We start from the raw sequence: 144179 nt of genomic DNA on the forward strand, positions 1-144179 counted from the left end.
ATGGTTTGGAAAGAAATTGCTAAATTTTATGTTTTTTGGGTCAAAAATGGGAAAAACCTATTTTTACCCCATAAAACCCCCCGTAAACCCCCGTTCCCATGGTCCGATCATGCTGGATCGCGAACTCGTTCAAATAAACGTACGTTTACACGTTTGTACCAAATTTCATCAAAATCGGATCATTTCTGTTCGAGTTATCGTGCTGACGGACACATATATATATATACTAGTGAACCCGTGCTGCTCATCGCGCCGCAAAACAACATATCAATTTAGAAAACAAATCCATCGTGTTATATATTGATTCTAAGTCGAAAATAAAATACAGTAATGAATGAAGCCTTAGATGGAAAGTAGAGAATCCATTTTCTATCCTATTTTATTTACAAAAGTACTTCCTTGAATAACTTACTAAGTTTTTAGTTGTGAAATCAATCACCTTCAGGAAAATTACCCTGGTCAGAATTTTCCGCGATGAATATGGGTACACCATCAAAATATATAGCCCTACTTAAAGCAACATAAAGCCCATGACTGAAAACAGGTCTGGGTAAGAGCAGTGCTACTCTTTTAAGTGATTGCCCTTGTGCTTTATTGATTATCATTGCAAATGATAAAGCTAACAGAAATTGGCAGCTTTCCATTTTAAATGGTAAGTTTGTTTCCAACGGGCACATTTTTATCCTCGGAATCAAAATATGTCCCCTCTCACTTGTTCCAGTTAGGACTTTTACATTCTGTTAAATTGTCACCATTTTGGCCACTTGGAGTCTTGTTCCATTAATGAGGCCCTTCTTGGTGTATTGATATTCCTCATCAATAAAACCATTGCCCCGTTTTTTAAATCAAACTGTGTCTTGGCAATCCACCGACCTCCATATTGTTTAAAAACTCTGCTGGGCATTCTAGATGGGCGTTTAAATTATCTCCAAGCAAACTATAAATGATTTCGAACACCTTGGGCTCAGCTGGCAATTTTTTCAAGACTTTGTTGTTGATCAAATCACAGTCACTGTTTTTGGAGCTATGGCTTTGTCTTTCATTTTGACCATTTTGTATACTTTCAACGTCGTTTGGTTGGATGAAATCATCAGCGCATCCAACTCCAAGCATTTTTGCTGGACAAATGGGGAATCCATCAGCTTCCTATCAGCTTTAGCCTATTTGAACTCTTTAATTTCCTGCCCGTGTACGTATTGCGTCATGAAGTTTTATATATAGCTCTGCTCGAAGTTTTGACTGTTCCCTATGAATGAACCCGAGACGTTCACCTTCAATTCTGGTAAAAATTTCAACTATATATTGCAGTTTAACCTTACCACCACAGCAGAATACTGAAGCCTAACAGATAGCCTGTGGGCCTCCGGTGTGTAGTTGTCGAGTCGATCCCTCCATAAGGGAAAAGCAAGGGATAGGCTGTTGTATCAAGACCTGAACAATGTGCAGCCAAATCTTCTGGGGTCCCATTTTTAGGATAAGTACACAACAAATAATTAAAAAAATTTGTATAGCAACAAACATGAATTAGTAGTATAGGATTTGTTTTGTTTTGATTTATAAATAAATTGTCTGGTAGATCAGCTGTTTCGTGTCAAATTAATGAATGTGAAAGATTTGTGATTTTAAATAGGTATTACAGTAGCCTACGGTTTTGTAAATCATGGTAACTTTTTCTCAACTAAATTTTACTATTCCCAGCTTTAAAATAAAGTTTAGTATGATCCATTATTAGTATACTTTAATATAAATTGGTTACCAAACGTGATAACATTCAATATACATTAACAGTCATAATAAACACTAATTTTTTATGTAGTAGACTTTGACTATTTTCAACTAAAAACATATGTTTTTATAAATTAAAAATATCTCCCATGTTATCCTTATGGAGAAAAAACTGACTTTAAGGGCCTCTGACGCCCTTACCAACGACTTTATCAAAAATCTAATACCGTTGGGCACAACTACACGTTTTAACCTTTATTTTGAGACCTCTAACGTCAAAATTGGGCAAATAATAACGGAGGAGTTCGATTAACAAAAAACGGCTTAGCCTATTATATATATATATATATATATATATATATATATATGAATTTGAACGGATGGTGTTTTTGGCCTCTAGGGACCTCAAGACGAAAAAAAAATCGGTCCCGCGTCCAGGTCTTACCATGAGTACTACGGTAATAGCTTATTCCCTATATGGGAAATTCGCTAACAAAACAATCAAGATGGCTCTGGCAACTAAAATATCTAAAACTCTAAACCAAAGTACTCTTCATGTTTATACAGGCAAGCCTGGGTTAGAGTAGTTTTTATAGCATGTTTGAATTTTAAAACACACAGGTTTTTGATGGATGCAGGCAAGAAATTGTACATTTTAACACCTTGGTACTCAAAACTATTTTGAGTGGCTGTTATGCCTTAGTGTAGACACTAGACAGATTATCTTTTGATCTAGTACAGTAGTTGTGCACATCAGATATCTTTTCAAAGTGAGAAATGTTTTCTTTTACATATAACAAACTTGCCAAAACATACAAAGATGGAAATGTGAGAATGTTAAGACCCACAAAAAGGGGCTTACAATGTGTTCTTCTATTCACACTACAAATTAACCTCACCGCCTTCTTTTGTAAAGTAAAGAGCAACCTGTTAGCATAAAAACTGTTGGCCCACAGTGAGGTACCATAGGACAAATAGCTATGAATGTGGCCATAATATATACAAATAAGGACATCAACTGAAACAGTGGATCTAAGTGCTCTTATCATAAATATGCCTTTTACAATCTTAGAAGCTACAAAATCTACATGTGAAAACCACTTCAAGTTTGACTGCAAGTGAAAACCCAAAAACTTCAGAGTGTTTACATCATTACCATTACTGCTAAGACTAATAGTTAGGTCTTGAGTCTTATCAGCATTAAGACATAACTTGTTTGCATTACACCAGTCATTAATAACAGCAGATTTTGTATCCAATGTATCTGTAACGTCATTCAAAGAGTTACCCCGTACACACAAGGCCAAGTCATCAGCAAAAAGAAAGCTTTTTACAGATAAGTCATTAATATTACAAGGTAAGTCATTTATATACAGTATAAACAGGGTAGGGCCCAATATAGAGCCTTGGGGCACTCCGTGGGGCACTCGAACAGGGCTAGAATAAGTGCCGTTTAGATAGACTTTTTGCCATCTGTCACTTAGATAAGATTGAAAGAACTTAACCAAAACTACATCAAGGTTATAGCAAGAAAGCTTATCCACAAGGAGATCATGAGCCACTGTGTCAAAGGCCTTAGACATGTCGTACGATCTAAACACTATGCCACTTTTGGCCTCTAAACTTTGAAAGCAATTTGATATCAGTGCCTGGGTTGCTTGGACAGTGCTGTGTTTGGGCCTAAAGCCAAACTGACTACTTGCTAAAAGGTTACTATCCTCAAGATACTGAGAAAATCTACGATGTACGAGATGTTCCAAGACCTTCGACACTGCAGGGATAATAGATATAGGCCTATAGTTAGCAATAACATTTTTAGGCCCCTTTTTATGGACTGGTATAACCTTAGAAATCTTGAACTTGTTTGGGTAGCAACCTTGTGTTATACAGAGATTAAATAGGTATGTCAAAACTTCACTTATGTAACTAGAAGCTAACTTCAAGATGGGGACATTAATTCCGTAAATATCTAAACAAGAGCTATTGTTAAGACTGTTGATGGCTGCATACACCTCTTCTACAGTAAATAGTTCAAGCCTAAAAGCATTGTTGTCCTCAATAGTCGGAAGAACGTTGCAAGATGTCAAATTACTTAGATATTGCTCAGGACCATTAGAAGAGGCGGGAACATTACTTCTCAGGTTTTCAACACAGTCGACAAAGTAAGAGTTCAGTCCATCGGCAGTTAGGCAGTCAGGAATAGACAAAGGCTTACTGTTACAGTTGCTTAATTCATTAATGATTGACCAGGATGTTTTAGAAATATTACTAGAGTTTTGCAATAAACTGTTGTTATGGTCAAGTTTGGCTTTCTTGATTTCTTTGCGGTACTGCAACTTTAATGAGTTGTACTTAGTTTTAATTTCAGCAGTCCCTGCATTACAAAACAAAAAATATAGCCGGTCCAGCTCATTTTTCATTTTTACAAGTCCTTGATGATACCACCTTTTGTTAGGTTTGTTGTTAGAACCGACAGTTTTCAAAGGAATCGAACTATTTAAGGCCCACAACAGTTTGTCAAAAAACACTTTGAATTTAGCATTTAAGTCTAGGCTATGGTCATACAGTTCAAACCAATTCAACTGGCCAAGGTTAGATAAAAATGTTAAAGAATTCTGAGGATTTAATTTCCTAGTAACTTTTCTCGGTAAAGAAATTGGATTAGATTTAGAATATGACTCAATGTTCATTGACAGAAAGGCCGCATTATGATCTGAGACAGGAGTGTGTATAACTGAGGCTTCCCATCTATCTGGGTGTACTGAGGTCACAATATTGTCCAAGCAGGTACCTTTGTTTACACTTCCAGCTGCAACATTAGGCCTAGTGACGATTGGCCTAATTAAACGGTTGTGTCTCAGACTTAGATGCGGAAGGGACGGATTTAATTCCCAGCAAAATCACAAAAACGTTGCACAAAAACTTTATTCCCACGTTGACCCCTTGTAAAATGCCACTGGCACTGGCGTAGAAAAAATGAGAACACTGAGAACCAATTCTTCAGGCGGTAGCAGTGACGGGACGCCGCGCTGAGCCGTGACTATTTCCACCGGGCGAATGTCACGACTCATATTCAATGGTTCAAGTGTTTTTTTTATAGTAGGCTAGTTTAGTGTGTCGTTTTGTTACTTCCACGACCCCGAACAAGGCTGTGGGGTTTTGTTCTTTTTACTCTTTCCGCCAGCAACTCATAGGTTCAGCGACGTCAGAGCCGTTTGCCTCGCAGAGGATTTTCTGAACAAAGTATTCTTTTACATCTGTCCCTATGCTTTACCTTTTGCAAAGCAGTTTTGTTAATTATTCATTCCTCTTGTTCTGCTACGCAATGGAGTAAATTTTAGTACGCCCTGCGCGCCTTTTGGGGCCCGTGAGGAGGACATCAGATGGACCCGAGCTATTTTGGCGGAGCTATATCGTTGGGATGCCTGACTACCTCGTGGATTATGGTCTCCCTCTCCGTCCTACTGGTTTTCCCCTCCGGTGCTGCTCGCCTGGGAGATGGACCTTCAACCGGTAGCAGAGAAACTTGTCCAACTTGGGGCCAATCCCTTGGACCCTGGGATGCCCCCTCTCTGCTCAGTGTCATAGCCCTTCCACCTAGTGACTGAGATGCCCTAGACAGTTACCGCAAGTTACCACTGTTATTTATTGTCATTATTGTTAATTAATGTTTAGATTTTTATGTGACTGTTAAAGATTTAAAGCCTATTTATTGTTATTCCTTTTAAATTTTAAATTTCTTTAGCCTACTTGTTGATATTTTAAAATTTTATTACTTTTTTATTAAATTCAATTTTTTGGGGCCCCTAATTTATACAAGATACCAAACACTAGATGAAAAGATTATATATTTATTGTTACTATTTTATTACTCAATATTTATCCTATATTTTTCTGAAGGATGAAAATTAAATTAACTTTGACTGAAATTAGACTATTTTGAATTTTTCTAAATTAATGTTTGTAAGTTGGTAGGTCAGAGTGGTATCTAAATTTATTTAAAGTTTAATTGAGAGTATTTAATTCATGTATTGTTGTTGATTTTTGTTGTTGTGTTCATTTAAATGATTAATTACAGCTCGTTTCTCTCAAATGGCGTGTTGTTCTTGAACCTCCATCCATGGTTCTCATTTTGTTAAGTAAAGTTTTGTGGGCCGCTCCTCGGGCCTGCGCATGGATCACGCTTCCATTTCGTTAGTCTGGGTGCAGGCACGAGGGCATGGTTCAGCGCCGACGCCAATGTAGTTTGGTAGTGTACTTTGTGTAGGTTAACTGTTGCTTACTGGGCAGGTATAATACAGTCGTGTTGGGTGCAAGTTCTTAAACACTTCTTAGATAAAATAAGTTCTCTGGTTCGAAATCTTGGTCTAAGTTTGGACATTTTCTGTTTAGCATGCACATCGGCACCAGTTGAAAGGGGGTTTTCGTAAATCAATAATGCTTGAATGTGTTGTAATGTTGCGGTATTCCTTTGATATTAAAACCACAAGTCTCAATAATGCAAAAACATGACATTATACAAGTTTATTTTTAGAAATTTTTTTTTTCCTTAAATAAACTGGGAAGCTTGAACGCTTGAACACATTAAACTAGGTCCTCAAAATAGCTTAAAACCCACTCATTTTAGCACGTTATTTCAAAATGTTATTTATCCCGGACCCCCCTCCTTTGCTGGGGGTTATTCCATACCCCCCAGCCCCCCCCCAAAATATATGTCTAGGACCGCCCTTGTGTTCAACTAATGGCAGAGAACACTAAAAAATAAGGCCAGCTTCTGATGAATGAAAAAATATTAAATCCTATGAAACCTTAATATCAAAATTTTGTTATAGATTGAGTGTTTCCTTTAGTTAAAAATATTTGAATGTGGTATAATAAGCTCATCGGTATAACAAGGTACAGTATATGACACAATAAGCTCATTTTAGTTTGGTTTATTAGAACACAAAATATACAGATCTATGAAGTAATACAGATACATGATACAGTAAAAAGAGCCTGTCAGTATAAAATATCTGAATGCTTCAGAGATTTTTTTTTATTGCAATTTTATTTACAATCTGTTAAGTTTTTTGAACATTCAGCAAATACAATAACAACTATTAATAAAACGTTAGTTAGTCTCTGTCCATCGACAGATCTAACTTAAAAATATTTCAATGAAAAAATAAATAAGTATGGTAAAACTAAGATAGGCACATAACCTTACGTCAACAGTTCAACAAGTATATACAGTACGGTAATCGTTTGCGGTAAAATAATCTACGATTTTGAACAATCGTAGCTATCCCGTTGCTCAGTAAAACACCCCAAGTGTATTAAATAATCAATACTTATAGGAATGTACTCTATTCTTCTGTAATGTAATGTTGTGTTTTGTGGTTCTTTTGTACTGAATTTAGGAATTTCCTACTGCACTGGAGATGCTTTGTTATAAGCATGTGTTACAATAATTAATCTATTTACATTTTCGTTAAAATTTCTTGGATACCTGGCTTTACATTAGACCAACGTTAAAAATATTAAGATTGCATTTTAAGCTTTTTTTAGTGAATAGGTGTTTTTCCCTAAATAATTTTCTTAGATCAGTGACAAGTAACCTATGGATATTGTTTTTAGCTTTGCTGGTAAAGTTGCACTTTCATCAGACGATTTCTGCCAGACACTCCAAGCTGTCCCTTATTTAGGACGTTCATTACAGTCCTGACCTAAACTACATAATAAAATGTGGCTTCTAATAACAATAATTTAACTGAATAGAAACATAGTAAATAATGGTGATGATGAATTTGAAAAATAACATTTTGAACGTAGGAAATGGATAACTACCTACAGCACTGAATGGCTAATTCATTAATGAAAATACCCCCGCCGCAGCAAACCTGCAACTAAGCGAATTTCAACTTGTCTGATTACATTTTTACTAAAATATTTCTATAAATAAGATATACAGGGTTAGTAAAAAGTGTGGAGACCCCCTGTTATTTTTTTAACGGCCCATACTAGAAAAACTAAACTCGGCACACCATTGTGGCATGTTATGAAGTACTTTTTGGGCATAACCGCCACTTGGTGTTCATCCCCAAAATGGGGGATTTTGGGGAAAACTAAAAAATTTCAAATACAAAGACCCATCGAGTGACCCCTCATTTTGAAGGTCCTGGTAAAAGAAAACCAACAACGCAAACTAGAGGTCTCTATCTCAGTTCAGTACAAAATGGCAGCCAATTGAAATTCTCATAAGTTCCCAAACCCAAAATGGGGGATTTTGGGGGAAACTCAAAATTTTTTAATGATAAGCCCCATTGAGTGACCCCTCATTTTGAAGGTCATAATAAAAGAAAACTAACAACACAAATTATAGGTCTCTATCTTAACACAGTAAAATATGGCAGCCAGTTCAATATGAAATTGCAAGTTATTTCCGATTTTAAAGATTTCAATCACCTTCCATTTTTTACTGAATTGAGATAGAAACCTCTAGTTTGCGTTGTTAGTTTTCTTTTACCAGGACCTTCAAAATGAGGGGTCACTTGATGGGGCTTATCATTAAAAACTTTTGAGTTTCCCCCAAAATCCCCCATTTTGGGTTTGGTAAGCAAGTGGCTATTAGGCTTAAAAAGTACTTCATAACATGCCAAAAAGGTGTGTAGAGTTTAGTTTTCCTAGTGTGAGCCGCTACAAAATTTACAGGGGGTCTCCAGACTTGGAAAGCTGCAAGTTAAATTAAACTTCTGAGAATTTCAATTGGCTGCCATTTTTTACTGGATTGAGATAAAGACCTCTAGTTTGCGTTTTTGGTTTTCTTTTACCTGAACCTTCACTCGATAGGTCTTTGTATTTGAAATTTTTTAGTTTCCCCCAAAATCCCCCATTTTGGGGATGTACACCAAGTGACGGTTATGCCCAAAAAGTATTTCATAACATGCCATAAAGGTGTGCCGAGTTTAGTTTTTCTAGTATGGGCCGTTAAAAAAATAACAGGGGGTCTCCACACTTTTTACTAACCCTGTATTTATTCCCAATTTAAATAACATTTGATTTAACAAGTGCTTAGGTTTGCTGCTACGGGGAAGGTAAAAAGTGTTTTTTGACCATATGTCAATAGTATAAGATGAAATAAATAAATTTGCCAAATTTTATCAATATATATCCATAAACAAGTAAACTACAACGGTTTTCATTTTCTCCATAAGAATAACATGGGAATTTTAAATTACACTTTTTTTTAATTTTCTCCGTGACCGTTAGGCATACAACAGCGCTTCAATATACTAAATTATTTCTTTTTTTAAGCTCTATAAAATGGTTAGGAAAGAAATTGCAAAATGTTTTGTTTTTAGGGTAAAAAATGGGAAAAACCCATTTTTACCCCATAAAACCCCCCATAAACCACTGTTCCCATGGTCCGATTATGCTGGTTCGCGAACTCGTTCGAATAAACGTAAGTTTACACGTTTGTACCAAATTTCATCGAAATCGGATCATTTTTGCTCAAGTTATCGCGCTAACGGACACATATATAAATATATATATATATATCCTACTAATATTATAAATGAGAAAGTTTGGATGTATGAATGTATGTATGGATGTATGTTTGTGACAGGTGAACGCATTAACCACTGGACGGATTTTGCTGAAATTTGGCATGATGATAGCTCACATTCCCGATTAACATATAGGCATATTCTTATCCCAAAAATCCTTTCGGGCTCCGCCCCAGTGGCTCTATAGTTCCCCATGTTAACCTTATGAGTATTCATATTAAAAGGGAATTAAATAATTTAGTTAGCTGTTTCAACTAAAAAGTTGATTCTATGATATGCAAAAGCATTAAAAACTTACAAGGATTACCAACAGGGTGCAGCACTATTATTTTTTTTTATCTATGACAACAGCTAATTTGCAACCAAAAGGTGAGTGAGCGTAGCGAACGAACTTCATCCTGGAGGCGAGTTAGCGTAGCGAACGAGCTAACCTGAAGGCAAGTGAGCGCAGCGAAAGAGCTCCAACCTTAAGGTGAGTGAGCGTAGCGAACGAACTTCAACCAGGACGTGATTGAGCCATGCAAACGAGCTCACTTATGAAGTAAAACGGGGCAAAGCCCGCGGGTACAGCTGAGTGAGCGTAGCGAACAAACTTCAACCTGGAGGCGAGTTAGCGTAGCGAACGAGCTAACCTGAAGGCAAGTGAGCACAGCGAACGAGCTCCATTCCAAAGGCGAGTGAGCGTAGCGAACGAACTTCAACCAGGACGTGATTGAGCCATGCGAACGAGCTCACTTATGAAGTAAAACGGGGCAAAGCCCGCGGGTACAGCTAGTAAATATATATATATATATATATATATATATATATATATATATATAAATATATATGAATATATATATATAAATATATATATATATATATGAATTCGAACGGATGGTCTTTTTGGTTTCTGGGGACCTCAAAACAAAAAAGTAAATCGGTCCCGGATCTAGGTCTTACCATGAGACCTACAGTAATAGCTTATTCCCTATATGGGAAATTCGCTAAAAAGACAGATTTAGGCTCATGTATGGATTTTTTCACCCTGATATTAAAGATAGCATTGACCATGAGCAAATAAGATATGAGGTGATTTTAGGGTCAAAAACTAGACTGTGACGTAATTAGGCAGTGCGTTTTGCCTGGACTCCTAGGAGATGAAATATAGTTATATTAAATCATTGATACATAGATTACATTTATTCATTGTCAATATCGTTTCACATCTATATCTTACTTTAGAATATTTTAACAATATAGAAATAACTGGTTTTCCAAAAAACAAACCCTCTTTAAAAGAAGTATCAATAGTTCTTTTGATGAGGACTCTGTAACACGGGGAAAGGTCTAGTAAAATGAACAATATTACAAGCAACAAGATTGACATGATTACATATTAACCACAAAGCACTTACATAAAGTAGCAAAATATAAAGTGTTTTAATAGCGGCGCTAAGCTTATACCCACAGAAACTACACTTCATTTCAAAATGAAAAGAATGCAATTCTTAATAACATCATCCTTTGCAATGGCAATTATTAACAAAGGCACAGGACAGTCCCTTTCAAAAGTTGCAATTAATCAAATAGCTGATAATAATGTAAAAAAATAATACCCCCGCCGCAGCAAACCTGCAGACTAAGCGAATTTCAACTAGTCTGATTATATTTTTACTAAAATATTTCCATAAATAAGACATATTTATTCCCAACTAGCTGTTGTACTCGTGCTTTGCAACGGGAAGAGGACACAAAATAGAAACATTTTAATCTTTACATCTGTTGCATGTAATAGTTACACATCCGCCAACGCTTTTAGAAACAAAATTCAACTTTTATAGCCTTAATAGAAACGTTTAAGTTATATGACTTTTAAATCTGGTAAGTAGGGGATACCACTATTTTGGTTTTGATTAATTTTAAATCTCGTGTAGGCTGATATGAGAAAAAATTACCAAATAATCTTCGAATAAAACATTGACATAGGCCTACATGATTTACCTTCATCTTACATATCTTTTGATTTATTATTGCCATTTTAAATTTCAATTTTGAAGTTGCAAAAATAAAAATACTAATTATTAAATTTAAATGAACATTTTTTTTTTAATTTCACTCTTCTTTAAATTAAATCACAAATCCTTCCATCTTCAGTTTCTTCACTCACAATATAAATCATTAGCAAAACTAAAGGTGCATTGTCCCTGAGCGACTCTTGCGATAGTAGTTGAGCGACAGTAGCTCAGCGATAGTAGCTCGGCGATAGTAGATAACCATGTCATTGTCCCTGAAGCGATTGTTCTAGAGCGATTTTGTTCATTTTGCTGACTTTTCGAGTGAATTGGTGCCATGAGTGCCATGACACCAGCTAATTTTAAAATGTTTTTATTAGCTCACTTTCTTGCCCGGTACAAACTTTGCAATCAATAACTAACTTCCCGACGAGCTAGAGAATTGAAACTTGAAACATAGCTCAAAAATGGATGATAATACAATATTATATAATTTAATTTTCATATTTCCCTTGGGCTAAGCCCCATGGGCTTCCAAATTTTTCATGTTTACATTTTGGAAGAATGTAGGCCTAAATATATCAATTGAAGTCAGCTGTTAATACTAAAATTATTTATAAAATTAGTAGAAAATAAAAATAAATAAAAATTAATTTTTAAAAATTATTTAAAACGTTTTTAAACACACTCAAAAGTAAAAATAATTTATAAATATGTGGAGAGGATAAATACTTGTAAGATTTAAAACGAAAAACGTGGGGAGCATGCAATGGATAGTAATAGTTCAATAGGTGAAGATAATTCTAAATTAGCATGCGCCCCACGTTTTAAATCTTCAAGTATTTATTCAATACTTATTCTGTACTAACAGCTTTTCATCTTATTCAAGGGTAGAAAGCAGTTTTGTATTCTTTGAAGACATTACGACCAAAAAAAGTCTACACACAACACAAATCGCTCAGCGACTGCGACTCTGACTCCCCTCAGAGCAGACCCGCTACAGTCGCTGTGTTCAGCCGCTAGCCGCTCCAGTCGCAGTCGCGTCAAGGACAATGGTCCCATTTGAAACAACGCTAACCAGTGCTCAGCTACTATCGCTGAGCTACTATCGCAAGAGTCGCTTCAGGGACAATGCACCTTAAAGGTGCATTGTCCCTGAAGCGACTCTTGCGATAGTAGCTGAGCGACAGTAGCTCAGCGATAGTAGCTCAGCGATAGTAGCTAACCATGTCATTGTCCCTGAAGCGATTGTTCTAGAGCGATTCTGTATATTAGTTTGCTGACTTTCGAGTGAATTGGTGTTATAAGTGCAATGACACCTCCTAATTTTAAAACGTTTTTATTAGCTCGCTTTCTTGTCTGGTACAAACTTTGCAATAAATTTTAAACTAACTTCCCGTCGAGCTAGAGAAATGAAACTAGAGAACACAGCTCACAAATGGATGACAATGTAATACGATATCATTTAATTTTCATAGCTATTTTCCTTGGGCTTAGCCCCATGGGCTTCCAAATTTTCCATGTTTACATTTTGAAGTCAGCCGTAAATACCTAAATTTGACAGGTCGAAAAGCTTGGGTAGAGGTACAGGTTCTGCTCCCGAGAGATTCTAAATATAAAATAAGCAGTTCAAAGGAAATATAAAACATATGACTACAGATAATAAGGGTTTGGTATGTATTAACAGGCCATATAAAATAGATTTAACATATTTATACATTAAAGACTAAGAAGTGGAAAATAAATTATAAATAAAAAAAATTTTATAACACGTTTTTAAACGCACTAAAAATTAAAAATAATTTATAAATATGTGGAGGGAATAAATACTTAAAAGATGTAAAACGAAAAACGTGGGGTGCATGCAATAGATAATAATAGTTCAATAGGTAAAGATAATTGTAAATCAGCATGCACCCCACGGTTTTTTTAATCCTTCAAGTATCTATCTTCCCCACATATTTATAATTTTTTTTTACTTTATAGTGCGTTTAAAAACGTTGCATTTTTAAAAAGTATTTTCATTTATAATTTATAATACGACCAAAACAAGTCTATACACAACACAAATCGCTCAGCGACTGCGACTCTGACTCCTCTCAGAGCAGACCCGCTACAGTCGCTGTGTTCAGCCGCTAGCCGCTCCAGTCGCAGTCGCGTCAAGGACAATGGTCCCATTTGAAACAACGCTAACCAGTGCTCAGCTACTATCGCTAAGCTACTATCGCTCAGCTACTATCGCAAGAGTCGCTTCAGGGACAATGCACCTTTAGTCCGCTGTTATAAACTTTAGAAATATTGCTGTGCCTTATCAATACTGTTTTTAGCGAATTTCCCATATAGGGAATAAGCTATTACCGTAGTACTCATGGTAAGACCTGGACGCGGGACCGATTTTTTTTTTTGTTTTGAGGTCCCTAGAGGCCAAAAACACCATTTGTTAAAATTCATATATATATATTTATATATTTATATATATATATATGTGTCCGTTAGCACGATAACTCGAGCAAAAATGATCCGATTTTGATGAAATTTGGTACAAACGTGTAAACCTACGTTTATTTGAACGAGTTCGCGATCCAGCATGATCGGACCATGGGAACGGGGGTTTATGGGGGGTTTTATGGGGTAAAAATAGGTTTTTCCCATTTTAGACTCAAAAAACATAAAATTTTGCAATTTCTTTCTAAACCATTTTGTAGAGCTTAAAAAAACAAATTATTTAGTATATTGAAGCGTTATTATGCGCCTAATTGTTACGGAGAAAATTTCAAAAAATTGTAAATTTAAAATTCCCATGTTATTCTTATGGAGAATAAATAAACTGTTGTAGTTTGCTTGTTTATGAACATATTTTGATCAAATTTGGAATTTTTTTATTTCTTACTAACTATTAACATTTTACAAAAAAAAAAACAGTTTTACCCTCCCTGATGCAGCAAACCTAACCTATACCTATACTTTTTAAACTAATTCTATTTAAATCGGGAATAAATGTTATATTTTTAAGTAGACATTTCAGTGTAAATCCAATCAGTCAAATGGAAATTCGCTTAGTCTGCAGGTTTGCTGCGGCGGGGGTATTTTGAAATATTAAAGAGACTATATCTATAGGTACTATAAAAAAATTTAAACAAATAATTTAGCATTAAAGACAGCAGACAAAACTAATATGATTATCAAAGCATCAATGACTAAAAAATGTAATAGCAAATACAGTATATATGTTTCATTGCATCTCCTGATTCTACTCTACAAAAATATCAACAAACAACTAAATACAAAAAATTCGTTCTTTTAATCAGTTCCATGTCCATTGCCCTTACATTTTCACAATTACCATTAAGTAAACATAGTATCAGATATTTCATTGATTTTAGAAACAAAAGAACACTGTGTACTGATTAGTTTTATGATATTTTCCTTGGTTTAATTTAATCAGTGGTTTGGCAAAACACAAATAATAAATGTATCAAATAAAGTAAATGTGAACTGAAAGCTGTGTTAAGATAAAATAAGAGTATTTTTCCTACAGTTACCTAACAATGTACATGTTCTCTCACTGATTTGAGAAAGCAAAGTGGCCAATTCGCTCATCAGTGAGACAATGTTAACATTGTCTCATTCTAATTACTTTGCCTCACTCCAGATTTGCAACGTGAAGGCACGAAATAGTGAGCGCGTAACATGCAGGCAACGTCGTATGCGCGCGAAATACGTTGGCAGCACTGGCTGTAAATCAGCTGGTCAGCTGTTGTACTGTTGTATTTGTTACTTCACGTTAAATGTTATATTAAAAGTTCACTTCTGCGTAAAAATAGGTTATGTTTCTTCACCAATTTATTTGTTTTATGGTAACTGTAGGAAAAGTATAATGTGCAACTCGAGTTCAAAGTACAATTGCCTCACTCGAGAAACCATTCCTCACTCGCCTACGGCTCGTGAGTAAGGATTTCTCTCGAGTGAGTCAATTGCTCACTTTTCTCACTAGTTGCACAAATAACTATTGTATTAGCATTTGATAATTAAATATAGTTACATATATACAGTAGATTTTAGAAAAAAAAAATCAACGTACAATTTAGTTATTGATGATAATAGGTTTAGCAAAACACAATAACTTAATTTACCTAAATATACATATAAAAAACAATGTGATGTGCAAGTTATGTTAAGTTAATCTAACACATGTTAAGCAGTTTCAATTTATTTAAAGTAGCCTCCAAATTCATACAAACCATCTATACATTGTAATTTTCATACTGTTTCCATGAAAACATATCAATAACATTATTTTCATAACTTAGACACTTTGAGTGGGGCCTTGAGTTGATACAGCAACGGTTATAGAATCTTTTTTTTCTATAATCATTGACATAGTTTTAGAATAAATAATCCATGATAAAAAGTTAGATTAAAATAAACCTACCTCATAGTTATGGAAAATATTATATTTAATTTCTTTGTATCAGCTGTCTAAAATTGTGAAATATGCAGTTTAGCAGTTCTTCTTGTTTACATTTAAATGTCAAAGCAAAAACAAACATTGTTAGTGTTCTCATCACAGCCATGGAGACCAATCAATATTTACTTTTAAAATGTTCACCTCAGAATTTTTAAAGCCAAAGGGGCAAAGCCTACGGTCAGTATCGAAATGTGAATAGTCCTATAATGGCCCTTGGTATGGTAGCTATATTTTTGTATAATTTAAGCCCAGTTGGTTCAGTAGTTTTTGCACCTATTAGTAATACACATACAGACAGACACCATTAGATTTTTATATAATAGTATAGATTAACATTAGATTTAACGAGTGCTTAGGTTTGCTACTACGGGGAAGGTAAAACATGTTTTTGACCATAGGTCAATCAATGGACGTCATCAAGATGGCGGATAGCTAAAATAATCTTTAGAAGTGCTCTCCTTTATCTTTTAAAATAGTTATTTTTAGCCTACAAAATCTATTTTTAATCAGTTAAAAGTGAATTATTAACATACCTCTTTTCGTTCAGAAAAACGTAGAGTGAAATAGTTGGTGATAGTGAAAATCCAGGACGTTATCTGTCCAGCACAGTTGGAATGTGATAGATAACTAGTTGCACAAATATCCTGATAAGACCTGGTTGAGCAAATCTCATGATAAGACTGGACAAGGTCAGGTTCTCCAAGTAACTCAGGTGGACTAGTGTCGTCTGTTTGTTTACATTTTTTTCTGGACTTTTATTAGGTAATTTAACCCATTATTATTATTATTTATTTTACTACATTATTACTACAAGGATTTTTATTGTTGTTGTTTACATTTTGAGAACTAAAAATACGTTGTTGTTTTTTAATTTGATTTAATTTACGGTTGTTTAATTTGATTTGGTTGATATATATATCCTTCATAAAAAGCTAACTATCCTTCATAAAAAGATGTTTTATCGTCAGGTGAACTGAGTAGCCTGATAAAATATAGCCTTTAAACGTTTTAGCTAATTAAAATATATGTCTTAAAATTACAAATATTTAAGCCTAAAATGGTTCTTGTAAATAAAAGTACTAATGTTCTAAACAAATCAAAGGAAAGTCCTCTAATTAGAACAAGATCAATTACCAGGAAAAAAGCTGACCTCTCTAAGATTAATGTCACAAAAAATAACTCAAAAACTGACATTAAAGAAGTAATTAGTGAACCTGTGACTGAGGTAAATGAAACCACAGCAAACTTAACTTCTACTATACATGACAAGGAAATAGAGGAGATAAAAATTAAACACCATGAACTGCAGGCTAAATTATTGGAAGCAAATGAACAAATTAAATTGCTTTCAGTTTCATTACAGAATTTGAGTAGCAAGTTGCAAAATAATTTGATCCAACCTGTATGGCTCACTGATGAACATTTAAACAAGTATTTTGATAAATTAAATAATCATATATCAGGGTCGAATGCAAATGCTTATATACTGAACCCACTTATCAGTCATGCATTGAAATCCTTGATAAATACAGATCACCTTTTACAGCCACTGAATTTGCCAAGTAAAAATATTCTCATTATCCCAGTAAATGACTCAATTAACTTTGAGAGTGAAGGTGGTTCTCATTGGAGTCTGCTAGTATTTAAGCATGACATAAATACCTTTTATTACTATGATTCTATACCATCAAAAAACATTGAACAAAGTAAGCTCATTGCTAACAAAGTAATCAATTTCTTTTCAAAAGATAGATATGATTTCAATGTTGTTCAAGGTCCAATTCAAAACAATGCATATGACTGTGGTATTTTTATGATACTAGCCATTGAACACATTCTACAGATGGACCTAGATAACTGTGATTTTGCCAACTTTTCAATTCCACACTTTGATGAACTGGATTGCATAAAAAAAAGATGTTCATTAACTTACATCCTGAGTAATACAACTGACGCAAAAACTGTAAAAGCCTTGATGGTTCAGAAGACTGCTCCCATTTCAGAGTATCCTTTTGTACAGCCCAAAAAAAGTTGTAAACCATCTGGACCTGAGTTAGAAAATCCCCCAGGACCTACATTATCTAACAGATATAGTGCACTGTCTAACGATCTACAGAACAGCTCATCTTATGCAACTGCTAACTCCTTAGTTACTGATCTAAAATGTAAACAACAGCCAAAAAAACAACAGAAACAATATATCAGGACTATATCACCATTGAAAGCTCATCATAATAAAGGACGACCAGTCCATTTAAAACCAAACAAAAACTGTGCCGCAAATATAAACAAATCAGAAGCTATCCCTGTACTAAAGCGCAGAAAAAAGGTTTACATATTTTCTGATAGCCATGGAAAGGACCTTGGGAACCTCTTATTGCCAATACTACCGAATGACTATGAATCATTTGCGTGTGCTAACTCGGGTGCTTCTGTTGATTATATATTGAACAACATTTCCAACATGACACAAGAATTCTCAAATGAGGACACGGTTATAGTCATTGCTGGTGCTAACAATATTTGTGATGTCACCTACTCCAACCGGGAACCGGCAAGGTGTATATTGAGAAAATTCAAGGAATTTGTCGCAGCAAATCAGCACACCAACTTAGTCTTCGTGACACAATTTCAAAGACATGACTTGACATCGGACTGTGTGATTAATAAAGAAATTTACAAAATAAACTGTGAACTCAAACAACTAGATAGCTTGCATCTGATCAATGTAAGTGATTTCAATAGGCACCTTTTCACTCGTCACGGCCAGCATCTAAACAAATTTGGCAAACGAGTTCTCTCCAGGAGAATCGCTGACTTTGTTTTAAACAAAAACCACTACTCAAGTCATCCACCTCAGATATTATCTAGCTCTGTCAGAATAATGGAAGTTGACATGGGATCTGCAATAGACACATATAACAACTCAGATGTGGCTTTTGCTCATTGCATCTCAGCAGATTTTGGACATGCAAAAAACATGAGTGAAGGAGTTGCTACGATTTTTAAAGAAAAGTTTGGCAAGCCCTGTGCAACTGACCTGTGTGACAAAAATTTAACTTTTCAAAAATCAAAGAGTGGAGCTGGCGTATATGGACTTGTCACTAAACCACAGTATTTTATGAACTCTAATAACTTTTATAATTATGACAGAATTTATGACGCAGCTTTTAATCAAATGACCCGTCACTTTAAACAAGGCAAATTCAAGACCCTCATATGCTCCCCCATGGGCTGTGTGCGTGATTGTATTCGGCCTTCACACTTTATCTCTAACATCACAAACTTTGTCAACAGTACTGGAGCCTCAGTGGTTATAGTGACTTCTAATGACACCTCTAGAAGTAGGCTACGGAATGGAATGTCACCTGCAAAATTTGTTGAAAGGATGAAACAGCTGATTGGACTGGACAACAAAGCAACCTCACAGCCCTCCTCCCCACATCCAGAAAGCAGCACAATTGATCTCTGCTCTACAATGTTTGACCCGGAGACACAATCAGCAGCGGACACTCCTCATGAGCTCCCACTTCACCTGACACCGGACATAAACTTGTCTGTTATCTCTGACACATCACCATGGCGAGGATGGTCGACACCAGAGCAACGTCCTGTCACTTACACATTGCACGGACAACCACAGAAAGATGAGATATGCCTGACTTCTACTAGTCCAGTATCTTCGCAATCAAATCAGCAGCCCGTCCTAGCCTCTGGCCATCTCCAATACAGCGAGGCGGTGAAGTGTGTGTCAAGTGAAGTGGAAAAGCAGAGTAACCGTGCCAGTGAAAAAAGTAGTCTAAATAATGTAAATAGTTCTCGTGTAAATAGTAGCTTTGATGTAAATAGTATAATTTCCAATACTATCCTAATGAACGATCAAATCTGTAATTCTGATGTTGCACAGCTTCTCTCAAATGGCTTAAATAGTTTAAACTGCAATCTTTCCAAAAAACTTCCAAACACATAAAACAACAAAATCCTACTACCGCATCAATGTTCCGTCAAAACAATAAAAGTAAAACAAACTGCAATCAAAATAGTAATAACGAAATTAGTATCCTACACCAAAATATCCAGCACCTACCCTCCAGACTAGACATGTTGTCTATCTTACTAGATGAAATTTCAGTAGATTTATTAGTACTGACAGAACATAAAATGAAAGAAAATGAAATAAATCGTTTGAATATAAAAAATATGACAGTTAAATCTTTTTATACTCGAAAATTGACATGTGGAGGTGGTGTATTAATTTTGGCCAGATCAGCACTCAAAGTAGAACCTCTTGAATTAACAGAAATAACGAGTTTGGTTCAAGACAAAGAATTTGAGTGTTGTGTGGTTAAAGTACGAGCAGGAAAATATTCTTTTATTTTAGCTGGTATTTACAGAACTCCTAAATTGTGTTATGACCAAATATTTTTAGAAAAATTTGATTTACTATTGGAAATTTTAAATAGAAATTATAAAAACATAGTGGTTGTCGGAGATGTGAATATTAAGATGTGTTGGAGGAATCAAAAAATAAAAAATTGTTGTTTAATGTTTTAAACTCTAACCATATAAAAGCATTGGTGAATTTCCCAACTAGAATTTGCAAAACAAAGAAGAGTGCAATTGATCATGTTTTTACTAATATAGCCAAGAGCAAAATAAAAGTCTCAGGAATAATTACTGAATTGTCTGACCATGATGCTCAGCTGTGTGTAATTACTGATAACAGTATAGAAATTTCAAAAATCCAAAAAACAATTGTAACATACCGTAGGAAATTTACTGATGATAGCATTGCTCAGTTTTGTAAACTATTAGAAAGTGAAAACTGGATTAATGTGTTTAATGCACCTGTTAATAATAAGTTTGACATTTTCTTTGATATAATTAAGTATGATTTTGATGTTTGTTTTCCTAAGGTTAAAAGTAGATTAACCAGAGGAAATAGTAATTGGATTACAGATGATATTATAAATAAAAGAATAGATATTTTAGATTTGAGTAATACTGCTAGAAATGTTAAAGATAAATCATTTCAAAATATTCTGATAAAAAAAAAGAAAGAACTAAAAAAAGAAGTCATTGAAACTAAATGTAATTATTATCATAGCTTATTGGAAAAATCACGAAATGTTAGTAAAACTACATGGGATATTGTAAATAGGGAAGTTGGAGCAAATCATAAACCAAGCCATGGTGAAAGTTTAAGTTTACCATATATTAAAGCCAATAACTGCACGGACGTTGAAGAAGTCTGTCATCTCTTTAATCTATATTATATACAGCCGCTTGTGTAACTGACTGACTCACTGATTCATCAGGTATACAAATGTTTGGGCACTTCTAGAATAGCTAGGAAGCTGAAATTTTTTGTGGAGGTCCTTCTAGGTCCCAAAGCACCAGCAAAATCCCAAAAAGTTACATTTTCAAAATGGAACCCCCCCAAAAAAATTCCATTAAAAACGCCCTTTTTTGGGAAAAACATGTTTTCTTAAAACAGCTGTAGCTTGAAAACGGTAAGAGCTAGATTCGATTTGAGGAAAAATTGTGAGTTTGGAATTAAATTTTCTACAAGACACTATTAAGCGTTTTTCGAAAATCACACTCCTTCACCTTCAAAAAACGCTCTACTTCCAAAAATTTTAAAAATTCTTTATTTCTTTAAGCGTTTTTAATTTTTAAAACAACTTTTCGCACATATATTTCTACTTTTAATGCTCCCAACGTTGAAAGGAAAGTCCCTAGAGTGACCTTCTATAACTTAAACCTACTAAAAAAAATTCAAAATGGCGGATTTTCGATTAAAAAGATCGTTTTTTAACGTATTTCTTATGGAAAATTAACATGTAACGACAAGCAAACTAGAAGTAAACGTCAGTAGGTGAAATATGGGCGTTTGGCGACAGAAAAAGCATTTTTGTCACTTCTAGAGTAGCTACGGAGCTGAGATTTTGTGTAAAGGTTTGTCTGGGTACCAAACCACCCAGAAAGTCCCAAAATTTAGTTTTTCCAACCGAAATCCACCAAAATAAATCCCTTTAAACCCTAGTTTTTTTGGGAAAAACACGTTTTTTTAAAACTGCTGTAGCTTGAAAACGGTAAGAGCTAGAAAGGATTTGAGGGAAAATCGTAGGTTCAGAATTAAATTTTCTACAAGACACTTTTCTCAAAGACCTTCACCTTCAAAAAACGCCTTACTTCCAAAAATTTTAAAAACTCTTGATTTTTTAAATGTTTTTAATTTTTTAAATGACTTTTCGTACATATATTTGTACTTTTTATGGACCCAACGTTGAAAACAAAGTCCCTTGAGTGACCTTCTATAATTTGAACGTACAAAAAAAATTAAAAATGGTGGGTTTTCAATCAAAAAGGTAGTTTTTAACGATTTTTAACGTATTCCAATCCCATTCCAACCCCCTCTCTTTCATCCCCATTAATTTTTTTTTAATTCATGACAATAGCCAATTTGCAGCCAAAAGGTGAGTGAGCGTAGCGAACGAGCTAACCTGAAGGCAAGTGAGCGCAGCGAACGAGCTCCAACCTAAAGGTGAGTGAGCGTAGCGAACGAGCTAACCTGAAGGCAAGTGAGCGCAGCGAACGAGCTCCAACCTAAAAGTGAGTGAGCGTAGTGAACGAGCTAACCTGAAGGCAAGTGAGCGCAGCGAACGAGCTGCAACCTAAAGGTGAGTGAGCGTAGCGAACGAACTTCAACCAGGATATAATTGAGCCATGCGTTTAGTTTAATTTTTTTCCCATCTCCACCCCAAATTCGTGTTAAAACCTGAAATTTTACCTTTTCCCCTATTTTTTGTGATTTTTACTGCGCAAGGGGTCCATTTTTCATGTCGATAATTTTACCAACCCCCCGCCCCCGAAGGGGGCCTAAGATTATTTTAAAATATTATTTTACCTCACTCTTACTCCTAAGACTTTATATCGATGCTTGTTGATGTGAAGAAAGTTTTAGAGGTTGTGACTTAGCAAATTTAATTCATCATAGCACCGGCCCTACATCGAGACTCTAACATGCCAAGACTGGTTTGGTTTGCACTAAACAACCCCCCTATGGAATACTTCGCAACTGCCTAGTTATCACTACGTCTTTTACGCAAAAAGCAAAAATGTTTCCGGAAAACATCCTGTCCCCCGTGAACATTTATCATCACGGCTACTATTAAAAGGGGGCCTGGGGGCGGAGCCCCCAGCGAGCACAAGGCGAGTCTATAATCTATACAGCCCGATGTGTAACTGATAAGGTATACAAATTCTAGACCACTTCTAGACGTGCTAGAGACTTGAAATTTTCGGCGTTTTGTAGGTCTAGTGCCCAAACCCCCGGGAAAATCCCGAAAAGTCGCATTTTCCCCTTCCAACCCCCCCTAAATTAACAATTTCCCCCCCATGTTATTCTTATGGAAAATAACGTTGAAAAACACCGATTTTCTTACGCTCATCTGAAACGTTTAGAAACGTGCTAGAGACTTGGAATTTGCGTAGGATTGTACTATGGGATCCTACATTACCATTAAAATTCGTAAAAACCCCGTTTTCAAAATTCTACCCCCCCAAAAAAATTCCATAAAAATTTCGGTTTTCGGAAAAACATGTTTTTTTAAAACGGCTCTAGCTCGAAAACCGTAAGAGCTAGAATCGATTTGAGGGAAAATCGTGAGTTCGAAATTAAATTTTCTACAAGACAGTTTTGTCAGAGAAGGCGTCATATCGAAATTCGCACTCCTTCACCTTCAAAAAACGCTCAAACTCCAAAAATTGTAAAAATCCTCTATTTTTTTACGTGTTTTTAATTTTTAAAACGACTTTTCGTATATATATTTCTATTTTTTATGCTCCCAACATTAAGAGAAAAGTTACGTAAGTGACCTTCTATAATTTTAATTTACGAAAAAAAATTTAAAATTGCGAATTTTCAATCAAAAAGGTAATTTTTTACGCATTTTCTTATGGAGAATTAGCATGTTTTGACAGGCATTTTCGAGCACTTCTAGACGTGCCAGGGAGATGAAATTTGGCACGCACGTGGGTCTTGGGCCCACCCGCTCGGTAAAATTCCGAATAGTCGCATTTTCCTCTTTCAACCCCCTCTAAATTAACAATTCCCTCCCCATGTTATTCTTTTGGGAAATAACATTGAAAAATACCGACATTCGGACGCTCATCTGAACCGTTAAGAAACGTGCTAGAGACTTGAGATTTTGTAGTTTTGTAGTAAGGGATCTTACATTACCGGTGAAATTAGTAAAAGCCCCATTTTCAAGATTCAACCCCACCAAAAAAATCTATTAAAAACCCCTATTTTTGGAAAAAACGTTTTTTTTTAACAGCTGTAGCTCGAAATCGGTATCCAGACGCGATTTGAGGAAAAATCGTAGGTTCGCAATGAAATTTTCTACAATACGGTTTTGTCCGAGAAGGCGTCATATCGAAATTTGCACTCCTTCACCTTCAAAAAACGCTCTAACTCCAAAAATTGTAAAAATCCTCTATTTTTTTACGTGTTTTTAATTTTTAAAACCACTTTTCGTATATATATTTCTACTTTTTATGCTCCCAACGTTGAAAGGAAAGTCCCTAGAGTGACCCTCAGTAATTTAAACCCACAAAAAAATTCAAAAAGGCGGATTTCCAATTTAAAAGATGATTTTTTAAGCATTTTCTTATGGAGAATTAGCATGCGTCGACAGGCAAACTAGACGTAAACGTCAGTAGGTGAAATATGGGCGTTTGGTGACAGAAAAAACACTTTTGTCACTTCTAGAGTAGCTACGGAGCTGAAACTTTTTGTAAAGGTTTGTCTGGGTACCAAACCACCCACAAAGTCCCGAAATGTAGTTTTTGTTACTATTATGACAATAGCTAATTTGCAACCAAAAGGTGAGTGAGCGTAGCGAACGAGCTAACCTGAAGGCAAGTGAGCGCAGCGAACGAGCTCCAACCTAAAGGTGAGTGAGCGTAGCGAACGAGCTGACCTGAAGGCAAGTGAGCGCAGCGAACGAGCTCCAACCTAAAGGTGAGTGAGCGTAGCGAACGAACTTCAACCAGGATTTGATTGAGCCATGACCTAAAGGTGAGTGAGCGTAGCGAACGAGCTAACCTGAAGGCAAGTGAGCGCAGCGAACGAGCTCCAAACTAAAGGTGAGTGAGCGTAGCGAACGAACTTCAACCAGGATATGATTGAGCCATGCGTTTAGTTTAATTTTTTCCCATCTCCACCCCAAATTCGTGTTTAAACCTGAAATTTTACTTTATTTTCCCTATTTATGGTGATTTTTACTGCGCAAAGGGTCCATTCTTCATGCCGATAATTTTTACCAACCCTTCGCCCACGAAGGGGGCCTAAGATTATTTTAAAATATTATTTTACCTCACTCTAACTCCTAAGACTTTATATCGATGCTTATTGATGTGTAGAAAGTTTTAGAGGTTGTGACTTAGCAAACTTAATTTATCATGGCACCGGCCCTACATCGAGACTGTAACATGTCAAGACTGGTTTGGTTTGCACTAAACAACCCCCCTATGGAATACTTCGCAACTGCCAAGTTATCACTACATCTTTTACGCAAAAATGTTTCCGAACAACATCCTGTCCCCCGTGACAACTTCTCATCATGGATACTATTAAAAGGGGGCCTGGGGGCAACTATCCCCCAACCAAAAAAGGGGGCCTGGGGGCGGAGCCCCCAGCGAGCACAAGGCGAGTCTATAATCTATACAGCCCGATGTGTAACTGATAAGGTATACAAATTCTAGACCACTTCTAGACGTGCTAGAGACTTGAAATTTTCGGCGTTTTGTAGGTCTAGTGCCCAAACCCCCGGGAAAATCCCGAAAAGTCGCAATTTCCCCTTCCAACCCCCCCTAAATTAACAATTTCCCCCCCATGTTATTCTTATGGGAAATAACGTTGAAAAACACCGATTTTCGTACGCTCATCTGAAACGTTTAGAAACGTTCTAGAGACTTGGAATTTGCGTAGGATTGTACTTTGGGATCTTACATTACCGGTGAAGTTCGTAAAAACCCCGTTTTCAAAATTCTACCCCCCCAAAAAAATTCCATAAAAATTTCGGTTTTCGGAAAAACATGTTTTTTTAAAACGGCTCTAGCTCGAAAACCGTAAGAGCTAGAATCGATTTGAGGAAAAATCGTGAGTTCGAAATTAAATTTTCTACAAGACAGTTTTGTCAGTGAAGGCGTCATATCGAAATTCGCACTCCTTCAGCTTCAAAAAACGCTCTAACTCCAAAAATTGTAAAAATCCTCTATTTTTTTACGTGTTTTTAATTTTTAAAACGACTTTTCGTATATATATTTCTATTTTTTATGCTCCCAACATTAAGGGAAAAGTTACTTAAGTGACCTTCCATAATTTTAATTTACGAAAAAAAATTTTAAATGGTGGATTTTCAATCAAAAAGGTAATTTTTTACGCATTTTCTTATGGAAAATTAGCATGTTTTGACAGGCATGTTTGGGCACTTCTAGACGTGCCAGGGAGATGAAATTTGGCACGCACGTGGGTCTTGGGCCCAACCGCTCGGGAAAATTCCGAAAAGTCGCATTTTTCCCTTTCAACCCCCTCTAAATTGACAATTCCCTCCACATGTTATTCTTTCGGGAAATAAAATTGAAAAATACCGACATTCGTACGCTCATCTGAACCGTTAAGAAACGAGCTAGAGACTTGAAATTTTGTAGTTTTTTAGTACGGGATCTTACATTACCAGCAAAATTCGTAAAAACCCCATTTTCAAAATTCAACCCCACCAAAAAAATCAATTAAAAAACCCTATTTTTGGAAAACACGTTTTTTTTAACAGCTGTAGCTCGAAATCGGTAAGATCCAGACGCGATTTGAGGAAAAATCGTAGGTTCGCAATGAAATTGTCTACAAGACAGTTTTTCGGAGAAGGCGTCATATCGAAATTCGCACTCCTTCACCTTCAAAAAACGTTCTAGCTCCAAAAATTGTGAAAATCCTCTATTTTTTACGTGGTTTTAATTTTTAAAACGACTTTTCGTATATAAATTTCTACTTTTTATGCTCCCAACATTGAAAGGAAAGTCCCTAGAGTGACCCTCAATAATTTAAACCCACAAAAAATTCAAAATGGCGGATTTCCAATTGACAAGATGATTTTTAAAGCATTTTCTTATGGAGAATTAGCATGCGTCGACAGGCAAACTAGACGTAAACGTCAGTAGGTGAAATATGGGCGTTTGGTGACAGAAAAAAACACTTTTGTCACTTCTAGAGTAGCTACGGAGCTGAAACTTTTTGTAAAGGTTTGTCTTAATTTGCAACCAAAAGGTGAGTGAGCGTAGCGAACGAGCTCCAACCTAAAGGTGAGTGAGCGTAGCGAACGAGCTAACCTGAAGGCAAGTGAGCGCAGCAAACGAGCTCCAACTCAAAAGTGAGTGAGCGTAGCGAACGAGCTAACCTGAAGGCAAGTGAGCGCAGCGAACGAGCTCCAACCCAAAAGTGAGTGAGCGTAGCGAACGAGCTAACCTGATGGCAAGAGAGCGCAGCGAACGAGCTCACACCTAAAGGTGAGTGAGCGTAGCGAACGAACTTTAACCAGGATATGATTGAGCCATGCGTTTAGTTTAATTTTTTTCCCATCTCCACCCCAAATTCGTGTTTAAACCTGAAATTTTACCTTTTTTCCCTATTTTTGGTGATTTTTACTGCGCAAGGGGTCCATTCTTCATGTCGATAATTTTTACCAACCCCCCGCCCCCGAAGGGGGCCTAAGATTATTTAAAAATATTATTTTACCTCACTCTTACTCCTAAGACTTTATATCGATGCTTATTGATGTGAAGAAAGTTTTAGAGGTTGTGACTTAGCAAATTTAATTCATCATAGCACCGGCCCTACTAACTCTAACATGCCAAGACTGGTTTGGTTTGCACTTAACAACCCCTCTATGGAATACCTCGCAACCGCCAAGTTATCACTACGTCTTTTACGCAAAAATGTTTTCGGACAACATCCTGTCCCCCGTGAACATTTCTCATCACGGCTACTATTAAAAGGGGGCCTGGGGGCGGAGCCCCCAGCGAGCACAAGGCGAGTCTAAATACTATACAATCCGATGTGTAACTGACTGGGGATACAAATTCTAGACCACTTCTAGATGAGCTAGAGACTTGAAATTTTCGGTGGTTGTAGGTCTAGTGCCCAAACCACCCATAAAATTCCAAAAAGTCGCATTTTCAAATTTTAACCCCCCCGAAAATTCGAATTCCCCCCCCATGTTATTCTTATGGGGAATAACATTAAAAATGGCCGACTTTCGTGTTCCCATCTGAACCACTTAGAAACGTGCTAGAGACTTCAAATTTGCGTAGTATTGTAGTAAAAGATCTTACATTACCGGTGGAATATGCAAAAGTCCCATTTTCAAATTTTAACCCACCCAAAAATCCAAAACGGCGGACCTCTGAAAACGAAAAAACACTTTTTTTTCAACCGGATGTAGCTCGAAAACGGTAAGAGCTAGAAAAGATTTGACAGTATATCCAGGAACAGGAATTAAATTTTCTACAAAACCCTCTTAGGCGTTTTCAGAAAATCGCACTCCTTAAGCTTCAAAAAACGCCCTACTTTTAAAATTTTGTAAATTTTTTTCAAATTTTTATCGGTTTTTGCTATGTTTTCGTACCTAAATAATAATTTTTTGCAAATATTATTAATGTTTCGTATTCTCCTTAGTTTACTTTACATTTCACCCTTCACATGTTTTTTCGTAACTTTACTCCTTGACCCCCAAAACGCGTAGGTCAGTAACGCTGTATAGTCATTTGGTTCTCGCTCTAATTTTTGCTAATGGATTTGGCTACCCATGATTAAGTTTCACTGTCACTTCTTCCTATTTATTGGACTTGTTATTTTGGCGATTTTGCTGCAATTTTCTGTAAGCATGGAATTCTCTTGCGTTGCTGCTGGGTCGTTCCACCAGGGAGATCCCAGATTTACCGAGAGCAACAACGCTCAATGCATGGCAAATGCAACCTGTGCCCTCGCATGGCAAGCATTCTGCGGCGGATTCAGTACCAACGCTATTGACGCTATACTCATGGCGGGCGATAGCTTGTATACACTATCTCGCCGTGAGCATAGCATCACTAACCGGTATCTGTTCCCTGAGGACCTCGCCAGGCACTTCGTGGTTGCACACCATCGTGTTACCATCGAAGAAATTTCTTGTGTTTGGGACGGGTTGTATCCGTTACGAAACGATGGCCTAGATGAGGTGACCTCTTCCTTGTCTTCGGTTTTGGAAGCAGCTATGCCCGGTGACTCCGTTGATAGCGGTTTTTTGTTTACGGGACAGTTGGTGACAGTCGCTTTTTGGCGTTTCCAAGGGCGGCTGTACCTCTTTGATTCCCACGCGGTAAACGAAAACCGTCGTCGAGACATTGATGAGGCGAGAAATAAGGCTAGGGTGTTCGTCTGTAATAGTTTTCGTTCTCTAGCTTCCCTCATTTTGGTGAATTCTGCGTTCGTCGGTGGGCAGTACTCCGTCACAAAAATAAAGTTTTCCGTCAACGAAACTCAAACTGTCCACACGGTCGACTGTTCGGACAATGACTTAACTCAGTTATCAGAATCTGCCTCTGAGACAGTTGTTCAGAAAACCAAATGTCCTGGTAGACCAAAAACAATAAAGCGTGGTCGTCCAAAGCTTTTAGACACGACCCGAGAAGAGCAAGTGGATGCGGCGAAGAAGAAGTATAGGGAGACGCACGCTGACAAACTCCGGGATGACAGTCAACGTTACACTCAAACCCACCCTGAGGTGCACCGAAAGGCTGTTCAGCAATACGACCTGCGTAATCCCGGTGCTTCTGCTGAGAGAGTTCAGATTTTTCGCCTGAAAAATCCGAAAATGTCTGAACTTCGCTATGCCCGCATCACTTGCTCGGTCCGTAGTCAAAAATGGCCCCATGTCTGTTTGGAATGGGGAGCCACTCAATGAAATACAACCATACAAATTAAAAAAAGTCAGTCTCTGGGTTGACGACGTTTACAGATGTCGTCATTGCCAAGGACGGCTCTTCGAGGAGGAGAAGAATAGAAAGCAATGGTGCTGCGGGGAAGGAGCGTTCAATGTTCTCGACATTCCTCCGTTGCAAGAACGCTTTTATTCCGACCGTCTCTTCCTGGAAAGAGCCCGTGCGTACAACGACCTGTTTGCTTTCTGCGCGCTCGAAGTGTCAGGCGGGTATCGTCATCCCAGTGGTCTTTCTTTTTTCAAGATCGAGGGAAGAATGTACCACCAGGTCTACAATCTTGACGCCCCAGGACAAAAGTTCACCACTCGTTCTGGGAACGTTCAGTTTGTGAATCGGTCCCGCCTGTATATTGACGATGGCGAAGAGCGCCGTAACATTGCGATGGGTAGATCGCTTGATGCCGAGATCATCGACGGTATTGCTGATTTCCTGTCTAGGGAAAATCCTTACATTGAGCATTACCGTCGATTGAGCAACGAGCCTTCCGTAACAGCTCACTTGGCTTTTGAAGTAACAAGCAGGTCTACCCATGGCCCTGTTCTCGGTGATCGGCAAACAGGCGTCGAAGTGCACGCCGTGCTCAGCAATGATGAAAACGACACTGAGCCCCGGAGACTGACTATATGGAAATCCGGTTCCGATAGACCTACATTTATTGATCTTTTACACCCCCTAATGGAACCTTTCCAATATCCCCTACTTTACCCGCAAGGCACTGTGGGATGGCACGTTGGCCGCCTTGATAACAAGGGTGCCAAACTGACTCAATTTAAGTACTCGCGGTGCCTCCTACTTTCTGAACCTCGCTTCTCTCACCTAGGCCGTCTCTCACAAGCTTGGCAGGTTGAGATGTTCGCGAGGTACGAGGAGGAGAAACTGCGTTACATTAAGTTTACGCAGCTGAAGAACACCGATAGTGCCTTGCGGGTGGGGCCGGTTGACGAGATTCGGAATGCACAGCAGGTCTTGAACGACATCGCTCGTGATGAAACCGTCCAAGGCGAGGGTGGGGTGCAGGCAGGAAAAGTCTACCTCCCAAGTTCGTTCACCGGGGGGCCCAGGTACATGAAAGTAAAATACGAAGACGCTATGGCAATCGTATCGCGCCTGGGTTCCCCCACTTTCTTTTTGACGTTTACTTACAACGCGACTTGGGAGGAAAACAAGAAAGCTTGCCCTCGTGGAGGTACTCGCAGTGACCCTAGCACTGCTTGCAGAGTTTTTAGGATCAAACTTCTGGAACTTCTCCGAGACCTGCGCAGCGGAGCAATGTTTGGACGCTCTGTCTATATCGTCTACGTCATCGAGATGCAAATGAGGGGCCTTCCTCACGCCCACATTGTATTCAAGATTGACGGCGACGGACCAGTTCAGGCGTCCGAAATTGACTCCATCATCCGCGCGGATATTCCCTCGGAAGAAGAGGCCGGAGGCCGACTGAGAAAGTTGGTCCTCAAACACATGATCCACGGTCCATGTGGTAATGATCATAGGACTGACTTTCTCTGTTGGGACTCTGCAAAGGGTTACTGCACCAAATACTTCCCCAAGCCCTGCTGTGAAACCACCCACGTCGACGAGAGGGGATTCGTCCAGTACAAGCGAGATTATACCAATCGGGGGACAATTGTATCACGCAATAAGAACATTATCGTACATGACGGTTGGGTTGTGCCTTATAATCCCGCACTGATGTTGAAATACGAGGCTCACATCAATTTGGAGCTGGCGTCTACTCGCCGCGTGATTAAGTACCTCTTCAAATATCTTATGAAGGGAGGATCTCTCCAGAACGTCACAGTTACTCCCTTCAGTAAGCAAGATGATGAGGTACAGCATTACGTGACGAAGAGAATGGTGGGTGCCAGTGACGCGTGCTGGCGTTTATTAAACTTTCCAGTATCAGAATCTGAGCCGGCTGTTGAATGTCTTCCCGTCCATCTGGAGGGCAAGCAGTCCGTCCTGTTTAGACCTGGCCAACTGGCAGAGGCAGCCGCCAGGAACAGCTCCAAACTCACCATCTACTTTGACCGGCCTCGTATTTCACTGTTTGACGACCTGACTTATCAGGGGTTCTATGAAACGTTTGTGGTTCATGTCAAGCGCCCAAAAACTGCGGAGATATACGAGCACCCCGATGGCGTCCATTTTATCACTGCCCGACAGCGTGGCGAGAAGGTGTGCAGACTGTTTTGGGTCTCACCGAGCAGGACAGAACAGTATTACCTGCGTATCCTGCTTATGACTGTATCTTGCCGTGGTTATGCCGACCTCCTGTCCCGCGGTGGACCAAACTGCCGCACTTTTCAAGGGGTCGCGCGGCATCTTGGCTTGGTGCAAGACGAACAGGAGTACCACTACGCACTGCGCGAGGCCGCCACTTTCATGACTGGCCCGAGACTTCGTTCTTTCTTTGTGATCCTCTGCAACATGGGGGCTCCTGCAGCTCTCCTGTGGGATGCTTTCCGTGATTCCATCTGCGAGGACCACATAGAGCGTAATCCTCTCGATGTTGAACTGGCCTACAAGCTAGGTCTCATCGATATTGATCGGAGTCTTCGTCGGCAGGGTTCTTGCGTCGCAGATCATGGCCTCCCCGATGTACACGATGACACGACGGAGTTGGGCAGAGAACTGCTCTTACATGGTGAAAATCAACAGAGAGTGTTTGTGGAGGAGTGGGTGCCAAAGCTCTCTGAAGATCAAAACCGCGTATTTGAGTACGTTACCTCCGTTCTCAATGCCCCTGCCAGCGGAACGTCGTCGAAAATCATTTTTCTTGACGGCCCGGGAGGCTATGGGAAGACCACTCTGATTCGTGTCATTCTCGCATACGTGAGAGGTTGTCGTCAGGTTGCACTGGCAGTCGCTAGCTCTGGGATCGCCGCGGGTAACATGCCTGGTGGAACTACAGCTCACAGCATGTTCCGGTTGCCACTCGACTTCGGTGACGGCACCGGCTTTTGGAACATCACCAACGGCTCCCAGCGAGCAGAGCTCATCAGGGCCGCAAGGCTCATTGTCTTTGATGAGGCCCCGATGGCACATCGGTTCGTTTTCGAGGTTCTTGACAGATCCCTGCGAGACCTCATGCGTTCCAGTGAGCTATTCGGTGGTAAAATATTCCTCTGTTGTGGCGACTTTCGCCAGATCGCGCCTGTCGTTGTAAACGCTCGTACTCCAACTGACATTGTTTGTGTCTCACTTCGGGCTTCCCATCTGTGGCAGCATTTCAAAATTTTTGCCCTGACAACAGCTCATCGGACTAGTAGTTCCACAGCCTATTCCGAATTCCTTCTTAGGGTAGGCAACGGAACTGTCAGTTCGACCACTTTCTTGGAGGGACGGAACGAACAAAGTCTAATTCCGCTGCTCGGGATTAGACAAGTGACGTCTTTGACTGATTTGGTCGATTCCGTCTTTCCCGCAAACGTCCTACTCGACTCTGATATGTGTTCGCGACGCGCAATCCTCTCGACTCTGATAGTGAACGTCAAGGAGATCAACGACCACATCTTGAACTCCCTCGACGGTCATCTGTACGAGCTGAGGAGCGCCGACACAGTCGACAGAGAGAACGACGATGGCCTGGATGTCGACGTTCAACTCCTGAACACGGCTACTGGCAAGGGCGTACCAGACCATGTTCTGCGGCTGAAGATCGGTTCTGTTTGCCTCATTATGAGGAACCTCAACATCGCTGAAGGACTCGTCAACGGCACTAAAGTCATCGTAATCGGCATCACCAACCGCCTGATTACAGTGAGACTTCCCGGACAGACGCAACCTATCGGAATTCCCCGGATTACCTTTACTTTTGCGTTTGTCGAGGGTTCGCCGTTACGTGTTCGTCGACGTCAGTTCCCACTGATGTTGGCCTATTGCATGACCGGACACAAGAGCCAAGGTCAGACAATAGATTCAGTCGGTGTTGATTTACGGACCGATTGCTTCACGCACGGGCAACTATACGTCTTGCTCAGTAGGGTCAGACATCCAGACCATATTGTTGTTCTCGTACACCCCGAACGTGTCCGAGATGGAATCGCATACGCAAAGAACATCGTGTATGGCGATCTCCTTCTCTAAACCTGATTTGACATTAGCAGTAGGCTAGGGGATCTGCTTAATCAAAACTCCCCGTTGTGACTTGACAACATCGGCAGTACGATAGGGGGCATGCCTTATCAAAAGTCCCCGTTGTTGTATAAAGTAGTTAGTAAAGTTTACTAACTTGTACATTTGTAAATAATTGTAAATATGGTTCCGACGTTTCCTGGCCTCCCCGTGGCGGAACTGGATATGCCATAAATTGTATGGCTAACCGACAGGGAAACAAACATTACTTGATCTATTTTCATAAATATATACATGAATATCTACTATAATCTATTTAATTCATATGATACTTTACTATTATCAACTTATTCACTTATCAATCGACATACTAATCAATCTACTCATCTTATACAACAGTTCTCTAATTTGTACATTTGTAAGTAATTGTAAATATGGTTCCAACGTTTCCTGGCCTCCTCGTGGCGGAACTGGATATGCCATACAGTTTGTGGCTAACTGACAGGGAAACAAACATTACTTAATCTATTTTCATAAATATATACGTCATGAATATCTACTATAATCTATTTTCTATTTACATCATATATACATGAATATCTAATATAATCTATTCACATCATATAATACTTTACTATTATCAACTTATTAACCTATCAATGAACATCAATATAAATTTACTTATCTTGTACAAAAGTTTACTAACTTGTACATATTCAAATAATTGCAAATATGGTTCCGACGTTTCCTGGCCTCCTCGTGGCGGAACTGGATATGCCATAAAGTTTATGGCTAACCGACAGGGAAACAAACCTTACTTAATCTATTTTCGTAATTATATACTTGAATATCTACTATAATCTATTTACTTCATATAATACTTTACTATTATCAACTTATTAACTTATCAATCTCCTCTAATAAATTCATGAAATCGTTATTACTTTAATGTCGATTTTTACTATAACGAACCCTTCTCTCCTCATATTATTACTTCCTTTGACCAAAAACTCAATTGTAAAAATACTTGACTAACATACTCACTTACCGCAACTTAAAAAATGATTTTTTTATGAGGTGTTCCTTAAGCTAGAAGTTATCTTACTCAAAGTTAACTTATATAACTTAATATTGACGGTTTCACTTCTTGCTTTGTTACAACTTAACTCTAATCTACTAATGACGACTAACAGCTAGGGGGCCTGGGGGCGGAGCCCCCAGCGAGCCAAAGGCGAGTGATTACTATACAATGATGGTTGAAAATGACATATTGCCCAAACTAATATCTTCTACTGGTTCGAAAAATATTATTTCACCCTCCCAAAAATTGATATCAAAATTCAGTCTTTCACCAATTACTTATGAAGAGCTGGATAATATTATAACTTCTTTTGACAATAAATTTTCCACTGGCTGGGATGAAATACCAATGCCAATAATTAAACAGGCTCGTCTATATATATTATTACCATTACTACATGTTATAAACTCTTCTTTTATCTCTGGAATTTTCCCCGAAAAATTAAAAAAATCAAAAATTAAACCTTGTTATAAAAATGGTAACCCAGAAGAAGTGTGTAATTACAGACCTATCTCATTGTTATGCTCATTTTCAAAAATTTTTGAGCGAGTTGTGCATATACAACTTTCAAAATACTTAGAGGAAAATAATTTATTAGATAAGGAACAATATGGTTTTAGAGAAGGAAGGTCCGCAGGGCCGGATTTCCCAATAGGCCCGGTAGGCCCGGGCCTATGGGCGCAAGGTCCCAGAGGGCGCACGGCCAAGAGGAATTTTTTTATAGGCTATCTAAAAATAAAAATAAATAGTCATAGTTGATCAAAAAACTTCCGAAGTTCATAAGAAGAAATTATTGTTATGAAATTTAAAATATTTTTCAGAATTACGCATCAATTTCGTTACAAAATTGCTAACGAACATTGGTTATACGGGAGTAGGCTGTAGGGATGTTGACGTTGACGAGCGCCCAAGGGTTAACGCATCGTATTGCCACTGCACTGGGCCACTATGCTGGCTCGGCTTGCTCAGGCTCGGGCTCGGCACTACAGATCATAGTGATTAGGGGCGCAAGCGTGCTAGACATTGTTACCACCCTCACTTCACAAAACAAAAGTTATTAACTAATCTTTTGATTAGTTTACAACAATCTGCAGGATCAAGTTAAAATATATAATACGTTGTGTTGAATATTAAAACGATTAATTTACGTTTAAATTTAACTAAAAAATATTAATCTCAGTTTGCATTAGATTTCAAAAACATTCAATACCCTCCAAAGCACCATTAATGCTGTCATTTTCTCCTCAGACCTAAGGATCGGTATGGTTGGCAGGAGTATTGCTCTGTTTTGCTTTGGAAATATAACCTAGATACAGTACGACCATAGATTATATATAACTCAAGTCGACTTCTTATGACATTGTTAATTCAAAATTTGTTCATGTCTAGTTCATGTTGGTGATACTGGACGTTAGTTTTGATGTAATTTTCTTTCTATTTTTTTTAGGGTTAGTTCTATGATGTGTGTTTTAATTTCTTGTAATATAAACAGGAGACGATTGTTGATGATTAGATCGTTTTATTTTGGATAAACTAGGTTTAAACATACTCCTTAAATAACAAGAATTGTTTTCAGCTAATCCAAAATTATGACAAATCTACTAAAGGAGTAGCCTATGTTTAATCGGTATCACATACTGTATGGAGTTCAGGTTTTTGGGCCTGGAATTGGAATCAATGGCCATGTTTTTTTTTTTTTTTTTTTTTTTTTTTCAGGAATTCTCGGTGGTTTGAGTTGTTTTGTTTCAGTTCCACGGCCACAAACGTGAGCATTTATTAAAAGCATAAAATTGCCAACAGTGTTTAAGACGGCATTTTGTTAAGGCTAAACAATCAATAAAAAAAACTTGCAATGATTCCGGCGAGGAGTGGTATTCAAGCAATTAACTTAGGCCTATGGGCGTGATATAGTTTTTAATAAAGGTTTAAAGGAAAGTAACTGTGACCAGACTAGGGGGCGGAAAATTATTTGGGCCTAGGGGCGCAAAAATGCTAAATCCGGCCCTGAAGGTCCGTGATTGACGCAGGAGTCGATTTCTGTGAATCTATAATTAATTCAATTGATTCAAAGGAAAAAGTAGTGGGAATATTCTTAGACTTAACAAAAGCCTTTGATAGTGTCTCACATGATTTACTTCTTGAAAAACTTAAATATAACGGTGTAAAAGGGAGAGCTTGGCGTTGGTTTGAATCTTATCTTACAGGCAGGCAGCAGTATGTCACAATTGATCACGTAAATAGCCATAATCAATTGATTACTTACACTTCCTCAACGAAAATTGTTAAGTATGGTGTCCCTCAAGGATCAATATTGGGGCCCTTATTATTCTTAATTTACTTAACTGACTTCCCTTCATTGATAGAATCTCCCAATCGTGTTTGTTTATTTGCTGATGACATCAATATAAAAATATCCGGAAATTCAAATGCTGATGTGGAAGTCTCTTCTTTTGTTGAGCTTACCAAATGTAACCAATATTTAAATGAAATCAATTTATTACCGAATACAATAAAAACTAATTATATAAACTTTTCTTCAACGAGCAAAAATTCACCTGAATTTAATATTTTTATGGATACAATTTTACTAAATGAAGTTAAAACAATAAAATTTCTTGGATTGCATATAGATGATAAATTCAACTGGGACAGTCATGTTGAAAACGTTTGTAATAAAGTCAACTCAGGCATACATGCATTAAGACAGATGTCAAAATTTAGTAGTTTAAAAACCTTAAAAATAGTATATCATTCCTTAATTGAATCACATATTTCTTTTGGGTTGTGTCTTTATGGGGGCACATCAAATTTTAACCTAAATAGCATTCTGGAACTTCAAAAAAAAGCAATTCGCATTATGTTAAAACTAAAGTCAAAAACATCCGCAAAAGAGCAGTTTAAAGAAATAGGAATTATGACTGTTTTTAGCTTATACATTTATCAAATAGCCCTTTATATTAAATCAAACCATGAAAGATTGCCAAAATTGAACTCTTTTCATACATATTCAACCAGAAAAGGTAATGAATTGGCGTTCAACAGACATAATTTATCGGTTTATGAAAAAATTCCATCTTATAGTGGTGTTAAATATTTAAATAGCTTACCTGACAATATAAAAAATATAAGTAATTTTAATTCATTTAAAAAACGTTTGAAATTATTTCTCACCAACAGACCCTTGTATAAATTAGAAGATTTTTTCCAACTTCCTGAAATTTGATTTTTTTATAATAATAATATTCTTTGTAAGTAGTCTTAAGTTTAATATTGTGTTTTTATAACTGACTCCATTCTGTACAAAATGTACAATATGAATAAAGTTATTTTGATTGATTGATTGATTGAGTATAGAATGAAATAAATAAATTTGCCAAATTTTATCAACACATATCCATAGACAAGTAAACTACAAGAAATTGAATTTTAACAGCTCTTCAATATACTAAATTATTTCTTCTTTTAAGCTCTACAAAATGGTTTAGAAAGAAATTGATGTTGAATTGAATTGATGTTGACAATCGCATGGACTATATATGCATGCAAGTTGATATTGGTAACAGAAAGATTTGTGTTTGCTTTTTATATAGACCACCCATATAGTTACCTGAAATCTGTTTTATACTCACTTTTTATTGACACTCTCCCACTTGTAGACTCTGTAATATTATTAGGGGACTTGAACATAAATCTATTCGGAGAAAAATAGAGTGATGGCAAGTTCTTAAGTAATCTGTTGGAATCCTTAAGCTTATCACGGTTGGTAATGGAGCCAACTGGTCACAGAAATGTCATTGACTTCTATAGACCATTACTGAAAGTGTTATGGAGGTGAGCAAGGTGGGAGTGATTGACACTTCCCTAATTTTAACTAGCTATGGTAATTAAAAAACTAACTGATCACAAACTGGTTTTTTGCGACTTTCCGTGTAGCAGACAAAAACGGAATGCAGAATATATTGCATATCGAGATTTCACAAAGTTTGACATGCCTCACTTTCTTTCATTAGCTTCAAAAACCAACTGGGCAGCGATAGCCAGGATTAATATTTTAGAGGAAGTCTGTAGCTAACTTACATCTTCAATCATTCAGATTTATGATGAGTGCGCACCTGTAGTTAGGAAAAGAGTCACAAAACGAAAAGCTGCGTGGAGGAATGACAAAATAAAATTTCTCACAAAAATCTATATATATCTATATCTATAAAATCCAATGTATGTTTGTTTGTATGTTTGTCCTTTATGGACTCCAAAACCGCTCGACAGATTGTAATGAAGATTTCAGGCATTATTAAGCATTATTCAAGGATGGTTTGTGTGAAGTTTGGTGCAGATCCGTCAAAAGGGCTCCACCCCTGTGGCTCTGGAGTTTCCCATGTTAACCTTATGAGTACTCATATTTAAATGGAATTAAAGAATCTTAACAGCTGGTTCAACTAAACTATCTGATTCTGTGATGTTCAATAACATTAAAAAGTTAATAGGTTTACCAACAGGGTGCAGCACTATATTTGTTTGAGTTATGAGAATAGCTCATTTGCAACCAAAAGGTGAGTGAGCGTAGCGAACGAACTTCAACCTGGAGGCGAGTTAGCGTAGCGAACGAGCTAACCTGAAGGCAAGTGAGCGCAGCGAACGAGCTTCAACCTAAAGATGAGTGAGCGTAGCGAACGAACTTCAACCAGGACGTGATTGAGCCATGCGAACGAGCTCATCTTGAAAATGAACGAGCATGTGACATAAAACCACAATAGGACAGGACGACGTCTGTCGGGCCAGCTAGTATATTATAAGGTTTGTTTGTTTGTTTGTTTGTCCTTTATGGACTCCGAAACTGCTTGACAGATTGTAATGAAAATTTCAGGCATAATTAAGAATTAATGAAAATTTCAGGCATAATTAAGAATTATTCAAGGATGGTTTGTGTGAAGTTTGGTGCAGATCCGTCAAAAGGGCTCCGCCCCAGTAGCTCTGGACTTTCCCATGTTAACCTTATGAGTACTCATATTTAAATGGAATTATAGCTATTTACATTACAAGTATAGTAAGAGCGTTTTTACATCACGCAGGTGAATGTTGTGCAACGAGCGGAAGCGAGTTGCATAATTCACTTAAGTGACGTAAACACGCTCTTACGTAACGTGTAATGTACAAGATTTTACCATAGATAAAACATACTCCCTTAGTAGATCAGTCACCCTAATGGAACAGCTGAAGCCAATTTTATTGTTAGTTCTGTACGTCCAACTATAGAGGTTATGTTTTGTTTACAATTTGTTTCTTGTTATTGCAGTAATTTAAAACCTCGTTTAACCTAATAAAACGATATAATCATAAACAACAACTGGTCTCCTAGTTATGTAACCAAATAGAAAAGCACAAATCATGAAAATAACCCTAAAATAATAGAAACAAAATGTTGTCTACACTAGCGATCAGTGTGGACATACATGAACTAGACGCAAAAAACAAGCTTCAAAATTTACAATGGGATGAGAAGTCTACTTGTGTTGCTTAGTCTATGATTTTACCTGACCCGACAATATATAGAGGGTTACGTACAATATTTTTCATTATCCATTTCACTCATTTTCTAACAGTAACGTTCTTTTACAAACAAAAGCTAGGTTAGGAAAATACTTTAAAGCGTAACAATAACATTCAAGTGCATAGCTGATTCCTAGCGTTGAACGTCGTTGGCTCTATTGAGGTATATTTTTTAATTTAAGCACTTAATGTTATTTAAATGGGTTTCATTGCCTCACCAAGGGAGTTTTTTCAACTTCACATCACTCGAGAAGTATAGGAGTTGGAAACATCCCGCTTGGGATAGGGAAGTTTAACATGGCGGGTCAGGTAAAAGAATCTTAACAGCTGGTTCAACTAAACAATTTGATTCTGTGATGTTCAATAGCATTAATAAGTTAATAGGTTTACCAACAGGGAGCAGCACTATTATTTTTTAAATTTATGACAACAGCTAATTTGCAACTAAAATGTGAGTTAGCGTAGCGAACGAGCTAACCTGAAGGCAAGTGAGTGCAGCGAACGAGCTCCAACCTAAAGGTAAGTGAGCATAGCGAATGAATTTTAACCAGGGCGTGATTGAGCCATGCGAACGAGCTCACCTTGAAAATGAACGAGCATTTGACATAAAATCACATTAGGACAGGACGACGTCTGTCGGGCCGGCTAGTAAAAAATAAATATAAGAAGGAGCATGCAAATTCCCCTGAGTCTAGGCAGCAGTACTGTGGAGCAGGAAGTAGGTTAAATGGTGCAATCAGGCGGGCAAAGCAGAAACATTTCAGCAATATTATTGAAATGAAGACTAATACTACATCGGCCAAGCAGCACGTTCCTTTACAAAACAATTCAAAGAGCATCTTCCAAAAGCGTCAACAGCCCACCAAACATAAACTTTTGCCGAACATTTAATATCCCAAGGCCACAATTATACCAACATTAGCAGCAATATGGATATTTTACATTTTTATAAAGACAGATATAAACTTAACACATTGGAAGAGTTTGAGATATATAAGGCAGTAAAATCCGACCACCAAAATGTACTAAATGACCAAACATTTTTATCGTCTAATTTTATGTATGACACTGCCATCGGTTTACTGGAGAGGGGAAGTGTGATTGACAGGACACGACCTAATATGATAAGATAACAGACTTACACCATTGCACTGACCACCTGCAGTCTGGACTCAAACACCGCCGGGTTAGCGTTGTCTGTTTTCTTAACTGATCAGTTACCATAAATGTCTCGTATTCGTGTTTGTGTTGTGGTTAAACCTTTATTTATTATTTTCGTGTAAACTATATGACGCTCTTCCTATGAAGAAAGAAATCCTACCTTGTACGTACAGCCTGATGATGGTGCCACACAGGCACCGAAACTAGTTGTTTTAACAACAATGTTGGATTGGTTAATAGCAGGTGTTTGCACCTTTTCTAATATTATTTGGCAATCCGGAGGCTAACACCTGCAATCAGTACAATGCACTTCCTTGCACGCTAAAAGCACTGTCTTACAACAATTTTAAGAATCGCCTAAAGAGTTTGTAACTAATCTTATTTTGTTTTGTAGTTATAAGAGGTTTTATTTAGTCCTGACTTGAGTCAATTTGTAAAACAGTTTTGTAACTGAAATTCACTGATGAATAAAGACCTTATTTATTTTTTTATTATTTTAAATTGCAAAATATTTTGTCTTTAGGGTCAAAAATGGGAAAAACCCACTTTTACCCCATAAAACCCCCCTAAACCCCTGTTGGACCGATTATGCTGGTTCGCAAACTCGTTCAAATAAACGTAGGTTTACATATATGTACCAAATTTCATTGAAATCAGATCATTTTTGCTCGAGTTATCGCGCTATCGAACACACACACACATATATATATATACAAGTCCGTGAGCGCGATACTTGAGTAATTTTTATCCAATTTTGATTAAATTTGGCTTGAAGGTGTAGGGCGGGATAAAATTGAACCAACATGATTGGACTATGGGACCGGGGTGTTATTAGGGGTTTTATGGGGTAAAAGTAGGGTTTTCTTATTATTGACCCTCAAAACATAAAATTTCCCAATTTCTCTTTACACCATTTTAAGGAGAATAAAAAAAAAAACAATAATTTAGTATATTGGAGTGTTTTTGTGTGGTTTTCGGTTACAGAGAAAATTTATAAAAAAATTATTATTCAAAAAATTTTAAATTTAAAATTCCCATATGCTATTTTTATAGAGAATAAGTAAACTGTTGTAGTTTGCTTGTTTATGGATATATTTTTATCAAACTTAGTAAATGTATTTTATACTAAGCTATTTATTTTTACTAAAAAACACTTTTTTACCCTCCTGTAGCAGCAAACCTAGGTACTTGTTAAATCTATAATGTTATTTAAATAGATTTAATTTGAAATCCAATATGGATAAATTGGAATTCGCTTAGTCTGCAGGTTTGCTGCGGCGGAGGTATTATACTAAACCATTGATATTTCACAAAAAAAAAAAAAAAAAATGCTTTATTATCCTCCCAGAAGGAGCAAATCTAAGTACAGTACTCATAAACAAAACCAAATGCCATTTTAATAGGAAATTAACCCAACATTTTTAAGGAGGTATTTTAGTGGTACTGGCAATACAATCAGGAAAGTGATCTGTAATTGGTAACTGATCTGTTATTGTTTCTTTACATATTGTTCTTTGCTTTTGCTTATGAAATTTGTTGCACAGTTATCATGTCTATTTTGAATTGTCCATGTATAAATTGGCAATTTTGCCGTTGAAATAAAGAAATGAAAGTGTAAATTTTCTTAGTCTGCAGTGACGACGGGGTTTATTAAACTTTATCATGTGATAATCAGTGAACCAGTATAAGAGCTCAGCTATTTTGGTACTGGATATGTTGAAATATAACCTATACCAGAGGCTAGACTAGTTTGGAAGCCAGGTTTTTCTCAGTTGGCACTTGGCAGAGCAAAAAACCGCACAAAACTGCTTATAGAATAAATACTTTTATCATTATTTACATTTTATACATGGGTAGGCTACAATATACTTTTGTTGATAAACAAACTATTAAATAAATATGTAACAAACAATAACAACAATTAATTAACAACCTAATTTTTACTAATACTAGAGCAACAATTAGTGTATACTTTCTGAGAGGGTTACTTCTTCTGGTATTCTCTGTATGCTTGATAAGCATGATCCTGGGCGTCATCTCTGAAAGCTACAGGCGCAGGGGATGGAGCTGCAGCGTGGTTTTCGAATTGATAGTTTTCCCTTACCTAAAAAAATACCAATGTATTTAGCCTATAAGTGGATTTTATCTTTGATTATTGATATAACTATACATACCACTCCCATAATAATGTTTTTGCCAGCTACTGAATCAATTGTGCGACCAGCACAGTGCACTGTTGTGTGATGTAGATTATGGTGATTTCTGCCGAATACTTTTAACCTAGTAAAACTATTCTATCAAACTTATAGTTTTTGGGTGGAAAATATTTCAACATAATTTATTGTGACATCGAATAAAAATATAGTAGCCTAGGTGTAACCATAGGATATAACATAGTCCCTTGGTAGGTTTCCCATCCTTATGGAACAGCTGAAGCCAATTTTATTGTTAGTTCTGTGCGGTTTTCTGTAGATGTTGTGTTTTGTTTACAATTTGTTTCTTGTTATTTCAGTAATTTAAAACATTGTTTAGCAAAATAAAACTATCTATTCATAAACAATAACTCGTCCACTAGCTATATAACCAAACAGTGAGACACAAACAATGAGAAACTAACCCTAAACTAATAGAAACAAATTGTAAACAAAACACGACATCTACAGAAAACCGGACAGAACTAACAATAAAATTGGCTCCAGCTGTTCCATTAGGATGGGAAATCATGGTGTAACTCCCGAGGCGTAAAGGATATAAAGATACTTCTAGCGGAATACCCATGCTTCGCTACGGAAACATTCAAATTGGTTTAAGTTTTAAATGAATTAGTGTTTAAGTGCCAACAACCTTCAGTCAACAATTTAGCTACAACCTGTTTTGCTAATTATGTCATCTAATAGCAGCTATTATAATGTCTTTTCACCCGGTCCATAAAGTGTGTCTGCTCAGGGTGGTTGCCCATGACCATACTGCATAAAGGTTCAGGTAGGTGCTGCAAAGGTTGTAGCTGGACTTTACCACCATTGCAGCACATGTCCGGTGTTTCTTCTTTCCATTTTAAGGCCTCGCAGTACTTATATTTGAACGTCATGGTACCTATCGCCACCGAGCTTTCTCCTTCATAGTCTATTTCCGCATTATATGCCATTGCTGATAGAATTTTGACCGTCCATTGAACCCTTGGCGAATGTCTTTCAGGATGAGTTTGTTCATACTTTTTGCTTGCGTTCTTCACCAGATTTTTTCTTGGTTTGTCTGTGCACCTGCTACGCCGTTTACGCCTTGATGTATTTTGTTGAAACTCCGGGATCGACTGACAATTGGGGGAAACGGGCTTGTTTTGTAATTCTAAAACATCGAAGTCCCGCTAGACAGGGATTGTGTACATCTGAGTCTTTTCACGGGATTACGTTCATCACCAAACTTGACATATAATTCACCATTCCGATAAACTTCGAAAACAAATGTGAATAGTTGTGAAGCCGCAACCAGCCCACACAACCCATCAAAGGTAAACGGCTTAGACATTCCATAGAAGTATTCCCTGAAATTAGGGTAATTATTCCTGTCACTGTCATAGGATAAGATTGAAAAGTAGTCCCAGTTCCTCATAACATGTTGAACAATTTCTTCGCGCACAGTTAGTGTGTGTGTGTGTGTGTGAGTGTATGCGTGTGTGGGTGTATGTGTGTAAGGTGAATTAAGAATGAGAGTGAAGTAAATAAACATGCACCATCTTCTCTGATGTGAATGATATTGTGTGGAATGAACTCGCCATTAACATTTAAAACCTCAGTGTTGATACTATAAAACGGTTTTTAAAAACAACTACAAAAATATTAACAGAACTGAATGATAAGTTAGTTCTTAAAAATAAAAATGCAATAAAAACTAAGTTTAACTCTACTTTACGCAACACTAATCACACATATTAGAAGTTGATACAATTAAAATATCACAATAAATTAGGTTAATTTCACTGACACACAACTATGATGTTTATTTGGTCCGAAATAACCTTAGTAAACTTAATTTTTATTTTAACAGCTGATGATTAAATAAATTGCAGACAAATGTAAACAAAACCCAAAACAAATTATTCTTTCTATACGAACTCCATGCAAAACTTTGACCTTCTGTGGGGCGCAGCCCATTGGGAATTTTGTAAAATCGCTTCTTATTGCCTGCCTACGATATGAGAGGAGTTTGTATGCAAAATCTCATGCTTCTAGGTGCTATGGTTTGGCCTGTGTGTTGATCGGAATTTCGCATTTATGTATAGAGATAAAGGATCTTTTATAGGCCTTATTTATTTATTGACCAACGGCTGACGCCAATACATAGGAGATTTAGATTGATACAATTTGAAGAAAAATAAAAGCTGCAAAATGAGAAACAATTCAGAACAGTATAACAAGCAATAACATTTGACAACAATAATTGAACAATATAACAAATAACAATAAAGAGCAACAATAAAAACAAGTTAACAAACAGGAGGAATAAGTTTCAATAACAATCTCAAATTCAAGAAATTTTGATAACTAATTTGGGTGCAAAAACAAAAATAACAATATTGCATGGACCAAAACAAGCAAATCACAACCAAACATAGCAGAAAAAGCGAAAAATCTGCCGTGATGTTTACAAAACAAGAAAGGGCAGTTTTGAAATTAACGTATACACGAGGCGCAGGCACAAAACACAGAGAGATCACCACTTCGAAGACACCACACTTTTCTTGAAGGAAGCAAGCGACATACTAAAAAGGTCAATGTCATCAGGTAGAGCATTGACGAGACGTTGGGCTCTGGGCAATGGGCTGTAGAGATGATAGTTGGTGCTGAGGTGCTCACGAGAGAAGAGGTCCCTGGATCTTGAAGATCTACCTGCCCTAAAGTTCAGAAGTTTGAGAAGTCCGGGACAGTCGATGAAGCCATTGACCAGTTTGTAGATGAACAAGATATCCTGGATCTCACGTCTGGACTCCAAAGGAAGGATTTGAAGGGCCACGGAGATGTCTTGGATGGGTACCTCTCTGCAGTTGTAGCCCAACCTCACACCGACCACTCTCAAGAAGTGATTAAAAACCATTTGAAGTTTGGTCTTGAGATAGTCTTGGTGAGGTGACCAAACACAACAGCCAAACTCAAGGTGTGGCAATACGAAGGCCAGGAACAGGTTTTGAGTAGAGTAACGTCTTGAAAATGTTTGGAACTACGAAGAACAAAACCCAGGGCTTGAAGGGCTTTTCTGCAACTAGTAGTAATGTGACGCTCCCATGACAGGGCAGAGGTTAAGGTCACGCCTAAATCCCTCACTTCGTTAACCCTTGCAAGATTATATTGACCCAGGCTATAGACAAACTGAAGCTGAGACTTCTTCTTGCTAAACGATATGGCTACACACTTTTTGATGTTTAGGTCCATGAGGTTTGAGACACACCATTTCTGTACGGCATCGAGACTATGTTGGAGGAGAAGGCAGTCTTTGTGGGTTCTAATGGTACGGTACATCTTCAGGTCGTCAGCAAATAGAAGGCAAGGGCTACCAACGTGGGACACCAGGTCATTAATGAAGATGTTGAAAAGTGGTGGACCAAGGTGTGAGCCCTGGGGAACACCAGATGTGGGTAAAAATTCATGGGATAACAAACCAAGAAACTTAACTTGAACGGGGCGGTTTGCAAGGTAAGACTGGAACCAAGATAGCATATTCCCAGTTACACCAGAAGCTTGGAGCTTAATGAGGAGGAGCGGATGGTTTACCCTGTCGAACGCCTTAGCAAAGTCCAGATAAATGGCGTCCACTTGCAAGCGATCTTGAAAGGCATCAAGGATGTCAGCTTGCATTACCAAAAGATTGGTGGTAATTGAGCGTCCAGTAGAAAATCCATGCTGCATAGAGAGATATATGGCTTGATGGCAAAGTTCAGTCTTTTGAGGATCAACTTTTCGAAGATTTTGGAGAGTGTATTCAAGATAGCTATAGGTCTGTAGTTGCGGACATCTAGAGTAGAACCAGATTTGTGGATGGGCAAGATGTAGGCACTCTTAAAAGCATCAGGAAACACACCCGAGGCTAAGGAGTGGTTAAACAGAAATAAAATAACAGGAGCTAGAAAATCAGCACTTGATTTGAGAACATTAGGCGGTATGTTGTCAGGGCCGCAACCCTTAGAGCCATCCAGGTTCCTAAGGCAGTCAACAACTTCCCCAAGCTGAAGCGAGCAGGAAGAGAGAACATCCGAAACTCCCACAACAGGTGAAGGATTATGGACATGATTGTTGGTGTAGACCGACGAGAAGAAGTTAGCGAAGAAGTTGGAAATGATATCAGGATGCTCCGAGGAATGATCATCATACTTGAAGGTTCTAGGCTGCTCATCAGAAGATTTGAAAAGAAGATTGAGAAGATTTGAAAAGAAGATTTGATTTGATCAGAAGATCATCAGGCCTTGGGTAGTTCCTAAGTAGTTTTATTTGTCTTTGAATTTCTATATTATTTTGTTGGTTCAAACTAGTTTGTATTCATTCTTTTATGTTTTGTGATGATTGCGTGCTCTGTGTATAGTCAATGGTGGTAAATAATTTTGGTACCTATGAAATAATGTACTATAATAATCAGTAAGTTAGTTTCTCATTTTTTCAGTATTTTGTATTTTACTATGCAATGTATAAAATAAAATAATCAATTTCCTACAGTTGTTATTATAATACCTACATCATTTGGTTTGTTCTTAGTTTTTCTATTGTTTGTTGTTTATACAACCATTATTTATGTACCGTACCAAAAACTTGAAATATATATCAAATCATGACATTTTCGGGGTTTTAAAACTACCGTAGCTTATTTATTAAATCCCTCAGTCAAAAACTCTGCGACCATCAAACCATCCTTATTACTCAGCCTCTAGATTGCCTAAAACACGCTTATGGTTTAATTTTTCAATAATTTCCTAGGGCCCAGACCTAGGCCCGAATAATCCGCTAGGCCTTTGCCTTGAAGGGCGCAAGCCACGGAGGCTCAAAACAAAAGTTTTGGTATTATTAGCAAAAATACCGGTTTTGAATTTTCCATCCCGAATTTATGGATTATTTTCTCAATCAACTTCAACTGATGTAGTTTGAGACCCTCGCTCATGACATTTCTCAATAGAAATACCAAGGAACTCTAGGTGATTTTCATTAGTTAAATCCTTCATTCCAAAAGTGGAGATCAGCTTAGATTTGACACTTAATAAATCTTTCTTTTCTTTAGAAAAAATTATCATCAACATATATTACAATTTATACATTTTTTGTTAAATAAAAACATGGAGCAGATTTAGATCGTTCAAAACCAATACCAATTAGGAATTTGTTCACCCGAGAATACCAACATTTAGGAGCTTCTTTTAAACCATACAAAGATTTCTTAAGTTTACAAACATAAGTCCATTTCTAGTTTCTACTCCTTTAGGGGGTTTCATATATACTGGACTGCTTAGTAAAAAAAAACACATTTAACATCTAACAAAATAATAAGTTATGTACAACCAAAATTGACAATAAAGTTCTTATAGTTACCATCCTTGCGACAGGTGTAAAAATTTCTCCCCGTGAAGAAATCCACGAGCAAAACTAGATTTTTTACAATTAAAATTTGTTTTACTACGATGACATTGCTTTAAAGAACCACACACACACACACACTGTAGTACTCTTAATCAATCCGCGTTCACACGAGGCTTGATAGCGGGCAGGTTACTTGCCTCAGGTAACTTGAAATACATTAGAAGCAAGTAACCTGCATGCTCCACTGGCCTCGTGTAAACGCGGCTTTAGAAAATATAAGTGTGCATGTCACAAAGATTTTTTTGTGTCAAAGACTTTAAAAGGCCACAAAAATAGTGCAGTACTCATGGTATGGCCGTGTGTGTGACGTGTTGCCTTTAAAGGGTATATATTGACTTTTCGCAGAATGGAACCAACATCCTTGTGGTCAATAGCCAAGTACTATTATCGCCCGGCTACCCAGCTATGATAATAGTTAATCACAGTTAAAATAGCTGTCAATATTCTTACTACTAAAAATAAACGGTATATTAGCAATCTGACCCATACTTTCTCCCATAAGCTTGTCAACGTCAACAAACTTTATCATGGGTAAGAGGTGGGAGTGAAACTATTATATTTTAAAGGGAAAATCACAACAATTGCAATAACTTTTTAACCGTAATTGTTACAGCAATGGGGGGTTGCACTATTTTGTTTAGAATTATAAGGACCGTAACACATTAATTTTAATCAAATCCGATTTTTGTTTTTTATGGGTTATTATGTGAGAAAATAATATAAGTTACAATAACTTTTGGACCATATTTTCTACGGAAATGGGATTTGTACCATTTTGTTAAAAGTTTAAAGGACCATGACATACTAATTTTAATTGAAACCGTCTTTTTTCTAAAATACGATTTTTTGTTATTTTTATGGGAAAATAACAAAAGTTACTTTGGAACCGTAATTCTTACGGAAATGTGATTTGTACCGTTTTGTTAAGAATTTAAAGGATTATAACATACTAACATACTACTTTTTATCAAAATTGTTCGGGACATTTTTAAGAAAATCAGATTTGTCTGTTATTTAATGGGTTTTTATGGAGAAATTACCATTGAAAATCTAAATTTTGAAAAAAATGAAAAAAAACGCCTGGAGATACCATGGATTAGTACCTACATACCAAATTTAATCAAAATTGGACAACACACACACACACACACACACACAGGTTTGTAAGCAGTACTTTCTGAGGACCCTAGCAGCAACCGTACGTTCTGAGGACATCACGAAATATTGATGTTTTTGTATCAAAATGCTTCACAATTTGCTGTAAATATCAATATTATACTGCATTTAAAACCTTATTTCCGTTCGTTGAATTTGAGTTTTTTTGTTACGGACCATACTTTGTGAGGACCATGAAAATAGTCCAACGCACTGAGGACACATGCAAAATGACCGTTAGTTGAATAATTGCAGACTATCTGAGGACTATTGTTTTTGATCATCTAAGTGAGTACACACCCAAACTATGTGAGGACTTTTATGTATCATGTGAGTCTTTCTCGTTTGAGTTAAACAGTTGGGCATCGTGTAGTGGAGCACGGCAATTTGGTCTAAAGCGAGAACGTTGCTTAGTTCACACATGAAATACATTTTACTAACAACATTTTTCAAGGGACCCAAGAGAGTAGGGTTAAGAAAATTGATAGTAAATTTAACAACCCCGCCGCATCAATCCTGCACACTAAGCAAATTTCAGTTTGCCTAATTGGCATATGCTAACTAAAGTTTTAGTGATAGACATATTGATGGAATGCGGCGAACGAAGGCATGCTTAAAGTCCTCGGAGACTACTTTGCAGACTGAGCATTTGAAGAATTTAAAAGACATTGTTTCTAGAATTTGGAACTTAACAGGTTAACACAAGTTTGAATGTTAGACATATTGATGGGGTACGATGAAGGAAGTCATTATGGAAACCTCGTAGACAATTAGCAGAGCCTATGACGAACTCAGTACATCATTTCTATTCTTTGTAACATAAAATGTTAAGAAAAGCTGGGATATGGACAAAGTAATGGGGTTTAACATAAGAAGCCGTGATGGAGGTCATGCAGACTACTGTGTAGAGCTTCTGAAAAGATTATGACATTGTGTCTATTCTTTGTAACCTAAAATATAAATAAAGGTTAAAAAATACATAATTATTGGTTTTGACAAAGGAACTTAAAATGAAGTTTTTGGAGACTTCTGTAACTGTGCCTGAGCATGGGAAGAGTTCAAGACATGACATCTAGACTTAGTTAATGGAATTGGCACTTAAGGTAAATCGAGTTATTTATAAGTTTTTTTCATAGTTCGTAACCAAGCCCTACCCCATTTTTCAAGTTGTTTTGATTATCTCTTTTTGAAGGTGAGGTGAAATAATTGTTACCATTATTGTAATTTATATTCTTAGCCAATAATTTCGTAGCGATAATAAGCGTTCAACATAACATACTCATTTACGAGCCCTGCACTATCTCGTTGTAGGATAGGTTATCTGCGCATATATACGATTACCTTATTTTAAACAAAATTGTGATAACATGCTACCTGCGAAATTATAAGGACTAACCGACCTACCTGTGCGGCCGGTCAACTTTGGTTAGAACAGCCCTGTTTATTAAAATTGGTCAATGTTTCTTTTTGTACTTGATCGTACAGTAGTTTTTTTATTCATGTCGTACTGTGGTTATCTTTTACAATGTTTACAACTGATCAACTTTACAAATACCTAAAGTTGACGATGGTGTTATAACACCGATACATTTTCTAATTTGACACAATTTAGTCTTAGATTAAAGATGTAGCCTGGGTGAAAACTTGAACTTGGTTTTTGTTCTAGAGCTCAGAAGTCAAAATTTTGAACATAGATGTGATAACATCTTAAACTCTATTTTTATTCTATTATTTTCTCTTTTAATTTAGTTCAGTTATAACAAGTCTGACATTTTTTAAATTCGAAATGACAACGATCATGCTCTTATTTTATACACCATAGCCTTGGACACAGTTGACGTAGAACCCAGTGTTATTGTGTGGAGGAAATTATCAGAGGTGTAGATAAGAAACAGACAGAACGCATCTGTTGGTTAACAGATTGTAGGGTTAGCGCAACGAACTGAGTAGAAGCTGTAAAAGAGACAGAGATGGTCCCATCTCTTGTCAAACTAGTAACTAGATATGTCCGCCTCACACGGGTATTGGCAAATAACGGTGTCATAATCTGTAGGTAGAGAACTTGTAAAATATCGAACTATCCATATATTTAATACAATCTTCTTATATTTACATCAGTTCTGAAAATCTAAGATTTATGTTGAAAATAAAAAAAAACATTTTTCATAAGAAATACTTTGAAAACTTCACATTTTCTTTTTTGACGCATGCTGCGCCATTATTTTAAAACTTTGTGTCAACCTTTACCATATCAATTTGCCAAACTTAGCCTAGTTTGAAAACGTATAAACTATTTGAGTAGGACTATATCATAAAAACTGTACATAGCTGAGTGTAGAGCCTGAGCTTAGCCTCGAGAATACTAGGCTAGGTCTAGCTCAACTAAGGGGTAAATGTTTGCCGGGTTGATCCTTGTTGGTGTATGCAAAATCTGAAATAATTCAATGTATATAATTCAATGTATGTATAGATTTATTTAATTATTAGTTTTATCAATAAACTTTTAATTCCAAAGAATCTTTGATTGATTTTATAATGTCAATTAACTACTTTTGTATGGTTTGTTTGTCAATAAAATCATTACACAGCTTGAATAGCCTGAGCTTTTTATTAATGTTTAATTAAATTGAGAAGTTAAATAAGTACAGTACCACTAAAATACGTCAGATTATGACAAATTTTTTTTTTACCACCGGGCGAACTCTATGTTTAAATAGCCTAGGTGGCTAGGCTTATTGGACATAATAACTGTTACTACATTGAAATCGAACGAATAACTTTGAAACGAGTAACTTCGTAAAACATTATGATTTTGTTCAAAGCATTGTAGAAAGCCAGTTTATTTTTTTAATGAAGAATTCTCCCTTGGTTTTACTTTAATAGTACTATATGTCTAATAAATATACTTTTTGGGCCAAAGAATGGAAATGTCTAGAGCGAAAAAATGGTTTGGATAAGGTTTTGTTTTCGGGACAGCAGATGTTTTTGGGCGATTACTGGAGATAACCAAGGCTCAAAGAGGTTGATAAAGAACTCATGCGGGTGGGCGCGTACATTGGATATCACCAACAACTGCTTGGCGACGACCTTCAACTGGTGCCGAGGATTAAATGTATCTATTTCGCATCCTCTTCCCGTTGCAAAGCACGAGTACAATAACTAGTATAAAATATAAACAGAATTATTTAAAGTATATTTTAAACTCGCAATTTCACGCCGCCTGGTATAGCTGTAATATTACCTGTAATATTGGTGATATTTGATTTAATTTAACGTTGAACCTAACCATACCAAGCATTTTACAACCCTGTTTTTTGTAAAAAGAATATGCTAATAGTAATAATTCTTACTATTTTTGTAGCATTACAAAGTCTAAAGTTTCCTATTTTATAACAAGAGTCAAATTATCACGTGAACAACCAAACAAAATGTACTATCTTAAATCCAAATAAGATTTCAAGACCTCTGACTCAATTTTACTCAATTTTAAGGTACACCAAGTCATTAAAATAGATAATTACAAAGGACTCGGTATATTCGCCAAAAGGCTCGTTCGATATGGCAGCAATGAGCTTAACATGACAACACTGTAATAGGAAGAGAAGGAGGAAGTAAGGAATGCACTTGTGTCCTCGGTAAGACAGCGTAATTTACAGTGGCGTGTGATATAAAAAATTCAAAATGAGTCCTCTCTTGTGCAAGACAGAACTGGTGAGAGTGTATAGCGTGTGTGTCGCTCAACGTGCTAGCGCTACGTGGGAGACACAACTGGAACTAACGTGTCTGACTGACCATACCACGGGGGGACATTTTTAAATCCGTGCAAATCCGGTATTTTATGGTTCCTCGAGACCTCAAGAATGCGATTCTGGAGCTAAAACGTACCGAGGACCACGAGTGTGTCCTCGGTACGTTTTTCGTCCTCAGATGGATGGTCAAAATACACGTCAATGTCCCCCAAACGTACTATTTACAAACACACACACACACACATCACTTTTTTGGGTTCAGGGGGGCCCGAAACAGATATATCCACTCAAAACTTAAATTTAAAAATTTTTACGAAAACAATAGGCCTACTTTCTTCATAAACTATAAATAGGGGGAGAAAGTAAAATGTTAGGGATGAAGATAAGACTTTAATTGTTGCCAACAATAGTACCATGAACCTGGAAATAGAACGTATTCATAAAAAATTTGTGAATTTAATACTGCATATTGGTCAATCAATCTTCTTCTGTTAACTACACTATAGTTAATTCATGAACGTTTTTACTATTTCACCTTTTGTACTGCTACTAAACAATATGGGTACTGTACATATATTTTTCTTCATTTTATTACAATCAGATTTTTATTTGATTTATTGATTTATTTTATATTAGATTTTTTATTTGACCAAATAAAAAAAAGTGATATTATAATTATTTTACATAGTACAATTTAATTAGAGTGAATCTACAAAAATGTTTAAAACTAAGTATAGAACCAACCGGGTATCTATCAGATGAAGCTTGATCCTGTTCCCGGGTATATAGTGATGAAGCGTAGCCTGGTCCTTCTACTAAGTAGCTCGGAGGCCTGTGACCAAACTGAGGCTTGCGGTAGAAGCTGCTGTGACCATAACTTCCATAACTCTGGTGAAGGTCAGGCTTGCACAGCTTAAAGAAGCCGATGAGACCTGGAATTGCAATGGCAAGGAAGCCAAGGAGTTTCTTGAAAGATGCCAATCCCAGAATCAGAGGAAGGAACAACAACAGTTTCAGCTTGAAAAGCTTTAGGATGATCAGCATCGGGATGAAGAGCTTCTTTAGTTTGTGACGAGCTGCAACAAAGTTTAGGCCACTTTATCATTATGCTATCTTTAAGGTTTTAATGTAATTGGTTGATGCAATGGATAGATATTCTAAAATAAATATTTCTAAGTTGATCAAAATTATTTTTGACACACGAACTTCAAATCAAGATCAGATCATGGGCACAAGTTGTTGTTAGGTTTACAAATTTTGCAAAAGTCATACTTTTTCCTTTTTTGTAGCAGCAAACCTAAGGACCCCATTACAACATAGTCCTAATGTTATTTTAATAGGGAATAAATTTAACATGTTTAATGGAAATTCGCTAAGCCTGCAGGTTTGCTGGAGCAGGGGTATTTGTCTATTTAACTTGATTATGTCAGGTGCTTCTGTGACTTCCTCTATCAATTGCATCAAGATTAAAATGTTCTTTCTTTAACAAGTTTTTTTTTGTGTGAATATACTACAGTACCTATTTTGTGTTACAGTATTTGGTGTTATTTAGTACCAATCTTAAAAAAAATTAGTACCTCCCCCGTTATTACTAAAGGTTATTTACTAAAGATTCCAAGCCAATGACATGCTAGCCAGGCCATACTTGAAATTAACCCTCATATACCATAAATTGGAGCCAATTTTGTCCTGATTTGTACCTCCATTAAAAAGATTTGTACCTCAAATAGGGTTCAATGACCCTTGACCCCTCAGTCTTGGTCATGATCAAATTCAATCAAACAAACTATGCCACTATTTAGTACCTACTATTGTACCTGTTTCTCGAATTCGAGCAATTGCTAAGTTTTACAGGCGTTATTTTAAAATGAATAACAGTCATAATTTCTGATGACTTTAAACGATACGACTCGAAGATTATGGAAATACTCAAGATGTACATAACAGATTGCTATAATAAACATTTCTTGTAAATAGTGTTTTCTACAAATAGCCTTACTCATAGCCGCATTAGGTTTTACATAATAACACGATTATAAATATAAAAAAACACATTACTTCTATTTCTTCTCCTTGGTGGTATTCTATGACAATTTCTATGTTTCCAGTTTACAAATCGGCTCTTTGAATGATTACTAAGAAATGCAGCACGGTGTTAATTCAGTTTTCTTTTTAGTATATCAACTTATCCAGGCTCTCTCGCTTTTTTCCATTGTAATATTTCCGCGAACTCAAATTCAAATAGTAAATACTGTATTCCATTTCAACCAAGTCAGTAAATGTTTGTAGCAAACTCCTCGTTCCCACCACCACCCCTGGCTTAAGTCTGGGACTTATTTGCCAGGCCAATTCTCCGTGAAAATCTTCTTTCTTTTTAGCCTTCAGCCACTTTCAATCCTGTGAACTCACCTTATAATATTCATTTAGGCTAGGCCTATTCTATAAATGTTTAAAGTTAATAAGTTGACAAAGATATATGAATTACAAAAGGTGTTTCATTTAAACAAATGAACAAACATGCAATGAGAAAAGGCTTGACGTTACAATGAAAGGACTGACAATGGTGTGTGGGGTTGAAATTAAAATTAAATAAAAGATAAATTTGAATAATAACTTAAAGGTTCAAATAATTTAGATGTGATATATCTCAGGGTAGGGTGTCGTGCTGGCTTGAAGGCTAATAATTATTAATAAATTTAATAGTGTCCAAATATGCCTAATTAAGGTGTTAAACTTACAAATCCCAACAATGAAAAATCTAATTTTGATGTTGTCCAAAGGGAGGTCCAATTAGCACTGAATTAAAAGAGTTTAAAGGAAAGTTTATGAGTGAAAATTTAAAAACGTACGTTTTCATGTCCCTGGCCTTTTACTTCGTAGATACTGGATTTGTAGTTTATTATTATGTGTTTTAATATTTTTTGGGACGGGAGCAAAATGTTACACATATTTATTTGGTTTTAAATAGGTTCTAGGTATTTTTTATGTAATTTTAAAGTCTCGAAATTCACGACCATGACGTGTCCCTAGGGTACATTTTCCAACTTTCACGCTGTTTTTAGACTAATTAACAATTAACTAGCCGAAATATATAAAGCCATATTTTTATGTCATCAATGGTTATTAAACTTACAAAAAAGGAGCATATTATAATTTTATTGTCATTGCAAACTGACTACCATGACAAAATAAGTCTGTCCCTCGATTTGGCATCACGACCATTTGGGAAAAATTTTCAACTTTGGAGCACGACAGTGGCAAGCCTGGCGTCGATGGAGTCAGTTGGTTTTAGAGACTAGTTCGGGGTGTACGTCAGGATTGTAGTGCTGGTCGTTTCGAGTTGAAAGGAGGAATTACAAGATTAATAAAGGAAAGATTGTGTTTTTTGTAATTTTGGTGTGTCCATGACCGTACGTAGTCATTCGATGAAGTAGACATGGTGTTAATTTTTGTTTATAAGATATTTCAATTGCTAGATTAACCTAGAAGTCCACTTTGTATCCTCAAACATGAGGTGCAGGGCTACCGCCAGAACAGAGCCAAATAACACGTAATTTCACGACCAAAGTTTCACGACCATCGCGGGTTTTTTCACGACCAATCCAGCCTTATGGATTATAGTGTGTTTGGTCGTGACAATAACTTTAATATAATTGTAATTTGAACAGTTTAGTTCAATTTAAACACTTATTTTTATTATAACTAACAGTATAGTTGAAGGATTGTTTAGAAAGATTTAGATTATTTCAGAAAATTCACGACCGTACCGCTTGTCCCTGACCATCACGTTTATGATTTCTATCATAAAAATTTCAAAAATTAAAATATCGTCATATTTCAATGTTTTATACACAATAGAAGCACACCTCTATACAAACATAATGATTTTTCGGGTCTCAGGTAAGTTTTTTCGGAGTTATTAAAACTTAAAAAGATTTTATTGGCTTTTTTTCAATTTTTTGAGTTTTTTAATTTTTTTCTAGAAAGACCAAATATACCAAAAGCTCAGTGACCTTTTTATTGTATAATGGTCATAAAAGTAAATTAGTTTATAGCAAAACATAGTTATAAAAATAATATTAACTATTTTTAATATTCATTTAAACGTCTGTTATGGTCGTGACAGGATTTTGTGTTTTTCCACTAAAGATGCTCTTTTTTAAAAAAATACCAAAGATATTGCGTTACCATGGACATTTTATGAAACTTCAAATGTTAATAAAATAAAAATAATAATAAAAGTTTTGAAAAAAGGGGGAAAAAATTTGCAAAGTGCTTTTCCTGAAAACGTACGTTTTTAAATTTTCACTCTTATACTTAATTTTGAAGATAACAATGATGGAGTTGAGTCCTCTTGAGGTTTAGGCTACTGTGATATAACTTTATATAAAATGGTCTTCTTGATGGATGAATTTGATTTAGATAAAATTTTGACTCCTTCTTCTAACAATTTCAACTTCTCAATGGCTTCCTTCTCTTTACATTTCAATGTTCACATCATTCATTGTTGAACACATGGATCACTTTCACTGCTTCTTAAATTTTGATTCCTTAAGGACTAGTTTTGAGATGATATTATACAAAATTTTGATGTATTGCAATTTTCTTACGCATTTAATAAATAATTAGGTTGTGGGCTTTGTAAAAAAAATATAGGCTATGGAATGAATATTATTAATGATTAATTGAACATATCAATGAAATTATATAAATTAGGAAAATGAATATTAGGGCAGCCTTTCTGAGGAGTGATTATTAACAAAGGTGTATGAACAAAAGTTAACATTTAAAAAAACATAATACTAAATAATGAATGAAATGACATGACATATTACAATCCTCGTCCAGACACATTATGTGCCCAAAAGCATAACAGCACGACTCCCTTCCCCATTCCGTCCTGAGAGATAGGGATCATTGAAATTCACTCTAACCATACCTCTGCTCTTCATAATCAGGTTTTCATTCCTTTTCTTTCTTAGTTTTTTATATATTTTTTATTTTTATTTAAAAGCCTGTGTGTATCCCTGGTTTTTCCTATTTCCCTAGCTACTTTTCTAAACGTGTCAATTGTTTCCTTGTCAGTCATCATGTTTTATTTTCTCATCTCTAGACCTCTTATCCAAGACTTATTCCTGTTCTCTCCTCTCCTATTTATCTCTTGAAGTGAACAATTTATAAATACATGACTTGTGGTTTTTATTTCTCCACATCTACATATTTCCTCTTCCACCAGGTTAAATCTCCACAAATTCGCCTTGAAATTTTCCATGTCCTGTGACAAACTGCGTTTCATAATGGCCCATCTCCCAATCTTGTTCCAGTCTCTTTCTGATGTTAGGTATATATCCTAACGTTTATTTTTAAAACGTTAACATAAAACATTCTGCTCCCAACCCATTTGCCACTCATCTAATATCTCATCTCTTCTGTTTCCGATGTAATCCTACCCGCCTCCTTGTCTTCCAAAATCAACAGCTTATGCAGCGATTATCCAACAGTCCTAAATTGAATGTGAAATCTTTAGGCGGCTGTTGGAGAGCACACTAAAACCCAACACGGAAGGGTGCTTGCTGTATTCGGCTATCAACGACAATAGTATTATTTGTATTTAGTTCACGTCTACCAGTTTAAGTTCGTCGGCCTCCTCCTATTGGCCGTCCTAGTCAACGTCTTAGGCTTCATTATGTCGAACGTTTTTTTGGTTATTTTTTGATTTTGTGCAAATAAAAACTGGTTTAAAACACTAAAACATCAATCTTTTCAAGTAATTTTAGTATTTATAACCAGCTGTTTCAAATATTAGTGTCAATTTCAAAGTATTCATCTGTTCAAATGTAAACAAACATTATTTTCTCCCTAAGAATAACATGGGAACTTTGAAGGCCACTGGGGTAGAGCCCTGATGGAATTCCAAAGTTTTTTTGTTTGATGGCAAAACTACATGCTAAGACCTTTATTACGACACCTTGGACATGGTGATCGGTAGCACCACCGCTCCAAAATAATTATGACAAAAATATGCCTAGCGTATTAAATATATAGATTTTGTATTATTTAGTAATGGTACCTGCAAATAAAAAATGTGTACAACCATGTAACCCAATAAATAAAGGTTTTTAAAGTTTTTCAACTACAACCTAGAATGTCACTGGCCCGGCCATGACTGAATTTGATCAAACAAACTATGCCACTATTTCGTAATTAGTAGGTTTACCCATTCCGTACTACAGTAATACCACCATTTAAATAATGTATACCACACATCTATGACCCAAGAAATAATATTAACACGTTCGCTGCTACGGACATTCCGGAACGTCAGCCGGGCCACGGCGCCAGGAGCTAGGAACGTTCCGGAACTTCACCGTTCATTGTTGTTTAACGTTTCCATGGATCAGCCAGCTCGTCACGAGTGTATTATATTTCTTTGCAGCTGGTGGGGACGTACTTTTCTTCCAATAAAATATAGTTTCCCAAAATCACCACCAGGGTCGTTTAGAACAGGGCTTTGTCCCACCTCTTTCCTGCTAGATAGTGACACTACTTTACCGACTGCAACCTGGCTAGTGCTGCTATCTATCAGAATCACTTAGTACTATGTCCAAAACCAGTCTTATTGCACAACAATGCCATCCAGTATAACTACTGTTCATTTATTCATTTATTCATGTAAATTGTCACAAATTACACCATATACAGAGGAGTTTCCTCAATGGTAGATGACATGTCAAAAATATGATACAAAAATGTTAAAAACTAAATTAATGTAACTTAAACATAATGAGAAAACAAACTCTCCACATGAACCATTTTACAAACCACTATTACTATATAAAATGAAATCCTCTACTGAATAAAACATATGGCTCTTTAGATAGTTAACAAGTTTTCTTTTAAATGCTTTGGCAGAAGATTCATTGCGAATATGAGAAGGTAGTTTATTAAATAATCGGCTGCCTGTATAGAATGGTGTCTTTTCAAAAGCTGCTGTTCGATGTATCGGCAAAGAAAGATTACAATTACGTGTAGGATAGTTATGTGTAGATTTTAAAAGAGTGAATTTGTGAAAATTTTCTTTGACAAATAGAAGGGTATGTAGAATGAAAATGCAAGGTAAAGGCAGAATATCTAGTTTCCTGAAAATTGGTTTGGCTGATGCAGTATAGGGGGAATTTGTCATAGCACGGACAATGCTTTTCTGAATCTTAAATATTGCTAGAGAAGACTGTGAGTTGCCCCAAAATATCACTCCATATGTTAAGTTTGAATAGATATATGCATAGTAAACCATTTTCAAAATGTTTATCTCCAGGATTTTTGATAAGTTTAGAATTAGAAAATGACCTTTATGGAGAATTTTTGATAAAAAATTTACATGCTCATCCCACTTCAAAGAAGGATCAACGTGTAACCCTAAGAATTTATAACTGAGTGAAAATTTAAAAACGTACGTTTTCAGAAAAAGCACTTTGCAAATTTTTTTCCCCTTTTTTCAAAACTTTTATTATTTTTTTTATTTCATTAACATTTGAAGTTTCATAAAATGTCCATGATAATGCAATATCTTTGGTAGTTATTTTTTAAAAGAGCATCTTTAGTGGAAAAACACAAAAGCCTGTCACGACCATAACGGACGTTTAAATGAATATTAAAAATGGTTAATATTATTTTTATAACTATGTTTTGCTATAAACTAATTTACTTTTATCCTATACTCTAATACGAGCAATGTTTGCTTGTATGTATGTATGTATGTATGCTTGCTTGCTTGCTTGCTTGCTTGCACCAAGATCTCGAAAACGGCTCCGACGATTTTCTTCAAATGTTGTAAATAGATTATTTTTGGCCTAAAAACGAGTTTACTACAGTTACAACTGCCAACAAAAATCTAATTACGTAGAAAAATGAAACTGAAAGTCACATTTTTTTAACATTAGTCTTATGGGTTGCTAAGTAACCATGTTGGAAGAATTAAATAACAAGGAAAAAGTAAACAAAAGACTTGTAAGTTAAAACATGTGTTCATAAAGGCATCTACCCACAGTATACTAGAAATTACAAAATACAGTACAAAAGCAAAAACATCAGTTGTTACTATTAAGCAAAGATTATGCTGAAGATTACTGGATACAATGTTTGTAGTAAAGGCTAGCAGTGCGGAGTGTAGGAAGCGTCTGCGGCAGTTGGATTAATGTATCTAAAATACTCAAATGCTACGGTTAGATTCCCCATCCTTATGGAACAGCTGAAGCCAATTTTATTGGTAGTTCTGTCCGGTTTTCTGTAGATGTCGTTTTTGTCTACAATCTGTTTCTATTATTTTAGGGTTAGTTTCTCATTATTTGTGTCTCACTGTTTGGTTATATAGCTAATGGACGAGTTATTGTTTATGATTAGATAGTTTTATTTGGTTAAACTAGGGTTTAAATTACTGAAATAACAAGAAACAAATTGTAAACCAAACACGACATCTACAGAAAACCGGGCGGAACTAACAATAAAATTGGCTTCAGCTGTTCCATAAGGATGGGAAATCTACTAAGGGACTATGTTTTATCATGTTCTATCCATGCTTAAATCCTAAGAAAAGGGTAAAATATTTATGTAGTATGAAATTATGGAAAAGTGGTAGGCCTATGTCAATTATTGTATGAGCTTTATGCAAGCACATACTTTGGTAACTATATATCTCAACTCTAGAAGGGTAAAAAGTGTATTACTACATCACTAGCTCGAAAAAAAGTCGAATATATTTTATTCTTATTGTGGCCAACTTTGTTTAAAATCTAGAGTCGACTCAATCCGATTGGATTGTATTATGTCATTATGCATTATGGCAAAACTTATACTGAAATAAATAATTACAAAACTAATACTGAAATAAAAATTTTGCATTATGCACATGTGGTTAAAAGTCACATGTTTGTGATTAACGTATCAACAATAGAGTTTTGTTTGTAAACATCTTGCCTCAAAAAATTCGTTACTAGATGGAAATGTACTCAACAAAAAATCTGAAATCATGAAAAGAGGACGACCACCAAATAGAAGTTTGAAGAAGTTGGGGAATTTCTTTAAAAGTCACAAAGCTGATGAAGACCAGGTAAGTTATAAAATATATACCTTTACTAATTTAATTACATACATTAAATCCGTGTGATATGTCATTACTAGCTTACACCACGAATACAGAAATTGGAATAGAGTTGCTTATTTTATATTTCTCTATAGCTCATTGTGTGAGGTACATTAAAAAGTTAGATGACAATTTACAATTTTGTGAACATCATTACATTGAAATAGTTATATTTTGTTTAGGATGGAACAATTCTATAAAGGTAGGATAACTAAGGAATAAACTTATTTGTTTAATTAAAAAATTTGAATTCTTAACTTTTGTCCAATTTACTGGTCATTATGGTTAAATAAATATAATGATGTCAGTTTCTCTAATAAATTTTAGTAGTTAGGCAAGCTCATGAGGAGTTTAAGGTAAGTTTTCAATACTTCAAAACCTGTAGATAAGAATGGTTTTGTATGAGCTAGCATCCAATTATAAATTTGTAAAATCTAATATCATTCAGGAATTTGTTCTATTGAAATAGCAAGAGTGTTTCAAGCAGAAAGTTTGTGCCTTTTTCACCCAAACAATAGAGAAGCAGGCTGTAAGTTGAATGTGACATGGTGGGGAGACCGTCTTGAGCATTGTCCTACACACAAATATCTTAGTGTAGTGTAGTCTTACTTCGGTCCAAAAAGAGCTTCATATCACGGACACGAGTTCTGGATGGATCACTCTCAGAGCAATCGGATGGAAAGGTGGGAGGCCAACCCTCCCATACCAGCCAGGGAGGAACTGGCTCCTGGTGGATGCCTTCATTACACGGTGTGGAAGACTCAAGACCGAATCAGGGTCGAGGTACCAAAATGCAAGACAAACATGCAGAAATGGGTCTCTTACAAGACGAAGAAAACGTCTTGTGTGCGTGTGGTGTTGTTCAGGATCCCGGCCATGTACTGATGTCCATGCCTAGACCACATTAGATTACCTTTTACAAGCGAATGACAAAGCCATATTGGTAGCTAATTTCTGGAAAAGCGAAGTCTGATTTCCGGACACGGAAAGTAAGTAAGTAGCATTGTGGAGGAAGAGGTAGGCTATAGGGTTAGTTACCATTTTTTACGACCTTTAGAAAGGAGCTTAAATTTTCTTTCTTTGATCAAACATTTTTTTTTTATTTCAGGCTGCAAAAGAACCTGATCCTGAAGGACCTGAGGGGTCTGGTGTATGTGTCTTAGAAGTTCAATCTGAACAAAATGTGAGTCTTTATTATCATCTCAACCGTATTATTAATGTAAAATTATTCAAAAGTATTAATTTATTTAGTTTATAAATATTATTTTGTGATAAATTAATAATACCAATAACTAATAAAGTAGGTAAGTAATCAGTCACCAATTTTACGATCTTTGAAAAATAGCTTACACTTAGATACAATTAAAATTACCTTTCAACAAGCATAAAAGACAAATATTTAAATTTCAGGTCACAAATGGACTGCGCATGTTACCAGATCAATCAGATGAAAATGTGAGTATGAGTAACTATACCTAAACCGCATTGCCACAGTAGGCTAAATAATTTTAAAAAGTTGAACCATTCTTTTTGTGGTTAATTCATATTTGAAATTACATTTAATGTACTGTAGAAAAGTATGAGTTTGGTTCAAACAGAAAATTTAAAAAAATATTCTAATCACGCAAAAAAATCTGTCATTATTGTTATTGTATGCGGTTAAAAATTGCATTACTCGATTTTTGGACAGTGTAAATGCCTTATGTACCTAAAGACCGGAATAGAAAAGATAACTTTTGCAAAAAGTAACCATTAATGGTGGATATAGGTTAGAGGATCATCATATATTTTCATGAGTCTTTACTGTTGCTAGTAAACAAATAGACCTACTGGTATTGTTTGTTGAAGTTGTTATACATTTATTTTTATTTTCCATTATGATAAATTATTATTCTTATTCTGGTATTGGAGTATGCCAAGAGTAAGTATAACGCAACAAGTGTAGATAGGAATATATTCTAAAATTGGCCAGGTGATGCTTCAATTTTTACTCTCAGTAGACTAGGATACAAATGTTGCAGTATTACAAATTAACACAACCTTAATACAGATTTTTTATTTGTACAGCTGATGACTTCCAACAAACCCATTAGATGTGCAAAGATAAGGGCTCTGGAGATAATTTCTGATGTAAGTGCTCAAATAAGTCAATCTATGGTGGAAGAAAAGGTAAATTATTTTGAGCAAAGAAGAATGTCAGAAGACAGCCAGGCTCGTGCCACTCGCCTTGAGGAACAGCGACAAAGAGACGCCAACCGCAGGGCTGCCGAGGAGGAGGACAAGCGAGCACGACGCCTCGAAGAACAGCGGCAAAGAGACGTCAACCGCAGGGCTGCCGAGGAGGAGGACAAGCGAGCACGACGTCTCGAAGAACAGCGGCAAAGAGACGTCAACCGCAGGGCTGCTGAGGAGGAGGAGAATCGAGCACGACGCCTCGAAGAACAGCGGCAAAGAGACGTCAACCGCAGGGCTGCCGAGGAGGAGGACAAGCAAGCACGACGCCTTGAAGAACAGCGGCAAAGAGACGTCAACCGCAGGGCTGCCGAGGAGGAGGACATGCGAGCACGACGCCTCGAAGAACAGCGGCAAAGAGACGTCAACCGCAGGGCTGCCGAGGAGAAGGACAAGCGAGCACGACGCCTTGAAGAACTCCGACAAGCAGCCACTATCCGCAGAGCCGCCGAAGAAGAAGACGAGCGTGTTCGACGGCTTGAAGAACTGCGGCAAGCAGCCGCTATCCGCAGAGCCGCCGAGGACGAAGACGAGCATGTTCGACGTCTTGAAGAACTGCGGCAAGCAGCCGCTATCCGCAGAGCCGCCGAAGAAGAAGACGAGCGTGTTCGACGGCTTGAAGAACTGCGGCAAGCAGCCGCTATCCGCAGAGCCGCCGAAGAAGAAGACGAGCGTGTTCGACGGCTTGAAGAACTGCGGCAAGCAGCCGCTATCCGCAGAGCCGCCGAGGACGATGACGAGCGTGTTCGACGTCTTGAAGAACAGAGGCAAAGAGATGCCAACCGCAGGGATGCTGAAGTGGTAGACGAGCGTGCTCAACGCCTGCGAGAACAGCGTCGTCGTACAGCTGAAATACGACAGAATTCTGAGCGTAACCAACTTCAATCCTATAAAGCCGCTGCCTCAAGCCTCGTAGAGTACAGCAATTTGGGAATGTTTGACATCGCATGTGTTCATTGTGGTGCTGTTCATTTTTTAAAAGAGAGAGTGCAGAACAGAATTCACCCTAATTCATTTGGTGACTGTTGCCTTCATGGTCGCATTGAACAACCCGCGCCAGAGTTTCCCAATGAATTGGCATTGCTGTACACAAAACAACACAGACTAGCCAAACAGTTCCACGATAAAATTCGAAATATCTCTGCCTGTTTTGCTTTTTCTTCATTCAATGTTGCTGATGACAGGACTTTCAATAGTAAAGGTATTTATACATTTACTGCTGGTGGACAAGTGTATCACAAGTTAAATTTGGCGGCTCAGCCAGTCAGCAACAGTGAGGGTGATTTGGAAAGACCTAGATATGGCCAAATGTACTTCATTGATCCGGAAACAGCCGTTGCAGAACGTATGAATGAACCAATGAATCAAGGCATCAATCAAGAACTAATACAGATTTTAGAGGAGATAATGAGAAGTCAAAACCCATTTTCACAGGCTTTTACGATGATGAGGGAGATAGTTGAGGAAAACAATCAACGTGCTGAAGCTCTTGGTGTCCAACCACCCCATGTCCACCTCCTGTTTGCTGAACGTGCAGGTAAAATAATACTGTTTTCTCTAATCACAATTATTTTGTATGTTATTTGTAGTTGCTGCAAAAATATAAAATCAGAAATATAAAATAAACAGTAACTAAACATAAAACTTATGCAAACTTATCAAGTAAGTTGTCTTGTGTTTGTTACTCCTCGATAAATATGATGACTCTGAAGGGAAATTTAATTGAAGGGTCGCCACAACTAACGTTTTGCTGCAATCTCAGTACTAAACTCTGAAAACTTCCATATAAGCATAAGTAAGTGCGCCGTAGCCTTTTTTATTTCCTTTCTCTTCTCTTCTCCGTAGCTTTCTATATTGCATGTAAGAATAACTACAACAGCCTGTTAAAATAATAATACCCCCGCCGCAGCAAACCTGCAGACTAAGTGAATTTCCATTTGCCTGATTGGATTTACACTAAAATGTCTCCTGAAAAGTATCACATTTATTCCCTATTTTAATAGATTAGTTTAACGTACTTAGGTTTGCTGCAAAAAGATGTTTTGTGGTAAAATGTTAATAGTTTAGTAAAAAATGAATGTATTTTACAAATTTTATCAAAATATGTTCATAAACAAGCAAACTAAAACAGTTGACTTATTCTCCATAAGAATAACATAGGAATTTTAAATTTACAATTTTTTGGAATTTTCTCCGTAACCATTAGGCGCACAATAACGCTTCAATATATTAAATTATTTGTTTTTTAAGCTCTACAAAATGGTTTGGAAAGAAATTATGAAATTTTTTGTTTTTAGGGTAAAAAACATATTTTTATTTGTGTCATTTTTCTCTTAGAACTAAATAACGATTAAAGTTAAGATTTTTTTGTTTTTCATATCATTAATTTACGATGTTTACTTTTAGGCGATGATCCCAGGCGATTCAACTCACCAACTTATAATGAAGTTGCTGCTGTAATTACATTAAATGCAGACCAAAGTATCCCGGAAAATGAGATGGTTATTAAGGAGCGAGGAAAACAGTTAATAACGCTCAAGAACATTGACAGCCGAGTAGAACCATTCACCTACCCTCTCCTCTACCCAAAAGGAACTTTTGGGTTTACTGTAGGGCTTCCTCTTAAAACGCCTTATGCAAGCCGTGCACACATGACGAGGATGGAGTTGGCTCAATACAGGTTAGCCTTTCGTCCAGAACAAGCCAAGGCTCTTCCTCCTGAACCATTGCTAGAGGGATTAGATCTAAGGTCGATTGGATTTAATGCTCTCCACTTTGGTGGTAGACTGTTTCAACAGTACGTCGTGGACACATACATCCGTGTTGAACGTGATCGTATTCAGTGGATCAAAAATAACCAAAAGAAACTTCAAGCTGATCAGTATGCAGGAGTAACACATTTTCTAAATGAATTGGCTGAAAAGAAAAATGCTACAGTTGCTGAAAAACTGATTTTACCATCATCTTTTCCCGGATCAACGAGATATTTCACTGAACACTTTGAAGACGCTATGGCAATTGTCCGAAGGTTTGGCTCTCCAGACTTTTTTATCACAATAACGTGCAGTCCAACATGGCCAGAATTAAAAGAAGCTGCATGTATTGAGCTCTCTGATGGTTCTAAACTACAACAGTTCGCCCAAGAAAGACCTGACATTGTGGCTAGGGTAGCCAAATTGAAATTTGACAGCATAGTTGAAGATATCAGTAAGAAACAGATTTTTGGGAAGTCTTCTGCTTTTGTTTACACTATAGAATTCCAAAAACGAGGATTACCCCACCTACATCTTCTTGTCATCATGGCAAATGAAGACAAACTCCGGTCTCCAGAGGAAGTAGACACTTTCATTTCGGCAGAAATTCCTAATGATGACCCAGTTCTAAGGGAGTTGGTCCTCAAATGGATGATTCACAATCCATGTGGCGAACTTAATCCGTCTGCGTCATGTATGGAGAATAAGGGTGGATCAGCTAAATGCCGCTTTGGATTCCCCAAAGCTCATCAAGAGTTTACGTCAATTGTTGACAACAAAAAACCGAATTACAAAAGACGGTATGACCCACAACTGGATCCAAATAACCCAGAATTTTCTCACGTCCATGCGGTGTACCGCAAAAACAGTGATGGACAAAAAGTTACACGGGACAATAGACATGTTGCTCCATACAATGGCTATTTACTGAAGAAATACATGTGCCACATAAATATCGAGTATGTTGGTAGTGTTAGAGCCGTTAAGTACCTCTATAAATACATTTATAAAGGGCATGACTGCGCAAATGTAAAAATTGTTGAAAATGTGGCCCGAATAATGTATAATGAAGCAGAAACATTTGTTGAGGCACGTTATATTTCGCCCCCTGAAGCATGTTGGAGGCTGGCTGGAAATGAAATCCAAAGGAAAAGCCATTCGGTGCAACGTTTGGACATCCATCTAGAAGGTCAGTACCGTATGGGAAACATTGAACAGACACAAGAAGATGTCGCGGACACTGGCCTGAAAGGGTCCACCTTAGAGGCGTACTTTAAACACAACTCTAAACTTCACATAGAAGAAGAGAATGGGAATGAAGTAATCTACTACTTCTACTGGCAGATGCCAGAAAAGTACAAATGGTTAGGCAAAACAAGTGAATGGGTGGTACGACAGCGAAGCTCAAAAACGATTGGAAGGATCCACACTGTGAACTTGGTGGCCCAACCTGAACTTTATCACTTAAGAATGCTCCTCTTCCATACCAAAGATGCCAAAAGTTTTGAAGACCTTAAATTTGTAAATGGGACTGCCTATTCCACTTATAAACAAGCATGCCTAGCAAAAGGCCTTACATATGATGACCAGCAATGGATTGATGGGCTGCGGGAATCCGCTTTGTCAAAGATGCCCAGTGTCATGAGGACACTCTTTTGTCAAATCTTGATTCTCGGATCACCAGAAAACCCTAAACGTCTCTGGGATATGTTTAAGGACGAGTTGGCAGAAGATTTTCTTAGAGAAGCAGAGATTTCTGGAACCCCTCTAGAAGATTCTTACAACAGAGCATATAGAATCATAGCTTACAAGCTAAATACTGAAGCTACAGAAGGTAATAATCAACTTATAAATATTACTTATTACAAAACTTAAATTAAGTTTATTTTGAGTGGATACCCCTTCAAAATGTATAATATATTTATTTATATTTTATTTTAAATGATAATATCTTTCTCTTAAACTGACAGCGAGTAGGTTAGCCATGCCGATGGTCAATGAATGTTGTCTATTGGTCTACCAAAGTTAAATATCAATCTTTAGTGAATTACTTCAACATATCATACATAATACCATATCAATATTCAATTATTTTAATGTCTTTAAAAGTCATTTCAAAATAATGATCAAAGATGATCTAATACAGTCCTTACTATCCTATATATAATACGAGTAAAGTTTGAATACTTGTCCACTCGATCTGGGAATCGGCCCTAACAAAATCGTTTATATTTACGGAATAACTAAGTTCTGTGCCAAAAATAAGTTCTAGACCAGTGGTATAGCCAGGAAAAATCTATTTTCGCCATAATATGAGTGCAAACTTTTGAAAATTTAACATGGGCCTTATGAGAAAACATTCCGCCATTGTTGTCATTTTGTTTACATTTTAAGACATAACATGACGTTCTGTACCCACGGGCACCTCAGCTTGCCCATGCTATTTGTAGCATATGTTTACACAGACCAAAAGGAAATAACAATGTGTGTATACAGAGCAAAGGAAATTAACATTCAGATTATACCATTGAGCATATTATACTATAACTGAAAAACCAATTTCTGTCAATGTCGAGTGCGGTAGTTAAATTAATGAGAGGATGGAATAATCTTTAATTAGCTTTAACTTATACACCTCCTTTTATATTTATTGGGTAGTAGATTTCTGCTAAATTTATTTCAACTTAACTATTATTTCACGTGCAATTTCACTACATTCCCTATTGTAATGAATCTTCTAATATAAGTCATGCAGTAAATGATCACAACACTCATGAAGGCTTACCGTATTATTGCCCATAAGCTGAATACTGAAGGTAATTCTTTCTCATAGTATCAATAACAATAACATACAATTACTTTTGATCAACTGATTCTATGGCTTAAATTTCAATTCTAACATTGGAAGCGCACTTGACTTAGGCTTCACATAAGTTCTAAAATATGATAAACTAACCCATACTAATTATGTACAGAATTGAAAATGCTAACTTATTATTAAATTAAATATTTAGCATTTGTTACTGTAACTCATTAGTAGATTACTTGACCATAAACTTTATTAACATTGTGAAACGTTTATATTTTTTAATGTCATTTATGATAATTGTAAAATTAGAGTGTATAATTGTTCAAATTTTATTAAATATAAGTGTGAAGCAAAATAAAAATAAAAAATATGCAATGAATATTATAACAAATTAAAATAAGAGAAAGCATTAGACTAAAATAAATTATACTACATGTTTTAATACTTATGATTTTGTAAAAAGTGAACTCAAAATAATTATTTATTTCAGGCCGAAACTTCCAATTTTGGGTGGAAAACTATGGTATGGATGACATTCAGAATTTTCAAGACGAGGGAAATGAAGAAACCCACAATGTCAGCGAATTAGAAGCCATTGGTCGCAGACAATATAGCAATTTGAATAACGAACAAAAAGACTTTGTTGATGCTGTTATGGAAGCAATAGAAGACCCGATGAGTTGCATCCCCAAGTGTTTTTTCCTCGATGGACCAGGAGGTACAGGGAAGACATACGTGTACAATACCCTCTACCATCTAATTCTTGGAAAAAATCTTAATGTAAAATGCATGGCATATACCGGCATTGCATCAATCTTGCTACCTGAAGGACGTACTACCCATAGGACTTTTGGTCTAAAAGTTCCATTGACTAGCGATTCTAAATCATCAATTCAGCCAGGCACTCAGAAGGCCCAAGAACTGGCAGAAGTAGACGTATTTATGATGGACGAAGCACCAATGCTACCAAAATATGGCCTAAGTTGTATTGACGGACTCCTGCGAAGCTTAGGAAACAGAAACTTGCCTTTTGGAGGAAAAACTATGATCCTAGGAGGAGACTTCCGCCAATGCCTTCCAGTCCAGCCTAGAGCAAATCGATCTGAGCTGATCGACCTTTCTGTAAAACGTTGCAGTATTTGGAAGTTTTTCAAGCTCTTCTCTCTTCATCAAAACATGAGAGTCAATCTCGATGAAAGTGCATTTGCTGGATATCTCCTTCAACTTGGAAATGGAGATTTGCCCACCAACAATGACTGTGAAATAAATATTCCCGATGACATTATTTCAAATGGAAATATTGTTGAACAAATATATGGCGATTGCCTAGCCAACAGAGATTACAATGCTATGAGAGATAGAGCCATCCTTGCACCTTTAAATAGAGATGTTGATAATATCAATAACGAGATCATCCAAATTATCCCTGGACAAGAAACAATTTATAAAAGTTTTGATTCAGTAAAAGATGAACCTGATGGAGCTCTCAAATTCCCAACTGAGTTTTTAAACTCAATTGAAATATCAGATTTACCACCTCATGAACTCCGACTAAAAAACAACGTCGTTATAATGTTACTCAGAAACCTAGACGTGACGGAGGGTTTATGCAATGGCACAAGACTGATTGTCACGGAGTTGTGTCCGAACATTATTAAGGCTAAAATAATTACTGGCAGTCATTCTGGTCGAGATGTCCACATTCCAAGAGTCACTCTGGATTCGAGCAAGTGTCAACTCGGATGTTCGCTGCAAAGACATCAGTTTCCAGTTCGACCAGCTTTTGCTATGACCATCCATAAGTCTCAAGGCCAAACCTTTCAGTCTGTTGGTGTTGTGTTAAACAACCCCGTATTCATGCATGGGATGCTCTATGTAGCTTTCTCCAGAGTACGAACAAGAAACTCTTTAAAAGTTGTTTTGCCATCTAGAGACAGAAAATTAACTAAAAACGTTGTTTGGATGGAAATATTCAGATGAACAATATTGAAAATGTTAGTTCATTTTGGTCTATGTAATTAATATTTAAATTTGTACCATAATAACTAGCTTACCTTACTTGAAATTATTTAGCTTGGATTAATAGTTTGTTGACTTAATTGTCGATAATCTGAAGAATATAGTCAAATTAGAATCTAGAGCAGAGGTAAAATATGTAATTGTATTATATCCTATTTTACCACAGTTGAATGCTTATCACCATTACATTTTTATAGTTTAAAATTGGTTTAAAACTGACTAATTTGAATTCTTATGTGTTTGTTATGTTATTTGTTTCAGTCTATAAAAAACAATCGTATAAACAATTTGTAGTTTTCATGTTTTTACAATAAATGCAGCCTCAGTCTGTAATATTAATTGTAACTACTGTGATATTTTTCTTTGTTTGTTTAAGAAAACTATTTGGAAAAGTGAATTGAGATGCTTACAGTTCTTGTGTGGAAATCCTTAGAACTTAAATTGCAATATTATAGCATGCCATGTTGTCTATACTCAACTACAATGTAGCCAAATTAGGATGTTTTTATTTTTTTGAAAAATAAATCACAATATTTTATTGTTTAAAGATGGAATAAATTACTATATTAATTTACATGAGAATCATCAATTTTGCTTAAAAAACAAAGTCAACTACAATATTACTATTATAACAGACTGATAAACAATTATGTTTTTGATAGATGACATTGAACAAATATTTTCTCAGAGTAAATACTAATGATTTCCCGAGCAAAGCTCGGTCCCCAGGTACTGACCATTATACAATAAAAAGGTCACTAAGCTTTTAGTATATTTGGTCTTTCCAGAAAAAAATAAAAAAACTCAAAAAATTGAAATAAAGCCAATAAAATCTTTTTAAGTTTGTATAACTACGAAACAACTTACCTGAGACCCGAAAAATCGTTATGTTTGTATAGAGGTGTGCTTCTTTTGTGTATAAAACATTGAAATATGACGATATTTTAATTTTTGAAATTGTTATGATAGAAATCATAAACGTGATGGTCAGGGACAAGCGGTACGGTCGTGAATTGTCTGGGATAATTTAAATCTTTCTAGGCAATCCTTCAATTATACTGTTAGTTATAATAAAAATATGTGTTTCAATTGAACTAAACTGTTCAATTCACAATTATATTAAAGTTATTGTCACGACCAAACACACTATAATCCATAAGGCTGGATTGGTCGTGAAAAAACCCGCGATGGTCGTGAAACTTTGGTCGTGAAATTACGTGTTATTTGGCTCTGTTCTGGCGGTAGCCCTGCACCTCATGTTCGAGGATACAAAGTGGACTTCTAGGTTAATCTAGCAATTGAAATATCTTATAAACAAAAATTAACACCATGTCTACTTCATCGAATGACTACGTACGGTCATGGACACACCAAAATTACAAAAAACACAATCTTTCCTTTATTAATCTTGTAATTCCTCCTTTCAACTCGAAACGACCGGCACTACAATCCTGACGTACACCCCGAACTAGTCTCTCAAACCAACTGACTCCATCGACGCCAGGCTTGCCACTGTCGGGCTCCAAAGTTGAAAATTTTTCCCAAATGGTCGTGACGCCAAATCAAGGGACAGACTTATTTTGTCATGGTAGTCAGTTTGCAATGACAATAAAATTATAATATGCTCCTTTTTTGTAAGTTTAATAACCATTGATGACATAAAAATATGGCTTTATATATTTCGGCATGAATAATTAGTCTAAAAACAGCGTGAAAGTTGGAAAATGTACCCTAGGGACACGTCATGGTCGTGAATTTTGAGACTTTAAAAATACGAAAAAAATACCTAGAACCTATTTAAAACCAAATAAATGTGTGTAACGTGTTGCCCCCGTCCCAAAAAATATTAAAACACATAATAATAAACTACAAATCCAGTATCTACGAAGTAAAAGGCCAGGGACATGAAAACGTACGTTTTTAAATTTTCACTCAACTATCTGTTCAGAGCCTTCTTTATAAAATGCGAGGCCTGGGGCAATAAATAATTGCGAGGACCTGTTTAATAATTCCAACCGGGGGATCTGGCGGGGTCCCCCCCAGTGGAAAGGGGGGTCCTCCCCTGGAAATTTTTGTAAAATTATTCTTGCAAAGTTGTCATTTTAAGCACTTTGACGAAAAAATGAATCTTTTACACTCTGAAAATGGGTGTGAATATTATTGCTAATTGCACATATCATTGTTCCAATTCCAAAGTAGATATCATAAATATTGCCCACAAAGTTCTTTACAATCATTTATAAAAAAATGAACACTTCACTGTGGATTGTCGTCCCGTCAATTTGTAAATGCTCATAGGCTAACTTATCTTGCTTATTTACTTTTTGTCAATTTAGGTTTATTGTGTTTTCGGCAGTTGGTCTGTGAAGGGCGTTACAAAGGTATAAAAAATATTACCTATAATTGTCAATGAGTTTTTAACAGACAGAAAGACACTAACACATAAATAAAACTCGGAACTCACAATTATTATTAATATAAGAAATATGCCACTAAACTAATGACACTAAAATAGGTTTGGTTCAGGTGCGTTTGTTTACACTGGCTGTCAGGTGGGAGGAGGTAGGAAGGCGATCACGTGACATAATCACCCCCCTACCTTCCCACAACATATGCCAGGTTCGTCAGTGGTCATGGGCGCCCACCGGGGGGTGCTTGGGGGCGCATTTGCCCCCCCTGGCTAAAAAAAAGAAATAAATTTAATACCCATAATGTTCTGTAATCACTTGGGTTTTAAGGAATTTATAAAAGTACGTTCATAATGGTCATGTCTAAAAAAAGTTTTAAATTGATGTTAATTAAATAACTAGTTGACTCACAGATGTACCAATCTTTTATACTTTCTTTAATTGTTTGGTTCATTTTTAATGTTGGCATAAAAAACTATGACTTACCCTCCTTAATGCACAATATACTATTTTGTTTTGGTTGGTTCTATGTATTACAAAATAGTGTAAAAATACATTTTAAAACACTATATTTTCAGAAATTTTACCGGGGAAGGCCCTAGACCCCCCTGATGTTCGTTCGACCTATATATTGCACCCCCCTGTTCCAAATCCTGCGGGCGCCCATGTACGGTGGTGCCATGGTGCTGCGTGGTGTTGGCCCGCCAGAGTAAGCATATTAAAGTACGATTTACTCACTCACACTCACCGGGGCGGTTGCCGCGAGACTCAGCTTCTCCCATCCCGCCGCCGACGCTGTTAAACGATGTTTCGTATACTTTTGTGTTTTAAATTTTGTTCATAGGTTTTTATTAAATCAATACAATAACTGAAATAATTCATAATAAATCAGATATATTTTAGGCAAAAGTATCTGTCTGCCCTTATTTTATTATTTTTTATTCCAAACTTTAACTTATTTTAGCGATAGTAAGGCCTCGCCCGCCTAACCAAATACTTTCCAGGCCTGGGGCGGCCGCTCCATTGGCTCCACCCTAAGGACGGTGCTGCTACTGTTGTTTTTACTGTAATTCAGTGTATCAGCAGCAATGTTACGCAGCGGCAAGCGTTAATTCAGCTTCTGGCGCAGTCCCGGTATTTAGTGGTCAGCAGCGAACGTGTTAAGTTTAACCATAGTTATTAACCTCTTGATGATTCAAATTGATTTGCTTGACCCACCAATTTAGAATTACCAAGAGACTACTGTACTTTTTTTTTGCTTGAGCTCCCAAAAAGTACGAAAGAGGTAACTTTTTGAAATCTTGATTGAGTAGCATTGTATAGTTTATAAATAGTTCACTTACACAGAATATTGTCACTTTTGTTCTCCAATATGTTGATTTCCTCAGATATTTCATCAATGAATCTTGGAGCATACCTGCCTTCAGCTAAAATCTCATCAGGAATGCTCACTTCAATAGCTGAAGATTTGATGAACCGTTCTACCTGTACATTGTATCATAAGGTTATTGTTTAAGTTAAATGTTCATTTGGTCATCGACTTTCTTGCCTATTGACACCAAATATGTATCTTATTTTAAACTAGTTTTTTACTGAATAGTTTGTGATCATATATAAAAGTTAATATTGATCCCCATAAATTTTAGCCTTTTTTTTAGAAAAGAGAGGATAATATTCTACAACATTGTTATACTACACTGCATCATAGTATCTATTAGTAGTTGACTTTATTCACACAACAGTAAATACTAAAATTAATATTCTTCAATTATAGTTTTATATTTCATGTTATTAAAATCAAATTATCAAGACTAGTAGATAATTGATTAGATCATATCGTTGCTCCCAATACAAAATATATCTCAATTTTTGGCCATTTTGAGTTTGACCACTACCATATGGAGTTTTGTGTATATTTTCTTGTCTCATCACAACGTATCCCTACGACAAAACGTTCCCAAGTTATAAAGGAAAGTTATAAAGTTCTCCATCAATATTGTATGAACAATTTCCATTGCAAGTTTTTAGTTGCAGAATAAGAGTAGATGTTTCATTGTTTTGGTTCTTACCTTCCTCATTATAAATTTGGCGAATTGGTCCCATTCAGAGTCAGTTTCTCGTGCCTCATTCGAGTACTCAAATGGCTCCTGGACCAAACGTCGCAGTTGAGTGCCAGGCATGCGAACCACTCGACTGTGCTCACTAAGTTCATATGAGTCTCGTGTGAAGAAATCGTCTAGGCTTGATAGTGCACGTGACTTGAAACATTCTGCTAAATCTCCCTGAAAAGAATACCGTAGTTAAAATAGGTCCTGGACCCAAGTAAAAAAAAGAATTGCTGGACCAACGTTTCTGTCCATGGCTGGCCAGAACCATGTTTTGTGATGTGGTTGGTATGTTTTGGCACTAATTCTTACGGTTGGTCAACCAACAAATTTTTAACGAAGGCCAACCATCCCATGGGACCTAAACATAAAACACAAAATAGTAAAGATTTTGTATGAAAAGCATAATTATTAGTTGAGTAAATTGATTAAATAGTTCATAAAAACAAATTTTGAAAAAAAAAACTAGAACAACAATTTTTTGACCAGACCTTGATCCTGATACGATACTTTCGCCTTATGAGTCTCTGACCTTACCTCTGAGCTATATGTGATTGTTGATACAAATAGTTTTCAAGTGGTCAAAGAGTACTTAAAATATACAGTGTGTAACTTAAGTCTTGAAACAAATCTGTATTTTTAAAACCGAAGTACATAGAAATATTCTGTTTGTGGCAATAATTGTTTACAAAGATTCCGCAATTTTGTACATCAAAAATATTTTTTTAACCCTCCTAACAGGGTAGGTGGTAGGGAAGGACTTATTTTTTCAAATAGCAACCCCTATTGAGTTTGAAAAGGGTTTGTCAAAAAAAAAACAACAATGACGCAAACCCGAGGTAGATATCTCACCCCTAGCCAAAATGGGTGCTTTTTCACAATCAAATCAAATTTTGGAATACCTCCCTGCCATTTAGGCTGGAGGTGAAATATCTACCTCGGGTTTACGTCATTGTTTTTCTTTTGACAAGCCCTTCAAAATGAGGGGTCACTCAATAGGGGTTGCTGTTTGAAAAAAATAAGTCACCCCTTACCCCCTACCCTGTTATGAGGGTTAAAAAATATTTTTGATCTAAAAAATTACGGAATAATTACAATCAACGCCACAAACAGAATATTTCTATCTATATCCGTTTAAAAAATACAGATTTGTTTCAAGACTTAATTTACACACTGTATATGATAGTACAGTATATAATATGATTCTGTTTAGGCATCAAAGTGGTTGAATTGTTTTTCTGGGGGTTTGAAAGGATACTGGTATTTGAATATAGATTTTTTAGTTACCATTAGGTTAGTAATGTAATTATAATTAATTGTTTTATATATATGATTAACTAGCTGTGTGCCCGTTCTACATACGGGAATCTTGGACAGGAGTTGGTTTGCATATTTAATATGCATTTTTCCAGATAGTCTGGCAAAACTATTACTGTAAACTTATAGGAATGCATTTAACCAGTGTGAAAAGTAACTTTCAATTACAGGCCTACCCTAGGGCTATGCCTCTTAGATCTGTAAAGCAATTCCTTTTATCATTAGATATAAAATATGGACTAACACGATCGGATGACATTTAATTGCGAAGCATTCATTTTGGCTTGAAACTGTCAGATATTGTATTTGCGAAGGATTATAGGTACGTGAACAACTTAAAGCTTTAAAAATTCATGATGGTTTGCTAAACAAATCTTTCATTAATGTTTTATCATTTTCATAGCATAAACTAACATTTTGGAGTCCAGACAGAAAATGCAAAAATTATACAGTAAGACATCAATTAAATTTAATAAGAAATGAGGTGCAGCACTAATGATAACAAAGTTGTAAATAGTGATGTGTTTGTACGTAATAATTATTCTTACTGCTACCACGGGTTCTAAGGAAAAGTACCAGCACCAAAAACCAATGTTTACACTTACAGTTAAGAAAAGATATATAGTACTTACGACCAATTCAAACTGTCCTAATCAAACTGTATTATAGGTGTTAATCCGTTGGCAAATATATAAATAAATAAATACACAGGCCACAAAATATTGATACGTTGACAACGTAAAGCTTTAAAATTCATCATGGTTTGCTCAAAAAATCTTTCACTTGATTTGGCATCAGTACCTACCAAAGTTTTTAATCTCCCTCTTGGTTTTGGATTTTTTTAAGTTTTTGAAAATCAAAGTTATTTCCCATTAATAGGATTATTTGTAAGCAACGTTTAATATTAACATATTAATGACAGTTTGAAAAAACCACCTTTATCCAAACAAAGGTTTCTTATTTAAAAGATTGGGTAATCTCTAAACTAGCAAACATTCGCAGGAAATGTGACAAAAACGCGCAAATCTGGGATTTTTGACGTTTGTAGTTTTACTTCCTAAGTAGGAAAAGTACCGATATAGTTGTGGAAATGTAAGTAAGTAGAAACCACAAGTGACACATTTGAAAAGCGAGTTTAGCTACATCTGTAAGTTAAACCTCTGTTACAATCACAGCGAAATCATAAAGATCTTCCAAGATCACAGCTACATCCACGATCACCCACTGCAGTTGTGATTTTACTTTGCACTTTACACAACTGTTCTTGAAGTGCCGTCAATGAGTGGAAACCTTTTTTGTAAGCTATTGGTGACAATGATAAAAATAATTTAAGTTTCCCAGCACTATACAACACGGTCTTTCCCCGGTTATCAAAACTCAAGAACAATCGTTGCACTTGCGATTAATTAAACCGGTTAAGTAAGGCACAACATTTTTAATCTCACTTGGTTTGGATGTGCTTACTAAACTTGATCGGAAATGGTTGCGGTATTTGTAAACAGTATTTAGTGTAAACATATCAGTGACAGCTAGATGTGAGAACTATTTCAATCAGCTGATCATTATTTCATCAAATGTAATAGTAAATATTGAGAGAAAATTTGATAAAAATCAAACGAAATTGTGTTTTTGATGGTTCGTTACTTTGTTTTCAAAGAAGCGAGGCCATGTTTTTATAGCCAAAGACACTCTCACCAACCCAGTAAATACAGAAAATGATTTGAACCTTGATCGGCCGGTAATCTAGTCTTCTAGGAGTACGCGGCGTAAAATGACATTTTGGCAAAGACAAACAGACAGACAGACTTCTATTAGGTCATTGTTTTCCTCGACACTACCTAACGCCTTCTTTGATATAATTGTATGCTGGACCGATGAAACAATCAAATGGCCAGGGATAGCTCTGCTTGAAACAGTTTTCCAGCAAGCAAATGCTTAACAGCATTTACTGAGTATATAACCTCTAATATTTCATCCAGTCCTGTACCACTCATTACAAATCCAATACATCCAAGGAAACTCATTATTGTATGGAGCCCACCTAACCTTAAGACAGTTTTCCTCAAAATACTTGTCTCTGTTTCATTACAAATAATACTCAAAGCCTTATGTGGAACAAGGTTGATCGAAAGTCAGAACAGATGTTTGGTTGTATTTTTTAGCATGATCAGCAACAAACAGTAGGGTTGAGAGGATACAAGTTTCATTTGTTGGACTCACGTCTATCATTGGCAGAAATACTACTGATGGTACACCTAGTGTTCGCCTTAGTGGAGAAGTTGACAATATCTGCCATGCTGGTACTGTCGGTTTTTAAAAGTCGTGACATGTTCCACAATATATCCAGATTTTTGGTGAGGTAATAATAGTGGATTTCTTTTATAGTACCTTGGGACCGAGCTTTGCTAGGAGGAAATCATTAGTTTACTATGAAAGCAGTCTTAGTACTGCAGATACATTAAACCATTCCCAAACTCCACACTGCTCGCCTTTAATACTTCCTTCACCACTCCCTACGTCATGGACCTGTTTCCCTCCCTTCCAATAGCATTTTAGGATTGCAGATACATTAATGTAATAGTCATAGACAATTCTCTCACTATGCACTGCTAGCCTTACTACTTCCTTCACCATTTCTACGTCATGGACCTGTTTCCTTCCCTTCTCATAGCATTTAAGTATTACAGATACATTAATCTAACTGCCACAAACGGTTCTCCACTCTGCGATGCCAGCCTTTACTACTTCCTTCACCACTTCCTACGTCGTGGACCCCTTTTCCTTCCCTTCTCATAGCATTTTAGAATTGAAGATACATTAATCTAACTGACACAGACGGTTCCCAGACTCTGCGATTCTAAACTTTACTACTTCCTACGCCACTTCCTACCTCGTGGACCTGTTTTCATCTCTTTCCACAGCATTTTAGTATTTTATAGATACATTAATCTAATTGCCACAAACATTCCCCACACTCCATTCCATTCCCAAACTCCACACTACTCGCCTTTACTACTTCCTTTACCACTCCCTACGTCGTGGACCTGTTTCCCTCCCTTTCCATAGCATTTTAGGATTGCAGATACATTAATGTAATTGCCATAGACAGTTCCCTCACTCTGCACTGCTAGCCTTTACTACTTCTTTCACCATTTCCTATGTCGTGGACATGTTTCCATCCCTTCTCATAGCATTTCAATATCGCAGATACATTAATCTAACTGCTACAATCGGTTTCCAGTTCCCACACTCCACACTGCTCGCCTTTACTACTTCCTTCACCTCTTCCTACGTCGCAGGCTTGTTTCCCTCCCTTCCTACGGCATTTTAGGATTGCAGATTCCTTAATCTATTCGTCATTAACAGTTCCCACACTCCGGACTGCTCGCCTTTACTACTTCCTTCACCACTTCCTACATCGCAGACCTGTTTCCCTCCCTTCCCATAGCATTTTAGCACTGCAAATACCTTAATATAATGGTCATAAACAGTTTGCACACTTCGGACTACTTGCCTTTAATACTTTACTTCACCACATCCTACGTTGCGGGCCTGTTTCCCTCCCTTCCCATAGCATTTTAGGATTGCAGATACCTTAATCTAATCGTCATAAATAGTTCGCACACTCCAGATTGCTCGCCTTTACTACTTCTTTCACCACTTCCTACATCGCAGACGTAGTAGTCAAGGACCTGTTTCCTTCCCTTCCCATAGCATTTTATGATTGCAGATACCTTAATGTAATCGTCATAAACAGATCCCACACTCCGCACGGCTAGCCTTTACTACAATGTATCGAGTAATCTTCAGTATAAGTAATCTTCAGTATAATCTTTGCTCAATAGTAGCAAGTGATTTTTTCCTTTTGCACTGTATTTTGTAATGTGCTAGTATGCTGTGGGTAGATGGCTTATTATGAACACATGTTACAGCTTACAATTTTTTTTTTCAGCATTTATTTCTGGTTCAATGTAGACATTATACACAGAAGTGTTAACCAAATTAATAAGAAATTAACTATAATAACATTGTGGGTTCGCTCAAACCTGAGACACCCTGTAACATAATTAATTTAGAGAATAATTTAATCGTCTTTAGGCTTCATTCATCCAATAGATCTTGAGGGAGCCTTCGACGCAGCCTCCTGTTCTCAGTTGCTTCACCAAGATGAAAAGTGAATGCACCAGGAACATTGTTTAAAGATTTTAGAAATTTTGAGGTGGTTTTTTCAATAAAGGCCGAGATAGATGTTTTAAAATACGGCAACTCTTGAAAATATAAACTGATTTAAAAGTGTAAACCTATTTACTTTCAAACCCCTACTTTTTATGTTAATAGATCCAAAAGAATATGACAGCATACCTTTAGTGTAGCAATAGCATCAATTGCTTCATATTGATGCTTCACGAATGACATGTTTTACCATAATTTTTCAACTTTAGTCAAGCCTCTTTACATGTAGCTTACTATATAAATTACAAAATGAAACTTTGAGCAATACTTTACAAAACGTATACAACCTTTCTATAAAACCAAACAATAAACATAACCCTCCTAAATCTACATAAAGCGTCACAAACATCTTTTTCAAATAAATAAACAAACACCAGTTCATTGTACTGATCAGCTGTTTCATTAACTAAATCCTATACTCTAATACGAGCAATGTTTGCTTATATGTATGTATGAATGTATGCTTGCACCAAGATCTCGAAAACTAAAATACTAAAATGCTATGGAAAGAGATGAAAACAGGTCCACAACGTAGGAAAGTAGTAAAGTTTAGCATCGCAGAGTGTGGGAACCATGTGTGGCAGTTAGATTATTGTATCTTCCATCCTAAAATGCTATGAGAAGGGAAGGAAACAGGTCCATGACGTAGGAAATGGTGAAAGAAGTAGTAAAGGCTAGCAGTGCGGAGTCCGGGGGATATTTGTGGCAATTATATAAATTTATCTAAAATACTAAAATGCTATGGAAAGAGATGAAAACAGGTCCACGACGTAGGAAAGTAGTAAGGTTTAGCATCGCAGAGTGTGGGAACCATGTGTGGCAGTTAGATTATTGTATCTTCCATCCTAAAATGCTATGAGAAGGGAAGGAAACAGGTCCATGACGTAGGAAATGGTGAAAATAGTAGTAAGGCCAGCAGTGCAGAGTGTGGGAACTGTCTGTGGCAATTATGTGTCTGCAATTCTAAAATGGTATAGGGAAGGAGGGCAAACAGATCCACGACGTATGGAGTGGTGAAGGAAGTAGTAAAGGGGAGCAGTGTGGAGTTTGGGAATGGATTAATCTATCTGCAATACTAAACTGCTTTCAGAGTAAACTAATGATTTTCCCCGAGCAAAGCTCGGTCCCCAGGTACTTAAATTAAATCAAGTAAACTTTGGAAGCATGCCAGGCGTAGCCCTTTGGAAATCAACCTGTGGGGCAGAGGCCTTAGGAAATTCGTCCATATCAATACTTTTCGTCAAATCTACACACTCTAAGCTTCATTTTGATGTGCCATATGCCTATTTTTTTATTTGGTAAATAGCCTTAACCGTTTACATAAAATTTGATTGTATCACTTTAATAATATAATAGATGTGACTTTCAGTTTCATTTCTCTACGTAATTAGATTTTTGTTGGCAGATCTAACTGCAGTAAATACGTTTTTAGGCCAGAAATAAACAATTTACAACATTTGAAGAAAATCTACTTTGAAGCCGATTTTGGGACTTTTGTACAAGCAAGCATACATACATATATACATACATTACATACAAGCAAACATTGCTCATATTAGAGTATAGGATTATTAAACTTCAAAAACTGCATTCCACTAGCCTGAGAAGGATACACTGTAATTTGAATTTTCCCCACCTCCTTAAGCTCTTCAAAAGAAACATTACGTTTCTTGATAAACTCAGAAAATGTCCCTGATACACTAGCTATAATACCCATGCTATATAAAGTTCCACTTCCATCTAATGTAGTTATATTGTGGTCAATATTGTCAGCAGAATATTGAATGAAACGCTCAGGAGATGTGGATTGTGACGTGAAGAATCAGGCATACTTGTACCCCTTTGTGCAGCAGCGAAACGTTCAAATTTCTGCACCTCTGCATATGAACTACAAAAGCCCATGTGGTTGACAGACTCTACTATGAATTTTGAGCTTGTGTTGTCGTGAAGTTGGTCCCCAAGTCCTAACCGTAAAGGTGTAACCAACCCTAGAGGGTGCATAGCTTGCATAATTGCTTGTCCGATAGCAGATATCTTTCTGTTATTATTTGTCTTACTAGTGACGAGGATTGACAGTAATAACTGCTTCAGGAACATATTTACAATTGGACTCTAAACTAGCTATGACCTCATTAGAGGGATAGTTGTCTGGATCAATATAGGAATGTCTTTAATCTCATTGCAGATTAATGTGGCTGCAGCTGAAATGATGTTTATTTTGTCTTTTTCAGTGTCATCTTTAGTTTCTGATTTATGATACTCCTGCAACACATAAGAATCTATACTTTTGAAAGTAACAATGTCCTTAGTTCCAGCAATGGTGCCAATAAAGATTTCATTCTCAAAATGGTATAAGGTTCTGAATATTCTGAATAAGGTTCATAATACTCACAGGTTGTAGGAAGAAATTATTTCATCTTATATATTTAAAAAATTTGGATGTTCTTTTCCGAGTTTGTTTGGCTCAGATACCTGACTGATTTTCATGATCAGCATATATTTATCTATAATTCCACTCGGCTTATAGGTATATAAAATTTTCCCTCCATGTATTTCTAATCGGAGTTAAATTTGGTTTCTCTTTTCCGAGTTCGTTTGGCTCTTCTTACCGACCGATTTTCATGATTGAGGTCTCAAATTTAAGGTATGCACATACAGATGTGCCATAAAGCATCGACATATATTTATCTATAATACCACTCGGTTTTTTTTTTTAAGAGAGGGCCAGGCTTACAAGCGACCATGGAATTGCATCGCAGCTAGAACAGCTTATTGTGCACCCTCATTCACAGGTCCTCCTTCTGCATCAAATCCCAGGTCCTTAGTGAGAACCTTTTGACTATGGTAACCTGTTCTTCCCTTTCATCTCCCGTCAATAGGCCAAGGGATCTCATACGCAGACCTTGTAGGGCTGGGCACATAAATATTACAAAACGCTGATATCTTCACAGCTTTCACAAGGACTCTGGCTGGGGCAAGCTGTAGTGAGATTTCCCTGAAGGGACTCAGCTCCTGAACTTGCTTAACCAGTCAATCCTTTGTGGCTGCGTTAGCACACCCAACTACCAAGGCTCCGCCTTCAAGATGGCAGCTGCTTATCCTGACGTCTTTGCCACGAAAGACCCACCTGGACAGCTCCCCCTTGATTTTATTACCTTAAGCCTCCATCTGTTTCCTGTCCTGGTGTTCAGATTTGGCGAGAGCCATCTTGCTCCACAGACAGTGTCTCCGAATAGGCGGGTTCTGGTGCTCTGTGAAACACCCGAGCCCTCTCCCTCTTCCGTTCTCGTCTTCTTTTTCTCGCCCCAGACATCCTCATGTGTCAGGTACTCTCGCCCCCTCTTTCCACCTTTCTTCCTGGAGGCTTCATTAGAGTCAGGTTTGGGGGTTCCGCCCTCGCCCTGCTTTTTTCCCCCAGCATTCTGGTTCTCAGAGGAACTAGCTTTGCAGGGAGAAGAGTTAGGGTGCTTGGCAGCCCACACCAGCCTCCTCTCACTTCTGGATGGCACATTTTTGCCTTTATCTAAAGCATCCGCTATCCTCCGTCTTCGCAACTCGCCCCTGGAAAGTTGTTTTTTTTTCCTTTCCGGTTTCTGCGAGCTTATTGTGATCGTCAGATTTCAGTAGACCTTCCTCCTCCATTGGGGTCAGTTTGTCTACGTTGTTCCCACAAATACCGGGTATCTAAGGTCGACCTCCCCAGTGACCCGATTAGAGGGGTAAGGGGTGCATACGACTGGGTTCACCCTGATTCCCAAAAAGCTCCGTTAAGACACTGAATATTAGGCCCCCAGTGCCACAAGACTCTCGGCACGGATCACATTACACCTTAGTCTAGGGCCCCCCTCACTTGGTTATGTAGGTGGACCTACACCCAGTGGCAGAAGGTAGCTCTCCGCAGCTAACAAGTGAGAGTTGGGGATTAGGTGTTGCCAATCTGCCAAACCAACCCCGCATGCGAGGTTTGGCCGGAACGGTACGAAAGGTTGTCACTCAGCTTGTTGGTGAACAAAATTTGCTCCCCATATATTTCTTATAGGAGTTAAATTTGGTTTCTCTTTTCCGAGTTTGTTTGCCTCTTCTACCCGACTGATTTTCGTGATTGAGGTCTCAAACTGAAGGTATGCATGCACAGATTTGCCGACAAGCATTGGCATATATTTACCTACTGTACTCAACCAAAAACATAATTTGACTCATTTTTGAATTCTTACTTCAATTTAAGATGCATTTCACCAGTTATAATGATATAATCCTATATATTTTGGTCTAAGGACCTTCAGTGAAATACAGGCTTTCATTAAGCTATTAGTTATTCAAATCAGACAAGTGTCACGCAAACAAAAGGTGAACAACCAACATACAAGTTATTTTTCATAAGGATTTTCTATGATTAAAAATGAATAGCTCCAGTATCATTCATTTTTTTTATATGTTTTAGACTCAATATATTCAGTAAACTATAGGCTTTAATTTGAGCTATTGATCGTTTGAATCAGTTAATATCAAACTGTATTACTCAATCAAAAATCATAAGTTATCTCTTGGATATTATTTATTTTATCCATCCCATTCGCCTATTGGGTCTGATGATGATTGGAGTGTCAAATCGAAATCGATCACCACTTACCATCTTTTGTATATTTACCATCTTGTGAGTAACAGTATAAGCGTAAATATATGTTTTAAGTGTTATAAGACGTATCTTTATTTACTTTCCATAAATTTAATAACATGTACAATGCTGATCAAGAAGTTATTTATTTATTTTAACGCTGCGGAGCAGCATGGGTCCTCTAGTTTTATTAGTTAAGTCACTGATGGTTAATTGTTCTTCATTGTTTTCTCTTGTGTATATTGCAACTTTAAAAAATGCTTCATGGCATACTTAATCTTCTGGGCGCCCTGGCGGAGCTTTAGGGACGTCTCTAAATTGCTGTGGTACAGATTTTCCATTTCTAAAGTTTACTAAGCTTTGTCATAATAAGCTTTGTTAAGCTGTTTACTAAGCTTCTAATAACAAGCTTCACAGCAGGCAAATCATACACAACCATCATAACAAGGCATATTTTTCCTTTTTCAGCTCATTCAACATTACGTTCGATGCACTTTTCTAGCACTGATATTCTTAAGTTTAGCGTCTGAGCTTCGAACCATTCTTTTTTCATCTCTTTATATGTTAAGCTTAATTCAGCTGTGCACAAAAAAAAAACAATTACTTTTGAAATCAAAATAGGATTCACTAAACGAGAACAACTGGTTTCATTCTCATGCTTTTTGATTGGAGACTTTAAGTTAATAAACTGTGCTCTACATTTTTATGAACTTTTTGTCTAACAGTTACATAGAATTCAGATATTTTTCTTGCCTTGCAGGTTTGGTGTATTCCTTCAATTCCTTTTACTTTCTCCCCCTATACCATAGTATATGGAGAAAGTATTGTTTTCGTCAAAATTTTCGAGTTTGAGTTTTGAGTGGATATATTTGTTTTGGGTCCCCCTGGACCCAAAAAAGTGGTTTTCGAAGTGATGTCTGTGTGTGTGTGTGTGTGTGTGTGTGTGTGTGTGTGTGTGTCTGTGTGTCTGGATGTGTACAGAGCTAGAGACTACACCTGTGGTCCGATTTCGATTAAATTTGGTATGTAGGTTCTAATCCATGGTATCTCCAGGCGTTTTTTTCATTTTTTTGAAATTTTGATTTTTAATGGGGATTTTCCCATAAAAACCCATAAAAAACCGGAAAAATCGGATTTTCTCAAAAATGGCCCGAACGATTTTGATTAAAATTTAGTATGTTGTAGCCCTTAAAATTTTGAACAAAATGGTACAAATCCCATTTCTGTAAAAATTACGGTTCAAAAGTTATGGTAAATTATGTTTTTTTCCCATAAAAACCCCATAAAATAACGAAAAATAGGATTTTAGACAAAAATCCAGTTTTTATTTAACATAGTAGGTTATGGTCCTTACAATTTTGATAGTTTTTTCATTTTTTTAGAAATTTTGATTTTAGATGGGGATTTTCCCATAAAACCCCATAAAATAACGGAAAAATAGGATTTTCCCAAAAATGGCCTGAACAATTTTGATAAACATTTAGTATGTTTATAGTCCGTTATATTCTGAACGAAATGGTACAAATCCCATTTCTGTATAAATTACAGTTCAAAAGTTATTGCAATGTTATTTTCCCATAAAAACCCCATAACATAACGGAAAAATCACATTTCCCCAAAAATGGCCTGAACGATTTTGATAAAAATTTTGCATGTCCTTTAAATTCTGGACTAAATTGTACAAATCCCATTTCCGTGTATTTACTCTCACCGGTTAAACATGATAAAGGTTGTTGACAAACTTATGGGAGAAAGTATGTGTCAGAATGCTGATAACGTTTATTCAGTAAGAGATGACACCTCACAACTACTGTCTCTGGAGGGATTGTTACAATAAGGTTTACTAATCTATCTGATTAAGAGAGGTCAGCAAGAAGCACAAACACAAACAGAATTCTTTATTATCCTCCAAAGAAAAACTACTGTACACAGTGTTAGATCAGGTGAATACGAAGGGTGTACAAAACAATATCTGTGGATTAGATAATTAGGTACCGTACAATGACAATCATTTGTCATCAAAACTGATGCTTAACCACAGTGTATTTTAGACATTTGCAACCGTAAGTTTTATGTGATGAATATTATAAAGAGTAAAAACACCAATATTTATTTTGAAAGCTAAATATTTGGAGTAGACATCCCATTTACCAACTGAAGCAATTTTTTTACGGAAAAAGAAATAACATTGATGAATGGCCAACTAGCAGAGTATACAACAGTCCCTATCTTTTTGATTCTGTGATAGTTGCTGTGATGTAACACCTGCGTAATTTAAAATAGAAATTGTACTTGAAGATTGACTTGGTTAAAAAAATTGGCGTTATTCAATAGAAGTCAATCAATTCACATCAGCATACTATGACAGTGTTATCAATTAGGTTTATTTTGAAGTGGCTTAAGGTTTAACATGGGAATAATGTCAAATTTTTTGATAGCCAAAGGCTAAATATAAAGATTCACTCTACAGAGATTATTAGATACACTATGGTATAGTGTACCATAGACTAGTTACAGTTATGGCAACTAATAGCTACTAATAGCAACTAATACATTATATAACTAATACTAATATATAGATTACCTCGAGACAGGCACTGTTGGCCCGGGCCAGGTAGGGATCTGTGTCTGTACCGATGCCTAAGCCGAGCCAGTCCAGCAGATGTTTGCCTCCACGACGGCCCTCTCCATCCTGGACCTCCTCTACCTTGACATTGCTGCTGTTGGTCCTAGCTTGTGATATGTTTGGCGGATGATCTGTAGGAAAACTCACTTTGTCGTCCGCATTCATCACATAGATAGCTGCCAGAACACCCACCAGTACAGTCCAGATTCTTCCTTCCATTATCACCTGCAATAATAAGTTTGGGCTACTTTTTGTTTTTATGACCTCAGAGTCCAAAAACACAATTTGTGTATTTTTTATAGTAGTGTAGCTGTTGCTCAAAATCGAGGAATTTCCGAGTATACCTGTGTTACAGGATTAATTTTAAAACAAAACTAATGTCAGTCATAATTTTTAATGAGATTAAAAGACTCAACTGAAAGATTATGCAACTAATGGAAATACTCACGCTGTTCATAACAGTTCTATATAATCAAAATTTCTCGTAAATATTGGATTATTTTTCAGAAGTTGAGCTTGTTTCTTTTGTATTTTGTGAAATGCATCAAATTGCCCAGGCTTTCTCGATTTTTCCATTATAATATGTACGCAAACTCAGATTCAAATTAGTAAATATTTCATTTAATCCGAGTCCGTAAATATGTGTGACACGGGCGTGTTTCCTTGAATTGCAACTCAAAATGTTAACAGCAATTAAATTATCCAGCTGATCATAATGTAAACAAACAATGATAACATTAGAGCTTTAAAAGCCACTGGAGCAGAGTCCAGGGGACTTTTTTTAATATGTAAGACCATAGACTAACGAACACAAGTAGACTTCTCATCCCATTGTAAATTTTGAAGCTCGTTTTTCATATCTAGTTCATGTACGCCACACTGGGCGCTAGTGTCGACGAAATTTTGTTTATATTATTTTAGGATTAATTTCTTGATTTGTGCTTTACTGTTTGGTTAAATAACTAGGGGACAATTTATTGTTTATGATTAGATCGTATTATTTGGTTAAACGAGGTTTTAAATGACTGTATTAACGGGAAACAAATTGTAAACAAAACACGACCTCTAACATAAACCGTACAGAACTAACAATAAAATTGTCTTCAGCTGTTCCATTAGGATGAGAAATCTACTAAGGGAGTATGTTTTATCTATGGTAAGACCTTATATATGACATCTACTCAATGAGATCTTTCCAGTGAGCCGGAGGAGTTCTGCCGACAAAAATCGTGTCTATGCCTATTTCATATATACATATTTGTGTATATATATATACCTATATATTGTTGAATGTAATTTAATTTTATATAATATGTTTGCTGTTACTTGTTCTGTATTTTAATTTATGTTGGTAACAGCTGATCATGTGTAAATAGTTAGGATTGTTTTTATTGTAATGAGAATTGTTGAATAAGTTATGTTTGAGTAAAAAATGTTGTGTGTGTACTTCAGTAAAATAAAAGATAATTATTGTAACAGTAAAACCTTAGGTGTTAGTAATTTACTTTCACTTAAGTCAACAGGTTATGGGCCCAGAAAAATTCATTAATTCAACCATAACTGTAAAACCAAGAAGTAATCTTCTAGTAAAACCCCAAGAGTTAAAGTGTAGTGAAGGTGAGTGAAATAAAAGTAAGACTAACAATGGCATCAGTAAAAGAAGATGATTTTGTAGAAAAACTCAAAGGAGTTGAAACTTTTCCATTGTGGAAATTTCAGATTAAAATAATATTTCAATCCAGTGAATTGATGAGTATTGTTGATGGTTCTGAGAAACTTGAAGATATGGGCGATGGAAAGAAGAAGGCTGATTGGATTAAAAGAGATGCCAAGGCTCAGAAGTGTATAGTTAGTTCTATTGAGAAGGGACCGATGTTACATATCATTAACTGTGAAAACTCAAGAGAAATGTTTTTGAAGCTGTGTAATATTTATGAAAGAGACTCAGAGCAGCAGAAGTACTCGTTATTACAAGAATTCTTTAACCTCAGGTATGAGCCTAATTCTGATATAAGTTCTCACATAAGTAGAATTGAAAACATAGCACACAGACTAAAAACTTTAAAACAAGATATTGATGACAAAATGATAATATCAAAAATTCTTGTCAGTCTGCCAGATAGATTTAAGTATTTTGTAACTGCCTGGGAATCAATGCCCAATGAAGAAAAGACATTGGCAAATCTAACAGCGAGACTGTTAGCAGAAGAGTCAAGAAGTGAGTTAAAGGAGGTAAGCCTAGAGAAAAATCTTGCGTTCCAAGTTGTTTGTCACAACTGTAAAATTCCAGGCCATAAAGCAAAGTACTGCAAGAAGCCTACATACAATAGGGCTAACTCTGATAATGAAAGGCGATGTTTTAAATGCAATGCTGTTGGTCATTTAGCAAACACCTGTGGAAATGTAAAAAATTTTGTTAACAAGTTTGAAAAAAGAAATGTAAAGCCAAATTTATTTTGTAATATATGTAAAAAGTCAAATCATAATGAAAAAGATTGTTACTTTAGAAAAAGCCAGAACCTAAATGTCGCTAGTAAAACTGTGTCTTTTTTGTCGTATGATGATGGACAAAATGTTCGGGGTAATAGTGGGACTGTAAACTTTGTATCTGAATGGGTTGTTGATTCAGGCACATCTTCACATATAACAAATTGTGAAGATTTGTTAAGTAATAAACCAAATATTTCTTCTGAAATATATGTTGCTAAGAAAAATCAAACCATGTTAGCTTCAACGAGTGGAACTGTAAAATCCAAAGAATGTATCCTGAATAATGTGCTATATGTTCCTGATCTCAGTGAAAACTTGTTGTCTGTTTCTGCAATAACTAATAATGGTGGTGAGGTTACTTTCTCTGAAAATACAACAGAGAATGACCAGAAAGGAGACAAAAATGAAAATGACAAGATACCCCCGCCGCAGCAAACCTGCCGTCTAAGCGAATTTCCATTTGGCTGAATTGATTTTCAATTGGTCTATTTAAATAACATTAGGTTTAACGAGTACCTAGGTTTGCTGCTACAAGGAAACTAATAAATAGTGTGTTTTAAGTAAAATAATTATTGCTTAGTATAAAATGAATATATTTGCCAAGTTTGATCAAAAGATATCCATAAACAAGCAAACTACAACATTTTACAATATTCTCCATAAGAATAACATGGGAATTTTAAATTTAAATTTTTTTTTGTTTTCTCCGTAACCAATAACCGTACAAAAACACTTTGATATACTGAATTGTTTGTTTTTTTAAGCTCTTTAAGAAGGTTTAGAGAAAAATTGGAAAATTTTGTGTTTTGAGGGTCAAAAGTGAGAAAAACCAATTTTTACCCCATAAAACCCCCCATAAAATCCTGTTCCCATGGTCCGATCATGCTGGATCGCGAACTCATTCAAGTTTATCCCGCCTTACACCTTCAAACCAAATTTCATCAAAATCGGATAAAAATTACTCAAGTTATCGTGTTCACGGACACATATATATATAAATCTATATATATATCTATATATATATATATACATATATACAAATTTGAACGAATGGTGTTTTTGGCCTCTGGGGACATCAAAATGAAAAAGTAAATCGGTCCCGGGCCTAAGTCTTACCATGAGACCTACGGTAATAGCTACTTCCCTATAGGGAAATTCGCTAAAAGAAGACAAAAATGAAAATGACCAGAAAGAAGACGAAAATGAAAATGAATATATTGAGAGTGCAGATAATCTAAGTCTGATAAGTAATAATGAAGTAGAGTTTGAGTTGGTTTCAGACAAAAATTAAATTAATGAAGAACAGCCAAGTTCAAGTAATACTGATTCCACACAAAACATCAAACTAAGAAGAAAAACTAAACTACCTGAAAGATATAAAGATTTTGTGATGTTGACATATGAAGAAGCAATCAAAGGACCAGATAAAAAGAATTGGCTACAAGCAATTGAGGATGAGAAAAACTCCCTTATTGAGAATGAAACGTGGGAAGTGGTTGACAAAAAGCAAGCACTAAACAAGAAGATCCTAAGTAACAAGTGGGTATTAACAAGAAAGGATAACAGAAAATACAAAGCGAGACTAGTTGTAAAAGGTTTTGCCCAAGAAAAAGGTATAGACTATGAAGAAACCTACAGCCCAGTTGTAAGTAATTCAACTTTACGTTTGTTATTTTCATTAGCTGCCAAACAAAATCTCAAATTAATGCAATTTGACGTTAAAACTGCTTTTCTCTATGGAAATTTAGATGAAGAAATTTATATGTGTGTACCTGAAGGGTTTGATCATAAAGATAAAGTTTTGAAATTAAGAAAGACTTTATATGGACTTAAACAAGCTCCATTTAAATGGAACCAGTTGTTTACAAACTGCTTACTAAAATATGGCTTAAAACAAACTCAGTCTGACCGTTGTGTTTTTACAAATGGCAGTATTCATCTTGCTATATTTGTTGATGATGGAATTCTTGCTGGTTCAGATGAAAGAGAGATGAAGAAACTTTTGAACGAGCTGTCTAGAGATTTTAAAATAAAAACAGATGAAAACCCATCAAACTTTCTTGGAATGGAAATTTTATATTCAAGGGAAGGGATATTGTTAACACAAAAGAACTATTCAAACAGTATTCTCGAAAAATATGGAATGATAGATTGTAAACCTGTAGACACTCCCATTTGTCCAGTGAAAACGAGCAAACCTGATGAAGAAGTAAGCTGCCTGACAAAAGATTATCCTTACAGAGACGTTGTAGGAAGTTTGCTGTACTTATCCAATAAAACCAGATCTGATCTTACACTTGCTGTGGGATGGGATTAGAAAGTAGATGTGTTGAGAATCCAAGCAATGAAGATGTTGTAAATGTCAAACGAACCTTAAGATATATTAAAGGTACTCAAGATGCAGGAATATTATTTTCAGCATCAGGAGAAAATTGCCTAAATGTATATTGTGACGCAGACTATGCAAATTGCAAGCATACAAGAAGAAGTACTACTGGATTTGTCATAATGTATGGAGAAGACCCAATAAGCTGGTGTACAAGAAGACAACCGATTGTAGCTTTGTCCAGCACTGAAGCAGAATACATTGCAGCGGCGGAATGTGTCAAAGAAGTGTTATATTTAAAAACTTTCTTGCAAGAGTTGAGTGGAACTAATGTTGAAACAAACCTAAACATGGACAATCAAAGTGCTATTAAGCTTTGTAAAAATGGAATTTTTAATAAGCGAAGCAAACACATTGATGTTCGCTACCATTTTTTTACTGAAAATGTAAGGCAAGGTAAAATAAACATTTCTTTTGTTTCTACATCCGAGAATGTTGCGGATATGTTTACAAAACCCTTGAACAATGTCAAGTTTCATAAATTTAGCAAAGCTTTGATCAACTATCCAAAATCTTGAACAGAAGACGATAATCGAGATATTTATTTTTTGTTTCTTGTATAAAATTAAAATTAAGGGAAGGTTTTGAATGTAATTTAATTTTATATAATATGTTTGCTGTTACTTTTTCTGTATTTTAATTTATGTTGGTAACAGCTGATCATGTGTAAATAGTTAGGATTGTTTTTATTGTAATGAGAATTGTTGAATAAGTTATGTTTGAGTAAAAAATGTTGTGTGTGTGTACTTCAGTAAAAAAATAGTATATTTCGTACCTAGGGCCGAAAATGAGGTTTTGCCGGCTCGAGATAGTTTTTAAGTTTGAGACGAAGTCGAGAACTTAAATCGATCGAGAGCTGCAAAACCATTTCGGTCCGTGGTACGAACGCTATTTTTCACCGCACTATACCCTATTACCACTATTCACCACTATAATAATGTACACTGATAGTCAACACAACTACAACTTTAAGGTTATGTGAAGAAATAATTTGAGGAATCAGCAAAAATAAAAATAAATAGTTGCTAGGCAACGGTGACAATAACACAATTCTATTGCAATGCTATGGATGTTGATTGTGTATTTAAAATGCATTCATGTTTTAAGTAAGTAAGCGGACAGCTGATTTTGCGGCCCCGGCCTGTAAAAACCTGCTCGGTCCCCAAATTACGATGACAGCTGGAGCTGGCATGGCCAGCAAAACGTAACTTTCAGCCACCAATTAACGTATGTAATACAGCCAAAAACATCATAGTGTGGTGAAAAAGATAATTATTGTAACAGTAAAACCTTAGGTGTTAGTAATTTACTTTCACTTAAGTCAACATAACTGTTGTTATATATAACTGTAAACAAGATCTAATTTTTATTAAGTTTGGTACATGTGTAAACCTAGTACATTTATTGAAATGAGTTTGTGAACTAAATAATTGGACAATGGAAACGGGGTTTTTTGGGGAGAAATTGTTTCCTCATATTTTTTACTCTCAAAAACCATAATAATTTTCCCAAATTTCTTTTGAAACCATTTTTTAGGGCGTACAAAACCAATTCTTATTCTATTGAATCATTTGTGTATGTTTTTTTTTTGTGGTTATAGTTAAAATTTACAAAAACACTCTCATTTTAAATTTCTATACAGTACTAAAATTTCTCTATAAAATACATTATATTACCTTCCCTGTAGTAGCTAATCTAAGTAACATGTTAAAACCTTATTTAGGTTTATTGTGATTAATTCTGAAATTTTTAGAAGATATTTTAGTAAAAATCCAATTAGGCAACTGAAAATTCACTTATAGGCTGCAAGTTTGTTGTACCATGGGACTGCTTTTGTTTTTTACCATAAAAGGTAAATCGTAAATACATTGTGGGCCTTATATTTTAGTGTATCCATGTAAATACACTTAAAATATTTTAGTGGAGCCGTAGCTTGGGGGAGTATGTTTTATCTATGGCCGTAGCCTACAAAATATATTTTTTAAGTTGCCTATTTAAGCGAATACAGTTTTTATTAGTTAAAAAAAAATACCCTTTAGGGTAGGCCCTAATAATTACAGTACCTATTGCATTTCATGATACCATAACCTAATATTGAAAAAGTAAACATTAAGTGGAAAATAAACATCATTAATTCCCAGACAGCACACTTTATCCCAGGGACATCCCATAGTAGTCCCATATGTCCTGAGAATGTCTCGGGATATGTGCGCTATCCTCAGGATATCCCGCAAAATCCCCGGACGAGTACGAAATCCACAGGATATCCTACAATATACCGTAATGTCCCGGGATTTGTAAGTTAACCTCAGGATATCCTGTAAAGTCCCGGGATATGTACGAATGCCTTAGGATATCCCAGAATGTCCCATGACATCCCGGGACATGTAAAAAATCCACTGGATATCCTGTAATGTCCCGTAATGTCCCGGTAACAAACTGAAGAAAAAATACTACCACTGATGAAATATCTAAATTTAAATGATCAACAAGGCCAATATATAATAATTTGTTTTTTTTCACTAGTGCTTTCAGAAACTTGGTTTCCATCTTCAGGCTGTGTTTACACTAGTACAGAAAGTAAATATTTACTTAATAAATTAATTTTAAACAAAGTTAAAACAGATGATTTAAAGGATATTGGAAAAATAAAAAATAATATTAGAAAAATTAATCTTTTGAATTTTGGATATGTTACAGTGTTGTTCTTGATGTAATTATTTTCAGTAATTCCGAATTTATAATTGGGCCGTCTTCATTATTTAACAAATAATTTTGGTCTGTTTTTTTTTCTAAAAATAAGATTCCCACGCATTAAGATGTTGAGGTTTTATAATTTATTTTAAAAGTTTAAGGTTTCCCAGATTGAAAATATGTCTTGTTAATACTATGGCTAGCAAGGGTTGACTTTACTTTACTGACATATTACTACCACTGAGTTCAGGAAAACTAGAGTTCTATCATAGTTGTGTGAAATGTGAATTTAATTCTAACTTTAAATTAATAAAACAACAAAAAACTAATTTTAATCATATAACAATCAATTATTACAGTGCTAATCTAATGGTGATTAAATAATCTATATTCAAATACCAGTATCCTCTCCAACTACCAGAAAAACAATTCAACTACTTGAGGCCTAAACAGATTAACAGAATCATATATAGCCTATACTGTAGTATCAAAAATGTTAAGTATTGCGACCATTGCAACTGTCGGCTACTCTTTAACCACTTGAAAACACCCATAATCAACAAGCGCAGATAGCTCAGGAGGTAAGGTAAGAGGCTCACAAGGCGAAGGTACCAGGTTCGAAACCCGTCTGGGCCAAAAACTTTTTTCTCGTTTTTTTCTTCAAAATTTGTGTTTATTAACTATTTAATCAATTTACTAAACTTATAATTAAGCTTTTCATACTAAATCTATATTATTTGTGTTTTTTATGTTCAGGCCCAGACCACACTTTATCCCAGGGACATCCCATAGTAGTCCCATATGTCCTGAGAATGTCCTGAGGACTACCCTGGGATGACCTCGGATGTCCCACGGATATGCGTGTGAGCTTATCCGTAGGACATCCCCGGGCGGGGACATTACGCATTCCTGTGGATATCCTGTGATATCCCAAGTTGACCATAGGACCACTATGGGATATCTTGCATATCCCGTCGCAATATCCGTGGGATGTCCTGAGGAGAAAGTGTGCTGTCTGGGTTGTGACAGCAAAATACATTGCAATTAATCAGACAAGTAATACGGTAATACTCACATAATACCACATGAACGATACTTATCATGGCACAGTACGTGATACAACAAAAATAAAATACAGACAGGAGGAGGAGGCAGTGGCTTAGACGTATACAGACAAGAACGTCAACGTCTGTCTGTGGCCAGGGTACCGTTACATACAGGGAGTGGGCTAACAGCTGACAGCCTGGCGAGTGGGGAGTGATCAGTGATGGCGCACACGCATTACAGACATGGTCAGTAGGTAGGTGGGTAGGTATAGCCACCAGGGGCCCATTTCATAATAAAGTACAAACTAATATTATTAGTAAATCAGCTGATCGCCCAATGCAAATCTAATGGAAATTACATTTGCCCTAGCATGTCAACAGCTGACTGCTGTACAAATTGGATGATACGTACAACTTTCCATAGCGTTAATATTGTTTTATTCGTTGTGCTACTGTCCACAAAGTGTATCTATGTGGAACTTAATACTGCCCCTGCCATCGCTTATTAAGTTTAATAAAAACTACATTGATGTCTGTTTTATGGACGAATTTGTTTTAAGGACGAAATGTACATTTAAATTTATTTTTCCAGGGTCCAAGGGGGGGGGCTTTAGCCCCTGTAGCCCCCCCTTGGAACCGCCACTGACGTTAACGAAGGCTGGGATGATATAGCTCCACCTGGGCGTCTGCAGGATTTCCTGAGCGCTTCTAGAGCTCTGAGCCTTCGATTAAATTTAAATAAATTGATCAGTCAAAGCCGTGACAACTTCGTATCGACCCCTGGATTTTTCTCGGCTCCTTCTGAGCACTCCGGGAAAGAAATTTGAGTGTGGCCAGTTCAAGGGGTAGGCCTAGCCTGACTTAGGTGAATACTAGTTTATTCCCCCCCCCCTAGAATTTGGTACCTCACAAGGGTACTTTGTTGTATATGTTTTGATTTTATTATATTAGTAGCCCTAAAAATGCAAGAAAATAATATATATATATAAATTTGAACGGATGCTATTTTTGGCTTCTAGGGACCTCAAAACGAAAAAAAATCGGTCCCGGGTCCAGGTCTTACCATGAGTACTACGGTAATAGCTTATTCCCTATATGGGAAATTCGCTAAAATGGACGAAATCTGGCTTAAGGTTATACTAAACATACCAAACTGACAATTTATAGTTAAAAATAAATTAAAACAGCATTGTATGATCTCGATTGATGTATAGTTACTCATAATTAGACTAAAAAATTGATTACCTACACAAAAATATTAATCAGAAAGCATTGCTAGACCTGTCTGCCACGTCGCGCCATAAACATCTCCGCACGTTTCACTTTTACCCAGTTGTCCAAATGTTTAGTTGTACTTCCGTCCGTGTTCGTGTTCTCCTGCTTCATGAAAATCTTCCATGTTTTAAAGTAACGAAATTGGTACCTTGAGGCCTGAAAGGTTTGGCCTGAGAGTCGAAACCGATATCTTAGATAGAACTACAAGAATATATCGCACGACAGTACTCTATTGTTTTGTAAAAGGTACCTAAACCACTAATCATTATCTTCTAGGCTATATAAAATCTAATGATTGTAGTATTCGTATGTTTGTCCTTTATGCGTTACCAAACAGGCCATCCGATCGTTATGAAACTTTGGAAAGTTTGGAAGGAAATACAAAGAAATGCATATTCCCGTTTACATGTAACTTTTATAAAATTAGAAATCGATTATTTTTTATACTTAAACTGCTCCTTACAAAATAGTAGAAGCCAGTAACTGAACGAGTTGTAGCGGGCTTGAGAATATCTCTTATATTAATACGTGAGGGCTGTTTTTGTGAACTAAACTCCTCCGTTATTTCTGGACCGATTCTAACGTTTGAGGTGTCAAATAAGTCGTCTCAATTTGTAGTTTTGCATACAGGTTTTAGAATGTAAAAACTCTTACCCTTAAGGGCACGAGGACGCTCTCAAAGGTCGCATTTACCCCATAAGAATTACACTGAAAACAAATTTAAAAACAAAAACAGCTGTATATAAAAAGAAACTCACCAGCTTTTTGGGAGTAAATATAGATTTTTGTAATATTTAGGAGGTTATAGACAAATCTAAACAGTCAATCAGTTTTGTTGGAAGAACTTATTTTGGAAGTAAAAAAAAAAACCATGAAGAATATACACATCATGTTGTCACAGTGGTAAAGTAAACCTACCTAAAGTCAGATCAAATAAATACATGCAAGAAATGTTTACTGGTAACAGCTTTAGGTCGGGAAACATTTGAAGAAAACACTAAAAAATAAGGCCGGGTCCAAAAAATGCTAAAATACTTTTACAAGAAGCTTTTACTATTTCAAAGTGCTATTAAATATTGTGAGTATTAATTCAATTAGTTACATAAGAATTTAGTCGGGTCTTTTAAACTTATCGAAAATTATGACTGTTATTACTGTAGTTTTAAAATAACTTCTTTATAATACCGGTACTTGACAATTGCTCGATTTTGAGCAAAAGGTACACTAGTATAAACTTATTAACATGTACATGTGCCAGTTGCTCTGTAACAGTAATCACTCAAGTAACACCGGTGTAAAAAGATAACTCACCTAGAGTGTGAAGTGTGAAGGTAGAATGACAACAGCAGCAGCAATAGCAGCAGCGCCGGCGCAGTGAGGGAGTGTGCTGCCCGAGCAGAGAAACCGAGATGAAATCATCAGTGAAAGTGATTATCTACTGTTGTATAACCTAGGATGTGAGGATGGTGACCGGCCGCAGACAGAGTGCAGTACATCCGGAACAATATAAGCCTACTCAGACCAAGGAAAGGCCCCTGACTGAATGCGCCCTCTTTCTTCTCTTGAGTATCCTCTTTCTTACACTTTAATTTGGAATGCCTTGAAATAGGTATGCCTATATTATGTTACCAATTGAGGTGGGAAACGCATTTAACTCCACAATGAGTGAGAGTGACGGATGATTGTACCATGTTGCATAGGTACCCTTGTTGATGACCAAGATCGGCTGTTTCTTAGCCAGCATCCAATGATCAGTGGCATCTGGGCCCAGTTTCGAAATTGAAGATTTCTGAAATTTGTAAGGATCAAACCGACAACCCATTGATTGCTAGGCAAACACAGTGGCCACTCTGCTACTCAGCTATAAGAGATGGTTTGCAAGTTTACAGATAAAGTCATAACTCAGGAGAAAAACTCAGATTTATGGATAATTCACCATCGAATTTTTTATTCATTGATTGATCACACTACTTTGGATGGTTCAACACTCCACCCAGCTATCGTTCAAACAATATCGTAATAGTATACTACGTTACTCGTCTCGCACGGGAACGACCACACTCGTCTGGTAAACACGTTTTAGACGAGTGACGTACGATAGTTTGTGTCATATTACTAAATCTGTACAAATCCTTATATATTAACACCAAACCGACTAAAGGACTAACAATCACTTGTCATAACCTCTAACAATGTTATGTTTTAGCGAATTTCACTATAGGGAAGTAGCTATTACCGTAGGTGGCACGGTAAGACCTAGACCAGGTTTGATGAAATTTGGTTTAAAGGTGTAAAGCGGGATAAACTTGAATGAGTTCGCGAACCAGCATGATCGGACCATTGGAACGGGGCTTTACGGGGGGTTTTATGGGGTAAAAAATTGGGTTTTCTCACATTTGACCCTCAAAACACAAAATTTCCCAATATCTCTTTAGACCTTTCTAAAGAGCTTAAAAACAAATAATTTAGTATTTAAAAGTATTTTTGTTCGGTTAATAGTAACGGAGAAAATTAAAAAAATTGTAAATTTAAAATTCCCATGTTATTCTTATGGAGAATATTGTCAAATGTTGTAGTTTGCTTGTTTATGGATATATTTTGATCAAACTTGGCAAATTTATTTATTTTGTACTAAGCTATCAATATTTTACTCAAAAACCCACTTTATTAGTTTCCTTGTAGCAGCAAACCTAGGTACTCGTTAAACCTAAAAAAAAATATATTTAACCGAAAATCAATTCAGACAAATGGAAATTTGCTTAGTCGACAGGTTTGCTGCGGCGGGGGTATTTATGTCATGTATTTGTTTATAACCACTCATTGCCAAATACAGTATAATCAGCTGGTTGGTGTCCGGTAAAAATCATTACAATACAGTATTACGTAATGAACCCCCTTTTGATTAAGCTGGCGGCAAACAGCTGTTGGACTGTTCCTTGCGTGGAAGTTCGTCAAAATAGTGTAGTGTGGCGTAAACAAATTTTAGCGAATTTACCTATAGGGAAGTAGCTATTACCGTAGGTGGCATGGTAAGACTTGGAGCATATACTTTTTCATGTTGATGTCCCTAGAGGCCAAAAACACGATTCGTTCAAATATATCTTACTAATATTATAAATGTGAAAGTTTGTGTGTTTGTTTGTTTGTTTGAAGTTCAATCACGCATAACCCACTGGACGGATTGGGCTGAAATTTGGCATGATGATAGCTTACATTCCCGATTAACATATAGGCATATTCTTATCTCAAAAATCCTTTCGGGCTCCTCCCCAGTGGCTCTGTAGTTCCCTATGTTGACCTTATGAGTATTTATATTTAAAGGGAATTAAAGAATTTAGTCAGCTGTTTCAACTTAAAAGGTTGGTTCTATGATATGGAAAAGCATTAAAAAGTTAAAAGATTTACCAACAGGGTGCAGCACTATATTTTTTTGCATTTATGAAAACAGCTAATTTGAACCAAGCAGCAATAAAAAACTGTGATACGTAATGAGAACTAACTGTCAAAGTAGGATCTTTTTCAGTTATGGTTATGTTTTTAATTTCATGAATAATTTGTGATATTTTGCGAATTTTTGATAATTTATTTTTCTCTATTGTTTAGGTGAAGTGGTAGAACATTATGGTTATGGTAGATGTGTAATACTATATAGAATACTGTAAATTTAAAGAAGTAAATTTTATCAAACTGTGTCCTCCCCCATTGCAAACGCAAAGCTCGAGTATAACCGCAATAAGCCGTTTATACTTATATGCCAACCCCGTACGAAGGACGGGTACTCTGCTAGTATATATATAATAAATGAAAATAAAACAACCCTTGAGCCAACCTATGTTACAAGACAAAATTCCAAAATCAGATGATAATTTACTTATTTATTACTAGCTGTGTGGGTGTTCTACGTACGGGTCGTAAAAGAAATAATACTATTTTGAAATCATGACAGTTACACTATTAAACATAACTAGGTGAAACCCGACGAAATCGACGGTTACTTTCGAGGCTTACGCTAATTCATCTAACTGTGATAAATTGAGTGAAATTATACATCTTTTGAGCATTTAACATTGTTTAAAGATTAATAAGTTACAAAACAATAATGATATTAATCGCGTTAGTTACCAAATATGGCCGATCATTCAATGAATAAAATATTTCCCCTACTGTACGTCATCGGAGTTATTATTAGTATGTTATCTGGTTTCTCTTCCTTTGGAAGAACCTTTAAATAGTAGTAAAATCGTATTGGTGGATCTTTTGTAGTTAAACACTTCCGTGATTTCATCAGTGTAATGCAGATTATTCTATGATTTTATTTGAAAAAAATATATCTTTGTTGGGAAGACACGTTCTAATTTCAAAGGGAGGTATATCCGTTACACTGTAAGATTGATTTTTCCTTCGTCATGTCGCGTCAGTTCATATCGTACTTCTGTTCCAAGGAACAGAAACCCTCTAGCACAGTTTTGAGAAATTGTTTAGGGGGTTACTGTTAAAGATGGAATTCCTTGACATGGGTGATGTCAGTTAGTTGTCTCAGCCTTATCAATTACATAAAGTTGTCAATATAATGTCTCTACGGAATGTTAGGTGTAGTGGAATTTACTTGAAATGAAGTTGGCTTTTATTCTTGAACTGTCAGGGGCCTCATTTATATGGTTGTGCGGCTTCATTGGCAACAAATAATGCAAATGACATAGCAATGTGCATTTCCAAAAAGCCCAAAATAATGTAAATTGGCTGTTACGTAAATATTGACGTTTACATGCATTGTTAATCAACGTATCTTATAATGAATTATGAGATCTAGTTTTAAAGGAATATGACCTTTCTGTCATGACAGTAGCTGCTTAAATAGTATTTACTCATTGGGCCATTTTTTAAAGCCAAAATATCGTGTTATTTTCAATAATATTACCAACCCAGTGGACCACGGTCCGTAATATAGGCCTCTGCAAATAATTTGTCAAGATAGGTGCCATTTTAGGCAATGTTTATGTGTTTGGATGTTATTAGACACGGTAAGAGCACAATAAAATTCTTTTAGAGATGAATTATCTGTTGGAGAAATACAAGCCGAATTATAAATGTCACAATGCGAGTTTGAGCATTTTGTAACTATATGGGTAAGTTACATAGATTTTTTAGGCTGCTGCTCAGTTCACTTTAAGAATATATATTTTAGAGATAAATTAAATGGTTTTTGTTGCTGAGTAGCGCTTAACATACACAACCCTTTTCATTAGTCTAATAACATTCAAAGGCTCTCCAAGAGTTCAAGTTCTTATTTGTTTACATATCTATATTATGTTTTCACCAAGCTGAATGAATACATCGAAGTAAGCTCTCTGAAAAGTCTGCAGTTTATTGCAGTTTTCCAGCTTGGACTTTCTAAATCATGCACATATTTCTTCATAAATATTGTAAAATGTTTTATCCAGTTGCTGTAAACTACTATTAATTTAACAAAAATATGGACACAGCTCAAATGGGTACCGTACCCTTCTGCACTTGTATTATTTTGTATTGTATTCCACAATCGAAGATTTTTCCAATTATTGAAAACATGTATGACAATAATCTCATGAACCTATGATGATCTGTCAAGAATTATATGATAAAATATAGGGAAAATGCGTGAAAAAGGCAGAAACTAACCGGTAAAATAGATATAAGATAATTCAATAAGAAATAGTTGTAAGAGTTACTGTGATAATAGTATATTTCGTACATAGGGCCGAAAATGAGGTTTTGCTGGCTCCAGATAGTTTTTGAGTTCGAGACGAAGTCGAGAACTTAAAACGATCGAGAATGCAAAACCATTTTGGTCCGTGATACGAACGCTATTTTTCACCACACTATACCCTATTACCAGTATCCACCACAATAATAATGCACATTTATAGTTAACACAACTACAACTTTAAGGTTATGTGAAGAAATAATTAGAGGAATCAGCAAAAAGAAAAATAAATAGTTGCTAGGCAACGGTGACAATAACACAATTCTATTGCAATGCTATGGATACTGATTAGGCATTTAATATGCCATAATGTTTTAAGTAAGTAAGCGGTCAGCTGATTTTGCGGCCCTAGGGAGGTAAAAACCTCCTCGGTCCCCAAATGACGATGACAGCAGGCATAACGTAACTTTCAGCCACCAATTGACGTATGTAAAACAGCTAACAACATCATAGTGTGGTGAAAAAGAATTTTCCACTGATTTCGTAATGGAACGTTATATTGCAAAACATGACATGATACAGAAGAAAATCAGAAAATAACATTGCAAATGACTTCTTTTGGACAATTCAGTAACTCCCAATAAATGTGTGTTGTTTAAAATAAAATTTTAAAATTAACAGCTGTTTCATTAAAAAGTATTATCCACCTGTCCAAAATGTAAATAAATATGTGGAGGGATCTTTAAAAGATTCTGGGGCAGAGCCATGAGCGAATTTACTTGGTTTTTCTTTTGATAACTCATCTACATACCAAGACCTTTCTTTGGACACCTCTACCAAGTTTCTACGCCCAGCCGTTCTCTCAAATTAGTGGAGACAAAGTTTCCAATTAAATATTTAGATTCCCCCATGTTAATCTTATGGGAGGAAACCCAACTTTGATGGAAGATCCTGCCAAAACTAATAAAGATATCAAAAAACGAAAACACTTTGCAAAACTACAGATCAGGGCCATTTTTTTGACACTTAAATCATAAAAATCGGTTCAAAAATGAGGGAGGAGTTATGTTCACAAAAATCGGTTTAGCGTATTATATATATAGATATAGACTAGTGTCCCTGTTGCTCGAATTCGAGCAATTACTAAGTATTACAGGCGTTATTTTAAAACAAATAACAGTCATAATTTCTGATGACTTTAAAAGATTATGGAAATACTTAAGCTCGTATATAACAGATCGATATAATCAAAATTTCTTTTAAATATCTTATCATTTTTTAAAAGCTGATCTTGTTTTTCGTGTTTTCTACCAATATCTTTACTCATAGCCACATTAGGTTGTCCATAATAACGAATATAAATAAAAAAAAAAAACAATTTTATTTATTCTTGTTGGTGGTGTTATATTATATGGCTTTCCTATGTTTCCATTGTTTGCAAATCGGCTCTTTCAATGATTACTTAGAAATGCAACACCATGTGAATTCAGTTTTCTTTTTAGTACCTACTAGCTGTTTGCCCGTTCTACGTACGGGAATCTTGTAGTAAGTTAAAACCTTATATTCAGAACAGGAGTTGGTTTGCATATTTAGTGTGCATTTTTCCAGATATGCTTGCAAAACTATTACTGTAGAGGAATACATATAAACCTTCGCAAATACACTATCTGGCGGTTTCAAAGCCAAAACGAATGTTTCGCAATTAAATGTCACCCGATCATGTTAGTCCATATTTTATATCTAATGATAAAAGGAATTTGATTTATAGATCTATGAGGCATAGCCCTAAGGTAGGCCTGTAATTGAAAGTTACTTTTCACACTGGTTAAAAGTAACATACTACCTCAACCTCACTACCTACTGCACACTTTATTCGGGTTGAAATTTTCATTAACAAAAGTGCTCTTGTCTTTTCCAAGAAACACTGAGAAATAAGGACATTAATGCGTTACCAACAGACATACACACACAATAACAGAATTGAATTATGGGATTTGCTACGCTTTAACCAAAGCAAATTACAAACAAAATAATTATTTGAAAGTTTTGATAGTGTCATCAAATGTTATGATAATCGTTTTTAGGCCTAATCAAACTGAAAAATTTGTGTAAATCCGTTGGCAAATATATAAATAAGTAAATAAATACACAGTCCACGAAAAAAATATTCGTTAACAACGCCAAGCTTTAAAAATTCATGATGGTTTGCTAAAAAATCTTTCAATAATGTTTTATCATTTCATAGCATAAACTAACATTTTGGAGTCCAGACAGAAAACGCAAAAAATATACAGTAGGACATCAATTAAATTTAATAAGAAATAAGGTGCAGCACTAACAATACTTATAGTTGTAAATAGTGATGTGTTTGTACGTAAAAATGATTCTTACTGCTACCACCGGTTCTAAGGAAAAGTAGCAGTACCATAAACAAACGTTTACATTTAAGAAAAGAACTATAGTACTTTCAACCAATTTAAACTGTCCTTCTAATCAAACTGTTTTATTGGTGTTAATCCGTTGGCAAATATATAAATAAATAATACACAGGCCCCAAAACATGTAACATGTAACGTTAACAACGTAAAGCTTTAAAACTCACTATGGTTTGCTAAAAAAAAATTCACTTGATGTGGTGCAGTACCGAAGTTATTAATCTCCCTTGGATTTCGAGAATCAAAGTTATTTCCCATTAATAGCATTATTTGTAAGCAACTTTCAATGTTAACATATTAATGACAGTTTGAAGAAACCACCTTTATCCAAACAAAGGTGTCTTATGTTAAAGATCACGTAATCTCTAAACGATAATTCGTACATATATCTAGCAAACATTCGGAGGAAATGTGACAAAAAACGCACAAATCTGGGGTTTTGGACGTTTGTAGTTTTACTTCCTAAGTAGGAAAAGTACCGATATCGTTGTCGAAATGTAAGTGGTAAAAACCAAAAGTGACACATTGGAAAAGCGAGTTTAGCTACATCTGTAAGTTAAACCTCTGTTACGATCACAGCAAAATCAGAAAGATCTTCCAAGATCGCAGCAACATCCACGATCACCCACTGCAGTTGTGATTTTTTACTTTGCACTTTACACAACTGTCCTTGAAGCGCCGTCAATGAGTGGAAACCTTTTTTGTAAGTTACTTGCGATTAATTAAACCGGTTAGGTAAGGCACAACGTTTTTAATCTCACTTGGTTTGGATGTGCTAACAAAACTCGATCGGAAATGGTTGCGGTATTTGTAAACAACTTTTACTGTATGTATACAGTAAAAGCTGTATGTATACTGATATGTATATCAGTGACAGCTAGAAGTGAGAACTAATCCAAACAGCTGATCGTTATTTCATCAAATATGTAATAGTAAACATTAGGAGAAAATTTGACAAAAATCGAACAAAAACGGGTTTTTGATGGTACATTATTTTGTTTTCAAAGAAGCGAGGCCATGTTTTTATAACCAAAGACACTCTCACCAATCCAGTAAATACAGACAAATGATTAGAACCTTGATCGGTACTCTAGTTTTCTAGGAGTAGGCCGCGTAAAATGACATTTTGGCGTTACAGACGCAACCACAGAATGGACAAACAGACAGACATACAGACAGAAATTGAGATAAGACTCGTTTCGGCTTTCTTAGGCTATGACACGTAAAAATAACCAAAAACTGCATGATTCTAAGCAATGTACAGACAAAACTGTAATTTTATTTATATAGATATCAATGTATACAGGCTCTCTCGTTTTTTTCCATTTATGCCAACCCAAGTTCAAATAGTAAATATTTAATTTCTGACAACAGCTGGAGTTTCATAACACTATTTGTTTCCCACGTTAATCTTATGGAGAAATGCGAAAATTTAAAGGGCCCCAGAGCCTCACCCTCTAATTATTTCCCTTAAAAGAAAGTTTCCTGCACAACTTCACGTAACGCTCTTTCCAATGACACAAAGATTATGTCAATCGGTTTAGTAGTTTCGGAGGAGTAATTGTCACAAAATACCTGCTTGCGTATTAAATAAGTACTAGTGTCCCTGTTGCTCGAATTCGAGCAATTGCTAAGTATTACAGGCGTTATTTTAAAACAAACTTCAACCAAGTCAGCTAATATTTGTAGCAAACTGTTTTATTAGCAAACTTATTGACTGTTTAGAATTAACCTATGCTCTTCTTCTCACTTTGATTTCTGACAACAGCTGGAGTTTCATAACAATTATTGTTTCCCATTTTAATCTTATGGAGAAATAAGAAACTTTAAAGGGCTCCAGGGCCTCACTCTCTCATTATTTCCCTAAAAAGAAAGTTTCCTGCACAACTTCACGTTACGCTCTTTCTAATGACACCAAAAACATGACAATCAGTTCAGTAGTTTCGGAGGAGTAATTGTCACAAAAGATCTGCTTGCGTATTAAATAAGTACTAGTGGCCTGTAGGGGCCATAGCCCTTAATTTAGACACTACTGTCCATATGAAGGCAACTCCCCATTTCGCGGTACTAAGTCAGAAATATATCTATGAATTTGTCCCTGAATTTTAAAACAATAAGGCCCATTTCACGGAATCTCTTTTTGTGTAGCGGAAAGCGACGCAAAAACCATTGCACTGTTGTATTGCCTTATGTTTTTTATGAAGTTAGAACCGTGTAAAAACATGACTTTTAGTTCGTAATTTAATTGTGGTTGTGGCATGTTAATGAGTCCATAGTGGCAACATGCGTCGAAATGTCCATTTGTGGCCTTTGAAATGCGCCACAACGCATGCAAGTGCTGTTAAGAGGACCTAGATTGTGAGAAACAACACTCAACTAATTTTCCAGCGTTCTTCTGAAGGCTTGTGGATTTACATATTTAGACCTTACGTTCTCTTTCAGCATTCCTGGATACTCTTCCACGTCTTGCAGGTCTTCCCTTACCCTGTCTAGTTGCTTCACTCATTATAAAAACGGAAAACAAAAAAAAATTAACGAATACATTTCATTTTGAAACATTATTTAACAACATTGACTTTCGGAATAAATGTAAACATTGCAAATAAATAAGCAACAGCTGATTAGAATGCAGACGTTTTTCAGTCCCCATGTTTTTCTTATGGTGGATATTTTACGTTATATCTCGTTTTCTGGCAACTTTATGGGAATTCTGCTATTTTTTTCGAGTCCCTGGGGTCAAGACCTTTAATTTAAGACCTCTCCCACCTTTCTGCGACTTGCCAGACGTCCACAATTTTTTGGTAAAAATTTGGTCTTACAGAATTATATATATAGATAGATAGATATTAATAATATAATTGGAATTTTTGCCATATTGTAAAAATCTATCTATATTATCTATCTATATATTAATACGCAAGCAGGTTTTTTGTGACAATTACTCCTCCGAAACTACTGAACCGATTTACACGTTTTTGGTGTCATTGGAAAGAGCGTAACGTGAAGTTGTGCAGGAAACTTTCTTTTTAGGGAAATAGTTAGAGAGTGACCCCTTGGGGCCCTTTAAAGTTTCGTATTTCTCCGTAAAATTAACATGGGAAACAAAAATTGTTATGAAACTCCAGCTGCTGTCAGAAATTAAAAGTGAGAAGAAGAACATATGTTGATTTAAACAGTCAATAAGTTTGCTAATTTAAATGTTTGCTACAAACAAACATTTACTGGGAGCGTTTCATAAACTCCAAATTTCACAAACTCCAACGCTTAAAATATTAAATAAACAGAGTGGTTCATAACCTCCAATTTTCATAAGCTCCAAATCTATAACATTCAAATAACCACTGTTTCACAATGTCCAAATTTCACAAACTCCAACGTTAAGATACCAAATAAACAGTGCGGTTCACAATGTCCAAATTTCATAACCTCCAACGGTACAGTCTGAGCCAGAAGTCTCTACAGTGGTTGCCACAGTCAGCAGGCACCGTTCGCCAGCGCTCAACTACTGATTATACGTGCATTTTATGATTGAAGAACACTCAACTGTGTGACTCAAATATGTGTTAGCACACAATGTGCAAATCAAATTTACATTTTTACATTTTTAATACCTTTAATTCAAGCTTTCAGCTGAGTTTCTTAACTGTTCCGTCTCTCAATTAAAAAAGCCAATTATTACATTACAAATATCGTAAGAGATTTTTTTTTCCGATGAAAAATGTTAAAACATATAAATATGTTTTATAAGTATATTTTCTAATAGCTGTTAAAATTTCATAATGATTACATCAGTTGTTTTTTTGTTATGTGTAAAAATAGCCCTTTGTTAGAAAAGTGCCAAAAACCTTGTACTTTATTCATTCTACCCACTAAAAGGATGAGTTTAAACTACATAAAAAGGTAGAAACTAACATACATAAACGCAGAAATACATTTTTATAAGTAGGATTTAACTTATACATCATATTGTAGGTATACTGGTCACGCATATATAGAATAGAAAAGCTCTTATCAATATCTTATCAATAAAAGATCATACTCGAGTATTTACACTTTTTTACTCACAGCAGTCTCGTTTCTCTTTGCAACTTAATGTGGCTAGTTCAATAATGTTTAAGTTTTGACAAGGTGTTAATTTATATTTTGATTGCCTTTTCAGTGGAGAGCTAAGCATTGTATACCTTTTATTTACCAATAAAAATGCGTAATCACAAACAGTGGAGTCTTTGACTGTCGTATAAAATATTAAGGTATGAAGTTGTTGTTGTTGTAACGATTATTGCATATTCTATTTAAAAATACTGTTCAATGTAAATAATTCAACAAGTTATTAGATAGGTACCTTTTAAAGTTTTTATATTCTATTTAGCAAATTTCCCTATAAGAAAGTACAGTAGCTATTACCGTAGGTGGCATGGTAAGACCTAGGCCCGGGACCGATTTACTTTTTGATTTTGATGTCCCCAGAGGTCAAAAACACAATTCGTTAAAATTGTTATATTTGTATATAAAATGTGTACAGATGTCCGTGTGAAAGCATGCATTTTCTAAATTTAAACCGACGACAGTCAGGGATTGCCCTGGTGTCTTAAAATGGTTATTGCGAAAGCAAGACAAAAAGGAAATTTTAGTTTCTTAAATTCAGAGGGTAATTCGGATGAAATCATCATTATTCTTTGGATTATGACTATTTCTCCTTTAAACTTACCACTGATAACTTTTGCTTCAATCATTTTTGGTATCTTTTTTAGCGAATTTCCTTATAGGTAAATAAGCTATTACCGTAGGTGGCATGGTAAGACCTAGACCCGGGATGGATTTACTCTTTCATTTTGATGTCCCCAGAGGCCAAAAACACCATTCGTTAAAATTTGTATATATGTATATATTCAATTCAAACAATTTTAATTAATGCAATTTTTTTATTAAATACATAATCCCTTGTGACATGCAAAGCACGAGCGGGATGAAAAACATATTTTTCTTAATACATTTCATTTTCTTGTTTCTGGCAGAAAAAAGCTCATTTTTCCTTCTTTGTCACTTAAACAGAACAGTGAGTAGACATTTCCTATTGCAACAGTTTTAATCATATAAATAACACTTAGACAAATTAGAATAATTTAATAAGAACACGGTTTTTAGAAAGACAATAAATTCTACATGCAAATATAAATAGTTATTTATCTAAAACAAAGCTAAAAATAAGTTACAGATTAGTTATGCTATATTATGATTGATAGAAAACAACAAAGCTTTTGACTTTATCACAGACCTTTTATCATTATAAACTTCATTACCAAACATTTTTACAAACGCATTAAAACATTTTGGACCAAGACAACAAAACTGATGCCTACTAGTTTCCTTTTTAAAAAAGCTTTCTGCTAACAAGTAATATTGTGCTGATCGAGATATTCTATTGACAGGTTTCATTTTAAACATGTACGGATATTAAAAAACAAACATAATCAAACAGTATACGTGCAATTGATTGAAGGTTAAAAGCTCTTCATGTTCAAAAAGATAACTTACTCTATCATATTTTTTAAATCCAAACCCCCCCCCCTCAGTGCATGTCTTTGGTTCGTGATGACAGGTTGTAATATGGTAGGATAAGTACCCCCATAATGTACTATTCCATATCTCATCACACTTTCAAACCAGGAGATGTATACCTTTTTTAAATGCTCACTCCTAATGTTGTCTCTTAAGTGATATAAAGCATGATTTATTTTCCTTAATTTAATTGAAAGTTGTTTTACATGCTGCTCCCACTTTAAATGATGATCAACAAACAATTGCACAAACAAGAACAATTATACAAACAAGGGTGTTTACGGTACAATAAATTAAATTCAATTTGTAAATTTTCTCGTGATTGATTATAATGTTTTGAGTGAAGTGCTTGATTTGCAATTTGACAACCATCAAGGAGTGGTTTTGGGCCCCATTATTTTTGTATATATATAAACGACTTGCTGGAGCTTGATTTATGTTCAAAAATATTTGCCTATGCTGATGACACAGCTCTTGTGTGCTCAGCTTTCAATAAAAGGTCGCTGAAACTAAAAATAAGAAAAGATTTAGACAAGATATCAAATTGGCTAATTGAAAACAGATTGTTAATAAACTCCTTAAAATAGAATTGTTTATTTTTCGATGTTTATATATAACTAACGATGTACGGAGGGATAATGCTACTTGATATTTAGATTCAGTGATATCACTACCGACCGTCCCCCCTCCGCGCCACTTCCGGCGTTCGAGGCCGGGTAGCACTGGTAGCAGTTCCTCACTCCGTATTTACTCGAGCCGTGCGTCAGGATAAGTAAAAACAGTCGATGATGCGTAGAACCATTGCAATAATTAAATGCTGCTAAGTTTCATCGTAGGTGAACGCATTGCTTAGAATCTGTTTTAAATTACACAAGAAATGACAATATGTATACATGTACTATAGTGGATGATCTGCTAATATTTTTAATGGTTACGTAACACTAAACATTACGTCAAGTTATTTATAGGCCTACTGTGAATTTATATTTATTCTGTGATTTACCTTTCGGGTTTTGGACGACTTTTAACTCGATGTATAAAAAGTATATGTAACATAGTTACTACTCGGTGTAACATATTATGTTTTTCCGAGGGAAATATATTCTTCAATAACCACTAACGATTACAAATGATAAAATTGTAAGTAGAACCTTTGTTTTAGTAGGGTGATCCTTAATCCGAGTAGTTTTTGCGTGGACTAAATAAGGATCGATATACGGTTTACTGTTAGTTTTTTATATGTCAAAGAGTCGTTTTCACCATAACTGTTACTGTTAACACGCATAGATTTTTTACTAAACTCTGTACTACATTAACATTTCACTTCATGACGGTTACCCCTATTGTAATAAAAATACTAAACGGCCCAATCCATCCCATGTATTCCATCCCATGTATTACATGTATTATCGGTATTATACAACATACGAAAGGTGACAGTGGATTGGGCCGTTTAGTATTTTTATTACAATAAAGGTAACCGTCATGAAGTGAAATGTAATGAGTAATGAAAAATGTAAGTGTAAATGCAAATGCAGTTTCTGAATCTCAATTTTTCAGTGAATATAAATTAAAATGTATGCAGCACTTAGTTCGAATTGATTAGGGGTTTAGGTTGGATAAGAAAAAGTACAGTCCAGCAAAAACTTCGCACCACGGCCTTGCTGGCGTTGCAGTCAAGAGGGAAGCTATCATCAAGAGGAAACACCATACTTTGCAAAAAAATATATAGGCCTATTTTTTGTTTTGGTCAGAGAGGTTCTGCCTGTGGCTAAGTTGTAGCCATTAGTTTAATGCATAAAATAGCCTGTATTTTTTAATTTTTTACAAACAATGTTTCTGTAGATTGCTTAAACAGGTAGGGAAATTTAGCATTTTGTAACGTGTAGAAAGAAACTACAATCGTACGCGTGCCGTATGGACTAATGTTTAATAACCTAAGGACAAAATAAAAATTAATTTATCTTTTACTGACTTAAAAAAAAAATTTGCAAAATCGGCATGTAAACTGCGAACTCAATTAGGCCTTTTACCATCACTAACTTTAACAACAAAACCAAGATACCAGAAAACGCCAAATAAAATTTTAACACAAATCACTAATTTCACTAATTAATTATGGATTCAATATTAAATGGAAAACTCCTGCTTTGTTTTTATTTCAAAAACATTATAATGAGATGATATATTCTAAACGTTTCTGTAAACATTTGACGCTTACTTTAGTGTTTAATCAATATTTCATTTACACTAATTTAGTTTACGTTAACGAAAGGAGAATAAAAGTAGAAATAATAACTGGGCCAGGTCGCTAATTCAGTGGGTTTTACCAAGAACTTAAATTATCTCCACATCTTTATATGCCTTTTCATATTTTACGAAGACAATTTCCGAAATTACAATCGGGGAAGCATTTATATATCAAAGAATTTTGTTAACTATAGACTACCGGTAAGCATTAAAATGCACAAACATACGCCTGTAAATTAAGTTACCATTCTTCGTAATGTAATGACATATTTGATGTAATACAGTATAATGATAATTAAATGCTAGAAACTCAGTTTCTATATCCCGTAAACTGATGCTGAGCCGGCCAAACTCCTAGCGCCAATGCCGCGCCAAGCGATTTTATGCCTATTTTTAATCGCTTAAAAATGATACAAGCAGGCTCCGTATCAAAAAAAGCTTCAAATAAAAAATAAAATTCATACTTTGATCTAAAACTTTGCCGCAGGAATTTTTTTCCTGACCAAAAAATAAAAAAGTTCCTCGCTTACTACATTTTTCATGTTTTTTATGGTGTTAAAAAACAATCATCTGTTTTAATTTGCCTAAATAAATTATAAAAATTATGTTAAGGTAAAAACTAGCTACATAGTAATGAGCACTGGTTTTTCCAGAAAAATAATATATCAATTAGAAATTTGTATGTTAACAAATAAGTGTAGCAGAGCAGGTTGAGTGAATGTATGTTTGTGTAAAACAGAGAGGTTCATTCGGCCCGTCCGCCTCGGTATCCCGCCAATTCGATTGACTTATGGCAGAGACTGTACCGTTGGAGCTTATGAAAATTGGAGGTTATGAACCGCTCTGTTTATTTGATATTTAAAAGTTGGAGTTTGTGAAATTTGGACATTGTGAAACTGTGCTTATTTGAAAGTTGTAGTTTTGGAGTTTATGAAGTTTGGAGGTTATGAAACACACTGTTTATTTAATATTTTAGACGTTGGAGTTTGTGAAATTTGGACATTATGAACCTCACCCCATTTACTGACTTGGTTGAAATGAAATATTTACCATTTGAATTTGGGTTGACATAAATATTACAATGGAAAAAAGCAAGAGAGCCTGAATAATTTTATATCGGTCCTAAAAAGAAAACTGAATTAACACTGTGCCGCATTTCTTAGTACCGATTTGCAAACTATGGAAACATCGGAAAGTCATAGATGGTGTACCAAGGAGAAGAAATATAAATAATGTTTTTTTTAGAAATTATAATTGTTATTATGGACAACCTAATGCGGCTATGAGTAAGGCTATTTGTAGAAAACACTAAAAACAAAATCAGCTTTTGAAAAATGATAAGATATTTACAAGAAATGTTGATTACCTATATCGATCTCTTATGCACATCTTGAGTATTTCCATAATCTTTGAGTCGAATCCTTTAAAGTCAACAGAAATTATGACTGTTATTCGTTTTAAAATAACGCCTGTAATACTTACCAATTGCTTGAATTCGAGCAACCGGTACACTAGTATACAATAAAACATTGAAATAAGAAGTGGTTTTTACTTAAGAAGATCTTTCCATTCTTTCACCCAAGGTTCTTTCGTTGCCAAAAATGTTGTGTGTGGTTTATCCGAGTGCCTTTGCATACACTACGTTTGCAGTCGTCTGGCCGCCTGGAGCATGATGTGGCTTTTGCTGGATCTCACTCTTGAACACGCAACTTACAACTGCCCGTGAGAGTAGCATGCTGATCCGCTCAGTTCCAGCCTTTGGACAACGTCTGGTCTTGTGTTTTATTAATCGTCATGGCGAAGCAATCTGTGAAGGAGAACTGTAGCCGCTTGAACTCTAACACAACGGGTAGTTGCTAGGAATTAATGGAATTATCGGGATGAATACCAATTCCCCAGTTCCACTACCACTGAGAATCTCTGCTTCAATAAAGTATGACTGGAGACTGCGAATACGAAGACGCGTACCATTACACAATTTGGCGGGATGTAAGTTTCTTAGCAGCATAACCGGAGCTCCAACCTTCACGGTACCCCCGTGCGGTACCGGGTTAGAATAGCACCGCAGCTTTCTCGGGCTTGTCGTAAGAGGCGACTAAAAGGGTGACCAACGTTCTCACTGGGCGTGCCCCTGTTGTGTTGCACGGGTTGATGTGTGCTCTGCACTGCCGATAGGTGTTCTCAGTGGGTCGTGAGAAGCCAGCCACTTCGGTCCTTGGTCAGGGAGTGCGGCATGGATGTAGAGGTCGGGCTCTGCATTGCGACGGGCGACCCCCGGCACGTCAGGTATCCGGTGCTGGGCAAAAGGAGTTCGGGCCCCGGGGAACTAGGGTAGGGGTTTTTATCCCTGAGAGTATACCCGTTCCTGACTGATTTCGGGCCGCTTCTTGCCGCACGATGAGCTGGAAAAAACACGATGGCTTTAAGTAAAATCCCCCAAAACACATTTTTGATTAAGAGCTCAAATGAGTCAGAAAAGACTTTGGAAGTGGAATGGAACCCTTTTGTCCGTAGCTCCAAGGTCAGAGGTCACCACCACCGAAAAACGTGAGGACATCTCCGCCACCTGAACCCTTCAAATGCACAAAGGAGTTTCCCCATTTAGGATCTTCTTCGGCACGTGGAGCTGGGAACGGTTCGGGAAACGTTGGGGATGCTGACGTCAAACTGGCGTTGCCAGCGACTCTCCTGCCGACCAGTTCTGCTGTAAGGATGCCGGAGGAGCCTTTCACAGCAACGTTGCGGTCGGAAGGCTCTGAGATGGTGCTTCTGCGTCAGGAATATTTTGACGCAGAGAGTAGCATCGAAACCCGGCTTCGAGACATGGAGGAGACGAGTAAGGCTATGCTGGACACCTTCCGAACCCAGAAAGCTGTAAATCAAGTGGTCAAAAACGGTATGGCCAAACTAGAGGATGGCCTTGGCTTCGTTTTTGCCTGCCGGGGGGTGAGCAAGGTGGCGATGGAGAAGATTGCCGAGAAGGTTTGTGTCTCTGCCCGATGAAAGAACGCTGCCTAATAAGAAACGTCGGAGCCTTCCACATCGGACAGTCATCAAAAAAGAGAAGAAGGCGTCCAGACCAAAAGGACCACGGTAAAGGCCAAGGCGACTCAGACGGGCGTATCGTCTGCTGTACCCAGATACTTTTCGGACGTAGCTGCAGCTCCAGTGAAGCACCTACAGCTACAGCTACCTACGACCCCCCTTCAGGGAAGTTCCCGAAAGGGGTCAGTTGTAGAAACACCTGGGGCTGCATGGGAAAAACGCCGTTCCCGAAAGGGGAAGAGGCAATTGAGGCGGGCGGAGGTCACCTCTATGAAGAATATGGCAGTGAAGGCACAGCCGACCGGTGTGGCCCAAACTGGGCCCGGCTTGGTCTCTGCTCCGAAAAGGTCTCGGCCAAAAAAAACCAGGACTGAGACAATCCTGGTCAAACCCTCAGGGGGGAGATCTTTCGCCCTAGGTCTTGGGTGCAATTAAGACCAAGGCTAAGCCAGAGCAGACCGATACGGTCGTATGGTCGATTAGACGAACCCGGGACGGGGACGTTCTCCTTGAACTGGGTAAGTCGACAAACAAAGCCGCCTTTACTGCCGAACTGAAGGCAGCTGTTGAAGGCCAGGGCACCGTTCGTGCTCTTGAGCCAAAGACATCAGTCGAGGTTCGAGACATTGATTGTGTGTCGACGGAGGTTGATGTTTTTGAGGCACTAAAAAAAGCTATTCCCGAGCTTGGCAGGCAAGCGGCTTTTATTAAAGTGCGGCTCAAAAAACCAAATAGGAGTCAGCAGAGGATGGTGGTCGCCGAAATGGCAGACGCCCATGCCATTAAGGTTCTGGCACTTCAGCATCTGACAGTTAGCTGGGTCAACTGAAGGCTCAGGCGGAGGGTGGAAGTGAAGAGGTGTTTTAAATGCCTCTGTTTCGGCCATTCCTCCCGAAACTGCAAGGGGCCCGACCGAAGCAAGAACTGCCTTCGGTGCGGGGAGGTGGGACACACTCGTAAGGACTGCCAAGTCGAGTCCTGTTTCCTTTGCAAAGAAAATGGGCTCGCTGACAAACACTTAAAGCATATAGCTGGGTCTGGGCAGTGTAGTGTATTTAAATCTGCACTACATCAAGCGAAAGCACTCCCACGAAGATAAGAATCCTTCAGTGCAATCTTGAGCGATCCAGGATGGCTGTCGCACTTCTCTGTCAGCTTGCCCTCGAACACGATGTCGACGCGTTCTTAGTCAGCGAACAGTACCAGTACCGAGATAGGGACCCATCTTTTTGGTTCCCTGATAGTCTTGGTACTGCTGCATTCTGGGCGCGAAATTCAGCTAAAGTACAGGTGCGGGGTCACGCAAGGCCACACTAAAAAAAAAGTTTTTTTAGTGTGGCCTTGGGTCACACGAAGGGCCGTGGTTTCGTTTGGGTCCGGTGCCGGGACGTCACTTACTTCAGTGTCTCTCACTCCCAACGAGGCCATCCGTGACTTTCGTGAGAAGAGAGACCACCTGGGAGAGAGCGTGCGCGATACCACAGGACACGTCGTCGTGGGTGGGGGTTTAATGCTAGGGCTGTCGAGTGGGGAATAACCCTCACCAACCCTCACGAGGGCGTGTTTCCCTCGTTGTCGTCAACGAGGGAAACACGCCAACCTTCCGGCGCCCTGGGATGCGGGGAACGATCCCAGACATAACCCTTGCATTTGAGTCCCTTTTGCCAAGGATCAGAGCCTGGAGAGTCCTGGAGGATTACACGGGCAGTGACCACCAGTACATTATTTTTGATGTCCTGGATGGTTATCAGAGACAAGTAGCCGCGTTTCGTCAAGTGCCCGTTCGATGGAATATTAAAAAATTGGACGTGGCAAAATTCAACGAAGCCATCTTTAGAGGAACACCGGTGGTTCCCCCCGCAACTAGCGTGGCTCACGCAGAGGCGTTAGTTACATCCATGATGGGACTGATCGTCTCGGCTTGCGAAGAGTCTATGCCTCGTAGGAGATCCCGGTGCAATAAGCGACCTGTGTACTGGTGGACTGCCGAGATCGCGGAGCTGCGTCGGGCAGCATTTAGAGCCAGAAGACTTGCTACCAGGACCAGAGAACCTGTAGACAGACGTCGTAAGTCGGATGCTTACAGAGTGGCTAGGAGGTCTCTTCGTAGAGCCATCAACCGGAGGGAACGTTATATTGCAAAACATGACATGATACAGAAGAAAATCAATTTTAAAATCCAAAAATAACATTGCAAATACTTCTTTTGCACAACTCAGAAACTTTCAATAAATGTGGGTTGTTTAAAACACAATTTAAAAATTAACGGCTGTTTCATTAAAAAGTACGAGCTGTTGGCCCGTCCTACGTACGGGAATCGAGTAGTCCATTAAAACTGTATAAAGTGTGTAGGCTATAATACTAACTCAAGCATAGTTTAAGCCGTTCAAAACTTATAGTACGGTAAAGAAAAAGCTGCCAAGATGAATTAAAGGATGTGATCATTGTTATTTTCCCAACCTTTCCTAAAAAAGTCGGGTAGTAAAATAATTTTCATAAGCTTTCTTTGTAAGACTCGTGAGCTTTGATTCGTATCCAGCAATGGTTAAGAATCTTACTTATTTCCTATAATCAATGAACCAAACCACAGAGTAAATAAACTAACTTCATAGTTTTATAGATTATTTGTTTATTCAACCAGCTGTTAGTTATAACAAATTATATGCCACTAAAACAAACTTAATATTTTAAAGACTGCTCAAAAAATTAATTAGAACATCTAGTAGTTTACTATGTATATTTAAATAAACTTTCATCCTCTAATAGAATAAATGACCGTATCAATGATTATAGCATTACACATATTATAAATAAGTCAATTCTACGTATGTCATTTCATTTTCATCCAAAAGCAGAATTTCCGCGAAAACGCTGAATGTTTACAGCGGTTACGTTAAGCAAATGGTATACACAAAAAGCTAGAGTAGAATGTTAGCGTCGGCTGCTAGACTTTTTAAAATTTAAAACTTAATTTCTAAAAACCTGAACCCCTAAACTAAAATTATGGCTTCGAGATTCCCTAGTTCTCAAAATTATCTTCCTTTCAACACAAAAATCATGAAAATCCGTCAAGTGGTTGATTCAGATTCGTGAAATAAAAAAACCCTGTTACGTTTTAATATATACGAGGTGTTAGCCCGTCCTACGTACGGGAATTCAGTAGTCAGTTGAAACCGTGTACAATTCAGATCAGCTAGTTTACACATATAAAGACAAAGTTTCTTGCAGTTTTAATGTGAAAAATCATCTTGTAAACAAATGTTGTATGACCAAATATGTTTTTATTCCATCACAGCCGATTCGCACAGACGCACACTGATTATAAGTAGCCTACAGTAGAGAGAGTAATAGTCAATTGAGAAGTGTATAGACCTAGTCAACGATACTACCTTCCATAGCATACCTGCCTCTTATTATCACCACAATACAACTACTATACACAATTTCCAGTAGGTCCGAATAGAAACGACCTAAAATAAAACGATAATCTATACTACTATTATAAAAAAGAGGTGGTGTCTGTGTGTATGGGAAAAGTAAACGCGAAAACTACTGGTCGGATCGGGCTGAAATTCGGCATGATGATAGCTCATATTCCCGATTAACATATAGGCATATTTTTATCCCAAAAATCCTTCCGGGCTCCGCCCCAGTGGCTCTGGAGCAAAGGTTCCCATGTTAACCTTATGAGAAATGGAATTAATGAATCTTAACAGCTGTTTCAATTAAACAAGTTGGTTCTGTTCTATGATTTTCAATAGCATTAAAGTTACAAGGATTACCAACAGGGTGCAGCACTAGCATTATTTCTTTTACATTTAAGACAACAGCTAATTTGCAACTAAAAGGTGAGTGAGCGTAGCGAACGAACTTCAACCTGGAGGCGAGTGAGCGTAGCGAACGAGCTAACCTGAAGGCAAGTGAGCGTAGCGAACGAGCTAACCTGAAGGAAAGTGAGCGCAGCAAACGAGCTCCAACCTAAAGGTGAGTGAGCGTAGCGAACGAACTTCAAAAAGAACCGAAATTTCTTAAACCATGTCCTCACTCATAACTGCTATAAGCATTTGATACTTATATGCCAACCCCGTACGAAGGACGGGTACTCTGCTAGTATCCAATAAAATTCACAGTACACATAATTTAACTTTGGTGTCCTAACATCAAAACTAATCGTCACACCTATCCTCAATTTCACTGCAATTGCTAAATAAATAAGTGTAAACACAGAAAAGTAAAAACAATAACAGTTTGTTTTGAAACAGCTGTTTGGTTCAAATAAAATTCATTTGAAAAAAAAGAACTGGTCACATGTAGCAGGAATATAAAAAGTAAACACACTAGTAAAGCTAATGACGTAATTGTCAATGTTTACTATCCATACCGTTATCAGTTCTATCCTTGATAATTACCCACCCTCATTGAATAAATGTACATCGTAATTTTCCATATTAGTTAATTTAAACTACAATATATTCATAGTTAAAATAAAAGTGATATTTTCACGTTTAAGGGTGCTGATATAGGCGCCCCCAAACGTGACCGCAACTAAACACGATTTCATAAAAGGATGGTTTGTCTGATTGCAGAATCCTAGGAGTAGTATTGTTATGGGTACCTTGCGCGATGTGCAATTGATGTGCAGTGATGTGCCAGACCACCCACGGTGGCACCTCCCCCCCCTCCCCCCTGCACCTCCCCCTGCACCTCCCCCTGCACCTCCCCCTGCACCTCCCCCTCCCCCTGCACATCCCCCTCCCCCCTGCACCTCCCCCGCCATGCACCTCCCCACGCCACTGCACCTCCCCCTCCCCCTGCACATCCCCCTCCTCCCTGCACATCCACCTCCCCCTGCACATCCCCCTCCCCCCTGCACATCCCCCTCCCCCTGCACATCCTACACCTCCGGATGTGCTAGACCTCCCACGGAGAGAGGTGTAGTCGGCGCTCCCTCTGATCCTAGGATACAAAGGAATCCACTTAACAGGTGATTGACGGATCCATTATTTGAGTTTCTAAAAGCTTTTAGTAAGACCATTACATTTGACGAAGGTGAGCAAATCTTGACAAGCATCTAAAAAGCTTTGTTTAGTTGTTATGGGTACCTTGCGCGATGTGCAATTGATGTGCAGTGATGTGCCAGACCACCCACGGTGGCACCTCCCCCCCCCTCCCCCCTGCACCTCCCCCTGCACCTCCCCCTGCACCTCCCCCTGCACCTCCCCCTCCCACTGCACCTCCCCCTCCCCCTGCACATCCCCCTCCCACTGCACATCCCCCTCCCCCATGCACCTCCCCCGCCATGCACCTCCCCACGCCACTGCACCTCCCCCTCCCCCTGCACACCCCCCTCCCCCTTCACATCCCCCTCACCCTGCACATCCCCCTCACCCTGCACATCCCCCTTAGTCATCCTGCACCTCCGGATGTGCCAGACCACCCACGGAGCGAAGTGCTGGTGGCTATCCCTTTGAAGCTTCGATACAATGGAAAGCAATTATCGGTGGCGCTCTCTTTGATGTTTCGATACACCAGCACATCCTGGGATGTGCTAGACCTCCAACGGAGAGAGGTGTAGTCGGCTATCCCTTTGATTTTTCAATACAACGGAAAGCAATTATCAGCGGCACTCCCCTTGATCCTAGGATACAAAGAAATCCACTTAACAGGTGATTGACAGATCCATTAGTAAGACCATTACATTTGACGAAGGTGAGCAAATCTTGACAAGCATCTAAAAAGCTTTGTTTAGTTCACTAACAAAGGATCCTTTCGAGAACGTTCCTTTGATTGTCGACGACAAAGGAACACCTGTTGTTTACCACTGGATCTTCGTGGAGTTTCCACCCTCCGTGCGTCGTGTCTCTGCCTATTGGCACAGACAAAGAAATCCACTTAACGAGTGATTGACGGATCCATTATTTGAGTTTCTAAAGGCTTTTAGTAAGACCATTACATTTGACGAAGGTGAGCAAATCTTGACAAGTATCTAAAAAGCTTTGTTTAGTTCACTAACAAAGGAAACCTTCTAGAACGTTCCGTCGATTGACACCGACAAAGGAACAAGTGTTGTTTACCACTGGATCTTCGTGGAAGATTCCACCCTCCGTGCGTCGTGTCTCTGCCTTTTGCCACAAGAGCTTCAGTTAGGGTTTGGAGTTCGCTGTGTGCAGTTGTTAGTTTCTTAGCTACCACGCTCAACGGAAATTAGTGAACAGTGTTGTGCAAGTGTTTGTTTGGATTAAATCGTAAGTACTAGAGTTAATATTAATACATAATAAGTGTATAATAGTATTACTACACATTTTAGGAGATTTAACAATTATAATAACTGTCTTTGGCATATTGTGTAATCATCGAGTCAAAGGCAGTGTTTATTTTTTTAAGAGTCTATCTCATGAAAAAAAAAATATTTTAATATTATTGTACTTTAAACAAATTGAAATCCATTAAAATCAGTTGTAATTATTATACATGTCTTTATCATATTGCATAAACGTCTAGTCAAAATCAATGTTAATTTTCTGTGAGTCTATTTTGAATAATATTTTAATATTGCTAATTCATTTTATTTTAAAGATAAATTTATATTATTAAAAGAAGTACTCCTGTCTGTAATACGAGGCGTTATCATATTGCAAAATCATCGAATCACATTAAACATTACTATGTTTCTTTGAACAATATTTCTAACACATATACATTAAAAATAAGTTCAAATTTTTTCAATTCAATTCAATTCAATCAATTTCATTCATGCAATTCTTAAATTAATTACATAATCCCATGTGCCATGCAAAGCACGCGCGGGATGAAAAACACATTTCATTTTCTTGTTTCTGGCAGCAAACAGTTCATTTTCCCTTCTTTGTAACTTTAACAGAACAGTGAGTAGACATTTCCTATTGCAACGAAATCCATTAAAATCAGTTGTAATTATTATACATGTCTTTATCATATTGCATAAACGTCTAGTCAAAGTCAATGTTAATTTTCTGTGAGTCTATTTTGAATAATATTTTAATATTGCTAATTCATTTTATTTTAAAGATAAATTTATATTATTAAAAGAAGTACTCCTGTCTGTAATACGAGGCGTTATCATATTGCAAAATCATCGAATCACATTAAACATTACTATGTTTCTTTGAACAATATTTCTAACACATATACATTAAAAATAAGTTCAAATTTTTTCAATTCAATTCAATTCAATCAATTTCATTCATGCAATTCTTAAATTAATTACATAATCCCATGTGCCATGCAAAGCACGCGCGAGATGAAAAACACATTTCATTTTCTTGTTTCTGGCAGCAAACAGTTCATTTTTCCTTCTTTGTAACTTTAACAGAACAGTGAGTAGACATTTCCTATTGCAACAGTTTTAATCATATAAATAACACTTATGTTATATATATAAAAAAAATTAGAATAATTTAATAAGAACACGGTTTTTAGAAAGACAATAAATTCTACAAGCAAATATAAATATAGTTATTTATCTAAAACAAAGCTAAAAATAAGTTACAGATTATTTATGCTATATTATGAATGATAGGAAGCAACAAAGCTTTTGACTTTATAAAAATTTTAAAAATAGTTTGTTGTGTGGGTGCGCGTGCGTGTGGGTGCGCATGCGTGTGAGTGTCTCCCCCTCACCCCTACACCTCCCCCTCACCCCTGCACCTCCCCCTCACCCCTGCACCTCCCCCTCCCCCTGCACCTCCCCCTCCCCCTGCACCTCCCCCTCCCACTGCACCTTCCCCTCCCTCTGCACATCCCCCTCCCCCTGCACATCCCCCCCCGCCCCTGCACATCCCCCCCCGCCCCTGGACATCCTACACCTCCGGAACTGAGTGGTTACTATATACTGCATACGGTATTATTATTTTTTTTTTTTTACTCAAATGCTATTCTATTTTTTGAATATGTGACATTGGTTCAGGACAGGTTTAGCTTAAATTTTAGACTACACTGGCATAATCAAAGATATTATTTATTTTTTTTTATGAATAATTAATTATTATTTCTGTCGCGTGTCTTGCTGTAGATGAACGGAGACGTGCAATCACCACCGCCGTCGACGTACCTCGGTCCGAACGTGTGTCCCGTGTGCGATCGACCATTCTCGTGTCATGAACACGCCCTGCACCATTATCAGTCGGTCCACCTACAGACCGGTGGATACGAGTGTGAATGTTGTGACAGGACGTTTTCTTGTCATGATCATGTTCGAGAGCACTATGCGGTGACTCACGCGTCGCACTGTGGTCCGTTACCAACTCCGCCGCAGACTCATCATCAACGGTTTGAGTCGCCGGAGATTGATGATGACGTCATTGACGACGATGACGACAATGCATCGGGGACGATCGAAGAGCTGCTCGACGTGCCTATGCTTACTGATAGTCAGCTAGAACCTGAAGGTTTGTATATTAATAAAATAAAAAAATAAATAAAATAAAGTTAATCGTATGCATTCATTCGTTTTAATGACCGAATTTTTTTTACATTGACAGGATAGAATTATTCTTTCACATCTGAACGAGGAGAAGATTATTTATAAATGGCTCATAATTAAATTTTAATTTATTTTAACAAAAAAAAAAAAAACTCATTGCAAATAGGTCAAAAGAATATATATTTATTTAAATATTCTTTCAAAATATACGACATTAACTATTCTGGGGATCGTTATTGTTTACTATAGAAGCAGAGACAGCCACATGTCGGTGCTGCATGGCGTCGTTCGGGAGCCGGCGTGAACTTCGGGATCATCTTCGGGTGACCCACCTCGTCAGCGTCCAGTCGACCCTGGACGAATGGGCCGGTCTCAGCGAGGACGAGGACGAGGACGAAGACACCAACGGGGCTCGTCAGATGCTCGTCGATAATGTTCGGGGAGGTAATAAGGATATGATTTGTATATAAAAAAAAAATAAATAAAAGATAAATAAATAAAAGTAAAATTTAGTTAATAGACTAATGTTTCAATACAAGATTCTTTGTTATTCGGTTTATAACATGAATTTTATTTATAAACCAATTTATAAATATTCTTTTCTACTCAGTTTATTATCTACAAAAAGAAATATTTATTTAAAATTTCTTCCAAAATAAATAGATAAATTATTTATTAATAAATTCATTCAATTCCTTTCAATTTAGTTTATATATAAAAAAAAATATCTTTATGATTGGATTTATTTCAATAACGATTGTTCTTTACAATTAGCTGCTATAAATTAACAATCGATTGAAGAAACTGATCATTTGATTTCAGAGAGCCGTTCTGCTAGTGTGCGAGAGGAGGCAGACATGACGGCTGGTCCATTGTCCAAAGGAGACAGTGTCAACGACGTCGACGACGACGACAATGTAGACCACAACTCGTCACCCGACCATTCTATTATCGGTAATTATTATTTGTACTTAAAATATATATATCCTATTTGTGAAAAAAAGTCTTAATTATCTTAAACATAAATAATCAAAATAAATTAAACTTGATTAACGTAAAGTAAAAAATATATATATATATAAAAATAAAATAAAATAAAAATAAATTAATAACATAATTGAATAATAAATTAAAATGTATTGATTGAATTGTAAATTAAAATGAAAGGATTGAATTATAAATCAAAACTAATTGACTGAATAATAAATAAAAATGCTATTGATTCAATTGTAAATACACGTTTTATAGATTCAATTATAGATTCAAAAAGAGTTATTAAATAAATCAAATATTAATTAAATATTTTGTTTGTTTGTTTATCTAAGATTTGACGACCCCGTCTCCCACCGCCGCTTCATCGGTGCCATCGCCGTCGCCGTCGCCGCCGCCGCCGCCGCCGCCACATCAGCAGCAGCAACAGCCGCCGCCGCCACCACAGCCCCATCAACTCTGGCGTCCGTGGCAGCAGCAGCAGCAGCAGCAGCAGCAGCAGCAACCGACACCCCCACAGCCATCACCAGCACCCCCAGCGACGCGATACGTTTGTCCGGACTGTGGTCGAGCCTTTGGCAGAAGATTTTGCCTCAGAAGACATATGGAGGCCAACTGTCCGGCAGCGATATCCCTCAAGAGATTTCGGTGCCCTGAGTGCGGCCGCCAGTTCAAAACAGAGTTCAGCATGAACAGACACTTGCGTTTTCACTGTAGGTCGAAGAGGGTGAAAATATGGGGCACCGAGGATTCTCCTTCACCACCCCCACCGCCACCACCGACACCGCCTCCACCAACTGCAGGACCGTCCAATCAACATGGAGGCGGTGGCAGCCAAGGTGGTAGTAGTTACAGCCCTAGTGGTAGTGGTAGTGGTAGTGGTAGTGACGAACCGTCAGAAATTCCGGGGAATATTGCACCTGAGAATTTTGAAGAAGTCGAGACGGCGTTTCGCGGACGATTAAAAACGTACAGATTACGTGACGAAGCGCCTTCTCGGCTTACTATCCCGGAGTTTCTGACTCAATTGTTTGAGGATATTGTAACGCTTATGCACCGCATATTGGAACACGTGACAGCCATCAAGACCAACCTGTGGCTAGATTGCGAATTCACGAACGTTCACGACCAAACGTGTCGACGCGCCTTTAAGACAAAGAATGTCGCCGTTCTCCGGTCCACCGACATAGATGAACTGTGTAGTAATTTGTTTCAAAAGTTGGTGGACGAAAAGGAGGCGTGCGAAATGAAGGGCTCGGGCTGGACCTTCGCGAGGATCGTAGACATGGAGATCCGCGTCAATGTTTACCGACCTCTCGGAGGTAGCTCGTACGTCCCGTTGCCCCAAAGCGTCGCTGCTAAAAAGGCCGTGATCAACGTGCTGAATGATCGGGATCAAAAATGCTTCATGTACGCCATTTTGTCCAAATTTATTCATAATCCCTATCGTCACCAGCTAAACGCCACGGACTTTTCACCCGAGTTCCGTGCGCGAATTGATTTAGATTTTTCCCAATTAACTTTTCCTGTACGGCTGGAGCAAATCCCGACATTTGAGAAGAGAAACGTTGGAGTAAGCGTAAACGTGTACGGATTGGATCGGGTCCGGACTACACGGAGAGACGGTCAATTAACATCAAAGTACGAATACATCGTATATCCACTCCGTGTAGTAGACCGAGAACTCGATGACCATTTCGACCTCTTGTACCTGCCAGATCATGAAACTACACATTATGCACTCATCAAAAACTTCGAGAGATTGGTCAGGAGCCAGATCACTCGACACCATGGTAGATTGTTCATTTGCAAGCGCTGTTTCGCTCATTTTGACAACACACCGACAGTTGACGGTAAACGGGGTGAGCAGCGACTTGCAGAACACAAGAAATATTGTTTAGACCATGCGCCGTTGCGCACCGATCTGGCTCCTAAGAAACACATTAAGTTTGATAGGTACGAGCGTACACAGCGACAAAGATTTACTATTTATGCCGACTTTGAGTGTGCGCTCGTACCATACGATCAAGAAGACGACCAACCTCTCACAGATCCACCGACAGTCCCCCCTCCGGATGAAGATCCAGCAACACAGCGAGGGGGAAAACCACATAAAAACAATAGACCGGATTCTGATCATGTCAGGACAAGGAAGGTTCACAGACCGTACGCGTACGCGTACTACGTTCGTGATAGCCACAGGTTAGGAGCCAATCAAGTAGACCGCGGTAACACGTTTTCGGAACTTCGTCTCTATAGGGGTGAGAACGCTGCACATCATTTTATGGAATCCATCAAGAAAGACGTCCGGCGTATAGGAGATGTTTTGTACAAAACACGCCGGACCGAACCACAATTAGATGCGCAGCAAGAAGCGGAGTTTCGTGCCGCCACCAGATGTCACATCTGTAAGAAACCATTCGTCGACGGTGACGGTGACGGCCGAAACGATCCAGCAGTTCGTGATCACCAACACTCACCCCCCTACACGTTTCGAGGTGCAGCACATCGGTCTTGCAATTTAAAATTCAAGGAGCAAGACACGATACATTGCTACTTCCACAATTTGAGCAATTATGATGCTCATTTTGTGGTAAGAGAGCTGGCCATAGACGGGGGTGACGTAAACGTACTCGCCAACACAGAAGAAAAATACATCTCCTTCAGTAAACGATTCGTACATGACGGTGCGAATCGTCACAACCGACTCACACTTAGATTTGTAGATTCTTATAGATTTTTGTCCCGAGCCTTGTCAAATTTAGTTTCCCTTATGCCAATAGAACATCTTAAAATCACAAAATCCTTTTTTCCTGCCGATGCTGACTTTGCATTAGTACATCGCAAAGGAGTTTTTCCATACGAGTACGTAACGTCACTCTCGGTATTGGACGAAAACGTGTTACCGCCACCAGAATCCTTCAGAGACAGCCTACGCAAGGAGGACGTAAAAGAAGAAGATTATGCTCACGCCCGACGCGTATGGTCACACTTCAATTGCACAACCCTCGGAGACTATGCCGACTTGTATTTGAAAACAGACGTGTTGCTGTTGGCGGACGTCTTCGAGGGCTTTCGGGACCAGTGTCTGGAACATTACGACCTCGATCCAGCCCACTGGTTGACCTTACCGTCGTACGCTTGGGACGTGATGCTTTTCAAAACTGACGTGACCCTGGATACCCTACAGGACGTAGATATGTACCTGTTCTTCGAGAAAGGGATCCGGGGTGGCTTGACCCAGTGCTCAACCCGACACGCTGTCGCCAATAATAAATACACCAACGCTACCACCGTCAACAATCCTTCAACATCAGCAGGTGGTAGCAGGAGTAGCAACAATAAGAGGCGAATTGAAAATGGCGTCAGCCGAGACGGTCGGTTCGCACCTTCGACTAGTGTTAGCGCCGTAGATAACAACAACCACATATATGGAGATTATATTATGTACTACGACGCGAACAACCTATACGGATGGGCCATGTCGCAGTCGCTCCCGTACAAAGATTTCGAGTGGCTGTCGCGTCAGGAAATAGACGAATTGGTTATCGAGGACATACCGGCAGACGGAGATGTAGGCTACGTCTTGGAGGTGGATTTGGAGTATCCACGCGATCCTCGACTCCATGACAAACACCGAGACCTACCGTTCTGTCCGGAACTGCGGAAAGCGCCTCGAGACCAATTGCCATATGCGGACGACGTCCTCCGCACATACAGCGTAGGCAAATCTGCTAAACTAATGGTCACCCTGTTTGATAAAGACGCATACGTAATCCATTATCGAGCACTTCAGCAGGCGATGGACAACGGATTGCGTGTGCGTCGGATACATCGTGTTCTGCGCTTCAAGCAGCGAAAGTGGCTACAACCGTACGTGGCGATGAATACCAGACTCAGGCAGCAGGCCAAGAACAAGTTCGAGGTGGAACTATTTAAGCTTATGGTCAACGCTGTCTATGGTATGAGCCTCCAGAATGTAAGAAAACATATTAACATAAAATTGGCTACAAACCCGAAAACGTACACCAAGTATGTGGCCAAGTCTAATTTCAGTGACCGGACGTGGTACAACAAAGACTTGGCCCTACTACACATGAAGAAAGTCCGCGTCATCTTGGACAAGCCGGTGTACGCGGGTATGTGCATTCTGGACCACAGTAAGACGTGGATGTACGGATTCCACTACCGTCTGCAAGAGCGGTATGGAATAGATCGGCTCAGACTTCTCTACATAGACACAGACGGGCTGATCTATTTAATCCGTACCGTAGACGTCTACGAGGACATGGTGAATCACCTGGACGACTTCGACACCAGCAACTATCCCCGGGACCATATCTGCTACGATCCAACCAACGCCCGGGTCCTGGGGAAATTCAAGGACGAAGCCAATGGGGTGATCATTAGTGAATTCATCGGCCTGATGGCGAAACTGTACTGCTTCATGTTCCTGCGGAGCGATAGCAGCGAAGACGGTGTCGGCGACGGTTTACCACCTGTGAAACGGGCCAAGGGGGTGAATCGCGCCGTAGTGGCCAAAGGCCTGACTGTAGACGATTACAGACGATGTCTACAGGAACAGCGGGTCTTGTACACGGATAACGATCGGTTTCAGTCCCGACACCACATAATATACTCCGTTGTGGTGTCGAAACGATCGATGGCGCCGTACGACGACAAACGTTATATCGAAGAGGACGGCGTCAATACGTTACCGTGGGGTCACTATAAAATTCCAGCGCACCGGGCAATGCTTTTGGCTCCAGAAGACAGCAACGGGAACTCCAGTAGATGCCACAGTCGTCGCAACATTGAATCGTCACCGTCAGCGACAATGGATGCGAGCGATAACGACGTTGACATCGAAGAAGTAGATTGAAGCAGTACAACAATAACATCTACATAGTGCGCGTGTTTGCGGTGCATAAGCCTCGGATCGTCGTCGTGGTGGTGATGGCAAAGACAATTGACGGACAACAACTAGTTAATTATATTAGGAACCAAATATACTAGGAATTAAATTTTATTAGGTAATAAATTCTAATTTATTTAGGAATCAATTAGTATTGAATTAGTAACAATTTTTAGTTACTAATTTCATTCAGATTTTATATTGAATAAAGTAATAAATTATTTTAACTGTGATATTAGATAAAAAAATTGTTTTATTTTAATATTTATTTATATAATGTTATTATAATAATAAAATATATAGTGAATTGTCACTAACTTGTTTTGATTTATATAGAGTCATAATGGTAAATAAAGCAAAACCAAATATTTTTCAATATAAACATGTGTTTTTATTTTTCCCAAATTTACTAATTCTAATGTACATTAAATAATTATAAATATATATTTTTTTTGCAAAAATTCAATTCGATATTTATACAATTCAAATAGAAAAATAACTCTGGTAAGTGTATGGTATGGTCAGTGGTGATAAAGCATATGGAAGAGTCTTCGGACCAGGAAGTCGTTGTTGGCTGCATCGGTGGGTGTGATGACAGAAGAGGTGTCACCGTTGAACAGCTGTACAAAATCGTTCATTGTCTTGTCGTACATTATGCGACAGTACAGGTAAGTTAGACAGTAGTGTCCACACACGGAAGTGTCGTGGCGTTGGAGTTGGTACTTGTTCGAGACGTAACGACGAGAATTTCGTCTGAGAAACTGTTGGTATTCGGCCAAAAACGGTTGACGGCCGAAACTGTCGAAATATTCTATATGCGTAGCTTCACTGTCCATGTAGAAGGCCACCCAATGTTCCCCGCTTTCCGTGTGCGGCATTGTGTTGACTACTATGGCCGTCGAAGGTTCGATACGTGTTGGCAGGAGGTCTGACGCGTACACTCCTGTGTTCGCTATTTTCTCGCGTGGTAGTTGAGACAAATATTTCGTGATGTCGGTAGTATTCATAATCATTTAATTATTATAATTCTTCGTAGTCGTAGCCGTCTCCTTCTTCGTATTTGTTGTCCTCGTTCTCTTCTTCTTCTTCTTCTTCTTCTTCGGAAATGGTATCGAGACCGCTGATACCACTGCTGTTGATCGATGTAGTCGTCACTGTCATCGATGCTTGGGTTATCAGTGACGGTGATGATGCAGCCGCAGCTGTTGATATACCGTTGTCAACTTCGTCATTGTAGCAAGTCCTAAACTGTTGTCTACTACAAAGGTAGCACGACGACAAACCGCAGTGTGCGTTCTCTTTTGTGGCAGCGGAAGTAAGCAGTAACCAACCGCGTAAGAGAGTGCAGTTAGACAGTGAACAACGGTGTTTTGCGCTCTTGTGTTGACCGCATCGCAACACGTTGGCAGACAGTAGATTACCGACCGAAGCCAGTGATCCACAACCCATATCGCTCAAGTCCACCACAACCGTAGTCGAGGTGGTAGCAGCAGCAGCAGCAGCTATCTCGTTGGTCCATCTGTCGTACTTGTTATTCTGTGCGAAGATCTGCCCGATAGTCATACCGTCCGACGCGGTGACGATTAAATTCTTGACTACATATTCTTTCTTTTCCACTCCTTTCACATAGACGACGCTGCGACGTGAGAGACATGTGCGCAGTTTATCAATCAACACGTAGTAGGGCACGTCACCACGATTCCAGTCGAGTCCGTGACAGTGTTTGGTCAACCAGTAGGACTCTCTGAGTTTATCTGCGGACAGTGAATCACGATCGAACGGCGCACGTGCTACGTGATGTAGTAACAAAGTACCGGTTGACACGTCGACCACACTGGCCTCTTTCACTATGAATTCGTTGTTGTTGTCCTTGAAACATTGTAAGTCCAAAACAACTGCTGTAGATTCCTGTTTATAATTATGTTTTGGTGTTTGTGTCTGCTGGCGCGACGGAGCGTGACGGTAACAACGATCCATCACGGTCGAATGTCGATGTTAGACTGAGCTGAGTGGCGGTGACGTAGGCATGAGCTGCGGATGCTCGTGTATTTTTGTTTTATTTGTTGTTGTTTTTATCCACTAAAATCCACGGACACGTTGCGGTGTCGATCCACTTCGATGACGTTGTCTAATTCGGCGTACACTATACAGTTGACGGACGCGGCCAACGCTTCTTTGAATTGCAGTTCGATGCGTAAATTACCGTTACGCACCAGGTTCCAGTGACTTGATTCACCGGCCGACATGTCCGGCGTCAAGTCGAACGCCATCAAGCAGTAGCCATTCGGATACTCCGTTCTGTCGATCTCGTTGCCCTTGTCGGCGAACTGTATTCCGGTGCCGGTGAACAACGTATGATATGCGAGAGCGTACAGTTTTGAGTCGCCCGTGAAGGCAGGTGTCAACGCCTTACAGGGCACTTGTTCACCGTCGATGTAAAGAGCGAAATAGTTCAAATTGAAATGTTGAAAATTGAACGGGTTCTTCTTGAAATCGCCGTTGAACGCCACGTTGTCCACCAGTCCTACGATGATACGTTTCGGCAACTGTCCCAGGAACACGCTGTCCAACGTCTTGCCCAGGATACCACTCGGCAGCGTGATGGATTTCACATCCACGCGTGTAATCGGATACTTGGCCGTGCCACTCTCCAGCGTCTTGCTGTGCGCCACCAACACGCCGGGATTGATCTTACAACGACGGACGCACAGTTTCGCCTCTCGAATGTGCACCTTGCAATCCGTCGCAGTTTTTGACATGACGGCAAACGAGTTTCTCGATCTGACGAGACGCAATCGCATTTCGACACCGTTCAACATAAACTTGTCTTGATTGCACAAATCCAGATGTAAATTGCCCACCATGTCGACGTATGTGCTCTTCTTGACGAATCCTCGTCGCTTGACCAGTCCGTCGTTGGCAATGTCGCAATCGTCCATTTTGTCGGCTTTGTCTTCGTAGAACAGCGTAGTCGTGAGATGTGACTTTTTCGCACTACCACCGTAGTTCAGTAGGTTTTCCAAATAGGCACGATACGCGTACGTATTGTTTTGCGGTGACACCAGTTTGTGATTGACGAACAGATCCACTTGACTGAACAGTGAGTGCAGCCAATTGTTTACCGGACCAATTTCTTCCACTAACGCCTCTTCCACTTTTGTGCCGTCGCCTTTCACTATTGTCGCCTCGACGTGTAACAGTGTTTGCGTCAAGTCCGTGTATTCTTCTCCGTTAGCCGGTATGACGAACTCTATAGGCGAATCGTCTGTCAAAGACGAGATAGGCTTGTACTGAATCCACTTACCGTTCTCTATACTAGTCTGAGTGGGTGGTAACGAGAATAAATCCAATTCGGTTTTCACACATTCGCACGATTTCTGATGGATGAACGACATGTTGTTGTTGTAGAAAAATTTTATCACGTCTAATTGAATATATCTATTGTCGGTAATCCTCCTCGTGCTCTCGTTCTTTTCGTAGATCGAATCTTTTTAGACCTGCTCCTGCGCGTCGTCCTCCTCTTACTGCCTGTTGTAGAACGTCGAGTTTTCGTTCTTTTAATCCTTTTGGTCGTAGTTCTGCGCCGTTTATTCGTTTTCTTATGCTGTCTCTTGGTGGCGGTAGAATATTTTCTCATGCTCCTCTTCCTCCTCCGTTTAGTGGCGGTAGCAGTGGACGTCCGTACTCTTAGAAGTGTCGCCAACGACTGTGGCGTGACGCGACGTATTCGTCTTTTCTTATACACCGCGCCACCGCCACTCAATACACGTTCTACTTTGTCATCAGCTCTGCGTTTCAGCGAGCCGGTAAATTCTTTGAGACGAGCAGCAGCCACGTACTTGGGATGTTGCGTACCACCGGCGGACACCAAGTCACCCAAGAATCCGACTCCCGAACGTAACGCCTCCTTGCCGACAGTGGTCGCGCCGGACTTCAGTAACGGTGCCACAGAACGTACGAGTCCGGCGAGAAAACTGCCGATACCGTGTCCACGCTGGAATGCCGCACCTCTGTACACGGACGACACGCCATGTCCCGACTGTTGCAACTGTCGCCGGTAGTATGCCAAATACGGATCGTTCGTATTCATCGTTGCTGCTGCTGCTGCCACTGATGTTTATGCTATCGTCGTCGTCGTCGTCGTCGTCGTCGTCGTCGTCGTCGTCGTCGTCGTCGTCTTCGTCGTCGTCGTCGTCTATTTAAGCTGTCGCGAGCGATCGGCGCAGGTGTAGCTTCATGCACGTAGTCCCGAAGTGGAATGGCAGTCGATCACCCGTGCTGCCCCTTAAGTCGATTTCCACGTTCTCGAACGCACTCTTGATGACGGGCACGTAGTGTGGATCCGTGAAATGAACGGTCTTGTGTGCGCCGTACACGTAGTTTGACGTATCGATGTTGACGATCTTCAATAACGGCGCCACCGTATCGCCAACCAATTGTGGCTCGACCAAATCGCAATACACGTACATGTCACCCGGCAGTCCGGCTTGTATGTTGGCCGGCAGTTTTGCTTTCTTGTTGCTCTTCAAGTCCGTCTCGGCGGGATCAAACCCCATCTGCAGCGCGAGACCTGTGCTCAATTCCATTTGTACCACGTGACTGCGGATCGCTATATCCACCACTTTGGTGTTTCTGTCGTAGACGAACGTGGCGTAAAACTGTAAGCTTTCCATAGTGTTTATCACACGTATCAGTTCTTCGATATCTTTGTAGTTGCCGGGCTCAACGTTGAGAATTTTCACCTTGACTTTGTTGGTTTTGTCGGAACCACCGGTGGCTATGTCGCTGAGACCTTCGTAGTAGATGAATATCTTCGCGTCTTTGCCCACCGTCAGAAACGAACAGGGATAATGCGCTTCGACCAGTGCCACTTCCCATTCACCGTCCGTCAGATGTATCGACGTGGGCAGTTGAGTGATATAATCGGCCACAGTGTTGTTCGGATAGTAGTTCATCGAACTGTTACTGGGCAGTGTCAAATAGAACTGACTGTGTTTGCTCATTTTTTTTTTATTATAATTATTATTATTTATTTTTTTTTTGCTGATGCGTGCCTTATAATTGTTTAACTTCCGACGCCGGTATCCAAGAGTTAAACTCGTTACCGTAACCTATCCACTTGACGAGGTAACGCTTACTGCGACCGACACCTTTGGTGTCAAGTATTTTATCGATTTCGTACAGACGGTCCGGTGGCAGAGTGATCTTCTGCAATTCTTCTTCGTAGAAACGACCGATCAATGGTGATCCATTCAAATCACGCAACAAGTACAACGGCAACGGATGATGGCCGTATTCGCGGTCCACGACAAACACTTCTTTACTCCAGTTCGTCTCGTATCCTTTGGTGAACGTACCTTTTTCCTTAGCGATGCGCACCGTGTCACCCGCTATGAATTTCGCCTTTCTACGCTTAGGCAATTTAGTCTTGATGCCGCTGCCGCTGCCACTGCCACTGCTGTACATGTTCTTCCACACTCTATAAACGATTCTCTTATCTTCTTTCTTCACGTCTATCGGCCGTAAGCCTCTGCCACCGTCAGTGCCCAAACTTCTGTGTGCACTGCGAATTAGGCGTTCACCAGTTTTTGTAACACGTTGATGTAACGGTGCGTGTTTTTTTACGTGAGATAGCGCCACATGCGTGATTTCAAAGTGCGATTGACACGTTCAACGACCGCCGATTTCACGTCGGGGTTCTGTGTCGTGACGTATCTGACATTGTATTTTCTGAACAATTGTTTCACCTTGGCGCCGGTGAATTCCGTACCCTTGTCCGTCTGCAGACATCTCGGAGGTGTGACGGTGTTTTTTTTAAATATGTTCTCGAACGCGTTGGCCACTTCTGCGCCGCTCTTAGTTTTCAACGGCACCACGTACAATCTTTTACTGAACACGTCTATCGCCGTCAACAGATAATTGATTCCGTCGTTGAACGCACTCAGACCGCGCATGTCATTCAAATCTGCTTGCCACAATTCGTCCGGACCGAATACAACGTAACGGTTGCGTGCGAATCGTTTACGCACCGGCTTGTGCAATGTGTAAGTGTCTTGTGTTCGTAACCAGTCCAACACCACTTTTCGTGTTGTCTTCTTCTTCTTCCTCTTCTTTTCCTTGTTATTGTTTTTCTTCTCAATCCCGTCACGAATCGCTCGCACTAGAGGTGTGACGCCACCGTATGATGCCGGATCTTCGGGATCGTAGTACAATCGTTCCATGATTTATTTATCCGCACTATGGTGAAAACGGTTCCCACCTGTCCAACGGTGAAAGTGATTGATCTCTATCTTGCTGTTGTTGTGTTCGTTGTCTTCGATGAGCCGCCAACGAGGGTAACGGTGACGTAGGTGATAGCGTCCGCTGCTGATTAACGTAAGCAGAACGTAAACGATCGCGCATAGGTGTTCTCGGTGCCGACGATATGATCGGACTACTTGTCGCAGCCGACGCCACGTCACCACGTAACGATCTGTATCCCGCACCCAGATACTGTAACGCCGTTGAATTGTTTATATACTCCTTGGGCACATTCATGTCGCGTAACGCGTTCATGACTTCGTACCAACCGGCGGGCATGTAATCCACCATACGGACTCTCACTATGCAGTGTAATATGTCCACGATGTTCGAATCGGGAATTTTTTCATTTCGCACATACACCGCAAAGTCCTTATCCCAATTTATCACACTACCTTCGCGGACGATGAATCGTAACAGATTACGCACATCCGGCTTGTACGTTTTAGAAAAAGTGTCCACTATCTCCTCCACTGTACCGGGTGGCGGCGACGACGCTGATGCTGCTTGCAGTAATGATGCTGCTGATGATGATGATGATGTTGACGTCTCTATGATGGGAATACTGATCGGTTGTCTATTGACAGAGGCAAAATGAAAAAATCTTTGCAACACCTGTTGATATTGCTTCCATTTTTCGTAATCGCTCAAAGTTTTATCCGTCAATATGCGATGCATTTCATTGTCGATACTGTTGCCTCTGTCATCTCCGAATCGATTCGATGACGACTTTATATTATCATTGTTGTTGTTTTTGTTGTTGTTGTTGTTGTTGTTGTCACCACTGTTTCGTAACCGCTCGATCAACTCTTGCGGTACGACGACCATTTTCTTCGCGTACTCCATTATTATTGTGGGATGGATTTATGAAGTATGGCTTGTAGTACGGTGCTCAACAGTATGGGCAGTAGGAAACCGCCTCCTTTCTGTACTAGATATTGGCGTTTCTTAGCCCAAGTCTCACCTCTTTTTACCAATCGTCTGAGATTCGTTTTATACTTGTTCAATTGTCTCTTGCGTTTGTCAGACACCGATACGTTACCGCGTAACAGGTTGTATGCGCACTCGCACACCGACCGTATACGACTGATGTCGCACACCTTTAACAGCGCTTTACGTTCCTTCGGTGTAGCGTGTACGAGTGCCGACAGTAGAGCCGCGTCTTTCCTCACACACTGCGACATGACGACTGATACTTACCCGATGTGGATGTGTTCTATTTATTATAAATGTGGCCCCTGCTAGTACTAATCTTCGGTAGGTATACAGAATTAATCGGATCGTCCGGAAAGATAGTCGAACGAATGCGCATCTCATCCGGTGTAGATTGTTTTAAGTCTATCAGCAGATATGCGTGTGGATCGCGTGTAGCGTCCGCGTATGCTTCCTCTATAAATTTAGTATTATCCGGATAGATTTGACGAGCTAAATGTTTTATCTGAGCCCGATCTCTAGGGTTCTTAAAACACACTATGTAAGGAGCATTAAGGGAAATATCTCTCTGACCGCGACCTTGATGAAACAGATTCTGCGTTATAAAGAAAACACTCAAGCTTTTGTGATGTGATCCTTTAGTAAACAGATCCACCACACTGCTGTCTGTTTCACGCATCATATCGTCCACGATGATCAAATTAGGTACACTTCCGTCGAAATCGTTCATGTCTGGCAGACTGTTTCTGTACTGGACAATACCTCCTCTGCCTCTGCTGCCACTGCTACTGCTCTGTTGGACAATATCATTCGAGTGCGGATGATGCCAATATATGTTAGCAAAATCCGTATCACAAATTTCATTTGAGTGATCTATGAATCGCATGACGAATTGTGATTTACCAGAGCCCGAAGGGCCGGCTACTATGGCCGAAAACGGATGTTTCCACCTCAAGTCTATTTTGCTTACTGACTACACTAACAACACCACAAACTAATTTATGATAATTATTTATAACAATAGGGAAAAAGGAGTGTAAATAAAAAGACTATTTGATTATGCTGTGAACGTGACTATACGTATTGACTTACAAATCCTATCAAAGTTACAATTTCATTTTAAGAAAATTACAATAATCATTAGTTTTTTGAGGTTAGTAAAAATGATAATAAAAACAGTTTTGTACATTAATTTAAATTTATTTCAAACAAACTCCAATGGAGTATATTTACTGCCAGCTGGAGCGCTTCTTCTGACGAGGCATAGTCGATCACCGAATCCCCTGTTGTACTGCTCAATGCGTTGATCTGTGATCGCCTCGTTAAAGCGTCGTGGTAGGTAGACACGGATGTAGAGCTCATCGCCGAGTAGTCCTTCCAGCACAACCATGATAGTCTCTCCGTACGGTGTGGTCACTCGTTCGAATTTCACAATACGATAAGCGCACTCTTCACAAAGATCGATGATCTTCGTGTATGGCGTGTTTAATTGCACGGCGTTGAGTTCATTTTTTAAGTCCATCACATCACTGCTGCCTCCACCTCCACTACCACCGACACTGACTGACTCGCATTTCGGCATAATAAATGTTTTAGTGAAAAAAGTTTAAGTCAAGCAAAACTGTACACACGTTCGATCCGCACAGTGGTTAGACGATGAATGAATTGTTGTAGAAGCAGCGACAGCGCAGTGGTGGGGTGAAGAATGCAGGTGTGTCTCAATATTTCTCAGAATCCACCCCTGTAGAAGAGTCTAGCACAGACCGGTTTTTTGTAGTTGTTTCTTTTTGTTTCGCCTCCTCGACTGCAGCTGCGCATCAACACGTGGCTTCTTGGAAACGCTGCTATTGTTGGTATAATCTTTTGTCTCATCCGATTGCATCATCTTCTCTGGCGCCACAGAACGTTTCTTCCTTTGTTTTATTCTTCCGCCGTTTTCGATTGCGCAATCCATTGGTCGGCGCCACGCGGGTAGCGGCGTCATTGACTTTGTCACACCGTGTATTTTCGGGACTCCTGTCAAACGATCGACCCATAAATTCTCTAATTGTGACAGTAAATGATTCACACTGTTGTATATTTTATCTCCTTTCTTTTCATTCAAATATATGCCGCAACTGTGTGTTTGCACTCCTTCCTCAAATAAATGTAATTTCAATAAAACTCGCCCTCGATTAGCGGGATTCTGTACGGTGTATTGAAAATCTTCGTCAATCCACGTAATGGCTGGCGAATCGTTAGCCGATCTAAACACCCATCCTTCGTCTTGCCCTTGACCTAGTTCATCTTCTTTTTCTTCTTCTTTGTTAATTTCACTACCAATATCAGCTTGCACATTTACATCACGAGTCTTCTTCTTCTTGTTGTTATTAATTTTCTCCTGCTTATGCTGTTGCTGCTGTAATTGTTTCAGCTCAAAGTCTGGCTGCTCCACATGTTCTGTAGAAAAACCACTGATTGCGTTATCCTCCAACGCTTGTATCTCCTCCATAATAAAACGTATTGTTTTTTCTGTATCAGCAATATTAGACATACCGACGTCACCAGTAGTAGTACTAGTAGTAGTAGTCATAGTGAACATAACACTATGAACGCACGACACGAGTTTACTCAACGCACTCACAGAACTAACTGAATTGTCGGCGGTTGTATCATGTGATATTGACACCACCACTAGCGTTTTGCTGCGGGTAAACCAACAACTAATACTACGATATGACGTCATCACAAGGTGACGTCAGGACCTAGATACGTGGGTGGTCCAACTCGAAAACTGTACAGCACGACATTGCACCTTCCAGTTTTCTCGTTACAGTGCACTTAACTCACTAAAGCTTAGGTGGTCTTTAAAAAGACCGTTTGACGCCGAAGGAAAAGGGAAAGGAAAAGGAGGCGAGGTGAAGAATAATGATATAATTGTCTTTTTATTTCTTCAGCTCCTCGATTTCATCATAGAGTTCTCTCATTCTCTTAGAATCATCTGCCCACCAGCTCCATTCAAAGTCGTCCCTGGGCTGACGGGACCAAATACGAAAAAATTTAATATGCAACTCTTTCTGCTCCTCCAGCAGCCGAAGTAGAGTCGCCTGACGTTCCCGCTCCCGCTCCTCTGCCACAGCGCACGCCCGGTGTAAATCGGCGTCGTCTATATCGCTCGCCCACTGTTGCTGTTTCTCTTGCTGTTGGTTGGCCATCTCGTGTGAACTCCAAACCCTATCTGAAGGTAGCGGATGAGTAACGCAGTATAGCCAGAGAGAGGGGGTGGGGATAGGATGCACGACGCAGAAACGATGGAAGT

At 37.6% G+C, this 144179-nt stretch overlaps 5 protein-coding genes across 7 annotated transcripts; 2 read left to right on the top strand and 3 right to left on the bottom strand.

Moving 5' to 3' along the window:
- Window positions 1–28684: 28684 nt before the first annotated feature.
- On the top strand, window positions 28685–33869 carry LOC128997910 (uncharacterized). The gene is made up of 2 exons (XM_054423736.1): window positions 28685–29655; window positions 29798–33869. The coding sequence occupies exons 1-2, from the start codon at window positions 28685–28687 to the stop codon at window positions 33867–33869; spliced, it is 5043 nt and encodes a 1680-aa protein (XP_054279711.1).
- Window positions 33870–43469: 9600 nt separating this feature from the next.
- Window positions 43470–101653, bottom strand: LOC128983549 (uncharacterized). 3 transcript variants are annotated; one of them, XM_054402860.1, is made up of 6 exons: window positions 101622–101653; window positions 90378–90644; window positions 77593–77805; window positions 76867–77008; window positions 54908–55239; window positions 43470–43750 (listed from the first exon to the last, which is right to left on the bottom strand). In XM_054402860.1, exons 2-6 carry the CDS (start codon window positions 90636–90638, stop codon window positions 43631–43633), a joined length of 1068 nt encoding a protein of 355 aa, XP_054258835.1. In that variant the 5' UTR covers window positions 90639–90644; window positions 101622–101653; the 3' UTR covers window positions 43470–43630. The 3 variants fall into 3 exon arrangements, with proteins under 3 accessions (XP_054258835.1, XP_054258834.1, XP_054258836.1); XM_054402859.1 differs by lacking the exon at window positions 101622–101653 and adding an exon at window positions 99065–99177; XM_054402861.1 differs by lacking the exon at window positions 101622–101653 and adding an exon at window positions 96071–96273.
- LOC128983548 (ATP-dependent DNA helicase PIF1-like) lies at window positions 63239–73096 on the top strand. Its single transcript, XM_054402858.1, has 2 exons — window positions 63239–63269; window positions 71587–73096. Exon 2 carries the CDS (start codon window positions 71622–71624, stop codon window positions 73074–73076), a length of 1455 nt encoding a protein of 484 aa, XP_054258833.1. The 5' UTR covers window positions 63239–63269; window positions 71587–71621; the 3' UTR covers window positions 73077–73096.
- A 34067-nt stretch (window positions 101654–135720) lies between the features above and the next one.
- LOC128997915 (uncharacterized protein F54H12.2-like) lies at window positions 135721–137043 on the bottom strand. Its single transcript, XM_054423749.1, has one exon. The coding sequence runs from the start codon at window positions 137041–137043 to the stop codon at window positions 135721–135723; it is 1323 nt and encodes a 440-aa protein (XP_054279724.1).
- A 1660-nt stretch (window positions 137044–138703) lies between these two features.
- LOC128997924 (uncharacterized) lies at window positions 138704–139869 on the bottom strand. Its single transcript, XM_054423761.1, has 2 exons — window positions 139274–139869; window positions 138704–139211 (listed from the first exon to the last, which is right to left on the bottom strand). Exons 1-2 carry the CDS (start codon window positions 139867–139869, stop codon window positions 138704–138706), a joined length of 1104 nt encoding a protein of 367 aa, XP_054279736.1.
- Window positions 139870–144179: the final 4310 nt, after the last annotated feature.

The sequence above is a fragment of the Macrosteles quadrilineatus genome, unplaced genomic scaffold, assembly GCF_028750875.1.
Source record: "Macrosteles quadrilineatus isolate MER2022 unplaced genomic scaffold, UCM_ALF_1.0 Scaffold_1__1_contigs__length_201487025, whole genome shotgun sequence".
Taxonomy (NCBI): Eukaryota; Metazoa; Arthropoda; class Insecta; order Hemiptera; family Cicadellidae; genus Macrosteles; species Macrosteles quadrilineatus.

Coding starts and splice junctions, on each gene's coding strand:
- LOC128997915 (XM_054423749.1), bottom strand. CDS start 137,043: ATGTCGTTCATCCATCAGAAATCGTGCGAATGTGTGAAAACCGAATTG.
- LOC128983549 (XM_054402859.1), bottom strand. Junction 55,240..76,866: donor CAAAAGTGACAATATTCTGT/GTAAGTGAACTA, acceptor ACTTTGTTGCAG/CTCGTCACAAACTAAAGAAG. Junction 43,751..54,907: donor CTTCATCTGATAGATACCCG/GTTGGTTCTATA, acceptor GTATTTTTTTAG/GTAAGGGAAAACTATCAATT.
- LOC128983548 (XM_054402858.1), top strand. CDS start 71,622: ATGGATGACATTCAGAATTTTCAAGACGAGGGAAATGAAGAAACCCAC.
- LOC128997924 (XM_054423761.1), bottom strand. CDS start 139,869: ATGGAACGATTGTACTACGATCCCGAAGATCCGGCATCATACGGTGGC. Junction 139,212..139,273: donor CGCATGTGGCGCTATCTCAC/GTAAAAAAACAC, acceptor CCTAATTCGCAG/TGCACACAGAAGTTTGGGCA.
- LOC128997910 (XM_054423736.1), top strand. CDS start 28,685: ATGGAATTCTCTTGCGTTGCTGCTGGGTCGTTCCACCAGGGAGATCCC. Junction 29,656..29,797: donor CGCCTGAAAAATCCGAAAAT/GTCTGAACTTCG, acceptor CGACGTTTACAG/ATGTCGTCATTGCCAAGGAC.